Source organism: Haemaphysalis longicornis, unplaced genomic scaffold (genome assembly GCF_048455015.1).
Source record: "Haemaphysalis longicornis isolate Haplotype H1 unplaced genomic scaffold, Haemaphysalis longicornis Haplotype H1 scaffold_1, whole genome shotgun sequence".
Taxonomy (NCBI): domain Eukaryota; kingdom Metazoa; phylum Arthropoda; class Arachnida; order Ixodida; family Ixodidae; genus Haemaphysalis; species Haemaphysalis longicornis.
The window spans coordinates 104,807,608-104,951,786 of NW_027526203.1; the positions used below are offsets into that span (position 1 = coordinate 104,807,608).

Here is a 144,179-nt window from a genome sequence, read left to right on the forward strand (position 1 = left end):
TGTATTTCGTTTGTTTATTAATATTTTGTTTTGACCGACCGGCTGCGCGGGGTTGTTTTATCTATGCTATCAGTGTGTTCCATTCTTTATGCCGGACGGGTTATCTCGTTTGATAGGCAGTGTTTCGAACTAAAGTCAGCAGCCTAGAATAAATCTATGATCTACAGTGTTTTGGATGCAATTCGACAGTTCGAGAAACGCTCGCGCCGAGAGATAAATGACCGCAGAGCATACACCGCGGCAATAGATTCACCGACGCTCGCCTGCGCACATCACTTTGTTGACTGCTGCTTCTTCGCCTGTCTATTTTTTTAGTTTTTTGAGGAGCGCAAGTTCGCTCCAATAAACTTGTTTTCCTTGAAGACAACTGCGTCGTCTTTGGCGTCGTGACAGTATTCTCTCAAGTCTGTTGATTGCTTAACATATTCCCGCATTCTCTCTGCAATGCGGAGGTTTTCCCTATCCTGTTTGAAGCTCAGGTGTGCGGTATAAATAAATATGTGTATGCATATCGGTCTTTCATTTGTTTTTTTGCCAATTTCACTTGATTTCAATTCACGCAAGTGGATTGCTGTGCACAGAAAATATCTTATAAGCTTTTTCTGACTGTAATCAAGAGTTAAAACAGCTTTCGCAATATCTGGTGAATGCTATGAGGAATGTCAGTCTGTGGCCGTTCCTCCCCTTTTGTCGTACATTTTGTGTACACACCGCACCTTTTCGGCACCTAAACTTGCCCGAGTAGTAACAACCGTCAGTAACGCCTCAACTAAAATGTTCAGTAGCGATGTCTAAACACAATCCTAATGTGTAAATACAATCCTAGACACAAACCTTTGAATAATAATTAGACTGTGAACCACTCCCTGAATATTTGCTACGTTAACAAACTTATGGAGAAGTGCGGCAATTGCTGTTATCGCTTGCTTCCAAAAAATATGTTCAGCAGCAGCGATCGCGCGGAGCACTTCTATCTGTTCACCCAGTTGTTCCCCGTCCTGCTCTGGGAGCGCCTGGCCCGCTCGCGTGTAGAGACGGCGGCGATCATGTCCTGCCTTGCGTTCTGTGATGATGTCTCTGAGCGGCGGGATTCCATAGTAGCGGTGCAGCTCCTCGACCCGGGCATGGCGGGGCAGGCCCGTTATCACCCGAAGACATTCCCGGTGTAGTCTCTACAGCTTGTCGCATTGCGATTTTTTCAGGTTCAAATACACAGCTCCGTAGCAAGCTTTGACGTTGGTATTGCCATTGTGAGGGTACCAGCTGTGCGTGTGCTGGCTCCACCGGATTTGTGGGCTATGCGTCTTACAACATGCAGAAGCTGTTTCCATTTAGGCTCTAGCTTCCGCATCCACGTTGCCGCACCTCCGCTTTCATGTATCGGGATGCCAAGAATCTTGATGTGCTGGTCTGGAGCTCTCTCGAGTGTCTGGTCGGCGAGGCAGAGCTTGACCTTTTCGTTTTCAGGCTTGGAGCCGCCCAGGAGAATGTATTTGTTTTTTTCCGGAGACACTTCCATTTCCGTGCTCTTCAAGTAGTCGGCTAAAGTATTGAGGGCATCTTGTATAGCGTTGGCTGGGTCTTCTGTTGTTCTGAGAGGGTCACCGGGATCCGTCCACAGTGTCACATCATCAGCGTACATGGTGAGGCGCACACCATAAATTCGCCGACGACGTGTAGCCAGCCCTCGCATCACAAGGTTAAATAGCGTTGGCGACAGTATGGCCCCCCGGAGAACGCCAATGCTGCTGCTGTAAATCGTAGGGTTTCTATTGTCACTCCGAATCTCAAAGGTGCGTCCCTCCAGGAATGACCTGACGATGTTGAGGATGCGGGCTCCTGGCTTCGTGTCTTCGAGTGCGGAGATTACTGCATCGTCCATTACGGTATCGAACGCCTTCCGCAGGTCGATGGCTACCAGTATGCCAGGAATCCTTTTTCGTCCTCTCCGCGTTTATAGATAACGACGGAGCAAGAAAAGGCTGTCCTGTGTGCAGAGGCCTGGTCGGAATCCTTTCTGGCCCGGGTCGAAGTAGGGTTCTTTGTGTGCCTCTTCAAGGTGGTAGTTAAGCCGGGTGAGAAACATCCGCTCCAAGAGCTTTCTGAGTGTTGAGGTAAGCGAGATGGGCCTCAAGCTACTGATGCTGATGGCTGGCTTCCCTGGTTTGGGAATGGGGCTCACCACGGAGTGCTTCCATTCAGCAGGAATTTCGCCTGACAGCCACACCTTGTTAATTTCTCTAAGTAGCTGCATTTTCCCGTGTTCCTTAAGGTTGCGCAGCATCTGCCAGGTGGAAGATGCTGCGTTCTGCCAGGTGATGCCATCCTTTCCTGGTGCGCTCTTGGCGTTGCCGGATTCGAGAGCCATCACTAATTATTGCATTGTGAAAGGCGACTCAATATCTTTGTCGGAAGTAGGTGCTGTGCGTTGATAAATTCTGGGGTCTGGTGGCACTGCTGGCTGCGGGAAGAGCGTCTCTGTTGCCTTTTTTTCGAAGTCGGACGTCGAGTCGCCGGTCGCCAGCCTGACGTTTTTGACGGTGTTCCCCGTCTTCCGGTTGCCTGACATAGTCTTGTAGTTCTGCCGGAGCTTCCGCCCGCCAGTCCATTCATTGAAGGAGGCGCATTGGTTGTGCCATCGATCCGGAGAGAGCATTTTGGCGTAACGGCGCGCTTGTGCGGTCTTACTGCGCACCTTGACAAGGTCGACATGCCGTTTCCCCCTGTCGAGGTAAACTCGATGCAGCTGGCTTCGGGTGTCCCAAAGATTGAGAAGGTGCTTGCCGGGTGTAGGAAAATGTTCATCAACCTCAATATCTCAAGTGGCTTCCCGGGCAGCTCTGGCAACCTTCTGAAGAAATGGGACGTTTTCGTCGTAAGCGTCAAAGCCGGATCGAAACCTGTCCCAGTCGACAGCTGCGGTCATTCGTTTTTTCTGCCCTGTGGCTCGTACTTCAAGTTCAATCCAGATCAGATAATGGTCGCTACCCATTTCGTCGGGACCGCACCTCCAGTCTTTTACAAGCCTGGACATTGTCCAAGTCAGATCTGGCATAATGTCGCGCTGCCTGGAGTGAAGTGCATGACGAGTAGGATAGTTTGGTCGTTGGCCAAGCTAAGTCCTCCGGTTCAGCCTCTTCATAAAGTGATTCTTTGTCGTGTCCCCAGCTCTTGCGTCGAGCGTTGAAGTCCTCCCGGCCCGGAATTGGTCTTTGGGGTACCGATGTCGGAGTTCACGTAGCCAAGCGAAATTTGCAGTCTCCGAATCGCCCTTTCTGTAGCAGCTGCTCTCGGGACGTAGACAGGCAGACACCAGGGTGGTCTCGTGACCACCAAGCTCACATCGCACGGCAACCACCTGTTGTATTGTGTTGCAGTACTTCCCAGTGTCGAGTTTGACGTGCGGAACATCTCTACGTATGAAGATTGCCGCCTGTGCTTCGACAACCTCCTCTGGCTGCTGACCTTGATTCTTGTTTGTCTGTGCGTGCACAATCGTAGGTTGAAAATGCCCTTCGTATCCCTGGATGCATGGATGAGTGCCTCTTTCCTCCTGCAGTAGAGGGGCCTCCGGTTGCCCTACGTGTCTGAAAAGTGCTCCAAGCTCGGCAGCGCAGGACTTGAGTGACCGGCAATTCCACTGCAGGACGTCTGGCGTCCGCTCAGTCGGTTTATTCTGGCTTATGATAGGCTGGCTGGTCATGCTGTAGTAGTACGGCTTTTACTTGAGACTGCTGTTTTTGAAGGATTTCTCGGAGTTGTTTTATCTCCTCCTGCTTTGACTGGTGCTTTTCAGTCCACTTCTGCATAGCTTGATTCGTTTGTATAGCGTGTGTTTGTGCTTGCGCTTGCAATCGCATGGATTCTGCCCTTGTTTCTTGAAGGAATTGCGGGACCCACGGAGGAGCTACGTAAGCTAGGGGAGGTGATTGCTGTGACTGCTGCTCTTGTATAGTCGTCTGCTGAGCAGTAGTAATTGCAGTTGTAGACTTGCCTGCTGCCTTCTGTTTTTGTTACTAGGGCTCCTTCTGCTGCTTTCTGTTACTTCTGCTGCTTTCTGTTCTGTTCTTCTCCTGCTGCCTTCTGTTACTAGGGCTCCCTTCGGCGGTGGGGACTGCCTCGACTTCGCCTTGTCAATGCGCGCCCTTTCCTCCTTCCATTCTTTCAGTCGGTGCTGAAGAACCAGTTTTTTCTCGTTTCGCGCGTTGATCTGTTCCTGGAACCTTGTACGAGTCATGACTATGGAGCGCTGGATTTCCGAAAGGTGTTTCTGGAGGCGCGTTAGAGTGTTTTCTAAATCCCTAGTGCTGACTTCTGTTTCATTGTCCCGTTGCTTCAGCTCAGTCTCGGTTTATTCCTTGCAACGCGAACTGAAGCTGGATGATCCCGGCTTGCTGGCTGATGTTTGGACTCAGGACGCTACCGTGGCGTATGACAATGCGTCAGTTTGAGGTAGCAACTGATTGTCACTGGGCTCCGAGAACTTGCTTTTTGCTAGGCGTTGCGAGCGGCCGCTTTGCGGTTTTCGGCTCATGCTTGTGCCGTTTAGTGTGTTGGTTTACAGGCTGGCAGCGGTGCGAAAACCTTTCGCCGTCGACTTTTTCTGCATGACTGACGTTCCTGCGTCGCTTCCTTTACTTTCTTATTGAAAAGCCTACGTGCTGGGCACTTTTTATCGGTTCCCAGATGACCATCCTTCCCGCAGTTGGCGCAGTGTCTTTTGTTTTGTTTTTGTAACATTTTATGAAAATATTCTTTGGGACTTACATACAGATCAAGTAGTTACTAAACTAGCATCCCAAACTTCTATGATTACGGTCTCTGCAAAAAGCTAATCACAGAAAGAAATAAAGGTACTAATATCCTGGTTATTATGTCCAAATTAATTAAAAATGTCCATGCACGTGTAACGAGACATCTGGAGTTCTGGTCGGTCTCTCTTAATAGAACCATTTACGGAGATAATATGCTACGAAGAAAAATACCGGTATTGCTAAACAACCTTCACAAACTGGGGAAGGACATAGATACCCTACCAGTTAAACACGCGTTTGAGCTATTCCGTAATGGTTGTGATGAGGTGTCGCTGCAACAAATCGAGAGGCCAATGTACCTAACTCCACGGGTGTAGCAGACAAAAAAGACGCAAGGTACGAGGAAGAAGAAGGAAGAAGCTGTTCGGTCTCGGAGGCAGCAAGACGGCCACCCTCGCTGTGTAGGCCCGAGGACCGTCGCCGGCTCTCCCATTCGAGCCACCTCCCGAGGTGCCAAGGAGACGACGGCCGACAACGAGAGGACAAGAAGCTGTTGCGCCCGTCGGAGTGACCGGCGTTCCGGTGCCGTGGAGCGCGGGAAGCGAGGCCTCGCCGTGGCGCAGGCCTAAGCCCTTCCGTCCCGCCGCTAGCCGTCGACCACCGTCACGTGGTTTCCAGCCAGACTCCTCCACAACGACTCCACTAACCTCCCCGTGGCCAGCCAGGGAACTGCGTCTCGCGAATCGTCACACCTAGACCATCTCGTCCCTGCGATCGCCGTCTGTGAGCATACGACTCCCTTCATGACTTTGTCCGCAATCATCCACACCTTCGTGGTTCCGCGTGTATTCCATTTGTGTGCTGCGGCGTCTATTCCGGCTTTGTACATTATTGAGTTAATAATGTTGGTGTTTGTGTGTGCATTTGCAAGAACGTAGTCCAGGCTCATGACTTTCTGCGCGGTCCGGCCCAAGATTCCTTACAAAAGTGGCGAGCCTGCCAGGATCCGTATTTTACCATCTGTAGAGAGGAGCTTTGCTATTGTTTCTGTTCGCATTTCGCCATACACCAAAATGTACATAGTCGGACTGGAAAAAATAATGAAAGCCGGACTGGGGCTAGGCTTTACCGGCGAAGAGCTTCGGAAGTATTTCGACGCCGAGCCCCAAAAGACTTAAGGCAGAGTTAGCCCGGAAAAGAGAGGCCAGGCAACTTGGTGTCGATGTAGCAATGCCAAAACAAGGTTGTGCGGACGCAGAAGTGATCCTGCGAAAAACTCAGCATGAGAAATATGAAGAGAAAAAAAAGTCCCTCAGGGAATATGAACTGCAAAAAGAGCGAGCACGAAAAACAAATAGCTGAACTCAAAAAACGACTTACTGAGTTAGAGAAGAGTGCACGTCATCCGATACCCAACGGCGTATTTGAAGACCACCAGAAAGGGGAATCCTATCAAGCGTGGGACGTGGCTGAGGCAACAGATTTCGGCGAAAGTGAACCTCAGGAGAGCAGGTCGGTGTTCCAATTATAAGTTGTATGCCACGAAGCGGAAAGCCACGAGCGACCGAAATACTCAGTGGGAGATGAAAACAGGCTACTGCCTCAAGAGGCGAGTAGGCTCCCTCTTACCAGCGCTCGATATGCTGGAAACATCCGTTTAGCTGACACCCTTTGCGAGTGTAAGACTGGCAGTGTAAAAGACTGATGCCAAAGCAGACCAGAGGTTTTCATTGTTCCGCCGTGTTACAACTTCACCTCCAGAAGTTGCTGCTTTTAGTTTCCACCGCGGTGGCTGGGGGACCTTCCACATGCGAAGCATTGGGACGGCGGTTTGGGAACAGGTATGGGTAGGGTGACGGCGAACGGTTCAAACGGGCTGGTCCACGGCTGGTGTTAGACAGTTATTCTTCAAACTCAGTAGGGCGCTGGCCGGGTCGGGGGCGTGGTGCGTCGACGGAGAACCCTCGCAAACCGAGCCTCTCGTAGGGGCAGCGATGGTAGGTGTGGCCGGCTTCTCCGCAGTAGCAGAACAGCGGACGATTATCTGGCGTTCGCCACACGTCGGTCTTCCTCGGTGCGGGGGGTTGCACCACAGGTGGTCGGGCCGGCGACAGGGGACGACGGTATGGACCCTCATGACGATTGGGTGCAGGTGGGCGAGGTCGACGGGCAGCAGCCGCGTAGGTCATGGCTTGCGGCTCGCGGGGTGCTTCTTGCGTTGATGTTCCCAGGGCTTGCTGCACTTCTTCCCTAATGACGTCGGTAAGGGAAGCGACTTGGGGTTGCGGCGGCGGTGGAAGAAGTTTTCGCAGCTTCTCCCTCACTACTGCCCGGATAGTCTCGCGTAGGCTGTCGGCCGGAATACGCTTGCTGTCGACGTAGCTCGCATCGGCCGCACCGACAAAGTTGCGTTCATACTGCTTAGCACGCATTTCGAGGGCCTTCTGAAGTGTGGTAGCTTCGGTCACAAATTCGGTGACGGTTTTGGGCGGGTTGCGGACAGTCCAGCAAACAGTTCCTCCTTCGCACTGTGCATCAAGAAGCGTAACTTTTTTCCTTCTGCCATGCAAGGGTCAGCACGACTGAAAAGCCTATTCATCTCCTCGACGAACACAACAATGCTTTCGTTATGGTGTTGTGTCCGCGTATGTAGCAATAATTCAGCCCGCTCTTTTCGCACAACCATGGTGAACGTGACTAAAAATTGCGTTCTGAAATCGTTCCAGGACTCAAGGGAGCTCTCATGGTTTTCGAAACAGATCCGTGCTGAACCTTCAAGGAAGAAAAACACTTGCCTCAGTGTCTCCGCGTCGTCCCATCGGTTAAACAGCCTGACCCGTTCGACTTGGTCCAACCAGTCTTCGGGATCCTCAGAAGGTGACCCATGGAATAATGGGGGCTTTCTTTGTTGCTGAAGCATGAGGGCAGGATTGGTAGCGCTGGTCATGGTGCCTGCGTTGATCAGGGCGGTTTTCACGTCTTCATTCTTCACTTTATTCGGAAGCAGTCTAAACTCTGGCTCAAGACCAGCTGTCGACGGCTGACACGAGTTGGGCTGGCTTGGCGGCTTCCAGAGGTTGTTGGGATCATAAAGAGTGCGTACCCCGCACCTCTACCAAATGTCACGATGCCAAAGACGACGCACTTTTCTTCAAGGAAAACAAGTTTATTGGAGCGAATTTCCGTATAAATTCAGTATCTAAACCGCCTTGTTGGAAAATACTGCGTAGAAATTCTCAACACGTATATACAGTCAAACCCGACTATATCGAACCCGTTTACATCAAATTATCCTCTATATCGAACTATTTCTGAGCACGGAATGTATTCTATGAGAATGTATAGCAAAACTTACGCTTACATCGAACAGAAATAGCAGCAACTACCGATATATCGAACGCCAGCGGCGCAAAAGTGCCCCCCCAAGTTGGCTTTTCCTCGCGGCAGAGGAGAAACCCGCCGACACACCCTCGAAAAGTGGTTTAGCCCGGCGGTTCCTGTGCAGCTCCTTCACCTCACTCTTTCTCCCTCTCTCTCTCTCTCTCTCTCTCTCGGGCCGTTTCCGCGTCGGGAAGCCGCCGTCGACCCCCAACATAAACTCCGGGCTGTGCCGTGGAGCATGGAGGAAAGCCGTGGAGCCCATTCCGGGGCGTCGTCCGGCTACAGCGAGTTTGCGCGAATATACTGCATTATGCTGCACGAATTTACACTTCAATCAGTCCCATCATAAACAAGAAAAAAGTTTAAAAAAAACATCCCCCTCGCGAGGGGCATGATCAAATGCAGAGAATTTCCGGGGGCGCCCGACGTTAAGTAGTTTGCGTTACGTTAATGTTGTTGCACTTGTGGCAACTGCTGACGAGAGAGCGCTCGTCAGCAGTAATTTGAATGAGTCAACGATATAGCGCGTTCGTAGCGGCCCATTCTGTTTCGGCTTTGTGGCGCAGTGGGTAGAGCACCATGTACATTGCGTTCCGCCCGCAGGGTCGAGGGATCGAAACCAGGCGCCGGATAGTATTTTCTTTTATATAGTGTAAGGGGAGGGGTGCGGACAACGACGGTGCGGACTACGACGGGACAACGCGGGTGACATCGTGAGTTACTGAAATGCTCTGCATTTAAAATGATCCTGGCCCTCCCGCCCCGTTTGCTCAGACAGCCAATCACAGGCTGTTGCCACTCCAGTTCTCTCGTCGCTGGAGAGGCGCGCGTTGTTCTTTTTGCTGTTTTTGCGTTCGGAGTGTTCGAATTGTCGGCGTGCGTTGGACTTGTACTGTGTAGTCGTGATGGCTACCGCGAAGCGGCAGAACCTGCCTTTCGCCGTGAAGCTGGAAATTCAGGACTACTTCGTGCCGAAGTCAGTTTGTTTCCTTAATAAAGTGCTTTCATAAACGGTAGGTGCTTTTATGCTGTCCAATTCTTCAGCATGCATATATCGAATAATGCCATATATCGAACTCGCGGGCGTTTTTTTGTGAGTTCGATATAGCCGGGTTTGACTGTAAATCCTCCATTACTATCTGGAAACTCCAACCATAGGGATGGTTTGTGGATTGTTGATATCTCTATACACTATGTTCCATGACTGATATTGCCCAGCCAGCAACGGCTTGGCCAAAATTTATTCGGTGCTTTTACATAGAAATATTTTTCAACAAGGGTAAACAAAATTATTTTTATTATTTTATTGGCCGTCTATGTGGCGCCGTCATTTCTCTAGCCGCCCGATCCAAACTCGACAGGGAGTAATACCCTCTATCCTTGTGGGCTATAATTGCGTTGCCTCGCACCAGTGAGTTAGAATTTCCTTCCGTAAAATAAAGCGTGTGATGGCTCTTCTTACTGTTCTATTCCCTGTGTGCTAGAATTGGAGGTAAAATTTGTAATAGTTTTTTCGAGTCACGCAGCCGTGTTTTCTAAAAACATTTTCTCTGCCTCATTCTGATAAAAGTTTTGATTTGATTGATTAGGTCGTTCAACCCGCCCAAGCTGCAGCTCGGCTATGAGGGGCGGCGTAGTAGAGGGCTTCGTATTAGTGTTATCCACATGGGGCTTTTTACCTAACGCCGACATCTCGACACATGTCCGTTTTCGCTTTTTGTCTCCAGAAAAGCAGCCACCATGGCCGGGATGGAACTCACGTCCCTAGACTTAGCTGTACACCCACCTTAGTCACTGAGCCACAAAGGCGCATAGATACAAATTGGCTGTACTAAGATTTCTATCCGTGGGTTTTCTGACTAAATCAATCTGAACTTGAAATATATGAACAGCTCTTGCCAGAGCAACAAGCTTGTGACTTGTCTGTGTGCATGAGGCACCGTCCCCATTTGTAGCGTTATTGTGTTGGTAATACATGAGAATTCTCTCTTCATCTGCAGTCGTTTTTCGTGTATGCAGCTTCCTTTCAATGGCTGTTTAACTTCCCACGTATACCACCTACCAATATTTCACACAGAAATTTAATATTTTTAGTACTAGATTCTGCCCTTCAATTTCATTTTTTAGGAGCGAAGCTCTTCAGCAAATTGTTATTTTTCGTGTCCGCAGTTACAAATACCAAGAAACTGCCCAGCGCGTCCACGTGAACGCGTGCCTCGCGGCGACCGCCCGGCAGTTAAAACCGCGGCGCACGTTTGTCAAGCCAGACAAACCCACTCAGAGAGATTGGCCAAGATTGGCCAAGAAACTCAAGTGTAATCGTGTTAACACTTCAGCTATCGCGTACAAACTGGTCGCGTCCCTCGATGGCTCCGCTCACCATATAAAGCTGTGCGTCTGTCATTCGCATGCGTCTTAGAAATCCGCGGCTCAGGCGCAGGGTTGGGTTGCCCACGGGTCGTCCGCACGTTCAATGAGGAGGCCGCTCGCCTCGAGGCTCGTCGCGCTGGGTATCGAGAACGGATACGAGTCCAGAGAGCCAACACGGACCACGCGGCCGCAGAGAATGCTGCTCAAAGACGTTGGCGGGCCCAAGACACCGAATCTGTTCAATGCAACCGTGCGAGGTTTCGTGAGCGGTAGCGGCAACGTCCAGCCGATACCACTCGTCAGCAGCGGGAACGTCCGTCGGTTACGGAAACCGATGCCCGATGCTTGATTCAACCATGAGTGGTGAAACTGGCTAATGCACACAGAACGTTTAATGACCAACGATTATAACTTACAAACATGAAGGAAGGTAACACTTAACAAAGATGAAGCAAATGTCGTTGCAGCAACGAACAAATAAATTGGCTGCAATCATAGACTTGAACCGTCGTGACGGTCATGAACATAGCGTACAGCTTCGCTATCTTCAAGTCTTACGGGTTAGTGTGAGCTTGCTTCATTCTTGGGATGCTGGCTGACCTTTACACCTGCGCTATTTTTTGCAACTTAAGGGTTTGAGGTTCTCGGTGCACCCAGGGCGTATGTCTATATTATGCTATAGCCACTCCAGTGTCCTTCTTCAACCAGTATCCCGATTTGCTCTTTCGCCACCAACCACTTTTATGCACCTTCTAAAAACGAATTTTTGCCAAAGCGGCCATCTTTTTTGCAGGGGCTCACGTTATTGTCTTTTTATTCAGGTCAAGGCATTGTTCTATGGCAGCAAAGAGGGCGCAACTTGATAGGGCGAGAAGCTTTTTGTGACGGGTGCGTAAAAAAGCAAAACGTGCCTTTATTAACAGAGATGACTTCAGCATCGTTGCAGCACCGCAGAAAAAGTAGCCCTATAATATCTCCAAGCCTTGCTGTGGCGAAAAAACCACTGATCGTCATTGCAAAGAACAACATTGACTGAGAAAATTTGTAACCGCTGGTATCCGGGCGACAAGGAAAAGGAACTCGCGTTGTAAAATAGGGAGCTTTCTTGTGCAGCGTTACGACTAGCATGGTACCAGATCACATAGCCTTGAAGGGAAGTGAGGTCATACCAATGCCTCAAATCACCGTCTTTTTGGGCGCGGATAATGTCGAAAGCATGAACGCGATAAATGTGTTGTCGTTGGCCCGTTTATGTTTCTTGTTGCAACGGGCCGATAAAAGGCTTTAGGCCTCTCGCAAGGACTAGCCCATCACAGGTTGCGCTTGTAGAACTTCACTTTCAGCCCCTCTTTTGCTCTCAACGTAACCTCGTATCCCAAAGAGAGTTTTTCCAGTGGCTGTGTTGACTCCACGTTGTACTTGGAGAATACCGTCGCCATCAGAACTTTGGCTTGCGCATACCCAAATCTCTTACCTGTTGAAGGAAAGAAAAAACTGTGTGAGTAAGTTCCAAGCCATGCGAGGTTCGCGTACAAAAAAGAGGAAACGTCGCCAGGAAGGTTCACCGATTCGTGATAGAACAGCATATTTTGATTTTAATGATTTCAAATCATAGGAACAATATTGCAAAGAATAAGTTAGAACTTCACACATTATAGATGTGTGCCCATAACAATTTTATGTATTTCACTGTGGTGTTCCCAATATTTTTGAGCGTAGCTTAACACTTTTCTTCCTAGACGACCGTTACCGCCATTAGGATTTAAGAACAATATATATACATAGCGTATACCAGTACAACTTTCCCGACAAATTAGGCTGCTAAGACTCAACAAAACCTATCCGATTTCGGTGATAAGGAAGGCTAATGAAACAATTATTCAAAGCACTTAAAAGTAGAACGTACTACTTTAAACACGTTCGGAATGTTTCTCTGAATGGTTGCCGTTTTGGCGCATTTCAATAAATTGCTCTCACGACAGGCTGCTGTCAAAAGAGCTACATTTGTATCGCCATCCGTCCTGCCACTTACGAAATCTTTCCCTGAAGCAGCGAAAATTCATTCAACATTTCAAGAATTTCTGTTGCATGTTCGTTAACGCTCAGAACACTTATCTATACCAAGGCGCTGGACTGGGCTAGTTGGTACATGTTCGATTGGAATAAAAAACCAGCGGAAAACACAGGACACTGAAGAAAACGACGGGACAAGCTGGCACTGTCAACTGAAAAGGGGGACAGCGCTTGCCATGACGCCAAACCACTGTCCTCTATGACATCACGCACCACTGGAAGGAGCTCATCGTGTGGCACAGAATAATACAAGTCTTCGATGTCCACCGAGAATCCCGAACTCACGCCCGGCAGTCCATGTTTCAAGACGTCGACGACGTTTGCCGAACTCTTGACGACGAATGGGTCGTTGAATTCCAGGACGCCTAACTTGGACTGAAGGCAGCGGCCAACTATCTTCTGCCACGATCCATCCTCCGTGACTATGGCTCGTAACGGGTTTGGCGTCATGGCAAGCGCTGTCCCCCTTTTCAGTTGACAGTGCCAGCTTGTCCCGTCGTTTTCTTCAGTGTCCTGTGTTTTCCGCTGGTTTTTTATTCCAATCGAACAGTTATCTATAGTTGCAGCGCCAGATAAACCAGGTCCGAGAGTACGGCGAGCAGTTGATTTGGAGGGCCGACACTCTGGCGCTCTGATTCCCACGGATAATATGCAGTGGTAATGTGACGGCGTCCTTTTCTGGTGTACTGAAAATCAGCAGATCTTTGAAGGCTAGACCAGAACTCGCGGTAAGGGGCAGTGCATAACTGGCGCTCTTTGAAGTAGATTCGCTCGTTTTAAAGCAAAGCTTTTTACGCCTCAACGATAGCGACGTTGCTCCAAAACGCACTGCAGGAAGTCAACTTTCTCTAACGATGATGATCGGGCCTGAAGTGAAAGATGATTGAAACGCGAAGCTTCCTCTGCTCGCGAGCTAATGTCTTCAAGAGCCAAAGTCACAGTCAAAAATCGAATTCGTTCGCCCCAATACGCACTGCAAGAGAGCCAACTTACACAATGCATTTCCACAAAGCACAACAAGCGCCTCAAAGAAAACGCTTCACGCGGTCCGACTCGAACCCTGCTTGTTCGCAATATGAAGCCTACGACTGCCCCATTCCGACACAACCGCAGCTGCTTGGATTTTGGACCTATTTTGAGTCAGGCTGCATTGGAAAATGAATCACGTTTTAACCATCTTTTTTTAAAGACAGGGACTTTGATTTTTTTTTTGTCATGAAGCGGGAGTCGAGGTAAGAAGCCGGCGACTGTGCCAGCCCCCTAGCGGCGAATCAATCGCAGCGACTTCAGCGGAAAAAAAAAACCCTCTTCGAACGAGCCTTTTGCTCAGAGGGACGAACTCTCGGTCGCCCGGTGCGCCGACAGAAAAACCTCATCTGAAGAAGTCATTTGCCCACACGGAGGAAATCACAGTAATGACTGTGCCAGTTCTATGCTACAGGCACAGTTGCACGTTCACTTGTTGCCAATAAAACTACCCATAGCCCCCATCACCGCCCATGGTAATATATTTACGCATTTAATTGGCAGAAAAGAATCGTAGCTATGCGCAATGTGCAAAGAACGCCCCCCTTTGTGCCTCCTTGCTCGCTGGCTCGTTGTTCCAAGGGTTCTTTTGTAGATTTCATGCGAAAGCGTTTATTCGATGACGCAAATCCCAAATCAGGCTGTTGCCGCAACTGTAGTAATAATTTTAAAGAATGACGTCATTTCCCTCTTCAGCCAAACGAACTGCGTGACACGCCGTTTTTTGACGCCCGTAGATCACGATATGGCTTTTGCGTCGGTAGTGTAAACATAGCCTCACTTGCACAAAAAGGTTTGGGAATTCTTCACAGACGTGGCGTTATATTAAGCATGCTACATAGGACATACAGGCAAAGTAGGACTTTTAAGCTTTTTCACTCGCTATCAAATCGTGAGAGCATGTTTACTGAAGTATTCCGTTGGGCGAATCTTTCAGCACAAACAAAAGAGTGTACTATGTGTACTATTTAAATAGTCTTTGGATTCTCTAGCTTTTCTCGGGAACATGTTTAGTCAATAACAGAATCACGCTAGTGTTATCTAGACCGTAATTGCAATGAATTCGAAAACAAGTTCCCGCCAATCGTGAAGCCTATGCAGTGTTCTACAGCATCAAAGTGTAGCTCACCGAGACAAGGTCTCACTCCACCCGAGAAGGCGACGAAGGCAAACGGATGCATTTCTTCAACTTTCTTCTCGATAAAGCGTTCAGGGAGGTACTTCTCGGGATCCGGGTACAGACTCTTGTTCCTATGCAGGCTGTATACATTCACCATACACGTCGTCCCAGCAGGCACAACGTGGCCATCTGCAAGCCAGGATCATACTGCTTGTTAACACTGATGCAGAGTGGAGCGAAGGAATTACATGGGTCGATTTTGACCACTATATAAGGAGCTGTTCGAAATTACACTCGTTACGTGAACCTCCTGTCTTTTTTACATTGAAAAAATGACGTTCCGTTTGCTCAAGTTCGAGCATTCAACAGCAAGTTCTAAGTTTACTGTGTTCATCGCCTTTTAAGGCGCAGCAAATGCTTGCTCCGAGGTGACTCTCTCAATAAATATGAGCTGATTCTTTATGCCTAATGTAAACTGGCAGTGATAGTTACATAATGTTGGTGAGACGCTCGCAAATAATTCTGTACGTGGTCGTGCAGCCAGGGTGGAAGGACGGTGACTCACTAAAAATCGATGGCTTTCTCAATATAATTCCTTTTTTTTCTCGGTTTGTTTTCCGAACCAAACTTTCTTGGTATCTACCCAAAACATCATGGAATGTGTTACGGGCAATTCAAGTTCAACCGCATTTGAAATTTATTTATTTATTTATTTATTTATTTATTTATTTATTTATTTATTTATTTATTTATTTATTTATTTATTTATTTATTTATTTATTTATTTATTTATTTATTTACAATGCCCCTAGAAGTCATGATTTATATGCTGATACATAGCAGGGGAGGCACCTAAATATACAACGAAAATACACGTTCATTTTTGTCCTGCAATCAGAAAAGAAAATCAAGCACTGAAGCCACACAGCTCATATTAGAATGCAGCTATGAAAGTGGGAACTTTGAAAAGTGCACACGAAAATGTAGCGAGGGAACCATGAGGTACAGTCCATCAGCAACACCGACAAAGACAATGGATAAGTCAGGGAATGTATTTTCCAGTTCGTGAAACCAGTGTCTGTCAATGCTACCAAATTTGTGCGGTCGATTTCGGTGGCTGTGCGTGATAGGAAGTCGCTCTAGTCCATTATTTTTCGTGGTATTAAACCCTGCGCATATAAGGGTGACCGACATGAAATGCGTTGCACTTGTCTAGTGTTATCCCGGCTCGAAAGTATTTGTGGTGGTGACTAACCAATATTTTAACGAATTATGAGTAATGGAAAAGTTTGATAAGCAGTGATAGGCGTGAATTTTTGCGACAAGGAATGAATTGTTCCAAATGTGCATTATTGTTTAGTTTTGTAACGTTGGATTATGTGGAAAAATGAGACTAAATAAAACTAACAGCCCGGTTCTGCAGGGACTACAGGTTAGTTGTGAAGTAAGACTGTGAGGATGCCAAAAGGCCGCCTCATATTCAATTTGTACGTGAATTATTTTAACGCATTCTTGCGTTTTATGGCGGGTGAGATTTCTTTCGTTTTTGGGTTTGTTTATGTAATCTAAGGGTGCGATTAACCGCCGCCAGTCATAAAGAACTGGTGTTGCCACTTAGATCACGCTAAAAGTGAAGCTTAAGAGATATATACGAAGTCGTAAATGCTATCTTGATGTTACTTATGATTTATTTTCAATTCAAGCAATTCCCCCTTTAACAGTCAGGAATTTTCATTCTGAAAATTTTCCCTGCGCAAACGGCAAACGGAAAAACACAAGGAAGGGCACTAGCGCGCGTTTGTTTGCGCCCTGTCTTGTATTGGCCAATTCGCGTACTAAACTTTTCTATGTTCAACCTTGTGGAACGCTCCCAACTGCATCTAATTCTAACGCTCATAAATTTTATTGTAGAGATTATGTGACCCTAATCTTTGAGAGCAGCACACGTTAGCTTCATTAAGCTCACAATGAAACCGTCCGCTCTCAGTATCAGAAGAAATTGTGGGATAAATTACAACAGCACAGGGAAAGAAACGGTTGCGGAAGGGTACAAGAAATGGAGGGGAGTACTTAAGTGTTGAACACAGCAAAAAAGTAAACCAAGAGATAAAGATATATTTTGAAGAAATAATGCTAGGAATATCTAAAATACCGGTGATATAAATACCCACGTCAAAAATCTTACACACAACGTAAACCGTCATAATTCACTATGAATTTATATTATGCATTTACCACGGCCTAAACGTATTATTGCAGCAGCGCCAAAACCATCGCCCTACCAGGATTCAGCAGTAGAGTTAGTGCAAGTACCTGATCCGTACGAGGCTACAAAAAAAATTAGGACGCCTAAACGCTCCTAGTGGTTTAGTAAATGCGAAAGCATGAAGCATTATATTCGGGTACAAGTTAAGAACTGCAATAGCTGATGTGGTGTACCACTCCGCAAAAGCGACAGACCCCGATGTCCGGACGTCCGGGCGTTTTAATGGGAGGTAAGTCCTTTCCATATTTTTTTTGGACTTAATCTGGTTATAAAATACTGTGCGCAGCGACCAAAACGAAACTAGGTGAGGAAAAGTAGACAATGTCCCGCATTAACCACAATCTGTCCCGTTCAAAATACACGCACTCTTTGCGCCGTGCGGAGGAACAGCCGGTGCGGCGACGAAGCGCAGGGGCAGCCTGCATTGTCGTTCTTACGTGGTACCCGAGTACAGTGTTGAATTGAGGAGCAGAATGCCGTTATTGAGTGCGCGGCCGTGCTTCACGGCTGCTGCTGCTGAGGTATCTGGTTCAGAGTTCATCGCCGCATGCACCACGGCGATGACATTTGTGAAACAAGGGTAATGCAAAGGCAGCGCAGTCATCCCGCACACGTTAATGTCGGGGTGCTTTTGTATAGGGGTGGGCATGTTCATCATTGGTCTCCTCTTTATCATCATCCGGTATCCATTGCGACGTTTTCTTGCTATTTCCATAACTATGACCGAGAAGCTTGTCCAATGAGCTTTGTTAGCCCTTCATACACTTTATTAACGGACACGCCATTTCCTACTGCTCGAAACTCTATTTATATACTTTCCATACTCTATTAGTTTTTTACTTCTTATGAAATGGTCAGTGCATGTGCCTAGCACACGTTTTTAAATCCAATGCCGCAATACCTTCCCTAAGTTCCCAGTTGGCCACCTAGGGTCATCGGGCTCTGGTAGTATAGGGGTTCTGGACTCCTCCTGCATTCCGGATGTCCGTGGTTCGAATCCCGTCCCGTGCATTTACGCAGTTTTCTTTGCAACTAAATCAGTTACTTTGATTTTAGCAGCTCAGCGGGATTCTGAGTATTGATTCACCTGCTTTTATTGATTGAGAAGTGGGCCATTTTTGTGCCAGTCGTCTGCCATTTCGTGTACCATATATGAGCCATTTTGACTGCGATAGACGCTGACTTCTAGACCAACAGTTAATCTAAAGCTTTCGCAGTAAAATGCCTCCACCAACAACTCCTACGAATTAAAGAGGACTGCTCTTTAGAAGGACTCCGGCCACAACATTGCTTAAAAATATCATTCACACCATAGCGTCAACTAAGAGCCAGCTAAAGCCAGCTAAAGCAAGGGGTCGTTACAACCCCACTAGCAACTATTCTAGGAATTAACAGACAGAGAAAAGCCAGTTATGAACGAACGTATTGAAGCTTCCAGGTTAGAAACGCACATGCAGGGCTGTGTGGAATTAACTATCGACTGGCTTCTGGGTGAAAGTTAAGCGGAGCTCGACAAGCGGAATCGTTGGTACCGGCGGCTTCCACGGACAGCCAGTCATTTGCGACACGCGAACGGTAAAATGTCGGTTTCAGAGACGCGAAATGAAAGTTCGTCATGTTAGAAAACATGCAGATTACATAATTATATGCAGAGATATGTAGATTACTATTCGTTTCTGTGTGACACTAAAATCTGCCAATCTCATTGACCAGGGGCAGCAGCAAAGTAGAAAATTTGCAAGCTTTTCGGCTGAACGGTGATCGCCCACTTAGAGTCTTCCGCCAAAACAAACAGCCAGAAACAAAAGATTCATTGGCATCTCGTGTGGATACTTTTGGCGGCCTTTTATACTTCTATACTTGCAAAAGGCAGGCGCAGAACAGTCAGTAATCGATGTGTCTTTTTTATGGAAAAACGCAAGTTATTTATCTGCAAACGCAGTGTTTACCATTTGTATTTGATATTTGAAACATGCGATTTTTTGAGCTCTGATTTTGTTGTGCCTACTTTTTTCAACGAGCATCATCCCCAACACAGTCGCACTGAGGAACACACTTACCTATAACGAGGTCCTCTTTTAGCTCTCGCCCGAACATAGGGACTGCTGCGCTAAGACGGAGTGCCTCCTGCGTCCAAAACAAATTACAAACTTTCTTACTCTTGGATCGCCATGGCATTTTCAGAAGACCTCTTCTAGTTTTGGTAGCCGAACCTCATAACGTTGGCATGTGATGTAATAATGCCGGTGGTTGTTTCGTAATATCCATAAAAATTGCTGACCGTTTGGCAGTCAATTTACGCTTTTCACAAGAAGTTCCACATCTCCCAACATCAACCCATTCGCACTGACCCTGCACGTCTCCGTATTGCTGACAGAAGGAGTTACGCCTGCTTTAGGATAAAAACGGCGCTGCTTGCTGTTCCTGCCAATCTTCCGCAATAACCGAGGATTAAAGTACATTGGGTATAAAGAAGAAAGCTTTAGTCCCAGTAAAAGTCGCAACTCAGTTTTCCCCCTCGGTATCGCCACCGACAATCTCCAACGCAGCTGACAAAATAGAACTAGCGGAGCTTTCGAAGTTAATCAATAAGCGTAAGACAGCTGACACACGGAAGTATATTATGGAGAGGAGGTCGAATACGCTGTAAAGAACAGAGGTAGCCTGAAAGCCGTGAAGCGGCGTCTTGGCGAGGGAAAAAACCAGATGTACGCACTTAAAGACAAGCAAGGCAATGTCATCACAAATAGGGATAAAATAGTCACAGTAGCCGAGTAGTTCTTTAGGGTCCTGTACAGTAGCCGGGACATCCAGGATAATTCCGAACGAGGAAATAGTTCAGAGAAGATAGATATCCCAGCAGTAACGACAGAATAAGTAAGGTAGGCTTTTAGAGAAATGGAAGGGGGCAAAGCACCTAGTGAGAATCAGATAACAGCAGACCTCTTGAAGGATGGCGGAGAAATTGTACTTGAAAAACTGGCAAACCTGTATACACAATGCCTAATGACCGCAAGTGTACCGGAATCTTGGAAGAACGCGAACATCATCCTAATCCATAAGAAAGGTGACATGAAGGACTTGAAAGTTACAGGCCGATCAGCTTACTGTCAGTTCTCTACAAGGTACTTACCAAGGTAATCGCTAACAGAATTTCTGCCACCTTAGATTTCAGTCAACTTAAAGAACAAGCAGGGTTCCATAAAGACTTTTCAACAATGGACCATATTCACACGATCAATCAAGTGATAGAGAAGTGTACTTAGTATACTGAACCCCTATATATAACCTTCATAGATTATGAGAAAGCATTTGACTCGGTCGAAACCTCAGCAATCATTCAAGCATTACGGAATCAGGGTGTAGATGAGCATTATGTAAGAATACTATAGGATATCTACAATGGGTCCACAGCTACCATCATCCTCTATAAGGAGAGCAGTAAAATACCTATAAGGAAGGGCGTCATACAAGGAGACAATCTCTCCAATGTTATTCACAGCATGTGTACAAGAAGTATTCAGAACTTTGGATTGAGAACAGGTGGGAGTAAGGGTTAATGAAGAATACCTCAGGAACCTCAGATTTGCTGATGACGTTGCACTGCTAAGTAACTCAGGGGACGAATGGCAAAGCATGCTTTCCAAACTGGACAAACAGAGTAGAACCATGGGCCTGAAAATTAATATGCAGAAAATCAAAGTAATGATCAATAACCTCGGGACAGCACAGCGGTTTGAGATAGGTGGCAAGGCAGTGGAAGTTCTAAGCGAATATATCAACTGAGGCCAACTTGTGCACCCAGATTCCAAACATGAGGCAGACATAATTAGAAGGATAAGAATGGAGTGGAGTGCATACGGCAGATATTCTCAGACAATGAATGGCAGCCTACCATTGCCTCTGAAGAAGAAAGTGTATGGCAGCTGCATCTTACCGGTACTCACCTACGGGGCCGAAACTTGGGGGCTCACTAAGAGGGTTCAACTTAAATTAAGAACGACTCAGCGGGAAATGGAACGGAAGATGATAGGTGTAACATTATGGGACAAGAATAGAGGGGAGTGGGTCAGGGAACAAACGTGTGTTAAGGACATATTAGTAGAAATTAAGAAGAAGAAATGGACGTGGGCAGGGCATATAATGCGAAGGCAAGATAACCGTTCATCATTAAAAGTAACACAGTGGATCCCTAGAGAAAGCAGGCGTAGCAGGGGGCGTTTTATATCGCGGCGGAAGCCGCAGAAGAACGACGAAGCTACCACTGTAGTAGACGGTCACAAAACAAAACTGAACTTTTATTCGGAGATATGCATATATATACAGACGTCACCTGGCGGCAAATGAAGACAACATAAACCTAATCAAAACCGAAACTGAAACACTACATATTCCCCTCCTTAAAAGAACAATGTTAGTAATTGTTAGTGGATTAGTATTAGTACGAAAATACACAATATTTACAAATATTTACAACCACACATGGTATGTGCGCTTCACAATAATGCCTTATGTACAACTATGCAGCATACATTGGACGACTGCTACATAACGAACCAATTCAGGAACCTAAAAACCACTTGCAGAACCACTGAAACGTCTGCACAAAGTCCAGGTAGCCCTCACGTTGTGTCACTGCACCAGTCTACACACAAACACACCAGCTACACAAGGTCCCCGTATCGATCCGGAGGTCTTCTGTTCCTAGGTGGCTGGACCCGACGTTGAGGTACCGGGTGCTTCGACGCAGCTAGCGCTGAAGCTTGTAGCGTGGGCGTAGCTGGTGAAGCGTCGGACTGCGCTATTGAGGAGCGATCCTCGGGTCACTCAGGCGCCGAAGGCTGGATCGCAGGTTCGGAGGCAGCGTTATGATGCGGATTCCACGCGGCTGATGGCGCAGGTACCTTAGATAACCTCGAAGCGTTCCAAGTTCGTCCATCGTCAAACCGGAACGTTGATGGGCAACCTTCTGTGGGTGGTTAAACGCGAGGTCGCCCTTAGCGGATATTCCGGGTTTCTTAATTCGCACAAAATCACCAACTGACACTGTTGTCTTCTTCGCGACCCTGCGACGGTCTGTGTACTTTTTGCTGTACCCTTGCTTGCTCTTCATTCGTTGGCGTAGACGATAGAGTTCGGAAGCAGGATCGCTGAAGAAGGTTGGTGATGGGTGGCTTACAACGTCAAGACGTGTTCTCGGTAGCCGCCCGTGTAGGAGAACGGATGGGGCAACCCCCGTAGTGGCATGTGGCGTGCAGCGATATATAGCCAAGTAGTCTGTTACCGCTTGACGAAGCGGACGCTGCTCTAACATTGCAACCTGCACGAAATCCTTGAAGACACGGTTGAACCACTCTACATGTCCGTTCGCTTGAGGGTAGTAAACGGAAGAGTGCACGAGGCGGATCGCGCGATCATTGAGAAACTTTGTGAACTCCAAAGAGGCGAACTGGGGTCCATTGTCGCATACTATAACGTCCGGTAACCCTCACGGGAGAACACCGAAAGCAAAAAGTTTATGACGGTGCGGGTGACACTTCACTGCAGAATTGAACTTCTGGCCATTTCGAAAAGTAGTCGATGAGTGTAATGGCGTATCTGCAGTCGTGCGGTGCTCTCTGCAGGGTGCCGACGATGTCAACGGCCAGCTTCTCCCATGGGCGTTCTGGCAAGGGTACTGGCTGCAAGGGAGTAGCAGCAGTCGTCGCACTTTTGTCAGCCATCTGACATATTCTGCAGTTCTGGATGGAAAGTTCCACCTGTCTATCCATGCCTGGCCACCAGAATCGTTCTCTTAGTAGAGCTTTTGTCCGAACTATACCCGGGTGAGCTTCGTGGACAGCAGCGATCACTTGCGGCGTGAGAGACAAAGGAACGACGATTCGTTCTCCGCGCAGGAGCAAGTTGTCAACGACCGACAATTCTCCGCGCACCAAGAAGAAAGGCTGAAGTTCACTTGAGAGCGTCTTATGTGCAGGCCAAGATGTGGCGACATAAGTCGTGACTTGCTCCAACATGCAGTCTTCACGAACGGCCTGTTGAAACTGCTCCTTGGTGAGGCAAGGTAATTCAACAAAGGACACAGCCTCCTCGAATGAAGCATCTTCCTGCGGAGACGGAACTGGAAGGCGGGAAAGGGCATCCGCCACCTGGTTTTCGGACCCTTTCCGATACTCTGCAGTAGAGTTGTAGCGACGCAGCCGTTCCGACCAGCGTGCGATGCGAAGGGGGCGGCGGCCAGTGCCTTGCGAAGAGAGGAGAGAGACCAAGGCTTGGTGGTCTGTGCGCAACGTGAAATGCTATCCCCACAACTGCGTATGCGCAGTGCTCACATGCCCAAACGAATGCAAGCGCTTCACGCTCTCCCACTCCGTATTTCCTCTCCGCAGGTGAAAGCGTTCGTGAAGCAAAGGAAACAGTTCGCAACCTGTGGCCATCGACCTGCTGGAGAACAGCACCCAGTCCGCAGTCGGACGCATCAGTGGACACTACGACCGGAAGGGACGCATCGAACATCTGCAGAACTTGGCTGGACGAGTGCAGCAACTTTATTTTGGTGAAACTGGCATCTACCGCATCAGTCCAAATGAATGGTTAGTTCTTTCGGAGAAGAGCTCGCATAGGTTCTACCACATCAGCAAGACTGGGAACAAACTTGGCGTAATACTCGACCAGACCAACAAAGGAACGGAGAGTAGTCGCATCAGTTGGCGCAGGAGTATTTATAATAAAAGCAATTTTTTCCGGCAGTGGAGAAATGCCTTGCGCTGTGATCTTGTGTCCCAAGAAGAAAAGTTCCTGTACGCCAAATACGCACTTGTTTAACTTGAGCCCGGCTTCATTAATACGCCGTAGTACAGCGATCAGGTTGCTCAAGTGTTCCTTTTCGTTTTTCCCAAACACAGTGATGTTATCGATATATAAGAGAACACCAGAGCATCCTTGAAGGATTTTAGACATAATTTGCTGGAATGCAGCGGGGGCGGACGCCAACCCGAAGCATACGAGTTTAAAGCGAAAGAGGCCATCGTGAGTAATAAAAGCGGTCAAATCACGGCTTTGAGGATCGAGCAAAACCTGGTGGTAGGCTGATGCGAGGTCAAGCTTCGAAAAATGACTTGCCCCAACCAGACTGTGGAGGAGTTCTTCGGTGTGTGGAAGAGGAAAGCTATCCGTCACTACGGCCTTATTAGGCTCCCGTAAGTCGACACAAACACGAATGCCTCCATCCTTTTGAACAACAACAATCGGAGAGACCCATTCTGACGCATTAATGCGCTCTATCACATCCAACTGCTCGAGCCGACGAAGTTCTTCCGATACCCGAGCTCGGAGTGAAAGGGGAAGGCGGCGAAGTTTTGCTACAGTAGACGAAACTGAGAGCCGAACTTTGACACGATGCACAAAACCCTTGGCTAGGCCGAGGCTGGAGTCGAAAAGGCACGCAACGATACGTGCAAAGTATGCCGCAGTGCGCGGGCTACGATGGCTCACATCCTGTGGGACTGCTCGGCAAGACCTACAGAAGCGTCAATGGAGACAAAGATCCCGCCGTGGTACCTGACCGCGGCGCGGAGCAGTGACAAGGACGTACAACTACAGGCCGTCCAGCGGATCCTGGCGGCACTTGAACAGCATCGCCCGAGCGAAAGCCGAGAGGGCCCGGCCGCCCAGCGCGGGCAGGCCGGAGGACCTCGACACTAGTAGCGAGGGAGCTGCCTAGTAAATAGCCCAGCCGGAAAGACGTAGGGCCGCGTCACAGCACTTCGGTAACGGAGGCCGCCTGCAGGTGATTTTAATAAAGTCTTCACTCACTCACGCAAACTCATTACGCAACTCTGCTGGAAGGCATGCAGTTGAAACTAGTTCCTGGCTTGGGGCTTGTCCGTTGGTAGCACTGGTAGTTGACGCGGTAGTCACAAGGCAGCGGAGGGACGAGCCGTCAATCTGGAACTCAAGGGCCTTAAAGGAGCCATGAAGAGAAAACAAAAGTTTGTTTTATTCGAAAGATTAGGTGTTTCATAGTACCCTAAGCACTTTCCCCGAAGAAAATGATGCTTTATTCACTGAGAAATAAGGCAATTTAAGCCAAAATTTTAAATCTCCCGCTAAATTGCACATTTCGTGACGTGAACAATGGCGTCATACGAGCCGGTCTATGAAACAGATACTTAGTATGTCGACTCCATATAGCACCCACACGCGGGAATCAAACAGGAACCGGAACTCGTGCCGAAACCGAGACGGCGGCCATTTTAAAAATACTAGTAAAACCTAGTGCACCCGCAGCCCTAGTCATGGAATCGCCTGATCCGGAGAAGAAAACTCTCGCCGAGAAGCTCGGGCTTGCATTTAACAACCTCAGACCACTTGAACGCTCAATGCTGCTAAGTGCACGAGCGGCAGGAGTTGTGGGATACGCGGATGGACCGGAAAGCGACCATTCCGCGATAGCCACAACAGACGAGCCCAGCCGTCGGCACCGCTGCCTCGTCAGCCCCGTCGCGACGGACGAATACAGACTAGTATGTATGTGCCGTATTTTTATTACGGTTAATAATAGTTCAATTTCAGTAGCAGTATCGCTTATGCCAGTTGGCCGGTGTCGTGTATGGAAAGCCGTTCGCGCGAGCTCTCTGCTCCGACCAGAAAGATACGAGCGTCAATGCGCGGTGTGTACGGCATTTTTTTCCCCAAGGTCAGAGCGCTTTGACGGCGATTTGACGAAGTCGGCGACGAGCGCCAGCATGTCCCAGGAGTGGGCTAACGTAAGGGTCCCTGCCGTAATTACTTCCTCGGAAATGAAGCGAGCACACTCGTACTTCCTTTAGCGCTCTTTCTCCTCCGTTTGCAAAGTTCACGAAACGTAGCCACTTGCTTCGCCGAGGTTCGTCGTTGGGCAGCACATGAAAGGAGATCTCCTCACCGGCGGGGATGTCGCACTCCCTCGACGATTTGCCCGTACTACATGGGCATTTCAAAACGCAGCAACGAAATTTCATTGCAAAGTACTCGAACAAACTGAAGTTTTCAGTGGTTGTAAACTGGAAACGAGCTCCTAACAACAGCAGCAAGCCAACACCATTCCGAAACTTCTGCGACGACTGTCACTATCTCGTCGCTGCTTGCTGTTCCTTACTCCCCTCGTTTCTATTTTTACCTTTGCTGGTTGGCGATATGACGGCCAACCTCCTGTGAAGGGATTACGATACCAAGCAAGGTCGCGGCTGTGCTTGCTGGGACGGTTCGTTGGCCCCGAAGAGCCTCGAACCCGAACATTCGTCTGCGCGACGGTGGCGACGGCGAGGAGTTCGGCTGGCGGTAGTTTCGTAGGCATTGGCATACACGCTTGCGTGTTTATTCGGAACTTCAACTGTTTGCTTCACCGTTCTTAGTGTCATAAAAGGAATGTGTAGAATGTTTAACGGGCATATAGCTCACTATGCAAACTGGTAAGCCCTGCCTAACTTGCGTTTGTTTTTGCCGGCCTCCGCCAATCGCAGAGCATTCTCGTGTGACATCATAGGTTCTGTTGCCGGAAATGAGCTTGTGGGTCGCATGGTCATTCCCTTTTTTCCTAATTATGTAGCTTATTTGAGCGAAGTTTGTGTTAAAAGTCGTGTCAGTATGGTTCTAACGAGGCAATCTTTCGATTGAACCAAACTTGTGTTTTCTCTTCATGGCTCCTTTAATGGCGTCAATACCTAGCAGTGATGTGCCTTGCCAGACAACATAGAACAGAATGGACGCTTCGCGTTCCTTGTATACGACCTTCGATAGAAAGCATCCTCGCACGGGGATAGGCTGTTTCGAGTAATCTAGCAGCTTCACACGGGGCGCGAGCAGCAGCGCATGCCCCGGCAAAATGCCTATCGAAAAGATCACCCGCCAGAATGGAAACCGAAGATCCCGAGTCGATAAGGAATGCTAAGTGTTACTGTTACCTCGACGTGAATGCCGGCGCGGCTGGATGCGGTCACCGACAGAATGCTCACAGCTTCGTCGGGCAAATTCTGGCCCAAAAGTGCCCAATGAGCCCACAATTATAACAACGCTGACCTTGCGCTGGGCAGGGGGATGACGCGGCACGGTGCTGGCGCGAACCACACCGGTAGCAGTAAGAGGACGAGGTGGGTGGGCGCGTACAGGAAGCAGGTTGGTGAGTGTCGAGATGCGGGCGCGTTTCGGTACGAGGTGCAGGCAGAGGCGTGTCGCTACGCGAAGGACGGGGGCAGTTTTCATTTCGACTGCGGTCGTGCGGCGTTGAGCGAGAGCTTCTTGATATACGCTACACGGTGCCTGAAGCAATTTCTCGAAGGTCCTCACTAGCCTGTTCAATTTGTGACGCTAATTGTATTGCTCGGAAGAACGAGAGGGTGGAGCCCTCAAGAAGAAGGCGTTCACAAATGTGCTGGGACGAGACCCCTTCCACGAACTGGTCACGAAGCGAGTCTTCAGGGGAAGCAAAAGAACATGCAGCGGCGAGCGCGCTTAGTGCATAACGAGATAAAACGCGCTAACAAGACGAGGACGAAGAGAGAATACACAAGCACAAGCGCAAGCGCTTGTGCTTGTGTATTCTCTCTTCGTCCTCGTCTTGTTAGCGCGTTTTATCTCGTTATGTGTCACCAACAGGCCCAAACCTCGTCCCTCTTGGAATTCATTTCTAGTACATCGGGCTCTTCTACTCGTCTTCTTGACCCCTCACTGACCATCACGCTTATAGCGGTAGCGACATGCCGCGCGCGTACATTCTCGTTCTGCATTCGAAACGGTTTTCTGCCGGATGACGTCAGGCTGCTATTCGCCCGTTTTGCTCCGTCAGTTGGCCATGGTGTCCGAATTTGTAGAATTCTGAAGGCCGAATGGAACCGCCAAGCGCGCTTCTACAGGGACTACCTATCGGCACAACTGCTCAGCACTCGCGGGGACTGGAAAGCTGGAAGACAACTTCACGAGTGTTTCCGCATCGCAAATCGAACAAGTGAATCCCTCTGGGCTTGCCAGTTGAGGCAGCTAAGAGCTGCCGTCAAGAAGCAGCAGCCGCAAACCAGGTGTGCTGTCCATCGACTGGAGCCCGTGAACCTGCCGCCAGCCGTCGAAGAGGTCCTGTCTTTAGGGCCAAAATTTGCAGTGGAGCCCAAGCGTTCAGCGCCTGAGCTGCTATCCTTGGTGCATCACGTGTCGCGTCAAGCCCCAGAGGAGGAGCAGGACCGCTGCATCTCGGAAGGCGTCGACGTCTTATCCCGCTGCAAGCCTGCTCCGTCAAGGCTCCCGGTAAAGAAAAAAACAATCGCGCTTGTGCTTGTGTATTCTCTCTTCGTCCTCGTCTTGTTAGCGCGTTTTATCTCGTTATGTGTCACCAACAGGCCCAAACCTCGTCCCTCTTGGCGCTTAGTGCGGCAACGCACTACTGAACGGACTCCCCTGGTTGCTGAATGCGACGGCGAAAGGGGTGCCTTTCTACGACGACATTACTTGAGCTTGTGAAATGTTGCTTTAAAGTCGCTACAGCTTCGTCGTAAACAGAAGGCTGAACGGCGGCGGCCCTGCTAGCTTCAGGAAGTTTGTCGTCGGCGGTTGACTCACCGGTCTGAGAGACATCCGTTGGAAGCGGTAGACTGGAGAAGACACGTTGACCCTCAACGCCGAGGCTATGTAACAGCAGGGCCTTGCGACGTTCGGGCGGAACGTCGGATACTCCGGATGCCACTAGGTAGTTTTCGAAAATTTGGTGCCATCGCGTCCACGGAACCGGAGGGCGGCCGGGTTCAGGCAGGAACGGGGGCGGCGGAGCAAGCCCGATGCAGCTCATGGCGTCGAAAAGGTGCAGACGTGGTTACGCCCCCCGAAAAAGACGCATCCTCGTCGCCGTTGTTATATCGCAGCGGAAGCCGCAGAAGACCGACGAAGCTACCACTGTCGTAGACGGTCACAAAACAAAACGGAACTTTTATTCGTAGATATGCAAATATATACAGACGTCACCTGGCGGCAAATAAAAACAACATAAACCGAATCGAAACCGAAACTGAAACACTACAGGGCGCCAGAAAGTTAGATGGGCAGATGAGATCAAGAAGTTTGCGGGGATAAATTGGTCGCAGTTAGCGCAGCACTGGGGTACGTAGTTGGAGATTAATGAGAGAAGCATTTGCCCTGCACTGGGAGTAGATAGGCCAGTGATGAAGATTATCTCCACCGCGGTCCCCGCTTCCGAGCCGCGGCTTTCGACGCTACTTGTTCCGCCGCAATCTTTTCCCGCGCACATACTTCATTTCGAGCGTCAGAAGGCGAAATCGATATTCCACAATATTTCGCGGCTCTGCGACCACATTTATAATGATTACCTTCAGAGAGTTACATTCCAATCCGCCCCCTTGTTGGTGCAGCCACGGTTTGTGCCTTTTAACGAATCCTGCGATTCACATCCCCCCCCCTTTTAAGTTCGGGCTCCGCATGTAATTAATGAAGGCCGCCGGTGGCCCATGTATTGGCGTCGCCTCCGCTGGTGGCTACTTTCCCGTGTCCCTTTCATGTAGCCGCGCGGACGCCAAGTTCGGAGCCGCGGAGAGCTGTTGTGCCCGTCCTTTTGTGTGTCAAAGGATGGGGGCGATTAGCCTGAGTGCCTCTGTCGCGTCGAGGGCGGCAGGGTCATTCGGCATAACAAGCTGACGGGCGGCCAGATGATCGTATCCTTTAGTGTTGAAAGCGCGCGCCGTGTAAGTTTGGAAAATCTTCGACTCCGGCGGCGGGCGCTCTTCGTCGACGGGTCGTTCGCCTCGACGATGGTCGCCTCGGCTGGCAGCGTCTCTCCCCGTGGTCTGTCCAGGTGGGCGGCGGCGCCCCTTCGTCTGGGAGGGAATTAGCAACCCTCATTGCCCGCGCGTCGCGGGACAATGGGGGCGTCGCGGGAGGCGCCGCGCGGAGGGAGGTCAGCCGCGCGAGGACCGCTCCGGGCCCTCGGCTTGGCTGTTGTTTGTGCAGATGCCGCCCGCTTAACAATGGATGGTTCACTTAAGGCCGCAGGTGTCCTGTATTTTCTGGCCGGGTGTAACAGCGTGCGTAGGAAACGCACTTTGAGTGCATAAGAGAGAGGGTTAGGTCACGTGACCGCAGGTGGGGACATGTGTGTGATTGGCTGGTTCCTGTGGCCAATCAATGGTTTCTATTAATTGTTTGAAAGGTTGTTTCTCTCTTTCTTGTACGCCCCCTTCTTGGAGGCGGGGTTTTTCGTATCAAAACCGGAGTGTTGGGTTTTGTCGAGGGTCGGTCGAGAGGGGATCTAGCTTAGTATAGATCTCGGCCGAACAGGCTGCTGCTGTCAGAGTGACAATGTAGCCGTCACCCTGACGTGATGTAAAGTTGGAGTCTTTGTAAATAATGTAAATAAACCTAATATCTAGCAAGGAAGGCAGTCCTCATCCCTCACCCGCTCCAAGCATCGGTCGTCGGTCATCGGAGCGAGTCGAGATCGTCCTCTCGGCTCGCGCATCAAAAGAACATCACTATTTCGCCTCCATCAGTTCGCCAAGAAGATGGAGAGGCGAAATTTAACTGGCGCAGTCGGCAGGATGACCACGACCATCGGCTGGAGCTGGTGGGGCATTGCGGAGAGACTCCTTCAACGCAAGGTTCGGCTCCGACCAACGACGAGCCAGACTCCAAGCATCGACGGGGCGACACCTCAGCGGGAGGCCTCGTGAGTTCCGGCTCAGTGCGGCAGCAGCCGCGATTCAACGGCAACGGGGCGACACCTCAGCGGGAGGCCTCGTGGGCTTCGGCCCAGGGCGGCGTAAGCCGCGGTTCAACGGGGCGACACCTCAGCGGGAGGCCTCGGGGGCTTCGGCCCAGGGCGGCGTAAGCCGCGGTTCAACGGGGCGACACCTCAGCGGGAGGCCTCGGGGGCTTCGGCCCAGGGCGGCGTAAGCCGCGGTTCAACGGGGCGACACCTCAGCGGGAGGCCTCGGGGGCTTCGGCCCAGGGCGGCGTAAGCCGCGGTTCAACGGGGCGACACCTCAGCGGGAGGCCTCGGGGGCTTCGGCCCAGGGCGGCGTAAGCCGCGGTTCAACGGGGCGACACCTCAGCGGGAGGCCTCGTGGGCTCTGGCCCAGGGATCACGGCCCCATCCCAGCGGCGAGAGCGGCGCATCGGGTCCACGAGCTGCTGCACCAGCGACACTGCGACCCGGCCGAACCCGGAGCGGGCACAGGTGGGCCCTGATTTGTTTTCTCCGGGTTCACCATGGCCACTATGCTAACGGGATGTCGCGGCACCGACCGGAAGGTTAGTGCCATTGTGCTCGAGATTGAAGAGTTGAGAGCGGAGTTAGCTCTCAGGAATGCGCAGCACGCTTTCGAAAAAGCAAGGCTGGCGGGTAGCAGGGGCGCGGGTAGCTGGTCCGAATGGACAGCTGAAGAGCTTAGCGCTCAGTTAGCCCAAGGGAGAGCGGAGATCGCTTATGAGAAAGCGAAGCTCCGCAGGATCGGTAATCTCGAAGAGGACACCAATGTCTTCACAGTGTTCGTTCCATCATGGGCGTTTCGAACGCCACAGGATAAGGAGAGTAGCTCCGCCCCATGCGCCGACATAGACCCCGCGGCCGACCGCGAGGAGCCCCTCGTGGATGAGCTAATTCCGAGATCGAGCGAATCTGTCGAAGGCATGGTCATCTCGGAGGAGGCAGAGGTAGCAAAGCCGTCATGTGAGGGCAGCGGAACGGCGGGCCTAATTGTTGAGCCTGCGTGCGCGAAGCAGGAATGTGCAGGCGGCCCGCGGCGTCTTGCGCGTAGGTCGATTCCGACGGGCGCGAGAACGCGGGACGCGGGGGCAGGTGGGGCGGCGCAGGTGCGACATCGTCGTACGCGTTACCGCCGGGTAGGGTGTTCCTTCTCTCCCGGGAGCACAGGACACCGCGAGCCGAACCAGGGTTCGTGTAGAATCAGCTGGTGGCGCATGAAACGGAATCAGCTTCCGTGCGACGATCGGTGTGTGCCGCCAAGGAAAGGGGTGTTAGCGCTGAATAGTATGCAGTGCGGGACAGGGACGGTTCAGTGTTGTTTGCCGCACGCTTAGTTGTTAGCGTTTTGCGTTTTTTTTCTGTTGTTTTTTTTTATGTGTAGGGTTCGCCCAGACGAGCGTTATTGTTAGTTTTACCTGTACTGTATTTCTCCCCCTTGTTGTTAGTTTTTTTTTGTTTGTGCATATGTTGGTTGCGTTCAGCTGTCGTAAGTCGTGTGATTTGCGAGAAGCGCAGCCTGGCGGTCTTGACGCGGTCTTCCTGAGGAGTAGAGCCGCTGTTACAGCACAGGGAGTTTACCTCTGGGTGCAATGGCGAGTGCCTTTCTTTATTTGCGCTCGTTGGCATGTGGTCATGGTGGGCCATGGAATGTACAGGTAGGGCCCCCCTGTGGCGCGTGTGTGCGAACTAGTGTTTGAAGTACTGAGAAATGAACTTTCAGTGTATCGCATGTGGACAACAAGTGAACCGCAACCGGGACGAACAATCTGTGTCGCATTCCGAAAGAACACGCGTCCGCGAGTGCGTGAAGAGACGCTGAACTTCCTTATACGTTTTTTTTTGTACAGGAGTAGCCTCTTTTGGTACGTTTGGGTTGTGTTCGGGAGTGGTTTTTTTTTCTTTCATTAGAGTGAAAGAATGTTCCTACATGCGCTGAACGGTTAAGGATGGATGGTGTCATTCATCCAGTTGTCAAGTTGTAACATTTATACCCTTCGTGGGGTTGGTTACCTTTAATGGTAGAGGGTGCCACGAGTTTGTTCTCACGGGCCCTGTAGGAGAGCGCCTTCGTTTATTGTTTGATGTTGCGCAAGCCATGGTTAGGCAAAGGCACTGAGTATGCCGTGTTGTATCCGTTTTTGGTGCAGTTGGCTGGCGCGTTGTGCTGTTTGGGTTGGTGTGTAGCGGGTTAATTTTTTTTGTGTTGTACTGTATTGTACACGCGTTGTATTGTACTTGCGTAATGGCTTGAGTGTTTTTTTTAGTTCTGACTCTGCCGTAAGACATAACCTGCAGGAGAGTTAATGTTGTACGTACAGCTAGTGTACGGACAACATTCTTAGTGCGGAGGTGTTAAGTTCGGGCTCCGCATGTAATTAATGAAGGCCGCCGGTGGCCCATGTATTGGCGTCGCCTCCGCTGGTGGCTACTTTCCCGTGTCCCTTTCATGTAGCCGCGCGGACGCCAAGTTCGGAGCCGCGGAGAGCTGTTGTGCCCGTCCTTTTGTGTGTCAAAGGATGGGGGCGATTAGCCTGAGTGCCTCTGTCGCGTCGAGGGTGGCAGGGTCATTCGGCATAACAAGCTGACGGGCGGCCAGATGATCGTATCCTTTAGTGTTGAAAGCGCGCGCCGTGTAAGTTTGGAAAATCTTCGACTCCGGCGGCGGGCGCTCTTCGTCGACGGGTCGTTCGCCTCGACGATGGTCGCCTCGGCTGGCAGCGTCTCTACCCGTGGTCTGTCCAGGTGGGCGGCGGCGCCCCTTCGTCTGGGAGGGAATTAGCAACCCTCATTGCCCGCGCGTCGCGGGACAATGGGGGCGTCGCGGGAGGCGCCGCGCGGAGGGAGGTCAGCCGCGCGAGGACCGCTCCGGGCCCTCGGCTTGGCTGTTGTTTGTGCAGATGCCGCCCGCTTAACGTAATGGATGGTTCACTTAAGGCCGCAGGTGTCCTGTATTTTCTGGCCGGGTGTAACAGCGTGCGTAGGAAACGCACTTTGAGTGCATAAGAGAGAGGGTTAGGTCACGTGACCGCAGGTGGGGACATGTGTGTGATTGGCTGGTTCCTGTGGCCAATCAATGGTTTCTATTAATTGTTTGAAAGGTTGTTTCACTCTTTCTTGTACGCCCCCTTCTTGGAGGCGGGGTTTTTCGTATCAAAACCGGAGTGTTGGGTTTTGTCGAGGGTCGGTCGAGAGGGGATCTAGCTTAGTATAGATCTCGGCCGAACAGGCTGCTGCTGTCAGAGTGACAATGTAGCCGTCACCCTGACGTGATGTAAAGTTGGAGTATTTGTAAATAATGTAAATAAACCTAATATCTAGCAAGGAAGGCAGTCCTCATCCCTCACCCGCTCCAAGCATCGGTCGTCGGTCATCGGAGCGAGTCGAGATCGTCCTCTCGGCTCGCGCATCAAAAGAACATCACTATTTCGCCTCCATCAGTTCGCCAAGAAGATGGAGAGGCGAAATTTAACTCCCCCCCCCCCGAGACAGAAACATGATTCGCGTTGCTTCTCTCGCAGCTCAGCTTGCGCCGCAACTGAAAATTACAACGCCCCAGGTTCGCCTCCTGCGGCCACCTGGCATCTTCGCTGCTGTCCCCGCATTTACCCTCGTTGCAACTTGTCACGCCGCGAATGCCTTTCAAGCGCGGTTTCTGCCCGGGGACTAAGCTCATCAGGAGCGGCAACAAGTACACTCTAAGAAAAAAGGGTAGAAAAAGGGAGGAAATCGAGGCTTTTCTCCCCCTGACCAGCGAGATTCTCCCTTTAGCTAATTACACGTAGCGCCCTCTGTACGGCCTCTACGAAACACCGAAACGGGGGAGGAAATATTCTCCCCTGTCGTCTGCAATCTGCTGTCGGCGCCGACGCCGAAAACGAAACCGTTCATCGTTGCACTGTGGTTTTCGCCGATCGGGCGCATACGACGACTATGAGCAACACCTCCCCTGCTGTGTGCTGCTTGCTCGTTTTCTCGCTGTCTTTCTTTTCATTATGAACATGTGCGCACCAAGCTAACGCACGGCTCGCCAGCCGTGTGTTTGAAGCACATTCTGTGGGCACCGCTGCATGCTTGCTGTGTACGACTCGCCTGCGCCCTGTTCAACGTTACCACTGCATTTGTGGACGTTTTATACTGACCCCCAAGGGTAAAAGAGGTCAGCGATGATAGCAAACTGCCCCTTTTTTCGTCAACGAGCACAGACCGCAGCATATACATAGCTTGCATGTGACGTCCACACAGCCCTTTCTGGAGTACTGCTCTCCGCTTTCCCAGTGCTACTTGAGATAGGAGGGGGAGATAAGTTCACGGCCTTCCACCATGCAAGCGGTGCTCCAAGATGGCCTCTATAGTTACGTCAGTGCAAGCTATGTATTGACGCATCAGTTACCAACAACAAAAGACCCCATTCGGTAACATCTTGTCTGAATGGTTGCCAGACCAGCGGTGCGCTCTACGCTAAAAGAGTGAAGGCGAGGCAATGAGTGTCATTACCCAAACATACCTACCGTACTGTTTCATGAAACGTTTTTTCTTCTTTGAGCTATTTTACTGCTTCCTACAAAACCTCAAATAATTAAAAGCTTGCAATTGCACGGGTTACATTTGATGAAATAACTAAACCCACCTAAGGCTTACGCACTGCCGTGGGTTATCGAAACAAGCAACGATCTCACTGTTCCTACCTGCATTCTCGGCGATCAGGGGTATAAATACTTTGTCGCCGTTTCAATGTTAGTTGTGGCTTGTGATCATGCGGACATGTGAGAATTGTAGCCTACTATATGGTGTGGTGTATACATATACATGTATTATGCTTGCAATGTTGTGTTGCGTGTATTGTGCGTTGGCAGAGCCTTTAATGAAGTGTATGTCGCTGTGTTGCGCTATGTTTCTTCCCAATATGTGCCCGCCCACATGCGGCCTCCGTGATGTTGGATAATAATATACGTTATCCATAAAGGAAACCAAGAAAACGCCTTGAAGTGCCCACTGATGGTGATGCTTAGTAGCTGCCCCTCCCCACCCCTACTTTTTTTGCGTCATCTATCGGTCATTTTAAAACGTTTACGATTGCTTTACTTCGAGCACGCTAGAGGGCGAGCATTGTCGACGATGTGACAGCGACGGATACGTTTTTCGTTTTGCCTACATTGCCTTTGCGCTGAGATTTACGATTGCAGACGATCCGCGTTTTGATGCATCGGTTTTAGCAAGGTAAGGCGACTAACAACAACTGGTTGTTCTCAAACGGCCGCATTGGATGCTTGTGATCTCGTGTGCGGTGAACGGCGGGGTTACGAGCCTTTCGGAAATAAAGGTGGCATTTTGAAAGCAATCGGTATGACTTCTACTGTGTTTACGGCGGCGCGTTCGCTCTGAACGCGTAGGCGGGGCGCGCAGAGAGACGAATGCAAGAAGTCGCGCATATACGATTGGTGACATCGCTTGCTAACCGCTGTTCTGGTGCTCGGTAGGTAATTTCTTGGTTATTTTAGCGCATTGTAACCGCACACAACCACAGTAACCTACTTATTTGTACTTCCTCGAACCTCAAACAGATCAGCTCGCTAGGCCTTTCTCGCATGACAATCCTTGCTTGGGTGACGCTGCCAGGGGAGGAACGCTCCTCCATTAGCTCACGAAAGGGGGAAATCTTCCTCCACTCCTAGGGGTAGAAACGCGCTCCTCCCTCTTAAAGGGAGAATCTTTCTACCTTTTAGGGAGCAATATATGATACATTCCTGTTTCACCCGTAAGGGAGAAACTACCACACCCTTTTTTCTTAGAGTGTAAGAGATATCCCAGGATTTCGCGCTCACTCTACCGGCGCGGCGGTGAGGCTGTAGTCTTCCTCAGATAGCGACCATGGAAGCGCTGCACGAAAACCTAGCGCACAAGCCACGTCGAAGCGCTACCGTTTGAAATGTAGCTAATCGAAACCTCCGCGATAGTGACGTTCCACGGTACGCAGCTGAGACTAACTCCTTGGGGGGGTTACATTGGTGAAGGCTTCCCCGTACCGAGCTCCGTCGATTCCGTCACGCAGTGGTAGCGTGGTGAACGAGCGGCGAGCAGGAGAGCTGCCTCCGTGCCGGAAGAGTCGAGAGCAAAACTTAACTGTTTAAAACATGGCGATAAGAGAGTAGCGGTGAGACAGGTACAGCAGCGGGCAGGCGTGCTTTCAGCATGGCAGTCGGCGGGCAGAGCGATTCTCAACAGGAGGCCGAAGCGATCTGACACAGGTCGCCGAAAGGGCGGAGTTTATACTCAGTAGTGCCAATGCTTCACAGCTTTCCAGCGTGTTGCCCACATCCCGAACAAAATACAAACACACAGGAACACCCTTCCCCGTCTTCGTGATAGCCGGCGCAGCGCAGGTTGTGTATGAGAAAGGGGGAAAGGAGGGTACTCAACGGGCGGTGTCCGTTCGCAGAGACGGATGAAGACGCCGCCGCTAGAACCAGTTTGTTCCGGATTTCGCAACTGCCACGGACGTGAACAATCGGCAACGAGGGTCCGCGCGACCGACACGCTCCGGCTTGCCGTAACTTGTTTCAGGAGGGCGGACTTTACCGCCACGCAAGAAAAGTTCCAAAAAGAAAAGGTAGCGGCGCGCTGATTCGTAAGAATACGCACGCACGTAAGCAACAAGGCACAACTCACGTTTTGTGGTGCCGCGTGAAAGCCATCACGGTATCGCACGTTAAGGCTCGCGCGCTCAACCACAACCCAGCCCGATCGCCGTGTGATAGCTAGATTCCCTAATAATACCTCCGATCCCCTTGCTGCCCTTCGACTAGGCTTTATGCGAGACACGGAGGAGTCCCCACATTTATATTGCTCCCTTCCCGTGGCAGAGACTTTGCCGTGCCTTTCAGGCTTTGGGGCCGTCTCTATTAAACAAACGCAGCTGGGCTGAAATGTGTTTGCTCATATTGTGTCGAAGCAATAGTCGCCTTTGCATTGCTGCGGGAGAAGCGCAGCGAACCCAGTTTCACAGCGTACGTTCCGAGAGCCAGAAAGGAGCAATGAATTAACTCAGCCAGCCGGGGTATGTGACGTAGCCGTAGTATTATTGCTTTGTGGCCGTCAACATACGTACACAAAACGTAATTACAGCAGCAGCAGCAGCAGCAGCAGCAGCAGCAGCATTTTGCCCTAACTAGCTTTACCGTGTCTGAAATAGTGGCGCCTGTGTAACTTAAGTAAATTTTTGCCTCCTAGAGACAGTCTTTTGGCTCTTTCCCCATTTAATGCTGACCCCGTTTAATGAAAAAAGGGACCTGCCTTGAAACAAGCGTCCAAGTACGGCAGCTTCTCCAGGTCTTCGGACGTGTAGTCGCGTGAAACTCCTGGTCCAAAGGCATCGTCCAACTCCTTTTGCAGTTTAGCCTGCTTGTCGGGGTGGAGTCCGAGCAGATAAAGGGTGAGGCTGATGGATGCTGTTGAAGTGTCGGCAGCCTGAAACAATTTACAAAAGCAAATCCAGCAAGATGCTGGGGTAAATTAGGCATGGCCGTAGCTGTCCCTCCTCATTTCTCAGCATTATTTACGCCTTCCAGACTTTTTGCGAACTTTTTGTCCCGATTGGGCCAATAGCCATTGTACGTCCCGGTTACACAGGTACGAGCGGTCTTTCGTAACAAGGTACCTAATTAAAGGAAATGGTAATAAGTGGGCCAATGCTATTGTGGCAGGCTCCTGAAAACAATACCCCGTCATATTTACAGATTAACCCATAACACGAAAAATCTTGGTTGGGATCCATTTGCCTCAAGAGCCGTGCTCTGTGCAGCTGTTTTAGCGAAACTATGGGGAGTTTAGCGTGTACGATAGGTAACTTTGGCATTTGGGTATTATGAGAAACAAGGTCGAAGGCAGGGCCCGCTTTCTCGGACAAACGTGTATCTTGGCAGTCTTATTCGCAATCTAAACTTATTCACAGACTTTACTAAGTCCGCGAATAAGATTCAGACTAGTGCGCTTTCTCTAAAACGAACAGGCTAGACTACAGAGCGGTTTTATTGAATACTATGGGGACCGAGGGTACCTAGACGCGCACGAGAAGGGTCTTTAGGGAAGAGCGGGGAATGAGGAAAACATACGGTCGCTTTAGCGTTGTCCGCCAAGAGCAAGCGTTTGTTTCGAACCATTATCGGTACAATTGTATAAATTTGGCCCACCGTGCGGCTTATGTGAACACTATTACGAATCATTTACAATAACCCGGTAACTGGCCAACTCACGCGAGGCGGCCTCTCTGCGCCGTTTCCGGCGGCAGGCAGCGTATGCGCTCCCCATGCTTTCTCTGCGCGAAAGAGGCTGCGTGTGTCCGGGGCATCAGTCATGAACCCGTGGCCTGTTTCGAAATCGTCTGCCAAGCGTCGCAGCTGCCGCAAAATCGTAAGCTAACCAGCCCGCTCGTCATATGCGGACTCCTAATTGCTACGGGTCACAGCTTGTGTAACGTTATGCTACCGGAGTACGATATCACATTGGCGCAATCTTCACGAACGTTTGGTCTCGTGAGGAATGAGTCATGAATGGGCTTCGGGTCCCTCCCTCGTATCCCACACGGATGCAAATAGCTCTACAGGGCTGGTCAGCATGAGTCTGTGAATAAGACTGCTCGGAGCAGGCTCATTCACAAAGGCTTACTGCATTCTTTTTTACAATCTCATTCGCTGTTATGAGTTTCCGGAAAGCGCCATACAGGCTAGGAAACATGCGACCCCAAATAAGTTTGTCAATGAGATTAGACGGCGAATAAGTGCGTCTCATTGGGCTTCGAGCAAGCCGGTTCAGCTTCAGACGAACCCGCGATATCCTAGCCATCCGGTAGAATGCCTTCTTCCTACACCAACGCGGTATGTGGAAAAAAGAATCAGGGGCCATTTGCTCCAAGCGCAATATGCTCGAAGCGCTTGGTAGAAGCGCAATCAAAGGATTTTTCCCTCGTTCCCGGTATTGTTCTTCTTCGAGTGCTTTAATTACACTATTAGAGCGATGCTGCAGTTATCGGCCGGCTTCGTTTCGGTTGCAGCAGAGAACGCATTTGGTAGCCGGCAAGAACAAACTCCGGAAAGGCACTTGTACGGCACACACTTCCATCCCTTTTAAATAAATACGTTGTTGAGAGTTTCAATTTATCTACATGCTCATTTCGTGAATTAGGTAGTATATATGCGAAAATGTGATATTGTTCATTGCTCTTTGTGGTACTGTACACGTGACGTAATTATACTCGAGATGTAACTATGTAAAAGTTCTTTGTATCTTTTTGTATCTTTTGTATCTTTTGTATCTTTTTTCAATGAGGCAATTTGGGCCCCTTATACAAATGTATCCTGATGCAACTGTGTTTCTTTTGTTGCGCTGCCCAACTGCTGCTAATTAAGGGAGCTGCGGCTTCGTCAAGCTGCTATAGACAGCTTTTTTCTGCAGTTCCCCCTGTCTGTATCTACAAGGCGGAAATAAACATTCTTATTATTCTTATATTTTGAAGAGAAAGTCACAAAAGCAAAGCAGACACGGAAGGCGGTCCTGATGCGACGAGAAAATTACGCAGTGCCGCTTGGTGCTCGCGATAACTAAAGCTTTCACAGTGCTTCCAGATCCGAAGGAAAGAGGTAAAGCGTTTATTGGAACCGTAGGAGAGTCCCTTTAATCACAACTATCAACCTTATGTCATCGTAAGTCCCGTTAGTCTAGCTAATCCACCTTAACGCATGTGAATATACGTTATTTTAGCCCAAACAGTCTGTAATACACCTTTTTCGACCAAGCCATTGTGAAGCATTTACGGCGGTGAAAGTTTTCAGGCGCGGACATAAAAATTATGCGAGGTAGACGAATATAGCTTTGCTGTTAAAAGGTTCCACGGTTGTGATGTGGCAACATTAGGTGCCCTTACAGAAAACAAAATTCAGGAATACAAGTAGTGTTAAACGCGCTTAACATATACGGTTTCTCAGCAGAGCGATACACACTTCTGAATACAAATGTGTAATATAAAGGCTTATTTGTTGTCATTTTGGCTGGCATATTATGCAGGTCGCGGTTCCTCAACCGCTTTATGGGACGTGGAAGCTCACCAAATTTCAACATTTTGCCATTATGGCAAATAATCATATATGGTCGTCCCTGTATAGCTTCACGTAGACCTTTCATCATTTGCAAATGTATGCGCAACTGACGCGAAGGAGTTGGAAAAACACTGGTACTGCTTATCCACTATTCTCTACGTTTCTTTAGATTTTGGTCACGAGTAAACCACCGGCAAAAAGCTCAAATCACCTAACCATGGGGCTTACGATAGCAAAGTGCTATACCGGTTGGCTCAAAAACGCGTCCTGTAAGGGGACATAGGAAGTTCAAGAATTTAGCTTTTCAGTTCGGGAAATCTATCCAGCAACCTTCCTATCAATCAATTGTAGCTTTATAAAAATTATATTTACCATCTGTTCGACCGTGAAGCGAGAGACATAACCCAGTCTCCGAAACTTCCACGTCACTATATTTCTTCTTGTTTACCACGGTTCAAGTAACTCGTTGCACATGGTAGCAGAAAAATACAGTAGGGGCGCTATTCCAGAAGGCCCAAGTTTCGCCTACTCCCGAGGTTCCAGCTGCTTGGATTATGAAAGTAGAGATAGTGGGGCATTCGCTATACCTCAAGCGAAACCGCTGGAATCGCGCACAGCAGGCCTGCTTACGTTGATGAAGTTTCGGCTTGAGCTATGTTCCGCATTCAGCACCATCTGAAATCGACCTGCAATACTCATTCCCTAGCATAAACTAGATAACCCCACTGCTACTTTGAAATCTCCAGCCGGGCTGTTGGCCACGCCCGGCGTGGGGCGGTCCGTTTTTCTCGGTGTTCTGTTCTTCCACTGAATTATTTTTTCTACTTGGCTTGAGGGTAGACCCAGTGCAGCGCTGCGCAAGCACCAACCAAGTAATCATATCACTTTAATACCTTAAAGACCCCCACGTAGGGGATATTACATAAGAGATGGGTTACAGATAAATGTACACAGGTCGTCAAATGGAAATGTGCGTGGTGACCTTCTCTTTAATTGTTGATGAACACGTGATGGCCGGAACGTCACAGAGAAGGCCATTCCAGTCCACTGCTACATGGGGCAAAAAATAGGCAGAAAAAGTAGTCAAAGTAATCAAAGTAATAAAGGGGGTTTACTGTAGCGAATGGAACGCCCCCTGCTCCCGACCATCAAATATGGCTTTTCTTTACGGCTTGCTTGAGTGTGCATGGCGGGCGTTTAGCAAAAATCTTCCCGAGTCAAGAGCGTGTTTGAGCATTGGCGAGTGCGTTTTAGACGTTGAAGTTGTGTCATCCGTCATCGACTCTGTTTTCACGGCGGATGACATGTTTAGTACAATTTTGTACGCAGGCTTGCTATTTTCAAATTTTCCCCGTTTCGCTGCACTGTTGGTTGCATATGGTGTTCCGCTAACGCACATTCACCGGAAGCTGAAAGTGCAGTAACTTACCAAACGAGGTCTTTCAGTTACTGTGGTCAATTTCTATCCTTATGGTCGGACCCTCTGATTTCATAAAATATGAATGAGAAACTTACCCCAAATGTCGAAGCGAGTGTATCCTCTAGTACGTCCTGTATTGTGTAACTCGGGTCGTTGAAGTGCTTCTTCAGGAAGATATCGACGCTGTGTGGAAAAGGTTTGCCATCTCCGCCTGTTTTGCTGATATTGTCCTGATCAGCGAGCTGCTGCTTCACCGCAAGTGCCCTCTTCTCAATGGCCTGAAGCACCCACAGAGAGAGGGAGAGAGAAACTTTATTTTGAAACCTGTGCCCGAAGGACTGCTCTGCTTCTTGGTTGGGTTACAGGGACTCGTCTATAGTCCTGGTGTGTTTTTAATGTGGTTCACAAGCGCAGTCCAATGAAGCTCTTCGAGCTCCTCAGGAGGTGTGACCCATGCTTCCCAGCAAGGGGGGCTAAACAGAGCGCACAAGGTTTTTTATCAATGCCAAAGGGCGTTCAAAAAAATTTATAAACTTCCATTCCCTTCGAATCGTTGCGCGCAAAGAAAGTCAATGATAACAGACACTCAAAAGGTGGCGACGACAGAATAAACTCCAAAAAGTTAGGAGAGGCTTTGGCTAAAAGAAATGAAGGGAATGTAATTGATGATGATAACTGATGATGATGATGATGATGATATTTTGGCTGTACCCTTTGAATCGGGTGGGTGTGCCACACACACGCTAGCCAGGACAAACAGAAAGAGAAATGCATGACAAACATAACGACAATAACGCGGCCCGAACGAGACACAAACATATGGCACACCAAAAGGAAACACTTGACAACACTCAGCCACATACGAGAAACCAAGAAAAAAAATTCCCCCGCATTTCCCCGAGGGGGAGAATGTGAAAGTGCGAATGCACGGTTGTCGGCCCGCTTGCGGCGCTTGCGCTCGGCCCCCGCAGCCCACCGCCTCGCCGCCTTCTCTTCCATCTCTTCCATCGGGTTTGTAGTATCACGTGTACACCACACAGTTATCAAGCCGCTATAACGCCGCTGAGTCGCCAACGCACGCCGCTGACGACGTAGTTTGAATGCGTTAAAGATATAAGGCGCGTTACTAACACTGATATCAGCGTCGCGTCCGTGGCTTAGTCGGTAGAGCGTCGCGCTGCGGCCGCAAAGTCCTCGGATCGAAACCTGGCGCCGGATGCTGTTTTTTTTTATATAGAGAGGAGGACTGCGTTAAAGATATAAGGCGCGTTACTAACACTGATATCAGCGTCGCGTCCGTGGCTTAGTCGGTAGAGCGTCGCGCTGCGGCCGCAAAGTCCTCGGATCGAAACCTGGCGCCGGATGCTGTGTTTTTTATATAGAGAGGAGGACTGCGGACGCCGCCGCCGGCGGTGGATGGCTTGGGGTCGCTTATAAAGTGCATTCGCACTAAAAAACAAACTGTCTGCAAAGGCAAACCAGAGTCCCCTAAGAAATGCTAAAGGGTCAAGGGTCTTCTTTAAAAAAACATCCCCCTCGCGAGGGGCGCGGTCAAATGCAGAGCATTTTCGGGGGGCGCACATACCCGATTTTATCTGGTTCGAAAGAAATTGACAGCGAGAGCGAACGCCGAGAACCGCCCTATCACGGCACGACCACGCCACGACCACGTCACGACTACGTCACGATCACGCCACAACTGTTGTTGCTCCCGCGCCAAACTACGACGCATGCGCGCCCCACCTGTTGCTGAACGCGATCCGAGCACGCAGAGAACACGCGAGGAGCAGCGGAGAGCAGGCGAGGAGGAGTGAGGGAGAGGGCGCACCTGGAACGGCTGTTGCGGACGCCGAGGCACGCCAACTCCGGGTGACATCGTGAGTTAAAGAAATGTTCTGCATTAAAAAAAAAACTTTTATTCCTGTCGAGGCTATAGTCCTAGCGAGTGTCCCTTAGGAGGGCAAGGCGCGCCAGGTAATCTTGAGCCCTAGTGGTGGTCGGGAGCTGTAGCTCGGGTGAGGAGCTCCCGGTCACCTCCAGCCAGGAAGCACTTACGGCTGAAGGGCGGGCAAATTGACCAGCTTATAGGAAGAGAAACGCTGTAGCGACTTGTGGATTTTTGTACTCCAGCCTTGGCATCAAGAACAGCCAAATCCTAGCGATGTAACGGCAGGGAACGCCGTTCCTGCCGTTCCTTCATAAACGTAACCTGTTACCGTTACAGTTCCACCGACCTTTAATGGAACGGTGGCGTTCCTCCGTTCCTCCAAAAATCTCGTACAGCCGACTGCGAATTAAGCAAGTCGGCATTGCACCAAGCCCAGCACATGTCAAGGCCAAAGCCAAGCCCAGCACATGTCTTCACCCGCAAGGGCGAAGACAAACGCAAGCGAAGTTTCGCTAAATGGGGTTCGGTCGGCACCAGAATCCCGGGACGCTCGCCGCCGAGTCTGTCCACAAAGCAGCCGCGTCGGCGGATTGCCTCGATAGCGCGTCATCCCTATTTCATATTTGCCGCGCTTTCGAGGCGCTTTTTCAAAGAAAGTGCTACGAGTTGTGCCGCGCCTCCGCCAGATGGCGCCACGGGTCCCGCGACCGAGAGAAGACGCAGTGAAACATCCCCCTCGCGAGGGGCACGATCAAATGCAGAGCATTTCCGGGGGCGCACGACGTTAAGTAGTTTGCGTTACGTTAATGTTGTTGCACTTGTGGCAACTGCTGACGAGCGCTCTCTCGTCAGCAGTAATTTGAACGCGTTCGTAGCGTCCCATTCTGTGTCGGCTTTGTGGCGCAGTGGGTAGATCACCATGTACATTGCGTTCCGCCCGCAGGGTCGAGGGATCGAAACCGGGCGCCGGATAGTATTTTTTTTTATATAGTAGGAAGGGGTGCGGTGCGGACTACGGACGTCAACGCGGGTGACATCGTGAGTTACTGAAATGCTCTGCATTTAAAATTCATCGGACATTCTACTCTGTGTAGGTGGTTGACCCGCGAAGCTGTATTGCCGACACGACGGTGGGACGCAACTACTACCTTCACATGAAATTTTAGTTTCCGGCTGCAGTCTCTTAGCCGTATGGATGCCGTCGTTTTCGATCGGCAATCGCGGCCCTATTCTGCTTCCCGGGTCGCCGGTTCCAGCCGACAGCGGTGGGGACGGCCGGCGGCACGGGCGCGTTCTCGTTCTTTCACTGCCGCTTCGACGCCGCGGTGGCGACGATCGCATCCCCGCCGCTACTAACGGCATCATAGCAACGCGCGATCCGCTGCAAGAGTGTGCTCTTTCCTCATTCGCGTGGAATCCTCCGCTCACTTGATCATCGCGCCTACAACCCTCCCGCATTCTTATCCTAACCAACTCCAGAACTGCTACTGAGGAGTTCAAGAAGACCTTCTCTGACTACCTCGCTGTCCACCAGAATCAAGACATGGCGAACATCCTCACTCAGAATGGCACTAAAACTCGCCTGGCATGGATACCGGGTTGCCTGGTGGAGGGACATGGCAACCACACCGAGCACTCCGCGGCTAAGGGAGAGGATGACAAGCCCCTTGATGCTGTCTCGCCCACCTTCTTTCGCCTGCAAGCTCACCACCTTCGCGCTCGCCGACATCGCATAAAGCTCCCCGCTTGCATTCTCAACGGTCTCCTCTCTCGAACACACCACGGCGAAAATTTTATCAACACTCCCCAAATGCTGTTCTGACTGGTCATATCATATCGAATTGGATTCACGCTTGAAAAGCACAGCACCCAATTTGCCCGCACTCTAGAGCGACCTTTACCTCAAACCAAGATCATGTATTTGACATTGCGCAGCATTCGCATATTGTCGGTATAGAAACCGTTATTTTCTACCTGAGACTCTAGTGATATTGAAAATGATTGCCATTCATAACTAATATACTCATGGGACCCAAGTGATGAGGCGTGTAAGCTCGAGCTTTATATCATGTGTAATCTTTAAAATGGCGCCTATTAATAACTAACCTGCTCACCATGCTCATGTAAGGGGCAAGACGTATGTGTAAGCTTTGCGTTAAAATTAATTTTTGAACGGCGTGCGACTTAGGTAGTGACTGCGTGACGAAAACTATCAGCGGCTCCCCCTAAAGCAAAACTAGCTGCGTACTCAACGCTAGTACGTCCCGTTCTTGAATACGCCAGCGTAGTATGGAACCCTCACCAGGCATACCTCATTAATAAGATAGAACACATACAAAATTTGGCCCTCCGCTTCATTTACTCGAAATACTCACGGTACGATAGCATAACCGCACTCCGCAACCAAGCTTGCCTACCAACATTAAAATGCCGCAGACAGGTGTCATCCTTAAAGTTCCTTTATCTTCTTTATCACGGCGCCCTAAACATAGACAAAGACTCGTATATCCGGCCTCCTTTTTATCATTCACGTAGAACCAGCCATAGCTGTAATATCAGGCCTTTTGTTCCTCGTAGTAACACATTCAAATTTTCCTATTTTCCACTAACCATAGAAACATGGAATAAATTACCTAGTGAAATTGTTGAAGCGCGTTCTGTGGACATGTTTGTTGCTAAAGTTGAAACATTGTATAACTCTCAATAATAATGAAAGTGTGTTGACCTGTCAAATATAAACATACATCGCCTTTATTAGCCCTTGTATGCTAACACCTTTGAAGAGATTTGTTAAAGTGTCATATTTTTTGCACTGTACCACTCCTGTATGAGCCTTTAATTAGGCTTACAGTATGAATAAATAAATAAATAAATAAATAAATAAATAAATAAATAAATAAATAAATAAATAATAGCACATACACCACGGCGTTTTTTTTTTCTTATACCTTGCGCTACAGACCACGTCGCACTTCAAAGACACTTGAAGCCTCATGATTGTTTCTTCATGGTCATGAAAAATGCATAAAACCCGAGCCATATAAGCTTTACATAAAAAATGCTGATTTCTGTACATTTTGCCCACTCGGATGCCAAAAATTGAAACCGCAACCTCTTGAGTTGCAGCACCACTTACCTATCAGCCAGCACAACGGTGCGGAAGATATTTTCGAGTTTTCTTTGCGTTCTCAGAACAAAAAAGGTAATAGTGCCTTCATCTCGGCTATCCAGCTTTAAAAGTTTTAAGTAACGCATTTCTTTCATATATGGGGTTCCTTGGATGGAAAGAACACTTTTGTTGCGCCTGCGACCTCATTTTTACGATGTTGCTTTTTGCGTTAGTGTTTCATTGGATAAGCATTGGTTCGTAATGGCCCTTTTCTTTTGTAATCATCCCCCAATGATATCATAATTCGGCTTTTACGTAATGATCTGTCGTTAAAGCGTAGGGATTACCCTAAAACTCCCTCTATATCTCCGTTTTACTGCTCGTCTTTGTCCTATCCTGCATTGAATCCTTCAGAAGAACTTCTTGCTGGACTAGTTGGTGAATAGATGCCATAATTTTAAGCGCAACACAAACACACGGATGAAGAACAGAGTAGACGAGACAGGCGCTCCAGAGTAGACGAGACAGAGTAGACGAGACAGTAGACGAGATAGCGCCTGTCTCGTCCTTGTGTTTTTGTTGCGCTTCAAATTATTGAATCCATGTGTCCTGCATTATCACGTCATGGTACAAAATATTCTCTTCGATAATTTTCCGTAATACTAGCAACACTGAGCTTCCAGGGTAGACAATACCCATTGATGTAACAATATTGGTCGCTCTACCGTTCTGCCAAAGTGGATGTCCAGCAAAGCTGTTCTAAACCCCTACAAATGGTGATGTAGGAGGGTATGAAATGTTTGTTTCCCGTCGTCTCAGCGTGCTCGTCGCTAGCGCTGGGCTAGTGTCACTAGATAAGGGTACAGATAATCGGCACTCTTTTCTCCCATTGTTTCCTGCCGCCGCCATGACCACTGGTCAGTTCGCAGTACATTTGCTTACACTGCGACGCGTCATCGGCGCCGCCATGTTGTTGTATATGCGTTTTAGTCGGTCAACTCTTGTAAGCTTGTGCAGCTCCCTGTTGTGCGGCTGTGCGTCACTCACGTCGTTCTGAATGCTAATCAAAGATAATGCGTGTAACAGCATTTTCCCTACAAAAGAAGGTCCGAAGATGCTATTTTGCTGCATCTTCGGTAGTGTTGTTAACAAACGACCCGGTCGAAGTTAACGGCTGATAACCGCCAAATGGCCGCCGTTGCTGACTTGCTTGACTCAGTGGCGTAACTCAGTAGCGGTGAGGCCGCTTCTGCGGCATCACCGCTATCTTTGACGAGGTCATTTGTTAACAACACAGCCGAAGACGCAGCAAAATAGCATCTTTGGACCCACTTTTGCAGCCGAAATTCTGCGAAGCACGTTATCTCTGATTCGCGTTCAGGACAGCGCCAGTCGTGCGCAGCCGCAGAGCAGGGAGGACAATCTGAGACAGCCACAGTTGAGCGACAGGAAACGCATGAACAACAAAATGGCCGCACCCATGTACCGTCGCAGTGCAAACAAATGGCACGTGATGCCAACTGACCAATGACCACGGCGGCGGCACGGAACAATAGGAGAAAAGAGTGCCGATACTCTGTAACTTTACCTAGTGACACTAACCTTATCTACTGGCACTACGCTCGGCTTCTCTGGCGGCAATTGCTGGGCCCGGCCTAGCCTGATACATGCGGTCGGCGTCTTGGGCAAGAGCTGCTGCCTGTCCTTCAAAGATAATCTGCAAACATAATCTTTACCAGGAATACATGATGTGCGGGTTCCAATTTTTCACAGGCGCCTTATCATCCATAATGCGGTTTCAATGCTTTTCCGTAGACGAATCCTGAGCTCTATGCTGTATGCCTGATTAGCCTGACGCATGCGCTCGGCGGCCTAGGCTTTGACGCCTTGGCGTTTTTGCCTACGGAGAGGAAACCGTTGGGGTGTAGAGGCATAGAGGTTTGCCGTAATGCAAACTAAATAACGCTGGGCACGTGCACTCCCATGTTTTTGAACTTACGGCCATATGCACTTCATTGAGCTTCTGGGCGGTATTCCTCCAGGTCTTTCCATCCGACGTCATGTAATAAACAGGCAGGAACCATGCCCATGGTCGGATTATTCGTGCCAGCAACAACCAAGTCATGCTGCAAAAAAAAGTTCAATAAATTAGTGCTCACAAATATTGATTTCTTTATTAATGCTATTCTTGCATACTCAGAGTAAGTATGATATTTGAGCTTCGAGCGCCGTAAATAATATTATTAAGGGAAGCAGAAGGAACCTCTGAATTTAGTTGATTGCTGTCTTATACAAAAACGCTGCGAAACTCGAAAGCTGCCAACAAGTGCAATGACCAACGTAATTTGAATACCGTGTATTTGTATGTTTTGCATTTGGTTCGAGCTACGTGCTGTTCATTTACGACATCGTGTGCCCCTGCAAGAAACCCATTAAAATGTTTAGTACTTCCTTACCTAGATAACTTCATGAAAATCGTTGAAATCTATTTCTGCAGAGACCAAAAGTATGCCACTGAGTCATATTTGATGGGTTCTACCTCTCAAAAAACTTTTAGACAAGCCTTTCACTGCGCATTGAAACAAAGGGTGATGTTTTGCACGCATTTACAACTGTGCTGACGAACAGCTGTAAAGTGTGCAACAAGTTTTCATCAGCCAACCCACAAGTGTGTTGCCATGTCGTAAAATGATCCACATGGATGATTCAAAAAGGCACAATCGTCTTATTTGAAGCAGGGGCCGAAGTTTTTGAAGCCAGTGAGGTTTTACATATCGTAATGAAAAACCATAGTGGGCCAGCAGTGGGCTTCTTCCTTTGCGAGCGACGAGCGGAAAGACCCAAGAGTGAAGGAACTTTTTTACCGGGAGACAGGTAACAGAATCTTCGAGAGTGTTTTTACCTGCGACTGCACTCCAACCGCGCCCTGCGACGAAAGGGTTTCGCGATTGTACAGATCCTGCAGTAAGGCACTGGCACAAACACGGGTTGCGTTAAATGAGGTACAATTTTTTGAGGGCACAGGCAGCACAGGTGCTTCAAGACCACTCCTATGCGCAGTTACTCTACACAAATGATTTAACAAACATGCGTTTTATGAACGCTTTCCCTTTGCTTCAAGTGTTTCAAAAATATCTTACCTGTTAAACCCCACCCGGTAGTGCTGGTTCTTCCCTCTTTGAAGCTCCAGGTTTTCGCCCAAAATTGCTTCTGCAATAAAACGGGCATTTCTTAGACGATAAAAAGCTTTTCTTTTTCCTAAATAGGTTGTTTTACTAATTATTTAGTCCGGCCTTTTCAAAAAATATGGTCCCATATCATGGTTTTAAGTGGGCAGATAATGCTTATCTCTTGCGTCATTTTGTTGTGCGTGGTGTAATAATGTCTTGATTATCGGAACTGTGCATTCCTTATTTACCAGAAATAATTATTTTAGTTGTTTTGATTGAATGATTGATTGTAAGGTTTACCTCGCCGACGCTACACACGTAGTGGGGGGCTCCGGATTAATTTCGACAAGCTGGGGCATTTAACACGCGCCAAAATATTGAACACACGGGCGTTTTCCCTTTTCGCCTCATCAAAAAAGAAGCCGCCGCGTCCGGGAATCGAACCCGCGTAGTTGGGCTCAGCGGCAGAACGCCTTAGCCAGTGAGCTACCGCGGCGGGTAATTTTTAGTTATTGTTTGAGTGTATATCTAATCCTGACGACCCCATTAAAGCCCCTAAGAAACACTATCCCACTCTTTTACCCTACCGAATCTGTTAGCCTGTGTAGTGTAATATGGGATTTATCCCGCGGAAATTACCTCGTTCCGTGCATCCTGCACTGTTAATAAAATAATAACGCCTGTGCAAAAATTAAACTGGTGTTTTGCAATACTTTCTGGAGGTCTGTTTGCAATTTTTTTCTGGCTGTTTTCCCACAGCCAAGAGTCCCCGGCCAATATTCGCTGGACAAAGCGGGGCCGGGGCATGCAAGATCGCATCCGTGAGGTAAAATCGCAGAAAGGCCCTCATAACAAAACAGCCAAAACTATCTGCGCATCAGCTCTCAGCAACAGCAGTCATCGTAGCGGCAGTATTGTTTCGCACCGGATGACGACCGCGTCGCGGGGCTGGCGGCAGTGCGCCCCGCCGCTTACATATGAACGTGGCCACTGTCGTTCTCATGTAGCTCGAGAAAGTTAATCACCCCTTCCCAGGGGAAGTTGACAGAGGCGCGAAAGCTGAAAGTGCGTCCAACCTTCGCTGACAGTGCGTACAATCGATCGCACGTCCCCAAAGTCCTAAATAGCAAACGAAGAACGAACCCTTGAGACGTTTTTTCGCGCGCTATAGGTAAAGCTAAATGACAACCGATACGTGGTTTATGGGATAAAGGTACAATATTGTCCTCCTTCTCCATGATCGATTGGTGCATTTTCTTATTTAGAACCCTTCCTCTTTTGCGATTTTAGAGTGACCGTTTTGAAACAATGGAAGCCCGGCTTTACATACGCGCCGCGTGTACAGAGATCTTATCAGAGCTTTTCGGTCTCACAACCGGCCTATGGGACAACGCGTTAGTTTTTTTTACAGAACGCCATCGGTTCCCCTGAGAAAGTTTAGCTTTAAAAGTAGGGCTTCGGCTTAGCTCGGCTAACCCTGTAGCAAAGCGAAAGCTTGATTTAGCCTGGTTAGGTCTTGGTTTCACTTGGTTAATCTTTGATTTGGCAGTAATTATTCTACTTGGGTATGCACTCATCGTTAGGCCAGGTTTGAAGGCTGTGTTTTTTGCTGTGGTCCCGCTTCCGGCGTTTTGCGGGCCGAACGGCTCGCTCTTCCTCCGTCTCCGACGCTACGTTCGCGCGCTTGGCATTCTGGACCCTCTCAAGGGAAGCAGCTTGCCAAGCAATATACCCAAGCTGGTCAGATACTGCTTGCCGATGACGGCTTAATGCATTCCTCTCCCGCGCAACTCTCAGAGACGACGGCCCGGCTTCACTCTCATCCATGGCCAAGCTAGAACTGACTAGGCTAGAGCGGTGCTCCTTCCAGCCAAGCGCGCGGCGAGTCAGTGGTCAGGCGCCGACCCAGCTACAGAGAGCGCACGCGCCAAGCCTTTGGCGTCAGAGCTTGGCGCGGCGAGTCACGTGATGTATTGCCAAGGCTACGGCGCAGTGCGGTCAAATCAAGGTCTAATTGCTGGCGACAGCGAAAGCCTACTCGACTAGGTTAGTAAAACTGCTGTAAAACACCACTTAGCTTACGTCTGACGACGGACCACGGGGAGTTTTATTGATGGGCTAATAATAAACAACAGCAGATTTTAGGGGCGAAGCTCCTCTTGCTTGGGCCCTGTCCCGTCCCTCGTTGCTGCTGTACACGGCACCACGATGATGATTGTGGCAGGATCCCCCTAGGGATTGGCCAACCAAAGATTGGCCGAAGAGGTCAAAACGTTCAACGCGTTTGTTGCTACTCAACAAGGATGAGGGGAAGAAGAAGAGGGTCGCCTGCGAGCTCAAGACACGCACCAGGGGTACGCGACACAAGACGCTGTGCAGAAGGCGACGGCCAAGGTGGCTGAAATGTCACACACCGAATTCGCCAACTTACCCATGGAGATTCTCATTGTCCCAACCAAGCCCTACATAATCACCACAAACATCGACGTCGTCGACGGGCTTGTCGACGGAGCGGTGGGAAGTCTCAAGCTTTGCGAGCGAGGAGTGGTGGTCTTGACGCGGCGGCGCCCGGTTTCGATCCCACGGCTCTCTGGCCGCGACGGGAGGTACGTGGCGCAATTCCCACTGCGCTACAAACCGAGACGCGAGCATGGCTACGAACGCGCCTTACGTCCTTCACTCATTCAGATGGTGCGCGCCGTCAAGAAGACCTATAACAATGTTCACGGTTTCACCGATAAGCATTTTAGCTTCGCCCCTTTCATCATCATTCACTTCGTGGAGATAGCGGGATTTTTTGTGCGTTTCGGGAAAGCAAACTGTCTTGATGAAACTCAGTGTAGCTGGCCTGCTGCCCTGCAAACGCCGACGACGGACAAAATGGTCAGAATTATTCCGACGTTTTTGGACATCAATAAATTGAAATACTTACGTGAAACGTTGTCCATGACGCACGAATGCGCCATTTCGTAGCAATCTTTTTCTGTTTGCAGTGACTCGCTGGCAATGGCTTCAACCCTCTCTAGAAAAATCTTGCTGTTTCTGTTGAAGATATCCATGCACAATTCCCGGTGCTCGGTTGTAAACCCTGCCTTGAAAAGCCTCGCCTTCTTTCTCCATGCGTCCCCTTCACTGTAAAGAGATATGTGGACAAGGTAGGCAATAGTTTTTACCATATACGCGAGAAAATATACTGCGTATCCATGGCTTTTGCTCTCCTTTTTTTCCCGCCTCTTTTTAATGCCACTTTTAATTCGGACAGCGGCATTTTATTGACGCTTCCTTTTCTATTATTACCTTTAGGATGATACATTACACGGAGCTTTCTGATTTTGCAGATAATTTTTTAGGTTGTCATACTTTTGTGTTCCATCGAGTGAAAATTATATGGGCGATATTCAAATAAGTGGTTCTGTATACCTTTGTTGAAAACAATTTGCGTACCGTAATTACCCGATTCCAACGCGCACCTTTTTTCCGGAAAAATAGGCCGAAAAATCGCATGCGCGTTAGAATCGGATACCAAACCGAAACTGCCGAAACAGCGGAAATTTCGTCCCACCCATCGCCATCGCCATCTCAAGATGGGGCCAAAGCCTTTAGTAACAATTTTTCGAACGCAGGAGGCATAGGAGTCTAGGCTTTTCTATCGGCGTTCACACAAATCGTCAAATCGTTCCACTTGCGCGCTTGATAACAGCAATGGCAGCAGCGGCTCTCACGCGTTCAAAATGACCCGTCGGCTAAAGCGTGCGCCTCTGGAGAAGCTCGCGGGATAGGCGTGCGAGGCGTGGGCCACGATCCCATCGACCATAGTTGAACGTTCGTTCAGAAGTGTGGCATCGCGAACGCTCTTGACGGCACCGAGGACGAGATGTTGTGGTCAGCGGAAAGCGACGAAGAGTGAGATGAGTGAGATTACTTCGGGAAATAAATCGCCAATTTCTCTCGCATTCGTTTGTCTGGGTCACAAAGTTAAGTGCGCGTTACAATCAGCGGTGCAAGTTTTTTCGGTTTTTTGTCAGGAAAATCGGGTGCGCGTTAGAATTGGGGGCGCGTTAGAGTCGGGTAAGTACGGTACGTGGGCACTTTGCGTGAGAGACAACCTCAAAGCGCACCCCATACTTACACTTCGGGATGCTGCTTTTAGACTACAACTGATAATATTGGTTAGTGGGTGAGTGAGCGAATCAGGCCGATACAGTGGAGGGTGCTAAGAATCTTTTGGTCCGGAGAGGCCGCCTCTTCACCTAAAAATTCAACCTAATTTTGACTCACAAAACGGTAGATTTCAAAGAGATTAACAATTAGACACCGATCAGCCTTTTATCGGTTGCATATATGCCATGTACCAAGTTAATAGTTTCCCGCATAAGCGACAGCCGAGACTTCTAAAAACCAAGAGAACAGGCTGAATTTAGAAGTGGGTGCTCAACAATTGATCACGCCCATGTCATCAATCAGCTAATATGAAATTTCTCGTAATATTATAAACCCCTCTACATGGTATTTATACACTACGAAAAATCGTTTGAATCGGCAGGCACCGCAGCTATGGTGTAAATAAATGAAAGACAATGGAATACAAGATACTTGCATAAGACCGTTAAAACACGTACGTAAGGGTCCATAGGCGGGATGATCGTCGACAAGAGTGCGAAAGTTTAGTCAGAATGGGAGCAAGGTAAATAGAGACCGTTTCCCTAAAACTATTCACGGCATGGTTTGCTCAGAAAACTTCACTAGGAGAAGACAGGAGTGCGCATAAGTGAGGAACATTTGAGGCACTTGTGGTTTACGGACGGCATTGTCTTGTTCTGTGAGCCTGGTTTACACCTTCCAAAGTTACTCCAGGAGGTGCACTCAGAAATCTTGGTCACAGGGTTTGAAATAGTTATTGTCCTGTGATCAGATGAATCAATTCAAAGCAATGCCAAATATACATATGCATAGGAAGCACATACTTCACTGTAGGTGGCGAGTTTTAGAACAAGCAGACCAATGCAACTACCTTGGACAGGCCATTAATGTTGATCCCACTCACAAAAGGAAATCCGGCGTAGAATGCATATGAGATGGTGTGCGCTCGGCAAACACTATTAAGTAATGAATATCATGCTGAAAAGAATGACCTACAACCAAAGCGCATTGCCAGTGATGACATATGGGGCGGAGACTTGGCGGCTTAGAAGACGTTGGCAAGGAAAATTTACGCTACCTCAACGAGTCATGGTAGGAGAAACGCTCAGGTGAAGGAAGCAAGCGTCTTTGATCAGGGAACAAACTCGAGGGGAAGACCTCATAGTTCGTATTAGGAAAAAAGAACTGGACTTGGGCTGAGAATTTAATGCGACTAAGTGACATCCGATGGACCACCAGGGTAACCAGGTGGCTAATCATAGTGGTGACCAGAGTGGCTAACACTAATCGTGACCAAACGAAGAGAAGAGCTTAAACTCGATAGAAAGACACAATTAGGACAATCGGAGGCATGCAATACACTCTGGCGGCTCAGGACAGCCGTTGTTGCAGATCTATGGAGAGGCCTTCGTCCTGCCGAAGACTTGAATGGGCTGATGATGATGATGGTGAAAAGGAAGAACTAAAAAGGAAAGCAAAATGGGAAGAGGAAGAGAAAGGAGAAGAAGAAGAACAATACAAAAACAAGCAGACGGTGAAAATATCGTATTACAGCCTAAATATTATTACGACGCATGTTTAACCGTCGCCCGACTCACGACGAAGCTTTTCACTTTACTGGTTTCGTGTGCACCATACGCTGGGAGTTATGAGTCACGGACCTGAAAATCCTGCGCGAGGGCAGTATAATGCAGCTCCCTTATAAAATCTATGTAAGGCTAACAAACACAGGTCCAATATAAATCAAGCTGCACTTACCTTGAAAGGATATTTTCTTTACCGAACCAGGAATCCAAAAAATAGTACACAAATGGTCTCTTCAAGTTTTTCCTTGAAGTTAGCAAAACCTAAAAGGAATGATTAAAAATTTAGCCCATACCATAATTGCGTATCAGAAGAATTTGTTGGCACTATGTTGCTCTCGCACGATGGTACTAATACCAAAAATTACACTCGCTGTCTGTCCGATTAAAGCCATCCTCTCCCGTGTCTGCCCTTGTGGTGATTGATAGTTTAATTTCAAGGTTTGTCAAGAGAGAGGAACGTGCATTCGACGAGCTTTCTCTTTGGGGGCACAGTTCGTATACGGTTGCGTCATCGGTCATTGGGCAAAAGAACCATTGACGACTACGCTCCGGGGCGCGTGCAGTGTCTGCCCGGTGTCACCCCCTAAATCCTTCTTAATGCATCGTTGGTCCTCGTGTAGTCCTAATATCACTGTATGCACATATCTTTTGGTTGGCTCCTTGACTGTTCCAGAAAAATGTGTTTCTGAATCACACAATAAAAGGTTTTATTGACGTGCAGTCATCTTTGAGTAAGATAGATGTGTTCAGTGCTAACACTTTCATAAATATTATAAGACAGCGGCACTTCTTAACGGGGGGCATCCTTTGTGCGATCGGGTAATTTTAGTAGCACTTTAAATCAATAGCAATAAAGCATGAAACTGGTATAGCAATTTCACAAAATTAATGCACCACATTTAGCAGTAGAACCACATAGTCGCACATAAATTTCCGTGATCGTAATCGTAAATTTGGGGTTAGAAACCGTAGCGCTACTGCATTACCTAAATTTCACAGCCCGCTTGAAAATGTAACTTAAGGGAGGGGAAACATTTTTAGGCAGATTTCTTCAAAACATATAAAGTGCGGAATTTCTCCAACTTAAGCACAATTATATTGGTTCAGTATATATGTGCATGACTTGCGTTGTATAATTACTGCAGGTGTCTGCAAGTAACCGTTTTTCCAGGAACAGGACATAAGCACTAGGTGCCCGATTATCTCCTTGCGATATTTTGTAAACAGTGTCGCGTAAAGCCACCTACAGTCGGCTTCAGCCCAATATTTGTTTGCCCCATTATAATAATTAGACAGAAAATGCCGGATTTTCCTTGCTCACCTTACAACCGTATCTAAAAGCTCAGTCAACAAAAAAACTGCAAGAAATGCGGCATAAACCCTTTAGAAAAAGGCGGGCAGCTCCGATGCACGCAGCGGTGGCAACAGTGGTGCTTAACGCGACGAAGTCGTGATAAAGGAAGCGTCGGGCATGAGCGCCGCTGCGGTTACGCGTGTCAGCCCATCGCTTCATCACTCCTCGGACTGCGTACAGCTTCGCTGGTCATCCTTCTTCACAAAGTGAAAGGGCACTGATGTTTTTCTTTTTTGGGAAGAGCTGTTTTGTAAAACAGTTTCACGTGCGGATCATTACCGCCGAAGTTTAACGCGAACATTCAGGTAGGATACCTGTGTCGGCGTAGACGAAAATTCGAGACTGCAGGCGTGTTTCACTCTGCTTGTTTTGACATTTCAACGGCGGTAGATCTGGGGTGCGAACTAGCACTTTTACTGCGAAGCACTATATTACTAACCCCTCCCAGCCCCCAGTTTTAATTCCGGCGAAGCCGATTTACTCGGCGTCGCTGCAGCTTCTCGCCACCACCGACACCGCTTCCACAACTGGTACTCCCCTCGCCGCCACCGATACCTGTTTCACAAGCTGCGCAGTCAGCTGATAACGGTGGTAGCGCCCTTGTCACGTGTTACCCGAGCAACTTGCCCGCTTTGAACGCCGACGTGAGCACATAATTCTGCTTCAGAATGAACGCCTTTCAACGCGACATTTTGCCCCGTGTATTTTCCGCCTAAACACGCGCCCATAACTGGTTGCCGGTTTTTGCGTGCACTGGTTGGGGGGTGGAGGTAGGGGGCGTGCATGTACAGCTGGTCTTCATGCCGCTACCGATGATGTGTGCGTAGTGCTGGCGGAAAATTTAAACGGGGAAGTCTCGCGACTCAATGCGACCTGTCAGCTGTCCTCAATGGTCGAGCGGTTTGGGTTAGTGTGTTACAGAGACAGTGAGATGCTACCACACAGAACAGAAACGGACAGCCATATGTTTGTCCACTAGAATAAAGCTCGAGTCCTTACAGGTTTTCACTCCCTGTGGACAGACGTGTGTCGTTCGCTCGGAGGAAGAACAGGGGGAATCGATGGAGCGTCTCCCGAAACCGAAGCGCGAATGAATGCAAAAACAACAAAAAGTCGCCGCCGCAAGTTCCAGCTCGCCGAGTAGCTGGGAGTCTCTCCCGGATGATCAGTAACGTGAACGTGAGCCAATATTTCTTGTTCAGCTGGAAGGGCTTCCAGAGGGATAATTTTGGCGGTGCCTTTCCCTTCTAAGCACACGCACGTAAATGGCTCCCCGTTTATCAGGTAGGAGTTGGGATTGGTGGGAAAGGGGGGGCGTGCACGCATAGATATAGGCCCTCAGTGATGACATGTCCGTTTTTCTGGCGGGAGGTTTAAACGTGTACGTCTACCGCCCAAACGCGAACTTTCCGGTGTCCTCAGTGGTCGAGCGGATTGGGATGGTGTGGTACGCAGACAGTACGATGCCTACGACGCGGGAGGGAAACAGAAAGCTCTATAATCTCGTGTCCCTGAAAGCTTCATTCGGCTAAGTGCTAATTGCTCGATCGCAAATCGCAAACAAACGTGAATTGTTTCGCGCGTTTCGTGTACTGCATCCAGCTTCACAGGTCATCCTTCTTCGCAGAGTGGAAAGGACTAATTTTTATTTTTTGTCTTTACATTATGTGCATTCCGTCCTCTCGTGGTGGTAACGGCACATACCTAGCAGCGGCCACACTGTACTCGAGCTGAATAAGAATCACCTATTTTTCTATAAACTCGATTTATGTACTAACGCAGTGCACGAATCGTAGTGCTTATGATACAGGTGAAAGATAATCAAATGTTTAGAACTTGCAAAACTTATTTGCATGGGCCCTATCACGAGTTTCCAACTGACATACAGGCGAAGGAAAGACATATGGCAACAGTCAAGAGAGATGAGGGACCGTATTTCAATACTTTCAACAGATGCATAGTGAGCGCTCGGCGAATAATGGTCTCCGCACAGTTCGTTCATAGCGGCCAGCCTCCGCTACCCCGGGAAAGGGCGCATCGAATAAACAATCGAAGAACTCTACGTCTAAACGGGTAGGCAGCGGAAAGGCTACTCGTCGACATTGGCCTGCTGCTTTTCGTCATCACAGACGGCCACGCTGAAATTGGAAGATCTCATAGGATCTGTCAGTCAGCGACCTCATCGGATAAAAGTTCAGATTATGCTACTCTTGAAACACAGGGAGAGCAGCAAGGTTACTTTCCCACCCGGCTATGGGGAAAACAGCTTTACGAGGCCGCATGCCGTTGCTCAGAGGCGGAGGGTAGCTGCTCTGCATTCACTGCCTTCTCGCTCCCTTGAATTTTTTTTGCGAGATATTGCCCTACGGCATAAGAAAAAGTTTTCATATGTACAACACTGCACCCTAAACGCGCAAAAATTCAAGAAGAGAGCGGTGATGGCGGTACACAGTGTTGCCAGAATGTCTTACTGCTCTGCCGCTAGCGCTCGGGCCATTCCGCAGAGTCTGTTGCCGCACTAAAGAATTTAAATCGTTATAATAGGTACATGAAGATAATTGGTCGAATAAAAATTTAAAAAGCAAAAAGTGCTAAATATATACAAAATCAAAAACACCAAACAAACTACAAAACTATCCAGCTTATACACTGCCCTCCCAAACGAGGACAAACGTTAAAAAAGCGCCCAAAAGCACAACAGAAACACGAGTGAAAAAATGCAAAAAAGCAAACGCTGCGCAACGCCCTGCATTTGCAAAAAAAGCATGAGAGATGGAGTTGATCCATTTAATTGTTTTAATTGCTTTAATGTAGATAATTTCCGAAGGTATTTTATCCGAGCAAAAACAATTTGGCGAGGTTAAGGCACTTAATAGCAAGAATAATGTTTACTTAAATCAGTGGCGAAAACAAACAATGAAAAACGAAAACAATACTAGAAATATCTAACGCATTCGGCTACTTATAGCCAAATCTGGTTTAAACAGCTAACGATGAAGTCTAGCCGCGTGATACTGCACTGGCAGAAAGCCTCCTGAAGTTTTGCACTCGTCCAGCCACGCCAAGACACTTTGGCCACCCGTGGTGCGACTAAAAACCAATTGAGTTCATTCCGTCCAGCTTACCTGCACGGCTTCCGGCGTGTGTAGCATGACGAAAGGAGTCATTCCGAGGTAGATCTTGTACGTCTTTCCCTCGTACATCTTCGCAGCACGGTTTATAACGCGCTGAACCACTGCAAAGCACACAACCTATCTTTTGTAGCCAGACATTTTTTTTTATGATCCTTAGCCGAATAGTTGAGCATACGACCACCGCCTACCAAGTATTAGTACATATCCAAAATATGTTTTGCAATAAATTCTAAAAAATTATAATGACTGTGAACTGGTTGTATACAATGATACCTGTGCTCGTCGTGTTGGACTTAGGAATTACTGCTTATACAGTTAATACCAGATCTAGCGAAGTCACCGGGAACGGGGAATTGTTTCGTTAAATCGCGAACTTCGTAAAATCGGGACTGTCAATTTACAAGCAGTTGATTCCAGGAACTAGATGTATAAAGGTTGGCGCATCCCACCAGCTACCATGACATCGTAATGGCGGCAGCGGCGGCACTCGCCTGCCTAGAATGGAGCAATGGCCTTAAAGTTCGCGGTGAAAATAAGCCAGCCGGGGCTTTCCCTTAAGTTGGCGCACCCAGCAGACGCGCGAAACAAAGCGCTTTTTGTTGTACCAATTTCCTGTTGACCGGAACTCTCTTGGCTCCTAGAATTACTGGTACCTTGAACTTGTCGTGCGTGGTGGTCTCAAGGGTTTTTTTTTTTTTCGATGCATTTCCAGACGAAGTGACACTGATGATGGCGTTCTTTGCCTTCAAGATTGCGGAAAGCGTGCTGGCCGTGATGCCGCGGTCTGCGGCCACGGTAGTGCTGAGTTTCGTACAGCTCCGTAAAAACCAAACTACACTTTTTTGTTTTTTCTGACGTTGCTCCATAATCTTCGTGGTGTTCTGTCGAAACACATCGAAATGTATCTCCGTTTTGAAATGTGTCTATATCATGAAATGCTTGCTTAAATCGGGAATTGCGCTGAATCTACTTCGTTATTTCCAGTTCATAAAAGCATTTCGCCGTATAGGCACCTGCGGGGGGGATTCGAATTTGTTCGTTATATCGGGAAATTCGCAAGATCGGTTTGAGTAGATCCAGATTTGTCTGTATAAAACCAAAACCAGTATCACTATAGAATTAACGTAGCTAGTGGGAATTATTTACAGACCTAAACTATGTTGCGAGAATGTGAGTTTCTATTTTCTTTTTTTTTTTGCGAGAATATGAGTTCTCACATTTCCAGGCTCTACATTCCTAGCCGAAATTGACGAGCACATTGCACGCTATTAGTAAAAAAACAATTTTTCAGTTTATCGACTACGTTCTCTTACCGAGTATTCTTTGTACCAATACGCAAAACACAACACAACGGCTTAGGCCCTCACTGCGTGCTTAGAAAAAGGCGTTGCACTTCCCCAGCAATATTTCTGGGACATTTTACTCTAGCAAATATTTCGATATAAAAATTGCATCCAAAACAGTAGGCGAGCTCAAGGTGGAACGCTTCTGATGTCAGTAAATTCTCAGCAATAAGAATTGAACACAAGCCTCCGAAAGTTTTCGAGGCCGATTACTTTGCCAGTTTGACTTCGGGAGGTTTATTAGTTTTACGAGCACATTTTCAGGTATCGACGTGGTTGCCGGTACCGCCTACGTGCTCGCTATTGTTCCTCTGCGCTACTCTGTTTCTCATTCCTCCCATTTCTCTCTCATTTCCTTTTATTCCCTGCGAAGCGCTAATTACCACACTGTAGAACAGGCCGATGGTGGGTGTAAGGTTCGAGCGCAAAGGTCATGGTACTGCAGCGCCCCCTAATTCCACCCAAACCTACTGTGCGCGCGGAAACGAGCAGAGCGGCGTCCGGCCTGCAGTCCTGAGTGGTGTCGACGCGTTCCCACGCACGTTTTTCTCCACTCCCAAACCACCGGCCGCCGCCGAAACGGTTTCCAAAGTGCGAATACGCGTGCGGATACGCCTCGCTTGCCTGACACGTGTGGCCCGCTTTGCACGTGCGTACGCCTCTTGTTCGGTCGGTGTGGGGCCCACCGCGCACCCCGCGACGCCGATCGGGGACCTCGTTATCCCGAAAAGGGGCCGCTGACAATTTGGCTGCCTTGATACAGGGGTGCGCGGAACCGCGCAGGACTGCGCCCGGCCGGTGAAAAAGCCTAACGGTTTGCTTTCGCCACCTTGTGTGGCGTACTCCCCGCCGTACGTGTGACTGCGCTCGGCTAGCGCGCAACGCATGCCGTGCCGTTTTCCGTTTAAAATCCAGAGCATTTCTTTACCTCACGATGTCACCCGGCGTTGTCGGCGTGCCTCGGCGTCCGAAACAGCCGTTCCAGGTGCGCCCTCTCCCCCACTCCTCCTCTCCCGCATCACGCTACCCTCCTCGCTCTCAACAACAGCTCCGCACCCCTCCCCCTACACTATATAAAAAAATAATACTTACCGGCGCCTGGTTTCGTTCCCACGACCCTGCGGGCGGAACGCAAGGTACATGGTGCTCTACCCACTGCGCCACAAAGCCGACACATAATGGAAGGCTACGAACGCGCCTTATATCCTTGACTCATTCATACTACGTCAAGAAGCTGCTGATACAACGCATTCACTACCACCAACTCCCCAAACACTAAACGTTAACGCAATACACTCACCCCCTATGCGCCGCAGTTACTCGAGTCCCCCTCGCGGGGAGATGGGCCCTTTTCTTTAACGATTCCGGTAGAGTCGCCGGTAGAGTTTCCCAGCACCGGCCAGACCCCGGCAAGCACTTTCTAAGCCCCACAGCGGCCTATTTTAGTTGTCTTGTATACCATCACCAGCCTATCTACGCCCACTGCAGGGCAAAGGCCTCTCCCATTATTCTCCAATTATCTCGGTCCTGTGCCAACTGTGACCAATTTATCCCCGCAAACTTCTTGATCTCATCTGCCCATCTAACTTTCGGCCGCCCCCTGCAACGCTTGCCTTCTCTAGGGATCCACTCTTCTACCCTTAATGACCAGCGGTTATCTTGCCTTCGCATTACATGCCCTGCCCACGTCCATTTCTTCTTCTTAATTTCTACTAATATGTCTTTAATACCAGTTTGCTCCCTGACCCACTCCGCTCTCTTCTTGTCCCTTAATGTTACACCTATCATTTTCCGCTCCATTTCCCGCTGAGTCGTTCTCAATTTAAGTTGAACCCTCTTAGTGAGCCTCCAAGTTTCTGCCCCGTAGGTGAGTACCGGTAAGATGCAGCTGTCATACACTTTCTTATTCAGCGACAATGGTAGGATGCTATTCATTATCTGAGAATTTCTGCCATATGCACCCCACCCCATTCTGATCCTTCTAATTATCTCTGCCTCATGGTTGGGATCTGGGGTCACAACTTGGCCTAAGTAGATATATTCGCTTACCACTTCCACTGCCTCACCACCTATCTCAAACTGCTGTGCTGTCCCGAGGTTATTGATCATTACTTTAGTTTTCTGCATATTAATTTTCAGGCCCACGGTTCTACTCTGTTCGTCCAGTTCGGAAAGCATGCTTTGCAATTCGTCCCCCGAGTAACTTAGCAAGGCAACGTCATCAGCAAATCTGAGGTTACTGAGGTATTCTCCATTAACCCTTACTCCCACCTGTTCCCAATCCAACGTTCTGAATACTTCTTGTAAGCATGCTGTGAATAACATTGGAGAGATTGTGTCTCCTTGTCTGACACCCTTCCTTATAGGTATTTTGCTGCTCTCCCTATGGAAGATGATGGTAGCTGTAGACCCGTTGTAGATATCCTCTATAGTTCATCTCACAAGCTAGCTGCAGCACTGTGGAGGCTACATTGTTATCAATAGTGCGCCCACTGAGGGCGCCTAATCCGCCGGGAAGGGGGTCCTGAAAGGACACTCCCTTCTCCCCTATCGGCAAATGGCACCGCACGGCCCCGGCGCCTTTTGTCGCTTCCTTCGCGGTGAGTTAGGCGCCCTGAGGAGGACAACAATGTAGCCTCCACAGTGCTGCACCTAGCTTGTGAGATGAACTATAGTATTCTTGCATAATGCTCATCTACCCCCTGGTTCCGTAATGCCTGAATGACTGCTAGGGTTTCGACCGAGTCAAATGCTTTCTCATAATCTATGAAGGCTATATATAGGGGTTCAGTATACTCAGCGCACTTCTCTATCACCTGATTGATCGTGTGAATATGGTCCATTGTTGAATAACCTTTACGGAACCCTGCTTGTTCTTTAGGATGACTGAAATCTAAGGTTGCAGAGATTCGGTTAGCGATTACCTTGGTAAATACCTTGTAGACGACTGACAGTAAGCTGATCGGCCTATAATTTTTCAAGTCCTTCATGTCGCCTTTCTTATGGATTAGGATGATGTTCGCGCTCTTCCAAGATTCCGGTACCATTGCGGTCATTAGGCATTGCGTATACAGGTTTGCCAGTTTTTCAAGTACAATTTCTCCGCCATCCTTCAAGAGGTCTGCTGTTATCTGATCCTCACCAAGTGCTTTGCCCCCTTTCATTTCTTTCGAAGCCTTCCTTACTTCTTCGGTCGTTACTGGTGGGATGTCTATCTCCTCTGAACTACTGTCTCGTTCGGCATTATCCTGTATGTCCCTGCTACTGTACAGATCCCTATAGAACTCCTCGGCCACTGTGACTATTTTATCCCTATTTGTGATGACATTGCTTTGCTTATCCTTAAGTGCATACATCTGATTTTTCCCCACGCCAAGACGTCTCTTCACTGCTTTCAGGCTACCTCCGTTCTTTACAGCGTATTCGAACCTCTCCATATTATACTTCCGTATGTCAGCTGTCTTACGCTTATTGATTAACTTCGACAGCTCGGCTAGTTCTATTCTGCCAGCTGCGGTGGAGATTCTCATGGTTTGCCGTTTCCTGATTAGATCTTTCGTCTCCTGTGAAAGTTTACCAGTGTCCTGTCTAGCCATAGTGCCCCCGACTTCTACTGCACACTCCGTGATAATGCATGTCAGGTTGTCGCTGGCTTCCTGTGTCGTAAGCTCGGCTTCCTCGTTAAGGGCGGAATATCGGTTCTGCAGCGCGATCCTGAATTCTTCTACTTTAGGTCTTACTGTTAGCTCAATTATCGGCTTCTTTCGTACTAGCTTGTTGCGGTCCCTCCTCAAATCTAGCCTAATTCGAGATCTTACCATACGGTGGTCACTACACCTTACCCTTCCTTTTGTGCTCCCCGTTCGGGCTCCTCCAGGTCCACTTCCGACTCTCCCGTTTACAGAAGAAGGTATTCATTATGCGTAGGTTATTCCGTTCTGCAAACTCAGCTAGTAGGTCCCCCCTGCTATTTCTACAGCCCAGACCATAGTTCCCAACTGCCTTGTCTCCAGCCTGATTCTTGCCTACTTTATCATTGAAGTCCCCCATAACTACAGTATACTGTGTTTTTACTTTAGCCATTGCCGATTCCACATCTTCATAGAAGCGTTCCACTACTTGGTCGTCGTGGCTGGATGTGGGCGCGTAGCCCTGCACCACCTTGAGCTTGTACCTCTTATTGAGCCTAATTACAAGACCTGCTGCCCTTTCGTTAATGCTATAGTATTCGTCTATGTTGCCAGCTATGCTTTTATTGACTAGAAATCCCACTCCCAGCTCTCTTCTGTCCTCTAGACCCCAGTAACATAGGACGTGTCCATTTCTCAGCACCGTAAAGGCTTCGCCTGCCCTCCTAACCTCGCTAAGCCCTATTACATCCCATTTAATGCCCTCTAATTCCTCGAACAACACCTCGAGACTTGCTTCGCTAGATAAGGTTCGCGCGTTAAACGTTGCCAGGTTCAGATTCCATTGGCGGCCTGTCCGGATCCAGGGATTCTTAGCACCCTCTGCTGCGTCACAGGTCTGACCGCCGCCGTGGTCAGTTGCTTCGCAGCCGCTGGGGACTGAGGGCCGAGGGTTAATTGGCGTATTCATGGGAGGTTGTGGCCGTTACTACACCAGGGTGGCCAATCCTGCTCTGGTGAGGGAGTGCTTTACCGGCAATGGTCGCCGGGGTCAGGCCGCACCCTAAGCCCCTTTGTGCAATTCCATCAATACGCGGATTTTTTTTTAATCCGGTGGGAATTATCCGGCACCGGGATTCGAACCACGGTCCTTCTGCAAGCGAGGCGGGTGTTCTACCTCTACGCCATCGCTGCAATCACGCCATCAAGGCGGGTGTTCTACCATAGCCATCGCTGGGGGGGGGGGGGGGGGAGGGGGGGTTTGTATATATGATGTATATATTCCTGTACATAAAGTGTACATAGTTGGACATCGCAGTTTCCCTCGTCCCTGACGTTGGCACGACACACGGCGGCCAGTTCCTGGAGTGAAATTTACTATGGGGATTTTCTCCCATAATCTCTTTTAAAGCGCAGCTATATCAGGCTGCTTCCCAAGCATTTTTCAGTGTCCTCACACCAACATTCCGAGGATTCATGTTTCTTCGAAGTGCGAGGCGTTCCATAGAGCCCTCTATACCTCGGAAGCTGTATTACGCGGGATTTCTGCATATTTCGAAGCGAAAGCCCTAAATGCCCTTCTCACAAAAAATGGCAGTGCATCTGCTTACTTCGTTGCAAGTGCCGTTGAAGACGGTAGTCTTCTGCCACCCCTCTCACGTAACTGCTTCTCCTCTCTCCTTCGTTCACCACTCACGCTGCTCCCCTACAACCTCGGTCCTCCCATGAAAAACGCAATAAAGTTTTCACAATTCAATTCAAGTTTCCCGCGTTCGCCCAGCACCCGCGCCATCTACTCTAACCTTTTCTTACTTTTACTTCAACCTGCTGCCACGAACCCAAAGGTTAAGCACGAGGTCGCTTTTATTTCGTGTCTAAAACATTATTGTGCGCGTTTTTTTTTTTCCTTTTGATATCGTAGAAATTATTCCCGCGTCTATGTATAAGTAAAGCTACACTGCGAATGTCAGTTATGAGTTAATCTTCTGCCTCAAATACACCTAATGGTTCTAAATATCATATTGAGAAGTTTAGAAATATTTTGCCCACACAAACGTCTCGTTCGAAGATTCAAATATCATTCAAAAACAAACCGAAATGCCGTGTTCTTAATGCAGCCGGACTTGGCACGTAACCTGTACTCGGCATAAAAAGGCGAGGCGCCATGTTCCGGAATCGGAATCAGGGCGGCTTGCATGGGGAGTAGCAACATCACGCCATTACTCTTAATAGCTGTAACCACACAAATGATTGATGATTGTAGGGTTTAACGCGCCGACGCAACGCAGGCGATGAGGCGCGCCGTAGTGGAGGGCTCCGGATTAATTTTGACCACCTGGGGTTCTTTATCGTGCGCCAAAATCTCGTACACACGGGCGTTTTTGCTTTTCGCCTCCATCAGAAAAGCGGCCGCCGCGGCCGGGAATCGAACCCGCGACCTCGTGCTCAGCAGCGCAACGCCTTAGCCACTGAGCTACCGCGGCGGGTTAACCACACAAATCAAGAGGAAAAGCAAATATCGGCAAAGCAGTTCGCAAACCGTTGTTACATTCCAACGGAACATCGACACATGCCGCTTCTATAATTCAACACAATCGGATTGAAACACGTAACAGGGAATTTTGAGACACATTCACAATTAGCCTGTCTTCTGTACGTCCCACTCTGTTCTGGAGCAATTCCTTCGTGCTCTCTGCAACCGTTATCATCTCAAAGCAATGATATCAGTGTAGATGACATGAGTAGTTTCTCCACTCTTGTACAGTCTGATATGGTGGGGTTCCTTTACTTCCATCCTTGAGAGTAACCTTTCCGGGGCATGGGTAACTACGACTAAATAAAAATACATCTCTGCGGAATTCGAGGTGTATCAGAGGAACTGTGTGCTAGCCAAATCTCATTGTTTTGCTGAATATTCTACGGAACGATTTTACAGCTAAGGTGCATATAGCTAACCACCGGGTTTTCATTCCGGTGAAGCCGCTTGACTCGGCCCTGCTTCTGTGCTCCTCCTCGTCGCCGCAAACGCCTAGTTCAGACATTTTGCAGCCCCCACCACTACCGACCCCTGTTTCACGAGTTGCGCAATCGGGTGATAACTGAATTAGCGTCTCGACTGGGGCCAGTTGGTTCATTCTGAACTTAAAAAACAGCGCAAAAGACAAGGACTATAGAAAGAAGCACAGCCAAGCGCTCGTCTGTGCTTCTTTCTTAGTCCTTGTGTTTTGCGCTGTTGTTTAAGTTCGGGTGATAACGGTGCTATCGGGGATTTCAGAAGTTGCCTTGTAACTCAATATGAGACGGACGCGGGTCGTTCGCTCACAGCAACAAGCACAGAAATCGAATTAGCACCGTCGCGCACAGAAGCGCGACTGGCCGAGGAAAGAGCAGGAAACCGCCGCCACCGTTGCCGTCTGAGGTTCCATCTTGCGGAGTAGCTGCGAATGCTTCCCGGATGAAGAGTAACCTTCCCACTTGGAGCACCGATGGGAGCCAATAATTGTTGTTCAGCTTGAAGGGCTTTCGGAGAGACATTTCTGCTGGTGCCTTTCGCGTCTAAGCACACGCACACCAGCGGTCGCCAATTTAAGCGTGTATGCGGGCGGGTGAGGGAGCGAAGAAGTGGGGCGTAGACGCGTAGCTTCTGCCCTCAGTATGCCCTTATGCTTATGCCAGATTATGCCCTCAACGATGACGTGCCCACTCTGTTGGTGGGAAATTTAAATGTGGCCTTCTCATGGCCTAATCATGGCCTGGGCGCTGTCCGCGGCGGTCGCGGCGGTTGGTGTGTTACAGAGACAGTAGGAGCCTTACGACGCAGAAAGTAACGGACAGCCCCATGTTTTTCCGCTAGAATAAAGCTCGAGTCCTTCCAAGTTTCGACCGTCTGAGCTGAGGTTAAGCCACCCAGCCCCCCCCCCCCCCCCCCCGCCCAACCTGAACCCCGTGACCCCGTGTCTCAAAAATAAAGTGTTTTTTTTCTCTCTTTCGAAGTTTCATTCCTCTAATTGGCTCGGCAGTGTGTTAAATCGCAAATTACAAGAAGACGTACCTTGTATCGATCACTACATGGACTGGGGCGGCTTAACTGGTCACCCTTCTTCACAGAGTGGAAAGTCACAGAATGTTTTATACCCTTGCAATACTGGCTTTTAGAAGCTGCCGTCTCACAATACCCTCTTCCACGGAATCTTTGTCTCACAATGACATCTTTATTTCAGCATTGGGAACAGCTGCACTACCGGTAAGCACTGCTTAGATAACTCCTGTGCAGTAGGGCTTCACTTGCACCCACGTGGTCAGTTGTACAAATGCGGCATGCGCCGTGACACTCGGGAAAAGCAAGAGCAGTACACTCGACGGGGTTAATTCAGTGCAGCAGGCGTGCTTCGTGCTCGCAAGGAAAATTTGTAATTGGAATTATGGGTCTTTCACGCGCCGACCATGCACCGGGACAATGATGCGCACCGTAGTGGAGGGCGCCGGAAATATTTGACCACCCGAAACCTCGACACATGAGCGTTTTTGCGTTTCGCTTCCATCCGAAAAGCGGCCACCGGGGCCGGTATCGAAACCGCGTCCTCGGAATCACCAGCTCAACGCCTTAGCCACTGCGCCACGAGGGTGGTTGATTATTCTCTATTGACGTTTACGCTAGTTTCCCCCTCCGAATCCCTTAAGTGCGGTAGGCAACAATGGCAATGTAACCACGCGGATCTAATGCTATTTCTTTTTCTGCAATGTACCAGATGCACCGAAATTAACCTCGCGTTCTGCTGCCAAGCTCAACCACATTGATCCAGACAGCGCAAGTGCCTTCCTCTCAAATGCAAGCTTTTTTTTTTTTATCCAAAACGATTTCCTGAAAGAACAATCTTGGTTTCTTTTCGTTTAACGTTTATATGACATCCACGAACGTGCTTGTATAAGACGAAATTTTCTCTACAACTAACGTTAGAGATCGCTTGACATGAAAACGTTATACAAATGAAAAACTCCCGGGACGCCATTTGGCGCAGAAATTTTCAACAAAGTGTAAAACACTTTTGTGGCATGCACAATGAAAAGTCGTTCCCGACCGACAGAAATTATGGAATTCAACATCTCAGTGATGCCACCATCCTTACGGTTCCAGGTTAGTGTACAAAGTAATACATTTATACGTGATGAAGCATTTATACGTGATAATAGATTTATACGTGGAATCACTTTTACATGTATGTGAAAGCTATGCATAGCGCTCATTGTGCAGGCGAGAACGGGATGAACTTACCCGTCGTGGCATCGCGGCTCCGCAAGTGCTTTGCATGTTCCCAATATAAGGACAGCAGGAACCAAGGGGGCAGCCAATCTGTACCGGGTCCCGGTATAGACCGGAGATGGATCCAACGGCGCAGCCATCGGTGGCTGAACACCGCTATGACGAAGAGGGTGATGAATACACTGGCCCAAGGCACCGACGCCAGTAGCGCGCCGCAGGGACGCAAATAATTCAAGAGGTGCCCACTGGAGGACATTACTCCCACTGGAGATGACTACTGGTTACGAGACGCGGGAGAGCAATTCGCGCGCGGCAATAGCGCGTGCAGCTTTTAACTCGTTCGGTTTCGACGAGCACGCCCTCTCCACGCGATAGGATGTCTTGCGGGGTTAAACACCTGAATACTGATGATCTGGTCAACTCTGCTTAGTGCGGCTATTATTTTTTTCTTCCTCGTGCAGTGTTGGCTCTAAAACAACGTCGACGTAAACGCGTGCGGCTGTACGGGCAGGAAACAAATTACACCATCTTCCAGTAGGGGAACCCTAAGCAGTATGCAAAGCAGCCATGGGGTCGATTCAAGTGCCCATTAGTTTTCAGTTCGTCGTTTCCGTTAGTTTGAGGTACGTAGCTACCACTATATTTACAGTTTGGTTTCCATGGTAACTACCACACTTTTCACTTACCGGAACTACGAAATGGGAAATTGCGTTGAGCCCATGGCTGTTTCGCATACTACTCAGGGTTCCCCTACGGGAAGATGGTGTAATTTAATTAAATGCAACGGAGCTATGTCCCTCCCTTGTCGTGGTTGTGTCGTCCACACCCCTACTGCGCATGCCCGGCTTGCTGAACGCCCGGTGGTGTCTTACCCTTTAATGGCTCCTGGAGCGACAGTGTTACCGGTGTCTTCCTGGGCCGGCCCGAGATGAGCCGAGAATGCGCAGTGGGGGTGTGGACGGCGCCACAACAAGGGAGGGACATAGCCCCGACCATGAGATGCTGGAGCGACAGTGTTGCCGGTGTCTTCCTGGGCCGGCAAGAGATGAGCACGCTTCGCCTTAAAGGGCTCCTGGAGCGGCAGTGTTGGCGGTGTCTTCCTGGGCCGGCGGATGGATGGACGACGGACGACGGACGACGGAGCCGAGAGCAAGAGATGCTTTGCATCTAAAAGAACTAACACTCATACTTTCCAGCAGGAGACCTGTGTTGAAAGCTGGGTTAATCCGCTCGTGTTTCCTCTTATACTTGCAATAAACATGCCTTCAGAATGAGCAGAGGCACATCGCTAGTATAGATACGGACACGGTTCTTCGCTGCTACCTCACAGATACCGGAGGTATAGCAGAAACTAACCATTTAATTTTTATGCCGCATCTACGAATTTTTCTTACAAAGCTCTCTAGCTTTCCTCTGTAGCTATTTAGCTGCAGTTATGGAAAATTTCGAATCTTCTTGTACAAACGCAATGTATTGGGATAATTTGTTCTTACTTTTTAATACACCTTGCAATTTGGCCTCGAGAAAGTACGGAGAACGTTATTACGGTAGGATGCCGATTTATTGTCGTCTACTAGGGTATGCTTTCCCGGTGCTGGTGCGACCACAAGCTTTCCACGGGAATATGAAACGACGAGTCCGTTGCTGAACATGTAAGGATATGTAACTGACAAAGCAACAATAGCTTGGTGGTCTGTCGCGGCCCGACACCACCATTGCCAGCTTAGTGGAGGGCGATGAAACTAGTTTTTAAAAGGTCTGCAAAATCCACAGCATTGTCTACTAATGCGTAGTATTTTAATACGCTTGCCTAAATTGAGTTATTTACAGTTAGATTTCTCCATGAATAATTGAAAGCATGATGCTGTTATTTTTTTTATTTTTAAGGGGGGTTTTTTTGCTAGTGATGTAAACTATGATTAAAGCGATTGAGGGCCTTTACTTCGCCAATTATATATACTTTCCCCAGATCCAAGGCGTAGTGCTGTTTGGTCCGTTTTCGCGATTTTTTGGTCGTGTTTACGTTGTTCTTTCCCAGGCTTTGTCTTTTAGTCCGTTTTGTGGAAGATCGCATATATAACATGCATATTTTTTTTATTACGTGGGTTGATTATGGCAAAGCTGTTTGGTTTTCGCATTTCTTGGTTTCTCAGAACTCCGTTTCGCCAATTATATGCATTTAAGCTACATTAACGATTAAATGCATCACTTTCGCCAATTGCGTATTTCCGTGGGGATTCAGGGTTTGCCCATCTTCGGTTTTCCCATTTTCGCCATTTTTTCGTCCGTACGTCAAACGTTCTTTTCACGGTTTTTTTTTAGTTTAGTCTTCGTTGTTTGGATGAGATGTTTAAGATTCCTATTTTTTTATTCGCCAGTGTATTTTTATAAAATGTAGATTTTTTTCTAACTTTCGGATTTACGATTCTTACAATTCCGTTAAACCAGCTATCTTCATTTAATCGATTACAGAAATCAAATGTGTTACTTCCGCCAATTATGCATCTTTGTGAAAATGCAGGTGTTACAGGGTTTGCCCAATTTCGCTTTTTAATTGCTATGTCGAACGTCCTTTTCAGGGCATTATAGTTCAGTCATCTGTTTTTGGAGTAGATGCAAGGTAAATATAAATGGTAGCGAAGGTTCGGGCAAAAAGCGGTTCAGAACCTATTGCCAGCGACATCAGCATGGGGGCTTATGGGAGTGGCGATTGAAGCGCGACTAGGTGAGGAGGGAACAAACACTAGTAACCAAAAACCAAGTTTTGTTCAACAATAAAACAACAATTATATTTTACGAACTATATTTATTTCTGAATCACATTATTTAGGCACAGTATATAAATAATTTATGAAAATGCCGTTCATTCTCAAAAACCTTTTTTTGTAGCGCCCTCTGAAGAATGGCACATGTCATTGCTTTGTGATGCAGTCCTTGTAGTAATCGGAAAGGCGCTCCTAAAGTTCGTCTGCTAGGAAACGCCCCTCGCGTGTTTTGGTGGTGCGCATTTGCATTCGTTTTTCCTTGTTAATTTGGTGTCCACTTAATTTTTGCTGTGCGTGGAGTTGCGAGGTGCGTTGTAACGTCGGTGAACACGTGTAGTACCGTGCCCGGCAGGCACGGTGAACTACGGGACGATGCTGCCAACGGTTGGAGCGGAGCGCTTTCGTCGGTACCTACAGAAACGATGTGCTGTACAAGTTGCAACAGCAACTCCCGTACACCTGGCGTTTTACTGCACCATTTTCTTCTCATTTCCACAGGTAACGCGAAACTATTGTACTGTTAATATGTGCACGGGGGTTGTGTAAGGGGACGTGGTGGTGCTTCGAAAAAAATGGGTCTACAGCTTTGTTATGTCACAGTTATCTCTTGATTTCACCTCAGGCTGGCTCAGAGAAAGTTGTGTCAATTACTCTAGGACTTCTCGACGTAGTACCACTCGAATTTAAACGAGTCGCTTTAATTGTCTATCTCAGTGTCTTCTCTATTGCATTACAACGCTTGTAGTGCTCGTTGCTTCCCGCACTTGTATGCGCAAGCAGTATTTCCATCGCAGTACTGTGCTGTGCTGCTCCGTGCTGCGCTGCTGCCAGATCTTTCCTGCTATGTACTTTTACATACTGTCGTCGCTTTCTTTTGCATTGATCCATTTTTCCTCTTTTTACTTATCTGTTGCGACACTTGCCTAATAATGCAACCAGGAAATTGCAGGCGTGAATGCTGAGTGAACTTCTGTAGAAACCCTTGTCTACTTGATAAGACGCCGGGACAGCTGCAGTGTGCTCGCTGCACTTTCGTGAATCGGCATTCCTGCGGCCCGGTTTTCTACGTCAAGATGCAGTGCCTAGTTCGTATCTCTTGTTTCGAAGTAGTTCTGCTGTTGACGCTTTCATTGCTCATATTGCTATGTGTTACGGGTAAAGTCAATTTTTCGGCGCGTAAGGAAAATCATAATGCATGTAGTGCCCACGAACATTTTGTACTTATTGTATACGTGCTCATTTTGTGCAGTGTGGTAAGTTTGTTTTATGTTCATCCTGGAATAAAATTCAAATGTCTTGATTATAGCATGACTATGCGTTATTTCTTCTCTTAGAACAGAAGTACACAAACTGCAAGCATTATATAACCTTGATCTATACTTAAGGCACGCAGGCCTACCTGCGTATGTGCGACGCAATTAAACTTAGCAGTGGCGTTGGTCGAAATTGGTATCGGGGAAAGGAGTGGGCACGTTTTTTATATAAAAGGGGGAGAGTGGTCAAGTGTCATTTTGGGCTCTGTATCCCAAGGCAGAAAAAAAATTCTGGTCGGTGGGGGGGGTACGTTTGCCACCCGCTGCAATCAAAATAAACAACTGATTGCTTTTATACAGCAGTGGAAGGCATGAATACAGAATAAAGGTTCAGAGAAGATGCAAGATGCTTTTATAAACCCCGAGGCGAATCATACGACAGTATGCTAAAGTGCGTTTCTCCAGTCACGAGTATAAGCTGGCGTTGACTTGAAGCACACACGCCAAGGGCTCGCCAACTTGCGTCAGATGGCAATGACATGAGCCCTCAGCGATCAGAGTCCTGCTAAGGCTATTTTGAAGTCAAATTTTCCCGCTAATGCCACCAAAATGACGTCACTTTCTTACCGGATCTTGCGTCACATCCTGTTTATTTTTTTTTCCGCCGGAAGTGTTCCCTCCTCACACAGATGGCGCTAAGCCCCATGAGCAGCTTAAGAGCCGCCATTTTCTGAACGTATGGGCTTCTATGGAAGCTTCGCTACCAGTTATATTTACCTTGGTAGATGTATAAGATCCATATTTTTTTTTTGTTTCGTCACTGCATTTCTGTGACCTTTTCTCTAATTTTATATTTTGGGTTTCTCGAAATCACCTTTGACCATTTGTATTAATTTACCATATTCTAACTTTTAAAGGTATTACTGCCCCCAATTTTGCGTTTTTGTGGAAATGCAGGGCGTTACAGCATTGGCCAATTTTCGCCACGTTTTCATTCGCGTTTCCAATGTTCTTTGGGGGTATTTCAGTGTAGTCATCGTTTTTTTCTTTCGAGATGTATATGATGCATATTTTTTATTTCGACAGTTGATTTTTCTCATTCTTTTATTTCTCTTGTTTTTTTTTCTTTCTTTCAAAACCCAGTTCATCCAATTATCTCAGTTTACGCCATTATAAGGAGTTACTTCCGTCACATATTGATTTTCGTGCAAATTCACGGTCCCGGCTCTCGGTGTAGTAGTCGGGAAAGAATGGTATGCATTAACAAGAAGTCTCTTATATCATTATGAAACACTGACAAAGTGCTGCTCGGCCTGCGGGCTCAACAAATATAGACAAATATAGACGTGCTCCTGCAACAACAAAGGAAGCGTTCCACCGGATTCTTATCTCATCGAGTATGCAGCGCACAATCAGTGCTGGATGTAACAAGCACATGAGGGTAGGGACGCACTGCATCGCGCACAGACCTAATAGTGCACATAGAAAGTACTACAAGCCCAGCCTGCACAAATCCTTCTTTGCCCATGGGCTCATACGGTTACCGATCATCCCCACCGTTTCATTTGAACCTGACGCGACGTCGGCTTTTTGAGTTCGCTTTATCTTCTCGGCATGCAACTTAAGAACATAACAGTTTCCATTGCCTTCAAGGTGCAATTGGTAATGCTTTTGTTTCGCTTGATTGTTTACAGGCATCTGGCGTTCACTTATTACTCAAAGAAACATTATCTTACACTCCAGAAAATATTTCGTACCCGCATATGTGCGCGGCACGGAGCTCCGTTTACCTGGTTTTTCGCATGTACTGGTACAACCTTGTATTTATAAAACGTGATACGTCGCAAGAGAGCCTGCTTTTTAAATTAACACAAAGATAAAATCTTAGGAGTAAATCCCATTTACCCAGGAGTTTACCCATACTTCTTGCTAGCCCCCGCTCCAAGCACTGATTTGCCCGAACATTGGCGCGAAACCCACAAATCAGGAGTGCTGGAAAGGAAAAGCAAAGAACTGCGGACTTTTCTTATTACCTAACATCTGAAACTGATACTCTCTGCGCCCAAATTTCCGTGCCTTGTAACATTACGTCCCGCCCCCTTTCCCCCCTACTGTAATACCTTCGGTCACATGTAGGCACCGAAATAAATAAACGAGTAACCAGAAACGTTTACTTTACTGATGGCCTTGTGCGAAATAACGCGTGAAATTTCATGCTAATAATAATGTCAACCCGCAAAATTTTAGCTCCAATTGTTCAATTTTGCTTGGAAGCGTTATTATACAACCTGAAAATATTTTTCGTGCAATTAAAAATGGCAAATGGTTGAATCACATATAACCACACAGTTCGTCTGGGCAGGAGGAATGGCGGGACCTTTGCGTTACCCGTTGTGAATTGTACAAAAAAAGAAAATACTACAGTGCTTGTTTTCGTATTTACCATACGCTGTCATCGTTCGAGCGCACGCGCGCGCGTGCTTGCGTACGATCGTGCGATTGTGCGCGTTTGACTACATGCGTGGATTTTTCGGTCGCAACATTTTACCACGCATTACGACAGAATAGGCCCGAGGGGACACATGTATGCTCCATACACCGAAAATGAACTATACAATGAGCGTATGAAACGGGAGCCACTCCACTGTGCGATCAGGGCTCCTACTTTTAATCCTTTAAAAATTCCTCTTGCCCTCCCCCCGCCCCATAAAAAAGAAAAATTAGAATGTGTGGGACAGTACCCACTCCACCTAGGCAATGGCGGGTTCTCACTGGATTCTCTACTTGTCACCTATTTCTCCGGGGGTGGCCATCGAGGCCAGTAGGGCAGAAAGCTGGTTGATAGGAACTTTGCGTGTGTAAAAGCTCTCCCTACTGAGCTAACAGGATGTTCTCATCAGGTTTTGACCGATGGGTTTGTCACGCCTCTATTATAGCTCATTGCTCCCGTGGATCCCTCTATGAAACGGAAGCGAAGCTATTGCTATATAATACCGGACATTTGCGTTCGAACACTAAATTTTCTTTCGATAGTTCATTGCGTCAACGAACTTGCTAATAACACGTCTTGTTTTGCTACCTGTGCGTGCCGGTCAAGTAAAACATCTTAAATGGAGCTTATAACGTTCGGGAAAATTCAAGTAAAGCCGTGTTTCAAGATCAGCGAAACGCCTAAATCGGCGAAACGCCTAAAAAATTGTTATATACATAAAAAGGTGTATTTTCAAAATTATTTGACAAATATATATTTCATCTTTATCAGAAGCACGCTGAAATTTTGGTGACATATTGAGCAACCGATTATCTGGAAACTGTAGCATACAACTACCCCACACGAAGTGGGGGCTCTCTAGCATACAGAAGAAACGGACAGAACCAAGTCTGACCGGTAAGTGGAATTTTTGTTGCTTATGCACGTCTTACACATTGGAGAACAAAAGAAAAAAAATTATTGGACTGTAGGGGTACTGCCAAAGTAAAGATGGTTTAGTTTCCATCCTCTCGTAAATTATGATGAAGGCGAACAGGTTTGCGTACTTTAAATTACTACATTAAGATCAGAGAAGTGTTTACCTCGTGCGGAAAGCTATTATAGGTACTGATTTGCAACAACTTATACTGTATGAGGAGGGGGCCAAGTCTATTAATTCAAGCAAACTGCCGTTTTTATAATTTAATATAGATTACGAAATCTTTTTGTTAAGTGCGGTGGCACGTTAGCTCAGTATATCGAGGGCAGAACCTTACTGTCCTCAACTTGCCCCTGAAACAGCCACAATCGTGCGCATTGTACATCGGCGCCAGTGTTCGCACGACTGCACGTGGACGCGGGCAAAAAAAACTGGCGAGTAAGACGCCTCCTTTGTATGCAGCGGCGTAGCGCAAGGTGTGCCAGTTAGGCACCGCCACGAATATATTACGCCTCGAAACGACCGACAGAATGACGCACTACTTCTCTTCGTTCAGCTAAAACGTGCAACGAATTGACAACAGTGGTCTACGTGACGAGAATACGAAGAAGAAGTACCCGCCGCGGTGGCTCAGTGGCTAAGGCGTTGCGCTGCTGGGCACAAGTTTGCGGGTTCGATTCCCGGCCGCGGAGGCCGCTTTTCTGATGGAGGTGAAAAGCGAAAACGCCCGTGTGTGCGAGATTTCGGCGCACGGTAAAGATCCCAAGGTGGTCAAAATTAGTCCGGAGCCCTCCACTACGGCGCGCCTCATCGCCTCCGTTGCGTCGGCGCGTTAAACCCCACAAATCGATCGATCGAAGAAGAAGTGCTGCCGCGGTACCCTCACGAGAAGAAACAACCCCGCATTTTCTGTGTGCCGCCGGCGCCACTTTCCTTGTGAGAATAGGAAAGCCACCGTAGAGTTTTTTTTTTTAACGTGATAGCGTTATTAGGCTCATTCCTCGGTTTTTCCGTGATTGCTAGCCGTCCCCTATCAGCCGTGCTCCTCAAGCGCCCGCGGAAGTACGTCATCGATGCTAACAGGAAACTACAACTAAGGCAGCCAGATGCGAGGGCTCTCGCGTACCAGGAGTACAGAGCAGCGGCAAACACATTGTGGAAAAGAGGGCAATGATGCTACGGCGGAGACGAAAGACGAGATAAACGATCTAAGCAGGCACCGCGCCTGTGCAGTGATGTTCGTTCTACGTGCCATGGGCAGTCGCATGCTCGGCAACACGGTCGGCCGCCGTGCTCGCATATTACCAAACGATACTAATTGCGGCGCTAGCTAAACTTGTGTCACTTGCCTAAAGAAAAGCAAAAGATGAATGCCAGGCTATCTAAAACCCAGGTAAACCCACGTTAGAATTAGAAACAAAGTAGAAAGTGTCCCAATGAAAAATAAAACGGAGTATACAGTTTGTAGTTACAAAAAATTTAAAATTATTTTTCGAATTTTCTCGAGGCGCTGTTACCGCTGCAAGCTCTATCCTTCAAGCACTATCCTTCAAACAGATATTATTGGTAAGGTTAAATTAATGCATGAAGCATGAACGGTGGTTCTTTGAGTTGTATTGGTATAGCACATGAGTGTAAACTTCTTTCACGAAATTAAAGCTCAAACCCGGTGTTAGACGATCTCACTTTTCCGTCTCTGCCGTCGTGAACGGAGGCGACGAGATCAGCCGCAGAGACGGAGCAGGAGCCGGAGGAGGAGTAGAAGATGCAGAAAGAGGAAATACTTCTATTCAGATTTCTGAAAGGCCCAAAGTGTGGTCCAGGGGAGTGGTTCCTCCTTCACTGTAGCCCATATTCAGTCCGCGCCACCTGTGCTCTCTCTACCAGCTGAAGTTGGGTAGGCAGAGGGACTGGACAGCAGCATCTTCCATGGCTCTTGTTCGGTACTTGACGGAAAGAGAGGAGGGTGCTCAGGGCTGAAGTCGCACACCCCGATAATGTGGAAGAGTGTTCCTACTTCTGAGCAAAGTTTACATTCAGCATCGTAGCGATTCGGGTGCATTAAGTGAAGACGCGTCGGGTGTGGGAAAGAGCCGGATTGTATGAGCCGTAGGGTAGGTTGTTGTTCTATGGGAAGGTCAGGGTAAGGCGAAAGTAGGGTCTGTCTCAGAACGTGATAATGCTGAGTTACGTTCCTGAACGAGACAAGCGGGCGACTGTCATCATGCAGCTTCATAGCAGGGGGGCTAAAAGTACGGCTTGGTGGACGTACTCGTTGCCTTCCATGGAAGCATGAGCGGGCGTCCAGATGAGCTGAATGGAACCATTTGGGGAGTGGTTTTTTAGCACACGCAGTGCGGGTCGGGACACCAAACTCGACAGGTAATTCTGGTAGGCTTGTCGGGAATTGGTGACTACCTTACGAACCCATGGTTGAGTGAGAGCCAAGGCGATGGCTGCCTCTTCTGCTGCCGTCATGTTTTCGGTCTTTAGTGAGGCACAAGCAAGGAGGTTGGTTCTGAAAGTAGCCACGATGATGGGGTACTGCTGCCCTCGATGTTGGGAGGCGTCTGTGTAGCTAACTGCATGATCCCCGCCGAGGGTGGTGTTGAGTGCTTGAGCCCGTGCTTGTCGGCGACCCGCGTACTCTGAGGGGTTCATATTTCTAAACAAAGGGAGCATCTTTGTTTCTTGTCGCCAAAAGTCCAGGAGAACATCAAGCGGAGTGACATTCTGTGCTGCCCAGCGAACCTCGTGAAAGATAAGGCGACCCGACGCAGTTCTGCTCATTCGGAGCTTCTGGATAAAAAGATGGCCCTCTATCAGCTCTTTCACCGGGTTGTAGCGCCCTCTGCTAAGCAGGGTCTCTGTGGACGCACTCATTCGAAGACCAATGGCTTGCTCAACCGCCTTTCTAGTCATTATATAAGGCATGTCTACGTCCTCCTTGCCGAGAACAAAACAGGGGGTTAACGTAAGTGATTCTCGAGAGGACTAACCGAACTAATCGAACGGTATAGGATTCCTTGAGGCCTCGAGTCTTGGTGGCAACTCGCCTGATCATGTGTATGATTTATTGATGGTGTGTTTGAGATGCTGCAAGGATACGCCACTCGTGGTGTTGGCCTGAAGATGGAGGCCCAAGATCTTGATGCTGGGGCTTGGAGTGATTGCCTGGCCATCAAGGAGTATTTGAATGTGTTCCTTGAGGTATCGATTGGCGTGAGGGGGCACGACAAGGAGCTATAATTTTAACGTGAACACTGGAAGCCACACGCCCATTGGCGTACTAGAAGTGAGATGACATGGGTTGGTGTGAGCTTACTTTATTCGCTTTCGCGTGTCATGTAGCAAGAATGCAGGAGTTATTCCCCTAGATGTGCTTGGTGAGTGCACCACTTGTCTTACCCAACTCCGCGTGGGATCGTAGCTTAATCGGTAAGGCAACGGGCTCTTGCTTCGTTGCTCTGTTAGTTCCAGGTTCGATTCCTGGCGGTGCAGTAAATTCTTTTATTTCTTCGCGGGAGTTTTCTGGTGACACCAACGGTCGCGAAAGAACCCTCGGGGGGTAGAGGTAGAAAGCTTTGCTTTAAAAATCGGTTGACCTGGCGTACCAGAAACTTACGCCCCCTCAAGAGAGGCAACTGTGCACCGTTATTGCGAGAGTACAGCCTCCCAAATTTTTAATAATATAGCGGGAGTGACGACCGATCGGCATGCCAGCGCCTTATCGCGGTGTTCAGCAGCGAAATAGGCAAGGGTACGCGCACGCGCATAGGACTATCTGCTGTATGAATGTCGTCTGCTGCGCTGTTTTCTTGAGAGCGCTACACCCCTGTTACTGCAATTGAATGACTTTTTTCACGAGAAACCATGGTTATTTGAAGCGCATGCGCATATAAAATACGCCTTTGATTTTTCTTTCGGATCACTTGCCCCGCACAGCGTGATGAATGCCACTGGAAACATAGGTAAAAGTAGAACAGGGCGTGTTTTTTGGTCGGAATGGCCTTCTGCCGCTGCGCGATGTAATGCGATAAATCAGAAATCTGATAAAAAAATCGCGCCAATCCACCCCGTGAATGTGGTTGGAAAGCAAAGCTGTAAACCGCACCCATAACGATTACTCATGCGACGTCACTTAAAATCACTCACATCGCTCTACAAATAGTAAAACCAGAGAGAAGTGAAATGCACTTAACCACACCATTTATTACTTCAAAGAGATATTCTTGGTAAGGTTAAATCAATGCATGATGCATGAACGGTGTTTGGTTGAGTTGTATTGGTGTAGCAAGAGTGGAAACTTTTTTTTTATAAAATCAAAGTAAGCTCCAACCCGGTGTTAGACGATCTGACTTATCCGTCTCTGCGCCGCGGACGGAGGCGACGAGACTTGCGGCTGAGAAGGAGAAGGAAGAAATACTTCTGTTCAGATTTCTGAATGGCCCAGAGTGCAGCCTTGGGGAGTGGTTCTTTCTTCTGTGGGGCCCATATGCAGTTCGCGCGGCCTGTGTTCTGTCCACCCGCTGAAGCTGGGTAGGTAGAGAGGGCCTGGACAGCAGCATCTCCCATTGCTCTTGTTGGGTAGTTGACGGAAAGAGAGGAGGGTGCTCAGGACTAAAGTCGCACACCCCAATTACGGGGCGGAGTATTCCTACTTCTGAGAAAAATTTACATTCAGCGTCGTAGCGATTCGGATGCATTACGTGAAGACGCGTAGGTTTTGGGAAGGAGCCCGGATTGTAGGAGCCGTAGGGTAGTTTGTTGTTCTCTGGAAAGGTCAGGGTAAGGCGAAGGTACGGTGTGTCTCAGAAGGCGATAATGCTGGGTTATCTCCCTGGACGTGACAAGCGGGTGACTGTCCTCCTGCAGCTCTATAGCACGGGAGGTAAAAGCGCAGGCTTGTTGGGTGGGCGTATTTGTTGCCCTCCATTGAAGCGAGAGGGGATGTCCAGATGACCTGAATGGAACCGTTTGGGGAGTGGTTTTTTAACACGCACAGTGCAGGTCAGGGCACCCAACCCGACTGGTAATTCCAGTAGGCTTGCTGGGAATCGGTGACTACCCTCCGAACCCATGGTTGAGTGAGAGCCAATGTGATGGCTGCCTCTTCTGCTGCCGTCATTTGTTGGGTCCTAAGTGAGGTACACGCAAGGAGGTGGTTCTGGAGGTAGCCACGATGATGGCGTGTTGCTGCCCTCAATGTTTGGAGGCGTCTGTGTAGATAACTGCATGATCCCCATCGAGGGTGGTGTTTAGCGCTTGAGCCCGTGCTTTTCGGTGACCCTCGTCATGTGAGGGGTTCATATTTCTGAGCAAAAGGAGCATCTTTAGTTTTAGTCGCCAAGAGTCTGGGAGTACGTCAAGCGGAGTGACATTCTGGGCTGCCCAGCCAATCTCGTGAAGCATGTGGTTACCCACCGCAGTTCTGAGTCGGGCCTTCTGGTTAGAAAGATGGCCTTCTCTCAGCTGTTCCACCGTGTTGTAGAGCCCGTGCTAAGGAGCCTCAGTGTGGACGCACTCATGAGAAGACCAATGGCCTGCTCAACCGCCTTTCTAATCATTATATAAAGCATTTCTATGTTTTCCTCGTCGAAAAGAAGATAGGGGTTTGTCGTAAGTAACTCTCCAGAGGACAAAAGCTTCAATTAATCGAAAGGTACCGGATTCTTTTAGGCCTCGCTTCTTGGTGGCAACTCGCCTGATCATGTGTATGATTAGATTAATGCTATTTTTGAGGCGCTGCAAGGAGACGTCACTCTTGGTGTTGGCCTGGAAATATAGGCCCAAGATCTTGATGCTGGGGTTTGGAGTGATGGCCTGGTCATGAAGGAGTATTTGAATGTATTCCTTGATTTGGCGTGAGGGCGGACGACAAGGAGCTGTGATTTTTTACCTAAACACTGGAGGCCACAGGCTTTAGCACATTGGCGTGCTAAAAGTGAGATGCCATGGATTGGTGTGAACTGCCTTTAATTTTTGTAACTCTTAGCACATGAGCAAGGTGCGCACAGGGCCGCTAGACGGGTGTGAGTGGTCGTGTGACGCTTTCACGTGGCATTCAGCGAGAAGGCAGGGGGGTAAACCCGTAGATGTGCTTGGTGAGTACACCATTTGTCTTCCCGTGTTCGCGTGGGCTCGTAGCTCAATCGGTAAGACAACGGGCTCTCGCTTTGTTAGTCTATTAGTTCCAGGTTGGATTCCCGGCGGTGCCAATAAATTCTTTTATTTGTTCGCTGGAGTTTTCTGGTGACACCAACGGTCGCGAAAGAACCCTTCGGGGGTAGAGGTAGAAAGCTTTGCTTTAAAATGAAAGCTTGTACTTCACGCTGCTTAGCTGCCTTTCGCGGTAGCGAAATGGCCTTGCAAGATAAGTAACGCAGGGGTTGTGTTGCCCAGAGAAGAACAGCGGAGCAGACGACGCTCGACACAGCAGAGAGTTCTACGCGCGTGCGTGTACTCTCGCCTATTTCGCCGGTGAACACAGTGACGAGGGGCTGACATGCCGATCGGTCGTCGCTCCCGCTATATTATTATAATTTTGGAGGCTGTACATAGGGCAGGCCTATTGCACAATTTTCATTATCACCGCACAGGGCTTAAATTGTGTCTTATATTAACCTTAAATATATCAGAAAAGCCACTCTCCTAGCACAAAAGGAGCCTCTGGGAAAAAAATTGGGAGCGCCATACAATGGAATATATGCCGCACCCCCCGAGAGAAAACGTCTGCGTGCCATGATGAATATTTCACCTGTCGAGCGGCTCTCCGTAAGAGCCGTCACACTGCCAAAAACTAGGAGCTAGGATTACATTCCGTCGAGGAAAGCTACAAAACTATGAAAGCACAGTCTATGTCGACGCCGGTACGTTCGACCTGACGAAGGCAAGAATTGTCGTAGTGGACTACCGCGGCAATCGCTGTGACATCATTACCCTCCTACACACAGGAACGAAAAAGCGGAAATCCTCTTGGCGATCAGCCTAGCCGAACTACCAAATAGATGCATAAAAAACATTACACACGCTCAAAAAGCCATTAGCCTCTTGACTGCATGCATCCTAAAAGCTTCTAGAGGATTCACAAATCCACAATGATGACAGTTCTCATCACATCAACACCCAGACAAAAGTGTCGTTGATCCGGACAGCACCTGGATCTGCGGAAAACATCGAGAATGTCTCCTGATCCTGCCCCCAGGAACACTATCCTTCCCTGCGCCATACAAAGATATCAAAGCATAAGATCAAAGCATAAGCATAAGCACAAACCAACACACATATCCACCAGTTCACATGGGCGAAGATGTTAAATACGAAATCGTGACAATAGCCTTACACTGCGCTAAATAAGGGGAAGCACCCACTTTCTTTACTCAACCTGCTCATATTGAAGGATATTTTTAGGGATGAACAACTCAAACATTACATATTACTTTTACATAAACACATACGAGGCGGTCCTGGCCAGCTTGTCACCTCAAGATTGGCGTCAGCTGATGCTGGGACACTGGAGTTTGGGTCCACCTTGGGTTTTACGTTCTCTTTACTCCCTTTTCCCAATTTTTTATTAAATCATTCTTAATAAAGGTCTCTCTAAGTGTCTGTGTTATAAAAACGCAAAACGTTCAGCCAGGCCAGTACTCTAGAGAATAAATACTTTGTAAGGCTAACATTGTCATCACTTTCCTCAAACTGAAAAATACTCCTAAGCCGCCACCTTTCATTCCCACAACTTAAGCCACAAAAGCGCAAGTGGCACCTTCCTTCAGTGCACCACTGTACTTTAAAGATCGTTGTTGCTACTGTATGTCTCGTCGCATAACTGAAGTGCTTGGAAAGCATAAATGGTAAATGCATGAACTCCAATCCAAAACGCTGCCTCCGCGCGGAAGTGTAGCTATCGCGTCACACATCTTAAGACGTAAACGTAGATATTACATGCAACTTCTTTTGTTAAAGTCTACTGGCGATATGTTGAAATAATTTACAAAATGGAAGGTTACACAAATACTCAACTCTGTAATGAGGAGTTTCACAAGGTGAGGGATGTTCGTACATATGGGCGGTTTCGGTAACCCAGGTCCTCTGTTACACAATTATTAAGCTTTGAGTGTGACATTTTTCTTGCGTTGGTCGGGATGTTTGCAATAACCACTACAATCCGTCCACTCCGGTGCACAATCTTTATTTTCTGCGAAAATGTCTTCGAGTTCCGCGAAAATTCACTAATCTTCGGTTTGACATGGGTGCCTATAACACCTAGCCATTCTCGTGCAAGAATACGGCCAAGCAGTATGCTTTCCGCACGCAGCAACCGACATTAAAAACTAGAAAGAGTACAGGAGCGAGCCTTATGATTTGATCATAACAAATATAATCACCCTGAATCGCCATCTGGGTTATCTGCGGCCTTACCACAATGTCAGAGTGACATTGCGGTTAAAACAGTTTCTAAGTAACAATAAGAAGACCGCGACTTCTAAATATTTCGACATCAAGGAATCAAGATTGACACGACCGAAAGACACGATCTTTCTTCCAGTCTTCATACCGCAATGGGGCCTGCATACTGGTTTTTAAAGCAAAGCTTTCTACCTCTACCCCCCAAGGGTTCTTTCGCGACCGTTGGTGTCACCAGAAAACTCCCGCGAAGAAATAAAAGAATTTACTGCACCACCAGGAATCGAACCTGGAACTAACAGAGCAACGAAGCAAGAGCCCATTGCCTTACCGATTAAGCTACGATCCCACGCGGAGTTGGGTAAGACAAGTGGTGCACTCACCAAGCACATCTAGGGGAATAACTCCTGCATTCTTGCTACATGCCACGCGAAAGCGAATAAAGGAAGCTCACACCAACCCATGTCATCTCACTTCTAGTACGCCAATGGGCCTGTGGCTTCCAGTGTTCACGTTAAAATTATAGCTCCTTGTCGTGCCCCCTCACGCCAATCGATACCTCAAGGAACACATTCAAATACTCCTTGATGGTCAGGCCATCACTCCAAGCCCCAGCATCAAGATCTTGGGCCTCCATCTTCAGGCCAACACCACGAGTGGCGTATCCTTGCAGCATCTCAAACACACCATCAATAAATCATACACATGATCAGGCGAGTTGCCACCAAGACTCGAGGCCTCAAGGAATCCTATACCGTTCGATTAGTTCGGTTAGTCCTCTCGAGAATCACTTACGTTAACCCCCTGTCTTGTTCTCGGCCAGCAGGACGTAGACATGCCTTATATAATGACTAGAAAGGCGGTTGAGCAAGCCATTGGTCTTCGAATGAGTGCGTCCACAGAGACCCTGCTTAGCAGAGGGCTCTACAACCCGGTGAAAGAGCTGATAGAGGGCCATCTTTCTATCCAGAAGCTCCGAATGAGCAGAACTGCGGCGGGTCGCCTTATCTTTCACGAGGTTCGCTGGGCAGCACAGAATGTCACTCCGCTTGATGTACTCCTGAACTTTTGGCGACAAGAAACAAAGATGCTCCCTTTGTTTAGAAATATGAACCCCTCAGAGTACGCGGGTCGCCGACAAGCACGGGCTCAAGCACTCAACACCACCCTCGGCGGGGATCATGCAGTTAGCTACACAGACGCCTCCCAACATCGAGGGCAGCAGTACCCCATCATCGTGGCTACTTTCAGAACCAACCTCCTTGCTTGTGCCTCACTAAAGACCGAAAACATGACGGCAGCAGAAGAGGCAGCCATCGCCTTGGCTCTCACTCAACCATGGGTTCGTAAGGTAGTCACCAATTCCCGACAAGCCTACCAGAATTACCTGTCGAGTTTGGTGTCCCGACCCGCACTGCGTGTGCTAAAAAAACCACTCCCCAAATGGTTCCATTCAGCTCAGCTGGACGCCCGCTCATGCTTCCATGGAAGGCAACGAGTACGTCCACCAAGCCGTACTTTTAGCCCCCTGCTATGAAGCTGCATGATGACAGTCGCCCGCTTGTCTCGTTCAGGGACGTAACTCAGCATTATCACCTTCTGAGACAGACCCTACCTTCGCCTTACCCTGACCTTCCCATAGAACAACAAGCTACCCTACGGCTCATACAATCCGGCTCCTTCCCACACCCGACGCGTCTTCACTTAATGCACCCGAATCGCTACGATGCTGAATGTAAACTTTGCTCAGAAGTAGGAACACTCTGCCACATAATCGGGGTGTGTGATTTCAGCCCACCCTCCTCTCTTTCCGTCAAGTACCGAACAAGAGCCATGGAAGATGCTGCTGTCCAGTCCCTCTGCCTACCCAACTTCAGCTGGTAGAGAGAGCACAGGTGGCGCGGACTGAATATGGGCTACAGTGAAGGAGGAACCACTCCCCTGGACCACACTTTGGGCCTTTCAGGAATCTGAATAGAAGTATTTCCTTTTTCTGCATCTTCTACTCCTCCTCCGGCTCCTGCTCCGTCTCTGCCGCTGATCTCGTCGCCTCCGTTCACGACGGCAGAGACAGAAAAGTGAGATCGTCTAACACCGGGTTTGAGCTTTAATTTCGTGAAAGAAGTTTACACTCATGTGCTATACCAATACAACTCAAAGAACCACCGTTCATGCTTCATGCATTAATTTAACCTTACCAAGAATATCTGTTTGAAGGAGTAGAGGGTAGAAGGTATGCAAAGTGAATTTCTTTTCTCTCTGGTTTCAACATTTGTGGAGCGAAGTGAGTGAATTATGTGACGTCGCATTGGTAAGCACTGTGGGTGCCGTTTACCGCTTTGCTTTCCAAACACATTCACAGAGTGGATTGGCGTTAATTTTACTTGTTCGCTGGAGTTTTCTGGTGACACCAACGGTCGCGAAAGAACCCATGGTGGGTAGAGGTAAAAAGCTTTGCTTTAAAAGCAACAACCCGACTACTGAAATGGCACGTGTCGCCAACAGCAACATTCCTGGAACAGGCCTCTCATGAAACTCAAAAACGAAAAGATAAGGTTAGAGTGACGTACGGGGCACAAGACAAAGCAGAGGAAAAAAAATATAACATGGAATTCCACAGAAATGTTTGGAGGGATGCGGGCGCGTACTAACCTGGAAGCGAAGGAATGAAAACAAAAGGAATTACGTGACCAAGTAAGGAGCAGAGGGAGGGGTCATCGTCTTTGGATAAGGTATATGCAAGACAATGCCTAATGCTGTATTCCCTGTGAATATCGCACGGATTCCAAGTTGCCCCTAGACTTATTAATTCCAGCACGTTCCATGGAGTTGAATTTGTGAATTAAATAGAATTATCGGTATTTCCTGCCCCTAGGAGACCTAAAGTTTGACTGAAGTATATTCAACTTAAGGTCATCAAAATTGTGGCCTGGTTGGTTGAAGTGCTGCGCTACAGCTATTACAGCAAAGCTGTATATGGCTAGGATCCAGCAGATTGTCTCCGGTCCCAGAGCGATGTAGACAGGAATCGCTAGCGAGATTAGCGCCACGTTGCGGAGCCCACTCAAATCCCCGGAATCGTAAAACTGCGCGCCACACCCCCGGGGCATAAACAAAATCATACAAAATTAACAAAATAAAAGGTCCCATAGCCTTCATGGAGCATGCGCCGTGATTACCATACCCGCGCTATAGTAAATTTCTACCCACGATTGCTGTGTGTTTTGTAGCGTAAGCTACACTGGCCGAGGTTGAGCAGTTTCTCGTGTGCCGTGAAGGGACGTTCTGCGCAAGCGCAAGGGGCATCGGATTGGATTCGATTCGATTGGCTTGGCTTAACTTGGCTTGGCTTGGCTTGGCTTGGCATGGATTGGATTAAAGTGGATTGTGTTGGAATTAAGTGGATTGTGTTGAATTGTGTGGCGTCATAGCCGCGGCAGACGGACTGGCGCCGGCGCGTGCCCAGGTATGCGCTTCAATTTCGCAGTAGCCATGTCTGACGTGGCGTCGGAGCCGCTTGATAGCCGTTTCACGTGCTCGTGAAGATGCGTGCTGAGCGTGCGCAAGGAGCAGTGACTGGACAGGAATTGACTTTCAGTTAATAACCAGGAACAATGCTCAATAGCAAATTACAAAAAAAAAACGTGTTTTTGCTTCGTGCACCCTTTGGACTACGACCCAGTCAAACCTCACGTGGAGGCTCGGCACCGCAGCTTTGCTGGCCACCCCTGTTCACAGGGTGAAAGGGCTCTGAATTTTTTTGAAGAGTCACTATAAACTTCTGCCTACTAATTTTTCGGCCGAGACAAGAAATGCTGCAAAATAGCAGTCCTCGCTACCCTGTTTTTTTTTTTACTTATTTTCCATCAGAAATAAATTCCAAGAGACAGGGCAAAGTTCCCGTGCCGGCAAAATATCAGTAAAAGGTGATCGGAAGATATCTGCAAAAGAAATCGTGATACGGGGACCTTCTACTCTCACTCTGAATGAGAAGGACTGAGAAAGTGATGAACCATTTGAAAGGAACTCGGATGGGGATTTCTTCTTAGTCATCATCATCGTACTCATCGTAATCAGCCTACTCAGGTCCAGCGCAGGACGAAAGCCTCTCCCATTGACCTCCAACCGCTCCTGTTCTGCGCTGCTCGAGTCCACAATAAACCCCGAATTTCTTTACTTCATCCCTCCATCGAGTTAATGGCCTTCCCCTTCTTCTAGCCCCATCTCCTGGTATCCACTCTGTTACCCTAATTGTCAAGCGGTTTTCGATTCGTCTCACTACATGGCCAGCCCAAATCCATGTCTTTGTCTTTATTTGTACTACATATTCTACTCTAATTTGTTCTGTGATCCAGGTAGCTCGTTTCCTGTCTCTGAGTATTATTCCTAGAATTATTAATTCCATGGCCTGTTGAGTCAACCTAACTGCTTTCTAGTTATTTGGTGAGGTGCCAAGTTATAGATCCGTATATCATCACCGGCAGCATGCAGTGGTTATAAATTTTTTTTAGCGAAAAAGGTAGCTTCATTTTTATTATTTGGGAGTGCTTGCCGAGTGCTCGCCAACCAACCGTCCGAGGTAGTTAGTTCATTTTATTCTAGCGTTTTCCTTGCTAAGCTCAAGAAGACGTTTTTTGCATGCTTATTCCTCATTACTATATATTTGATCATACATTTTTTAGCCCGAAGGCCGTACTTTCTGATTGTAGTTCCTCAAGCATTGTTTGCATGTGTTCTGTGCTTTCACTCAGCAAGACTATGTCGTCCACAAACCTCAAATGGCTCAAGTATGCCCCGTTTATCCTTACTCCTATGTCTTCCCAGTCAAGCTTTCTTAATACCCCCTCCAGACATGCTGTGAATAGTTTTGGCGAGATGCTATCTGCCTTTCTTACTCCATTTCGGATAGGAAATTTATCGCTTTACTTGCAGAGGGTTATCCTCCCGTGCATTTCTTATATATGCCTCTAGAAGTCTTAAATTAAGTAGGTTTATTCTATTCTCTGGTCTTATAGTTATAAAACGGATGTGCTGAGTACGCCATCAAACGCTTTCTCGTAATCTATTAACGCCATGTAAACAGGTTTAGTGTACTCTAAGGATTTTTCTATCACTTGGTCGGCAACATGGAGGTGTTCATGGTTGAGTACCCTTCCCCAAATCCATCATGCTCTCTGGATTGTTGGAAATCAAGGATGTCACCTATGCGGCCAACTATAACTTTGGTAAACAGTTAACTGAGAGTAGGGTGATGGCTTCTGCAATAATCCATTCTTATGGAACAGACTACTGTTGGCGTTTTTTCCAGGGTATGGGCACTCTTTGAGTCTTCAAGCATTCCGAAAATAGTACAACAAGCTTTTCCAGCACAATTCCGCCTCCCTCATTCAAACGATACACCGTTATACCATTGTTACCTGCACCTTTTCCTATTTTTTATACATTTGAGCCTTTCCCATTTCCTTTTAAGTTACTAGTGGCACATCGCAAGTTGAGCTTAGACTCTCAGTATTTTCCGCTGGTCTAACGTCGTTGGCATACTGCCTGGTGTGGAATTGTTCTGCGACCTTTATTATCTCGTCGAAGTTGTGCATAATGTTACCCTTCTCGTCTCCGAGTGCGTACATACTGCCTTTGCCGATGGCTAGCTTTCTCTTGGTTGCTTGCAAGCTTTCTCCTATTATCAGCGTTTTCTTGATGACTGCATGTTATATACACGAATGTCGTTTGTTTTTTTTTCTGTTTATCACTTTCGAAAGCTCGGCTAATTCAATCCGATCCGCCGTACTTGACACTTTCATGTTCTTACGTTTGGCATTTACTTCCTTCGTTTTCTTCGTTTCTACATTTGTTCCCTACATGTTCCTCGTCCCACAGCTGCTGCTGATTCACTGAATGCCCATTTTAGGTTGCCATTTAGCTTTTCTACACCGACATCATTCTGTTCGTTCAAAAGCGCGAATTGTTTTGATTGATTGTAGGGTTTAACGCACCGACGCAACGCAGGCGATGAGGCGCGCCGTAGTGGAGGGCTCCGGAATAATTTTGGCCCCCCTGGGGATCTTTAACGTGCGCCGAAATCTCGTACATACGGCCGTTTTTGCTCTTCGCCTTCATCAGAAAAGCGGCTGCCGCGGCCGGGAATCCAACCCGCGATCTTGTGCTCAGCAGCGCAACGCCTTAGCCACTGAGCCACCATGGCGGGTCGAATTTGTTTTGGAGAGTTATTTTAAACTCCTACGGTCTGGCTCTGACTGACTCCATGCGGGGTTTCTTAGTTTTTCCGAGTTTCCTTCTTTCTCTTTTGAGCCTGAGTTTGCTTCTAATCTTCCTATGATCACTTCTCCGAGTCTTCCTTAGCACCTCTACGTCTTACACGATAGCTGGGTTGTCACTTAAAATGAAGCCAATTTCGTTTTTTGTTGTACCATCCGAACTTTTCCCATGTCCATTTTCTATTATTTCGTTTGTAGATGAATATCTTCATCAACCTCAGGTTATTTCTTCTGAAAATCCTATCAGTGTGTCTCCTCAACTGTTGCGATAGTCTGAAGTATATCATAAAGAATACGCCGACCACAAGAGAAAATAAAACAATGACGTTTCGGCACCCTGAACGGGAGCCTTGTTCACACTCGATAGTCTATTCCGAAGTTTCCCACTGACCTACATCCCATTTGCTTCTTACCGACCTTTGCTCTAAGATTGCTCTAAAAGCTCTACGCAGCATTTATTGCAACCGACGTACAGCCTTTGGACAGGGCTTGTGTGGAAAGCACCCGATGCTAGGCAAAGCTCGCAGTTCAGCACTATGTCAAGCATTTTTATTGTTTCTTTTGTTTCTGACCCATAGACGACACGGCCGTAGTCAATCCGAGACTCTACCAAGGCGGTAAAAGACGCCGCGGGAGTTGTTTGGCTGCACCACGGCATTCGCTTGAGATTACCTTCAGAATGCGTATTGCATTTAGGCATATATCTTTAGGCTGTTTGATGTGACAAATGAATGTCAGTCTTTCGTCCAACGCTACACCTTAAAACTTGTGTTGCCTTCGAGCAGGAATCGAGACACCGTTCAGCCGCCCTCAGCCATGAGGGAAGAATTGAGAGCTGTAAGATGTTTGCCTTGTTGTCCCGTAGGGAGTTTTTTACCGTATACTTTGTGTTGTATGAATGTATTTGTGTAGTGTTCGCCACAGGACACGTGGCGGAAGTGTTGGGTCATTGTATTACCCTGGTCTTCAAGAGTGTCTCCCATTGTGCTGACCAAGGGCAGGGTACGTATCTGTTGCCCTTTAGGTTTACGTATGCGTGTCCAGACTTTGTGTGTGTTCGTGTATGAGTTTATCGATTTTAGAAAAGCGCACCAACTCTCCCTTTTTGTCTTACGTGCACACGCTTACGAAGAGTCTTAGCCCGTTTAAAAGACAAGTTATGTTATGTAAGGTATCGACGACGGGTACCCTATGCTTTTTTCTAGGCTTCTTGCGGAGTACTACAGTCCTCATTCTACCAGGGCCTAATTGTGTTGCGTGTTGCACCAGAGGCCCTAGAAACAGACTTCTGGTCGCCGTCGAGGATGTGCGCCGTGTCAAGCCGGGTTGCCTCTTCAACGCGCAAGTGTGTTATGGACGTGGAATGTAGTTTAGATGTTTCTGTATATTTATTCCAGTTCTCTGTAGGCTCATTGAATTATTTATGGGAATATAAACTGTTTGGGCCTTTACCTATATGCGTTATAAGGTGGGAAAATGGTCACTACCATACGCGTTTGGTGCACCTACCACTCAATGAATAGAAAGTGAGCTGTAGAGTCAATTTCGAGGACTAAGTCTGAGTAAGTGTTTTGTCCTATTTGATTATATGTAGGCTGTTTCTTAATTAACAGGCTTGCTCCCGTTAACGTTGGGAAGTTTCAGTAAGGATACATCGAGCATTCGTACGGGAAGAGCCCGAGACTGCAATATGCGCATTGAGGTGGCCTACATGAAAGGTTCTGGCAATTGGTCTACCAGGCCATATTCGGGTGGAATGTAAATAGAGCATACCATTATTAACCTGTTGAAAATTATTGTTCGGATAGCAACAGCCTCAGTAACAGTGTTTAGATGGATGGTGACCCATGCTCATGCCTTTAGAGAGACGATGCCCAGATTCCCAGAAAAGTACGTGCAACCAGCCCTGTCCTTTCTAAGCATGCACCATATAACTATTGAGGAAAATCGTGTGTTTGCTGTTTAGGTGGGTTACCTGTAGACTCATTAGACTCGGTTGATAGGAATGCAGTTATTTTTATTTTTTATTTTCAGGTGGCCCCTATTGTTCTATTGCGTGACGTTTGTTTTCTTTTTCCATTCTGTGTTTTAAGAGCGACTGGAAGGTGTGCAAGCCGGAATTGTGGGACGTACATGTCGTGGTCAGATTTTCTCGGAGTTCCCTACAGAGCAGGCTGCTTGGACTCTGCGCCCATTTGTCTCCTCTGCTGCAACCGCCACTGACAAGGGTGCCAGGCGTGCCACGGGTGGCGCAGGCGGTGCAGAGGCCGAAGAGCTGCTGCGGTCATTCTGTGTCCATTTTCTCTGCACCCTCAGGTGTACCGGGGGCCGGCGGAGTGGCAGCGCTAAGAGCAGCATCGCTACCGACACAGGTGGCTCCCACTGCAACCGCTGCAGTTGCGGTGACGGTTTGGGCTGCCGAAGGCAACAAAGGGGAGAGGAGGGGCTGGACTAAGTCAGTATAGCGGCCCTTGCTTAAGCCAGCCGCGGCTCCGTCCCCAGGCGAGCCTCGAAGGCGTACATTTCCAGGGGAAATAGGCTAACCTCTTTCAGGTCTTTGGGAAGGAGATAGTCTTGGTGATTTTCAGGTTGGTGATCTTTTCGATTAAGAACTTATTAATATGCCCGGGAATGCACCAGGTGTGGTCCCTGGTAGTTAGTGCAGGGGAAGCGTTATGAGTAATGATTCTCTGTACGGTGGTCATTTCAGGATCTTTTCGCACACTTCACTCTCCCCTACAAGAGTTTGCGCCATGACCAAACCGCTGGCATAAAAGCAGCGCGTGGAGTTTGATATGTAAGGATGAATGGAACGCTCGAAGAATCCGGAATTTGTGTAATCCAGGATAGGATAACATGTTTGGTCAACGTTATTATAATATACTCAGTTTTAATGCTCCGCTTAATTGAGCCGACCCGAGTAGCGGGCGCGAGAACTAGTGGCGCTGTAGTCGAGTCTTAGGCTACTCTCGGCACGTCATCTGCTACGGTGGCTGTTCGCCGTAGCACACAACCGCGGCGGGCTGCCGCAGCTTTCTAGTTGTGCTATTATTAAATTTAAATATCTATCCTCCTTCCCGCAGCAAGCATAAACATCTTCATCTTTCTCGTCGACGTTCCCGCATCACATTTGTGCCCTGCTTAAGTAGATATGCATAAGGTCAGCTGCATGCATTGACCCGCATGCGTTGCTTATTGGTTGTCTAAGAATCGACGGTCAGCTTATATTTGAGTTGTCTTCATTACGTTTAACTTCTATTAACAGGAGTTTCTAAGTGAATGAGCATTTCAAGTAGTTTTTATAACTACTGCGCTGAGTTACCTGGACCAAGAACGACCCAAGACGTTTTTAAAGGCAGTCCACGCGGCATTACGACAGTTTTTTGTGAATCTCGTCAGGGCGAGGTCCTGTTAAACAGCTTCTGATGGAGAGTTCCTATGCTCAACATTTATATGTACCGGGCTGTTCTCACCTCATCCGGCGTTTTTGCTGTTTATGGTACATACAAACATTAGATCGCCAAAAGTGAAAGCTCACCTCGCAGTTCTGACGCTCACTTCATCCGTGGGAGACGCACTCGACTTTTGCGAGCTCGCGTTAAAGCTTAAATCCACAATTTAAAGTTGCGCACGCTACGCTTGAACTCATCGGGATCTTTGACCGAGTTTTTGACGTCTTGAACTTAAGAAATTCGTTCAAATGATCCTACAAGGCCCCTCTGCGAAAGGCGAATGATGCTTCAATGACGAGCCTTGTTGAAAGGCTGAATTGTACATAACGGGGCACAAGGATGCATAAGGCAAACCAGTGAATGACAGCCGCAATAAAACCCGGATTTGTAGGATTCCGTATATGTAAGTGCAGTGTTAAGCACCTTTTGATAGGCTTTTGGCAACAAGAAAGCTGCAGAATTCACTCACGCACAAGATGCCTCAAGACCACCTCGAAAACGAAAGGGTTTCTATAACAACAACCCTACCGCCTGCCTGCCTGTCCTAATGCAGTTGCTTACGAAATTTCATATGAGCCGTACGCGATTACATATGAGCGAATGCGCATTTAGCCATTCGCTGATGTAATGCGTATTTGCTTAAAACATTCCAGAAGAGAGGCACACGGTGGAAGCAACAAAGGGTTACATGGTTTTTATTCACCCCAGGGTTTATACAATTTCAAAAGAAAAAAAGCACGTACCATAAAAGAACAAATCACAATAACTGGCTGATTCATCACAATGCAGGCTATAAGGCAACTATACGAAATGCACGCGCTAAACAACAGCAAAAAATACTCAGGCATACGGTAGCCAGCTTGCTTCAATTCTGGTGCTCATCTCAAGTTTACAAATTTTAAGAAATAACAGTCCTTGTCAGCTGTGTTCGGACAGCACCGTGCGCGCGACTTGTTTCGGTTGATTTCTGTTGGGATGGGCTGACGCCTGGTATACACGTTGGCAATCGTCATCGACAAAACATAAATGGGAATTAGAGTGCGTCACCGTGCAAGAAATCAGGCTCCAACTCGGCAAATAATGTTTGTTCAAACACTACTGCCAACACCTCTACGATAAGGCGATCAGTATTTGCATGTAACTATTTTAAGGCTTTGCATTAAACCTGTAGAACACGAAACTCTTTGGGACTGCATGATCCTCCTATATACAGGGACAGAGAGGAGGAAGTTGGAGCCATCCTCTTGGCAATCCAAATAGCGGAAGTGTCAAACAGAAGGCAGAATACCTAAACGCTTTGGGAAGATACTGACGTCCACTAGAAGAAAGTTACCGACGTCTACAGGATACCCGGGCAGAATGGTTTGAAGAGATCGAGGCAACAACCAAGAGGCAGGCGAACTCATACACCGTGTCCTTGAAACCACGACTACTGCACTACCCTTGCCGGAAAATCAGAAACGTCTCGTAATCCTACGCCTAGGACCACGATCTTCCCACCTGTTACAAGGACGTCTCAATGCAAAAAAATGGCGAACGCTGTGGAGAATAAACCAATGCAAGTGTCTACAAATAGATGTGGGCGAAGATGTTTTGGAGGAGCATTATACGTTTACTTAAAATTCTACTAAATTTCGGGAAGCATCCACCCTCTTCGACGCAACCTAATCATGGTCATGGGCGAACAATTCAAACATCACATATTCCATTTTCATTAAAACATGGGCGACAGCTTTGGCCAGCTCGTTACCTCAAGAACAGCGCGATCCGATTGGGAGGACAAGGGAAGGAGGTGTTACATCCATGGTCCTAGATTGCGAATTCCACCTTTGAGCTCTCTCTCTCTCTCTCTTCGCAAAAAAGCAAAACGTCCAGTCCGGCACAGACATAACAGAATAAACACTTCGAAGCACTGAAGCTGCCACCTTTTCGCTGAAACTGACCAACTGCGCAACCTTTCACGCTCACATCTCAAGCCACCGAAGCGAAGAGGGCCCAGTCTCTCCTCGGCTGACCATTAGTGCTCGCGAAGCATAGATCGTAAATGCAGCAATTCCGTGCCAAAACGCTCCCTGGAAGTCGAAGTAACACTTTCGCGTCTTACATACTAAGAGCCAAACGTAGATGGCATCTCCACCTTTTTTAATGGTTTGTTTCATGGCAAAGTGTTATGATAACGGTATAAAGCCATCTATTCTTCTCACCGTATACCGACCACATCTTGTACTCGTCGATTCGTCCCCATCTTCGAGAACTTCAGCATCGCCCTTCTAAGCCCCCGCCAAAACAACCGCTGCTTGAACCATTGCGTTGCTGATCGCGATCGGACCCGGGTGACGGACCTACTACTTGGATCTTAACTGTGCAAGCACTTTGCTACTGCGTATGTTTGACACACAATTAGAAGTTTCGTTAGAAGTTTCGTGCTCTAGCGCTCGCTGCAAAAGGCGCCCATTGTCGGTGTTGCGTCATGTTGCATTGGTTCCTACGTATAAATAAGCGTAGCTCTCGCTGCTTGCGACAGAAAATGTAGCTTCACAAGGTACTGGCATCGCAGCATCTGTAATGACGACGACGCGTTTTTAGCTTCGTGCACTTGATCCCGCAGTTTATATCGAAAGAAGGTTTGTATGTGTTGTGTCCATTTGCTATGATGCGTCGATTTGCGCTTTAGGGCATGATACCCCTGCTACGGATCGGCGGGTACGTAATACTCGAGCTGCGTGTCTTGGCTAAAGCACTTTATTTTGCGAACGTAAAATACGTTCTTTTGCGTTGATGCAGTGTATCTACGTGCGCGGTGTACGTGGGCAGCGTCCGTGCATAGTCGTCGACCAATTATTGGCGGCAAATTGCGTGGCTATTTTGACTTGAGCAACCCTCGGATTTTACATTCTGTTTGTTAGCTCACTCGTTTGCCATGTATACGGCGCTTTCGCGCTTAGGACTTCGAAGTATTTAGCATGTTTTGTAACACGCCGGTTGTCCTCAGCGTGCGCGCTTTTGTTTCCTTCTGACTACGAGGGAATACATAAGCACACCGGCGGCTAGTACGACATTGCGGGTACTGCTGACGTGTGAACTGGCTGATGCAGTTGGCTCTTATGGAGATCTGATAACGTAGTTGTGCCGCGAGGTAAGCGCGCGTGCGTTTCAGTTGGGGAAATTACGCGCACGCGTGTCCGAACCAACAGCATCCTCTTGCATTTTTGTGTTTTGACGAACAGTAGGGTGGTCGTCGGTGGCTACTTTGCCGCAAATTGGCTAAGTTGCGACACTGCCTGGTGAAAAACAATCAGCTTGACGTTATTGCTCCTTTCTGCCTCCCTTTAACAGTTCGTTTAGGCATGTAGGCACATCTGTTGTTATTCCAAACACCGAAAAATGTACTCCAAATATCCTTGAAGCACAGCGCACTACAAGACCTAGGGAGGGACGCGGACACAGCGCTGTGTGCGTGTCCCTCGCTTTGTACTGTTGTAGTGCGCTGTGTTTCAAGGATGTCAAAGTACCAACTAGCTTATCATTTCGTCTACTCTAAATAGCCGCTAAGTGTGTTTCCCCCCTTTTATTTGTGCTGGTTTTATGACTGCGCACCTCGAGCTCCCCATTTTTCAGCGCTAAGTTTCTAGGCCTGCCACAAAAATAAGCTTGTTGTCGATGTACTCATTGGATATGAAATCCATCTTCTCGCCGGTGAATAGCGGCGGACCTTGGTGACGTCCTCAACGACGAGCTTGCACATGGTGCAACTGAAGATCACGCGCTGCTTGAAGTTTTTGAAGCAAATGGCATTGCACCTACAACTGCCGGCATTAAAATTCCTCGTCATCACTTCAGGAACTTCTGCATCTGAAGCTTAAGCTTCAGATTCAGAAGTAATGGGAAGAGCAAGTATAACGAGGATATGCTTAGACTGACCCCTCATTTTTTTTAATCCTCCCCCATCAAACTGGATCCTCCCCCATCGAACTGGAATCGCACGTTCTTCAGAAGCAGGTAGTGCGCAGAGACTGGTGGACCGTCAGGCTTGAGTTGCTGCCAAACAGCCGCCTACAAGGGAACTAGAAAAAAAAATGTCCTTTGTAAGGTTTGACCATGGAGGTCGTCGCACTGCGGCCGTCACCCTTCGGAGTGCCGCTGACAATTAGGCCGTCTCGACGCACAGCGCCTACGGAAACGAGCAGGATCGTGTCCGGCCTGGGACAAAAAGGCGCCGCTCCCTTTGACAAGTTGGGTGGCGGCGACTATGTGTGGAGGTTCTCCGAACGCACCTTGCTCGGTCTGGGAGTATTGTGCACGGCCTTGCCGTTTCTTGTTTTCTTTGAACTTTCCCTTCCCTCACCGAGGGTATTTATGTCAGGCCCGGCGAGAGGATGGGGTCTTTTAGGGGCGAAGCTCCTTAAGTCATGGGTCTGTCCATCCCTTAAGTTGTGTCTCGTGGTACGTGACCGCCGCATGCTTTCGGAGATGTCGCAAAGTGGGCCGCATTGCACGCGGAAGAACCGGCTGCAACCGGCAGCGCAAACTCGGCACCGGGAGCGCGAGCTTGTCGTGTTCGCCAACGGAGGCGCGAGCGCACGTGCACTGCGAGGGGGAGATCACGCAAGAGATCACGCCACGAACGCAGGCAGTCGTTCTCGGAGATCGAACGACACGCAAGGACCTTTGCTCGTTTCCTCTCGTCTTGTTCGGGCACAAGTTCGCCCTAAATAAAAGTTCTTTCTTTACCGTTGTGTCCCATCCCACGTGACAAATTTTGGTGGAGGTGCGGGGTAGTCCTCGATGGCGCGGTGTCTTTCACCAGGTCTGGGCCTGGGAGCATTGACTCCGAAAATAAAAGTTGATTTGTACAATGTACGCACACAGTCTTACGTCTTTCTTAATGATGTAATGGGCGAACTTTCACGGGAGAGTTACGGTTACCGATGATCTCCCCCTCTCGAGCTTCGCCCAACTTATCATCATTCATTCCGTGGATATGGCGTGATTTTTCGCTCTGAACTTGCCGCAGGTCACGGGGACAGTCCCGCCTGCGCCGGCTAGACCGCGGCAAGCTTCTAAGCCCCACTGCGGGCTAGTTCTGCTCCCCTTGTATATGCCTTGTAAATAATTCCTGTACATAAAGTGTACATAGCTTGGACATCCGAGTCTGCCTCGTCCCTCACGGCGACACGAGACACCGCGGTGCATTCCTGGGTACGGAGAAGACCTGAAATTTACTTCCTTTTTTTGCGCCTGCCGAGGGGCGCGTCGAAGGTCTTGACACATACTGCAAAAGTCGACATTCTGAACGTGTTTTTGCACGTATAGCTCGGTATTAGATCAGTTCAGAAGCAATGTAACGTACGAGTAGCTTATACGAATCCTGCGAATCAAGTTTTCGCGTGGCTTCAACATAAAGGAACCTGACCCTCAAATGTGCCTAGCGGACAGTTAAGGAGAATATGCCAAATTTTGCCTTGCCGTGACACTATCCAATCTAGACAATTTTATATGCACGCGAACTCGCAGGACTTTTTTTCTGTCTTTACATGGCAACACCCAAATTTTGAGTACTTTATTTTGCTATAAGGTCTGTTTGAAAAGTGATGGTAAATTTTGCTTGCAATATCCGTTATGCCTAATTTTCCGCGAACATGTTGGGCCAGGGGAAATCTGAGGGCACCTTTTCGCTCTATTCTACTTGTGTTGTCCCTCTTCGTTATGGCTGCCCAAAGGTATCCGTGAACTAAAAGAGGGCCTACGTCTAGTTGATACGTTCTTTTGACGCAGTTTATGTGGCATCTCGAGTGCAGCGAGGTGACACATACAACTTTAATTCAAGCTTTGCCTTCCAATTACAGCTGCGTGCCGCTCTTACCCGGTAACAGTGTAACCGGTACTGTCATTTGCGGTAAGAGCGGCGCGGAGCCGCTGTTACCCGTAAATAACAACACTTCTCTATGGCTTTGCTTTTCAGATTATATTGTGCAGGAAGTACTTTACCTTCTTGGGACTAGAGCAACGTAAATTCCTTTAGTGTCATGCATGAGCCCTTTTTTGTTGTCAACGGTCTCTGTAATTTGAGGCTTCGTCAGTGGGGACAAAATCTGCCAATACTTCACGCGTTTCTGAAAGTATTGTGAACTTTTTTGTAGTTTTGGCATGGGCGATTGCTGTCACGTTGTCATTCGTCGTAAAACAGTAAATATGCACGTTTTATTTTTTCCACACTGGCCGGATTGAGTGCCCTTGTTTTTCTGTATTGTGAATGACCCTAATGCACAAAGCCCCAATCATACCAAAGTGCTGCTGAAAGGACAAATTTCTGGAAATAGCTCCCTTGTGAGATACCCTCCATGCCTTTCTCAGGTGTCCAGTTCCTTTGCTTTCCCGTTCAGCTGTTTAGGACCTTCTTACCCAATGCCAAGTTTCTTCCCCATATGTCTCTACAGGAAGAACGCACTCGTTATATACCAGCTTTTTGAGTGAACGAAAAACATTGCTATTCAGGATGTCAGAATTTCTACCACGAGCAGCCCACCCCGTGCTTATTCTACGAACGGTTTTCCTTTTCCTGATTGGAATCTGCACCTACAACTGGCGAAAAAAGACATAATCGCTTACTGTTTCCTTGATTTCGTTACCTACCTTGAATTTGGGTTCCCTGGTATATTTATTAGATGCGAAGCATATAATAAATATACCAGGGAACCCAATGGCTCGATGGCTCGACACCCCATCGATGGCTCGACACCACAAGTGCAACGTCCGATGAAGCGATGCATTTTGCCACGCGCTCGCAGCTCACTTCGGCTGCGGGTACCCACAAATTAGTCAGACACTTCTGTAGTATTTAATGCCAATCCCAGAGCAGATCTCACGCTACGTCCAACCCGTACGCCTTCCGAAGAAATTGCATTTGTGTTCGTGAAATATAACTAGAGCGAGAACAAGGCTGTGTGCGAGCGAGTTGGAATACCACGCACGTGAATTTGAGCGGAGCTCACCGAGAGTGAGTTTGAGCGCTGCTCGAACTCGGAATAGGCTACTGCCGCCGAGCGCCCGTTGTGCTGGCTCGCATAGGTTTGATTTTGGGTTTGTGCTTCGTTGGCACTCCGTGTAAGTATTGCCTCGGTAATCGATTGCGCCGCATATTCAACTTGGCGCGTACCTTTTCTGGTTAGATTCCATTCATGCGGCTTTATGTTATGCTGCAATCATGCATTAGCAGTGCTCCGGCAGTTTCGTCCCAACAGCAACCTACGCTTGCTTCCACACGCCTTGTTGCTTCCACACGCTTGCTCCAACACATTTATTTATTTATTTATTTATTTATTTATTTATTTATTTATTTATTTATTTATTTATTTATTTATTTATTTATTTATTTATTTATTTATTTATTTATTGGTACCCTCAGGGTAATACATTACAGAGGGGAGTGGGTTTAAGGGGGAAAAAAGCATGAAAACAGGCAGGTATTTCAAAAATATTACCAAGCTGGCTCGAGCAATGTAGAAAAAAATACTTAACACATTTCTACAGACATACAAATTTCTACACGTACATACATTTCGGGAGTAATACAGTAATTTAAATATAAGTAATTGAAATATTTTAAATATTTAAATCTTTGGGGCAAGAATTGCATTGCGTCTGTAGGTTCAGAGCGTGCCCTTATTTTTAAAGACGATACCCCTTCTTGGGCTGCTTCAACCCAGAAATTTTGGTCTGTCTGTATGTCTGTTTGTCTGTCTGCCTGTGACTCGATTCAGCCACCCGGCCAGCCTGCGCAATAGTCTTATATAGTCACACCTAAATATACCTGTCTACGTCCGGTGCAATGTTCATACTTTTCAACATTGTTGAAGAAGAACAAGACATTACGCAAATATAAGACAACAAATTAATACAGAAGTGATATTTGCAGTGTTCCTTTATAAGAAATCATACATGCTTGATTTTTGCGAAATTAAATTTTTCATCAACTGCAGAAAAAATTCACTCCGCTGTCGCCTGCTGTCGCCCGCGCCACTATAGCTTCTGGCGCCATTTAAAGAAATCAACCGGCAAAAGTTAGGAAAGGTTCCACTGGAGAGGCTCCACGTTCTGCTGGGAACGCACGTGGTTCTATCAACCCTGAAGTAGGGCGCCTCGATTCACGCGCGTCTCCGCCGTACGGCGCGTTGGCATCGAGACATCCCGCTTGGAGCACGGGAACGCGGTAAATTTAAAATGATTTAAGCAAACCTTTGGCGTCTTTACCTTGGGAGGAGCGCGACGCAAGAGAATCAACATGAGAGGTGAGCGGGAAAGCGAAGGGAGGCATTTACTTGGCAAATGTCGACAAAGACTATCGTCTTTTGTCGACATTTGCAGCGAAAGGAGCAGAAACAAGGCCAATCTTTATATGTGGTGCTTTGTAAGTTGTTTACGTAAGTCGTAATTGGCTGCATCATTGGTTCAGTGGTGTGGATTCCTGTTGTGCGGCGTTTTAGAGCGCTTTGGTAAGGCGCTTTGTCTTTCCATCCTAGAGTTTCGTGGGTTTGTGCCAAGCTTCGCAATGCAAATCTGTCGCTTGCGTCACATACGAGCGTCATAGCCGCGCGACTTTCACTTCATTCCGCAACTCTTTCCGGCGCTTTGGCATGCATACTGCGCACTGGCTTCGCGTGTCGGTGTTATTTCTTCAGCGTTGATGATCGCTCCGTTGCTACGTGCGGAGCTTGCCAAAGTGCAATGGTGGCTCGCTTTCAGTACCGATGACGTACATTCGGCGACGAACATCGTGGTTCTGCTGCGGTTTGAGGCGCTTTGTTACTGGCTTTGTGTGGCAATCGCACACGTTCATCGCTAGCTTGCTCCAATGTCCTTGATCATTGCTTTGCGTGGCTTTGGCCAGACGCCTAATCTCTTGCTTTGTAATTACCACCGCGATTTTTTTACGCCGCTTACGATGGCGCATTCTTCGCTGCTATGGTGCACGTGTGTGGTATTTCTTTGACGTATATGTTCCTTTTACTGCTGTAGCAACTCTATAAAACGAACGTTGCTCGCTTGATTCGCGTGTCGGTGACATCGTTGCTCGCTTGATTCGCGTATCGGTGACATCGGTGAATTGCGAAAAAATTCCCAGTGGTTTTTTGCTGACAGGTTAACGGTTAATGCCAATAAAACAAAGTAGATTATATTTCATTCCCGCGGGAAATTAATTAGTTACGAAGATATTCAGATTAAAATTGACAACTGCATACTGGAACGTACGGACACGTTTAAATACCTCGGGGTTATACTAGATAATCACTTTCACTGGGCAGGTCAAATAAATGCCGTCGGTGCAAAGCTGGCTTCCGGCTGTCACGCGCTTTTTCAAGCTAGAGGCTACTTCGATAAAATCATTTTGCGGGCGCATACTTCGCATTCATCAATCGCCATTTAACTTACTGCATGGAATCGTGGGCCTGGAGTTATGATTCTTATCTGGAACCCCTTCGGAGGTTACAAAAGCGTGCCATAAGAATAATAAGTCACAGTAACCACAACGAGCCAAGCCGGCCGTTATTTCGATCGCTAAAAATACTACCCTTCGATCTTTTGCGTGAATACAAGACGACTGTTTGTGTTAATAGTATTGTAAAATACAATAACCCATTTGGTGTCTCATTATTTTATTACTCTTCTCGCCCTACTAGAAGTATCACGTTCGGTAACTTTAACTTGGCACCAAGAAATAACGTTTATGGGGAGAGATTATTGCAATTCACAGGGATAAAGATCTGGAATAGTTTGCCCACTGAATTGAAGAGACCACACAATGCTGCGGTAAAACTAAAAAATCAATTCTTAAACAGGCTGTAACTGCTTCTTCTTTATTTCTTTTCTTTGGTCGTAAACGCTTATATTTGTATAATTATACACTGGTGAATCTTGTAAACCTAGCCTTTTTTTCTCTTCCTAAAACCCGTGATAGTTATAGTGTTTTTTGTATTTTAACTGATGTTTCTGGGTGTGTCCACAAAGTGATCTGTCATAACTTTTTGATTGTATGCACACGTGTAGTTTTGTTTTTTGTGACCCGGTTGTTTAAGGAGAGAAAGACTTCTCTACTCTGTAAATGAGTATAATTACGTGGAAGTGTATATTTACAGTGTCTGTATAGCTACATCTGTATTATGTGTAATTTATATTTCCCGCTTCTGCCCATTACTTATCTTATTGGACCCTGCACTAGCCTCTAGCTGTGGGTCCAATCAGTGTTCGTAAACTTCATGTGACAAATGCTAATAAATATTCAAAAAAATTCCCCCGCATTTCCCCGAGGGGGAGAATGTGAAAGTGCGAATACACGGTTGTCGGCCCGCTTGCGGCGCTTGCGCTCGGCCCCCGCAGCCCACCGCCTCGCCGCCTTCTCTTCCATCTCTTCCATCGGGTTTGTAGTATCACGTGTACACCACGCAGTTATCAAGCCGCTATAACGCCGCTGAGTCGCCAACGCACGCCGCTGACGACGTAGTTTGAATGCGTTAAAGATATAAGGCGCGTCAACACTGATATCACCGTCGCGCTTTCGGGATCGTCGCGACGGTTTCCTTCGGGCTGCTCTGCAAAACGTAGGCTCCTCACATTTGGCCCCTTGGCTGCCAACAACAGCGGAGTTTACACATAGTAGCCGGGCAACGGGCTTTTACAAAGAAGTGGCGGCAGCGGTGGCCCTTTTGCAGGGACTGTTCTCTTGGGAGTACCTGTGCGCAGTGGCCCCGAAGAAGTTGTACTGGGACCTGGTGGAACAGATCCTTCCACCCCCCATGTATCGCTCACCACCTCTTGGGCGCATGAAAAGTGACGTCCTCCGGCGAGTGCGGAAGCTCCCCATTCCTTCTGGTTCGAAGGATTTCTTCTTCCGCTTTCACACAGGGGTTCTACCCACTAAGGCAAGACAGGGGGAGAGGGGCTTCTTTCTTCCTGGAGGGACCAACTGCTTGTTGTGTGGAAGGAGGGAGACGGCAGAGCACGTCTTTTTGGAGTGCAACACGGCGTCGTATTTCTGGGACGAGCTGCAGTGCTCTTTCGACACGTACTGGCAGCTCACCTGGATGAACTTGAGGTTCTTGGAGGCGGCCTCGGAGCACCCGCTCCTCCGTGACTGCGTCCACGTCATAGGTCTCCACTCGCTATGGAGGGCGAGAGTCGACGTGGTTGAATGTGCCGAAAATCCGCGGCCAGCGTGGAGGCACTTTGTGCAGAAGGCGCAGTGGGCAGTGGCCGCCCTCGACGGGCCCGATTCAGACACTGAACTTCGCGACTCACTGGCGCGGGGCTCACGAGCCCTAATGGAGTTTAAGGTAGAACAGCAAAGGAGATGGGACTTGATCTGAGGGTCGGAAGCGGGACAGCACCATGGGCCACTTCTGCCCACTAACGACTTCTACGCCCAACCCCTCGTCCCTATTACATTACCGTATACTGTAAACAAATGACACCATCGCCCATTTGTAAGTGTTTCTAATAGGAACCACGCCAGCACTGGTGGCTTTGCTGGCACTGTCTACGAATAGTTTCCACTTCCCTGGCGAAACACGCTGAATCTTGTCCTGGCTTGTTCAGTTCCCGAACGCGATTATTTGTCTGTGTGAGCAAAGGATGTTGCACTGTTCTCTGAAACCTCTGTAACCACTTCATCTGGCCCTGTATGTATATTTGTAAATAAAGTTACTGTTACAAAAAAAAAAAAAAAAAGCGTCCGTGGCTTGATCGGTAGAGCGTCGCGCTGCGGCCGCAAAGTCCGCGGATCGAAACCTGGCGCCGGATGCTGTTTTTCTTTATAGAGGAGAACTGCGGACGCCGCCGACGCCGCCGGCGGTGGATGGTTTGGGGTCGCTTATAAAGTGTATTACTTAAAATCAATCAATCAATCTTGGCATCCCAAATTTACTTCATGAACATCGTGAGGTGTTTCACCGGGAATGTAGCTGGAAAGATTTGTGCACGGATGGCGTTGTTTATTATTGCACCGGTACTGCCTGTAGTACCTGCCGCATAGATAACAAAAAGCGTTAGAGAGAGGACCTTCGGGCAAATAATGCGCGCAGATCAACTGACGCCCAATCCGTGAACACCTTGTGCCCGTATGTGGTAAACAGTTTGTTAAAAAACCAATTTACGCGCAGTTAAGTACTTCTCGAGACTTTTTATATTACGTTAAAGCAATTTTCCTTATGTAAAAAGGCGTATGATCATGAGTAAACCTTGCGTTTTTTTTTTGTACGATGCGGTAAGCGCTGTAGACCCATCCACACAAGTGGCCATTTGCTGTTTGATTGATTGATTGATTGATTGATTGATTGATTGATTGATTGATTGATTGATTTATTTATTTATTGATTGATTGATTGATTGATTGATTGATTGATTGATTGATTGATTGATTGATTGATTGATTGATTGATTGATTGATTGATTGATTGATGGGTTTAACGCGACGCGGGAAATGAGGCGCCCCGTAGTGGAGGGCTCCGGATTAATTTTGAACACCTGGGGATCTTTAACGTGCGCCGAAATCTCGTACACACCGAAGTTTTAGCTTTTCGCCTCCATCAGAAAAGCGGCCGCCGCGGGCTGCTTTTTGTGCCTTTGATGACTTTTTTGGACCTTTTCGTGCCTTTGATGAAAGCTGGGACATTTTTGTTGTAGTGTCGGCATTGGCAGTCGCATTTCCCTTTTCTTGTACTTCAAACGCAGCCGTGCTGCGCGGCTTCATATAGGGAAATTAGGCATACCTGGTAGTGCGTGTTTTAATAACAGCGTAGAAAATACGCCAGACACCATTTTTTTGCCAAACATGAGACCGATTTAAGGGGACCCTAAAACACTAAAACACTTTTTTCAACTTTTTTTTTAATCCTTAATGCTTGCAGAACGTAGTCAACCAACACATCTAGTACTTAGATTAGGGGGACCCAAAGTATCACAGCAAACTTACTGCTCTAAGTCCATCACATAACTTAGAAACTTGCCAAAAAGATTTTTCTCTTTCTCTTGACCTTGGCGTTCTTCGACCGCTCTAATTACGTTATTACAGCGGTGTAGTGGCTATTGACCGGTGTGAGGAAAGAACACAAGTTACTTTTTTGTCGTGTGCGTTTTTTTTTGTTGTTAATTATTACACTGTGACATGGGCCGTGAGTGAACTCGAGCTACCAGTGCAAACCGTAAGAGAAGACGATGGGCTGTGGGCAGGTGGCGCGGCAGCTCGGCAAAAATCAAGAAAAAAGGAGAACGAAGCCGGAAGGACTACGAGTGAAACGTGCGAAGGGGCTCGTGCCAACATTCACGGGCTGGGCGACGTTCCAGAGGAAGAGCTCCTGCCGTCGTTCCTGCTGCGGGCCTTCACACAGGGCGTGCCTACCTCATCGGGTCCTGGTGGCCTGTCCCAGGACCAAGGGGCGGCCTGTCGAGCGGCTCCTGCCAGGGTGCAGCGGCCGAGTGCGTGCCTTGGCCGTCGCTACCGGGGTGCTCATCTCCGGGGTCGTTCGTCGGACGTGGTGCTCACGAGCTTAGCTGGGATCAGACATCGGTGCGCTGTCCCGTGTGCCGGCGACGATCCATTTGCAGCAGTCGTGCCACCCCTGCCCTCGCTCGCTTCGACGGCCACATCAATTGTCGATGACAATCCTGAGAAGGCGTCGAAACCTTTCCGTGAGACGACGCCTTTAATATTCCTGAATCCTACTCGCGAGGAACGTTGGTGTGGGGCAGAATAGCCAGTAGCTCGGGAATTGCCGAACTGTATTTTGGGGTCACTTGCCATGTGAGACTGACGTGAAATGGCGATGTATTTTGTTGTCTCCTTCCCATAACTCAGGACTAGGCGGACATATAAACGTATTATTTTCGTTTTTCCGTGTTCACAATGTCTCTGTCACCTCCTTTCTCGTCTGACAGCACATGCAAGCGTGACGAACGTCCATTTACAATCACAATTTCTGGCGTCCGCGATAGTACGGATCTATCTTGCTACATCTGAGAGCCTCACGTTGTTCGTGCGTAAGGACGAGAATGGAAGAGAAGAGAATGTTAGTGGAGCTAGGAAAGGAGATAGGTCTGAGTGGAGAGGCATTGCGAGCATGGGTGAGCGATGAACAAAAAGATATAAGGGCACAACGAGCAAAAGAAAGGGAAGAGGCACGCATAGCAGCACAGGCTGAGCATGAGCGAGAAATGGCTCGCATGGAGGATGAGAGACTCCTCCTTGAGGAACGACGCCGAGTTTCGGAGGCGCAGCGTCCGAGCGTCAGTTTGGTGGATGAAAGTGTAGGTTCCGGTTAGAGTTTTAAATGCCCGCATTAGATGATTCCTCCCTATAATGAGGTTACGGATGAACGGGATGCATGCATCCAGAGATTTGAAAGGGTTGCCACGAGCCAAGGGTGGCCAATCGACAAGTGGGCTTTGTCCTTGAGCTTCTGCCTGACGGGAGAATCCGTGACCGTGATCGGGCGGATGTCTGCTGAAGACAGCACGGACCACACGAAGCTCAAGCAAATGCTGCTCCAACGGTTCCGATACACGGAAGAGGGATACTGCTTGAAGTTTAGGGATGCGCGACCCGAGAATGCTGAGACGGGTCGACAGTTCGCGGGACGTCTCTGTGGGTACTTCGATCATTGGCAAGAGCTGGCGAAGACTCCGAAGACTTACGACGCACTACGAAACAAGATGATCTCCGAGCAATTTCTCAGGAAGTGCGACGATAGGTTGGCGATCTTCCTGAAAGAGCGAGGGAGTAATAACTGGGACATGTTGGTGACAACGGCAGATCAGTACTTGGAAGCCCAAGGAATCGTGAATCTCGCTCGAGGGAAGGAAGAAAAGGGGAAACCGATGGTTGCTGCCACAGCTGGCACCGCCAGCGAAAGAAAAGGACTGCCGCTTTGCTTTCTGTGCAACAAGCCGGGTCACCGAGCTTCAGATTGCTGGACAAAATCACGATCACAGAAGTCCCCACCATGCTGGAAGTGTAAGAGGACAGGACACCGACCAGATTGTCCTGCAAATTCAGGAAAACGTGGGGAAGCATCATGCTCAGTCTTAGGGCACCAGAAAGCGAAACATGACGAAACGATCGAACCTGGGGATGACAAGCAACAGGTCAATCATCATGACATGTGCGATGGTACCTAAAACAGTACAACTTGCGATGGAGGTTCGAAGCCGTTACCGACAGTACAGGGCTATCTGGAAGGAAAACCTGTTACTGTATTAAAGGATCCATGAAGACCAAACAAAAGTTCGCCTTATTCGAAAGATTTCGTGTTTTATTGTGCTCCCAGGGTTGTCGGAATGCAAACGATGTTTTATTCACTGAGAAATTAATCAATTTAGGTGAAACTTTTGATTTCCCCGCTAAATCGTGCGTTTTCGTGGCCTGCAATGACATCACAGGGCTTTGTTTACCGTTAGTGAACCTAGATGGCGCCGCAACACCGCAGCAAGCCGTTTTGTGCCTTTGGTTTGTCTGTGAACGTATTTGTACCTGGCTTGTTTTGTTCATGGAGACAATCGTTTCGTGAAACATGGTGCTCGTTCGACAAATATGGTCAGGTAAGACATCGTCGCTTGCGTCAATCGGCCGGTGTCGTCTGAAACAAAACCAAAGCCTCGCAGTCGTGTGCAGCTAAACCAACCATAGTGCGCGCAGTACCAACAGCAGCATACGCATCGGTACTTCTATGTTTACGTGTGCTTTCGTAACTTTCACTGTTTGTCCCACCATTCTTAGTGCTTTCAAAAGAATGTGCCCTAAATTAAGCGCAAATAGCTCGTTCGGCAAGCTTACAAGCTCTGCCTAATTTGCGCTTGCTTTTGCCGCCCTTCGCCAATCGCAGAGCTATCTGGTATGACATCATAGGTTCTGTTGCGGGAAATGAGCTAGTGGGTCGCATGGCAATTCCCTCTTTTTCTAATTATGTAGCTTATTTGATGGAAGTTTACGTTTAAAGTGGTGTCAGTCTGATTCTAGCAAGGCAATCTTTTGAATGAACCAAACTTTTGTTTTCTCTTCACGGCTCCTTTATGGGATACCGGATGAATTACAGTAGTAGTGAAACGGTCACTGTTTCCAGACTGCAAACTGACTGGTAGCATCCTTAAAATCCGCTTACTAGACCGGTCTGCAAAGAGCCTACCAGAGGCTAGGGTGTACGTCGATTCGGCGCTTTTCAAGGGACAGGTGCTTGCTGTTTGTATGGAGAACCCGTTGTATGAAGTAGTGCTGGTAAACGTTTCAGGTGTACGTGCAGACCCGCACCAAATCGCAAAGCCGGAACAACGACCGAGTCTCTCTCAGACTGACCATGAGCATGTTGGCCGTAAGAGGAACCTAAAGACACAACTGCTTTGAATAGAGAACCGCAAGGGGACAAGTCAGCAGCTGCAGGGAAAGAAGGGAAAAAGCCAAGGAAACTGCTTGTGCCCCAGATCAACCCCTTAGATATCAGCCCGGAAGAGTTACGGAAATTGCAGCGCGCAGACCCCACACTGGAAACTTGTTTCACGGCTGTGGGAAGGAAAATCACGTCCAAAAATTCGGCAGTCACTAAGTTTGTACTGATACCTAACGTTCTTTTTCGACGCCACCACACGGCAAAACGGCGAGACTTCGAGCAACTTGTAGTCCTCAAGAATCTCCGGAACAGCGTGATGAAGATGGCTCACGAAGGTCTTCTGTCTGGTCACCAGGGGCAACAAAGGAGTGCAGACCGGGTCCTTGAAGAATTTTATTGGCCGGGTGTACAGGCAGATGTTATACATTTTGTCAAGTCGTGCGACATCTGTCAAAGGACGGTACCAAAACACCTCGTCGGTAGCGTTCCGTTGGGAAGTATGCCCATTATCGACACGCCATTCCAGCGGGTCGCAACTGACACTATCGGCCCACTGTGCCCAACTTCATCTAAGGGAAACCGATACATATTAACGATCGTACACTTCGCTACGCGTTACCCGGATGCGGTAGCACTACCAAGTATTGAGACCTAGCGGGTAGCGGAAGCGCTTGTAGAAATGTTTTACCGTGTCGGAATTCCGCGAGAAATCGTGAGCGACCGTGGGAAGTCGTTCACCTCGAACCTCATGCAAGAACTCGGGCGACTGCTCTCGTTTCGGCCACTACCCACAACTCCCTATCACCCCATGGCCAACGGACTGGTGGAAAGGTTTAATGGAACTCTAAAGCAAACTGTCCGCCGCATGTGTCAGGAAAAGCCGAAACAATGGGATAGATACTTAGCTCCATTGCTCTTCGCATACCGTGAAGTTCCACAAAGAAGCCTGAAATTCTCTCCATTCGATCTCCTCTTTGGTCGCTTCGTACGGGGCCCAATGTCAATTCTTAAGGAACTGTAGACAGGGACCAACATTGATTGCGATACGAAGACAACATACGGATATGTCGTAGAGCTTAAGGAGCGGCTGCAGAACACCTACAAGGTGGCGCATGAAGAACTCCGGAAGGCAAAAATGACGCAGAAGAAGTATTACGATAGAAGAACAAGAGTTCGACAACTAGCACCAGTGGACAAGGTACTGCTGCTTCTATAGCAGATAAGAACAAGCTGATATTAACATGGAAGGGACCCTTCACGATCGTTGACAAACACAGCGAACATGACTAGCTGATAGACCTTGGAGCCCGAAGGAGCCTATTTCATATTAACCTTCTAAAGAAGTACGAGGAAAAAGAACCCGAGACTGCAGAACCGCGACACGCGGCCATTACGGTTCAGACGGACACTGCTGATGAACAAGACATACTCTTTGCTGCTCTACATCAACTGGAAACCTGTCGAAATGTATTAGTAGCAACGACCTCTCGCATACATCAATTCTGCGAAACAAACAAATAGCCGGATGCTCCGCTGGAGTCTGTTGCTCACTGAGTATGACTTCGTGGTGGAACATATTAAGGGCTCCGACAACCTAGCGGCCGACTACCTCAGCCGCATATGACTTCTCCGCCGCCCCCCCCCCCCCTGTTATCGCTTCGTTCCACCGTATCAAAACGAACTCGTGCGCACAATTTTGTTTTTTGGATGGGTCACATTTTCCTTGAACTGAACGGACATTTGTGACCAATGGTTTTTTAGATGCAAAGCATCTCTTGCCCGGGGCTATGTCCGTCGGCGTCCGTCCGCACCTCTCCCCCTCACCCCACCAGCTGTGCTATAACGCTGCTCTCCTCCTCTCCCTCTCTTCACGCCAGCTGTGCGATAGCGCGCGCGCTGCTCCTCTCTCCCCCTCTCCCCACCAGATGTATGTTAGCGCGCGGGCTGCTCCTCCTCTCCTCCTCTCCGCGCGTCGCTCCCTCAGTTGCTGCTGGTCCAATGAACTCAATGGACGCCAACAATTCTGTCAGCGAACTGACTGGCACACCTTCAACCAGCGCCAGCCAGCTCATTCCCAGAACCGCGAGAACCTCTGAAGACGAAGCTGCGCAGAGGAGAGCTGCAGAACGCAAACGTCGACGCCGAGCAGCGGATCCAGATGGCGTTCGGCAACGCGACGCCGCTTCGAAACGTCGACGTCGAACAGCGGATGTCAAACTTCGAGAAAGTGAAGCCGCTTCGAAACGCCAGCGTCGAGCAGCGCGGATCCCACACTGCGAGAAAGCGAAGCCGCTTCGGCACGCCAACGTTGCCAAGCGGATCCGGATGCCGCTCGTCAACGCATGCTTTGCATCACCACATAGTTCCCTTCGGGGAGATGGTGTAATTTTTATCTACTTCTGGTCGTGTGAGGAAAGGACACAAGGTTCTTTTTTTTCAGGTGTGCGTTGTTTTTGTTTAAATTAATACATTGTGACATGGGCCGTGAGTGAACTCGAGCTACCAGTGCAAACCGGAAGAGAAGACGACGGGCTATGGGGAGGTGGCGAGGCAGCTCGGCAAAAATCAAGAAAAAAGGAGAACGAAGCCGGAAGGACTACGAGTGAAACGTGCGAAGGGGCTCGTGCCAAGATTCCCGGGCTGGGCGACGTTCCGGAGGAAGAGCTCCTGCCGTCGTTCCTGCTGCGGGCCTTCACACAGGGCGTGCCTACCTCATCGGGTCCTGGTGGCCTGTCCCAGGACCAAGGGGAGGCCTGTCGAGCGGCTCCTGCCAGGGTGCAGCTGCCGAGTGCGTGCCTTGGCCGTCGCTACCGGGGTGCTCATCTCCGGGGTCGTTCGTCGGACGTGGTGCTCTCGAGCTTAGCTGGGATCAGACATCGGTGCGCTGTCCCGTGTGCCGGCGACGATCCATTTGCAGCAGTCGTGCCACCCTTGCCCTCGCTCGCTTCGACGGCCACATCAATTGTCGATGACAATCCTGAGAAGGCGTCGAAACCTTTCCGTGAGACGACGCCTTTAATATTCCTGGATCCTACTCGCGAGGAACGTTGGCGTGGGGCAGAATAGCCAGTAGCTCGGGAATTGCCGAACTGTATTTTGGGGTCACTTGCCATGTGAGACTGACGTGAAATGGCGATGTATTTTGTTGTCTCCTTCCCATAACTCAGGACTAGGCGGACATATAAACGTATTATTTTCGTTTTTCCGTGTTCACAATGTCTCTGTCGCCTCCTTTCTCGTCCGACAGCACACAAAAGCATGACCAACGTTCCCCATCACAACCGGCTTTACTTAGGTTGCACCAATGAAAGCATTCGATAACCAATTTAAAAGAAAGCCACACCCGCCGCGGTGGCCGAGTGGCTAAGGCGTTGTGCTGCTGAGCCCAAGGACGCGGGTTCGATACCCGGCCGCGCGGCCGCTTTTCTCGTGGAGGCGAAAAGCCAAAACGCCCGTGTGTGCAAGATTTCAGCGCACGTTAAAGATGCCCAGGTGGTCAAAATTATTCCGCACCCAACGACTTCGGCGCACCTCATCGCCTGCGTTGCGTCGGCGCCTTAAACCGCAAAATCAATCAAAAAGAAAGCCACGGAACAGAAAGGGAAGGCGTGTCTTCTTTGACAACGCTTCCAGACGCGAAGGAAAGAGTGAAAGCGTTTATCGGAAATCTTGCAGAGTCCTTTTAGGTAGGTAATGGTAATGCTGAACTCTCTCGGTGTTTGCAGCTCCGGTACTTTACTCGAAGCTGCAAAACAGTGTGTAACACTTTTAATAGATCCAGACAACGTAATTTCTTTGACACCTAGCGGTATTAGTTGACGTTGAGGTAAAATATAGGCGAGTTATGGCGAAACGTGGCGGAAGCCGTACGCTTTGTTCACGTACACGATACTACCTATTAGGCCGAGATACGCTACAGCGCTGATCATTCGGGCGGACGCAGCGAAATAACCCCATTTGCCTGACTAGAACATGAATAGCGCACTGCGATGTTTACCCGACTCGCTGTGTACGCCCATTACGTGCGCGTTCGCTGACAGGCGCCGACGATGAAGTGCGTTGGCGAAAACGCGTCTTCGTTAGTAGGACATTTCATGGCCAGAGGAACAAACAGGTCCACCTTCGACGCATAGAACAACCAAAATATGAATTAAACTTCTAAAATACACTAAAATATTTAGAATTAACCATGCATGTATATTTGTCGATAACTGTATTCTTTTTAGAGTCCGAAAGCAAGATATCCGTACAAGACCCTGGAACTCTATTCCACAAGGTCCGAGTTCAGCGTACTCCCGAGTTCCCAGCTCCTTGGGTTAGGAAAGTAGTCATAGTGCAGTATCCTATACACCGCCGCAATCGCGTGCAGCATGCCTGCCATACTCAGCGCTGTTGCAACCGTGTCACCAGTTGTTGGGACCGGGCACCAGTTGTTGGGACCGGGCGGGGGCACCCGATCCGAGCTCCGTGGCCTCCGACATACGAGGGGTAGCGTGTATGATGCGAGCGGCCAGCCGCTGTTGCAGCCGTGAAGAAGTCGAGAAGCAGTAGGATAACGTAACTCTTTACTTCATAGCGAGAGGTGAGCCGAAGCCAAAAAAACAATGCCCCGACGGGCGAGGTTACAATACAGGACTCGAGCAGAGCGACCCGCATGGATTCGGCGCTCAAACAGGAATGATATTCAGCGCTGGGGCGGCTTCTATTTTATACCAAAAAGCCGCAACGGTCAAACGCCCACAAGTAGCAACACGCCATGAACGTCACAGACACACACAACGTTCTTTCCACAGTTCGTGAGTCATCGATAGCCTCGGCGCACGTAGAGACCGAGAGAGGGGAGAGATTCCTTGAAACGTGCCTGGGCGCGCTATCGAATGTTGATCCCGCCGATAGCGAAGCGTCTGAGCCGGGCATGTCGAGGCGTGAATGTATGATTCACCGACATGCTGGCGCCTGACGGCTGTGGCGCACGTGGTGGCTTCGCACGTGGTGGCTGATGCCGGAAAATACGGCGGCGTTGGCCGATTCGTAACAGCTTTGCAAAGCGAGGTGTCTGGCCCGGCATGTCGAGACACGAAAATATGATTCACCGTCACACTGGCGCCTGACGGCTGTGGCGCACGTGGTGGCTGATGCGGGAAAATACGGCGGCGTTGGCCGATTCGTAACAGCTTCTCCGCCGGGGGTCCGAGATCCCGATGGATAAGGGTCTTCAACCGTTGTCCGGAGGGATGCTTTCGAAGTGAAGTGCTCAGCAGACGCTCGACTCCAAGCCTGGGCTGTACGACACCGTGCTGGAGCATCACAGGGCCGATCACTGGACGAGTAGTGGCTCCCCAAGAACGTCTCTGGTTTGGTCAGGCAAGCAACAGAACAACACAGGAAGACACAACCGCATCGCCGGGAAGTGCGAAGACAAATCCACACTGAAGATCTACCAGGCTTTTAGTTGCGATAAAATACGCTAATAACTATCTACTCTAGTTATATTTTAGCCCAGCAGTACTTTAGACAAGTGCACAAACTTGAAAGGTGACATTTCGCGTGACTGGAAATGTCCCACACAAAAAAAACGTAAAGGGCGAAACCTGCTTCAGAAAAAACAATGAATTTGAGAAAGTCAGGCGTCTACAGGCCACTTTTCGCGCCGAGAGCTGCGATTTGAGCTCTCGTCAATGCCCTTAGCTTTTCCCCTTCTGTACCGCACATTAGGTGCAGCCGTTCTCTCAACGCTGCTGTGACCGCGTGAAATGACACCGGTCGTCTTGTTCGACACAGGTCGAGCGCGCGGAGTAGCGAGCGGGATTTTCCACCGTTCATACGTTAGGCGCGCATTGCTTCTAGGCGGCGTTCCCTTGGCGTGCCCGCACTGAAACACGTACCGCAAGTACGCGCAGAAGTTTTCCCTCCCTCCTCGTTGCTCACCTTTTCGCGAACGCGTTCGGCAAGCGAAAATCGGAACGCGTTTACGTTCACTTCTCTAGGCTGGTCGGTTCCCGACTTCGGCTCAGCCACAGGAGACACCGGAACCTCAACTAGCTCAGCCGATGTTGGCCTATCATCGGGACCATCAGCTGGGAGTGAAACGGGCACGGCGAGCTCTTTAGACTCCTTGTAGTGCTTGTAGTTCCCAACATTTGCTACCTTGTCGTCCCTCGCGCTTTCGGCGGCAGTCTTGATACGCGAAGTCCGAAGCGTGTTCCCGTTCTTTTTTCTCATGGCCAGGACTACACTACATCCCGGCTGCCTTGTCTCCGACGGCTCAGGCGCCCGCGACACCTGAATCTCTACGAGCTCGGCTCGCCGTTGATCGAGGTCAGCTACCTGAGCTGGTGGCAGTATGGAATCGGCTTGCCCAGTGGCGAGATCGTCATGACTCCCAACTGAACCCTGAAAACCGTTTGCTGCCTCGACTGCAGGCTTTCCCACCACGTCACTCGTTTCTGCATTACCGTCCGAAGGAACAGCCTCCGTTTCAGCGGACTCGTGTTGCCTTTCGGTAGCCTCATGGTTTCCGCACTCCCGCGGAATGCTGTTAGCCCGCGAACTGCGCGCGTTCGGGTCGACAGCCGTTTTTAAGGCCTCCCGTGATCTAGCGCACTTCGAACATGGCGAAGAAACATCTCCGCTCACCGTAGGGGCCTTACACACAGTGTACTTACGCTGCCCTCTGTCGTGAGTCTCCAGAAATCCCCCATCATCGCTTTCTGTCTGAGTTTCGCCATTCCTCACAGAGGTGGCGACCCTATCATTACTCGAGCTCTTCGCAGCGAGCCCAGCTGGTTCTTTCCTCGGCAGTTTCTCAAACTTGTACCCCTTTTCGCTTATCAGCTTATCCGACCTGTTCGAGAATAGGTACCTGTACTCCGGAAGAAGTTGTGGGGATACTGCTGCCTGCGTCACAAGTTCACCAAACGGACCTCCGATGCTGACCTCAGCAATCGGCAGGCGCACGTTTCGTGCTCCTACGGTTGGTTTCACCCAAACACACTGCCCCATTAGCTGATCCGGTTCAACGTACGAAGGGTGGACCATGTCTCCCGTCGCCGCGGAGTCGCGAAGAACTCGGCATGGTTTACCGTTGACAAGCTCACGTACGTACGGCTCTAGAAACTGCCTGCTGTCCTCACTGTGATCTAGTACGGGAAAGACTAGTTTTCCTTTTTTGCAACTAGCGGCGAAATGTCCCGTCTCGCCGCAGTTGTAACACGCAGCCTGTCCGCGCGCTTCGAAAGCTTTCTTTCTGCGCTGCTCCTCAGCGTCTGCTGCTCTCTTTTCGTTATCGTGGCCAGTTTCTCTGTCCACGACAATGACTTCCCTTGCTCCACCGTCTTCCTGGGGAGCTTTGCCTTTCGGCCCTGACTTATCAGGCCTCGGCCTGAACTCTTTTTGGCCGTCTTTCGGCCCCTGCGCACCTCGACGTTCGACGAACTCGTCGGCTAGTTGAGCTGCCTGATCCACAGTATTTACCCCTGGCCTATCTTGCACCCAGAGTCTCAGGTTTTCTGGTAGACGGCGGTGAAACTGCTCAAGGCGAAGCACTCAACTACCTTGTCGTGCTCTCCGAAAGCCTTTGCCTCTTTGAGCCACTCTTCCATATTTGCCTTCAGCTTGTAGGCTTGTAGGCGAAGTCAACGATAGCCTCGGCGCACGTGGAGTCTGAGAGAGGGGAGAGAGTGTCCTTGAAACATGCCTGGGCGCGCTATCGAATGTTGATCGCGCCGATTGCGAAGCGTCTGAGCCGGGCATGTCGAGGCGTGAATGTATGATTCACCGACATACTGGCGCCTGACGGCTGTGGCGCACGTGGCGGCTTCGCACGTGGTAACTGATGCGGGAAAATACGGCGGCGTTGGCCGATTCGTAACAGCTTTGCAAAGCGAGGTGTCTGGCCCGGCATGTCGAGACACGAAAGTATGATTCACCGACACGCTGGCGCCTGACGGCTGTGGCGCACGTGGTGGCTTCGCCCGTCGTGGCTGATGCGGGAAAATACGGCGGCGTTGGCCGATTCGTAACAGCGCACCGTATTGGGGCCGCTTACGTTTTAGAACGTACTGCTGGGTCTATCATCCGCATGCAGCGCTATCTGAAATCAGCTGCAATACTCACTCCCTAGCATAAACGAGATAGCCCCACTATACTTCTATATCCCTAGTCTGGCTGTTGGCCACGCCCAGCGCTGGGCGGTCCGTTTTCCTCCATGTTATGTTCTTCCACTGAATTATGTTTCTCACGTGGCTTGAGCGCCGACTCAGTGCAACTCTGCGCAAGCACAAACCGAGGGCCCTATTCTCGACTGCACCAATGAAGAGAGAATTCGCCACGTTTTTTGCGTAAGCACGACGTAAGCAATCAATGACGTGTGCAACTATAGCTATGACGACATGCAGTGTAATTTGACGTTTCACTCATAAAGATCACAACCAAGGTATCAAGTATTGCGCATAAAAGATATAAAAACACTTCGCATGTACTATAAAAATTAAGACAGTAGCTGAGGCTGGCAAGAGAAATATATTTCTGCAGGTCAAAATTGACGTCAACACCACAAGGCGATCCAGTAACGTTGATCAAAAGCGAGCGAAAGGCGGATGTTGAGCTAACGACATCACACAATTTTTTACCGTATCTATTTATTTCCCTCGGTCGATTTTATTAACATAGTTGGGCTCTCTACTTGAATGCAATCAGTGTTGCATAATCACCCTTCCCGACCGGCGGCACCGGCGCCGCGCTATCGTCTGCTGCTATGTTACAAGTTTATGGCGTGATCGCATAAAAAGACGGCCGCGACCATCGCTTGTATGACACATACGAGCAGCCAAGCGCATAACTGCGGAGCGTACCGATGCCACCGATTCACTCATTCGCCAAGCTCAACTTCAATCAGCGCTGTAATGAACAAACGAGTCACTTTTCTTTGTTATTTTTCTCTTGAGTTCGATCATGTGATCCAGCAGCTTACTAGGAGGAGTGTGGACAAATTCCACGCATTGGGTTTTTTTTGTCTTGGAGAGGCTTGACTGCCCTCTTATGTTGCGGTTACGCCAAACAAATCATTTTTATTTTATTGCCAAATATAAAAGCAAAATACTGCATGTTATTTGTATGATCCGTGATCACTGACTTGGAAGCAGTCAAAACTATTAATTCTTTTGGTAGAAAACATGCTTAAACCGCGCGTCATGCGAAACTGCGCCTGATGCATATTCCCGGGCATTTCGCGGCGCCGAAGGTCGGTGAGATTTTTTGTCCTATTTCGCGGCAAAAGCGTCCACCATTTTCAAGCTATTACGTAACATTACGTCTATTTACGCAGGCTGAAGTTGCCAGTGTGTGACGTGATCGTTCCTGCCAAGTGTTTAAATTGTCACACCTTCTCCGCCAATCCCAGACACGTCATGTATTGCAAGCGGTATTGTTGTTGAATAGCAAAGACAGGCCTACGTTGTCATTTATGGTGCATTTTGAATTGCCGGCCAAGAATTACGCGCTTTCAGTAAAGAGAAATAAGGCAAACTTTAGAACTGGGGCCCGTAAACGTCATAAAACGTCAAAATGACGAAGGCACACACAACCGCTTTGTCAACCGGAAGCAAGTGACCAAAATTGAAAGCCAATCAGAAAGGAGAGGACGTCGGAAAAATTCCCAATTCCCAGGGAATTTGTGCAGTCGAAAATAGTGCCCCAAGTAAGCAAGGTGGTTTAATGTAGCGAACGGAACGCACCCTGTTCTTAACCGTCATATATAGCGTTTGTTTACGGTTTGGTTGAGTGTGCATGGCGGGTGCTTATCAGAAATCGCCCGAATTCAGCGTGTCAAGAACGTGTTTGAGCCCTAACGAGTGCGCTTTAGACGTTAGTAAGGTAAGGAATTGGGCTCGTTGGTTTCGCATCTTCGTAAACTGCGCTTGAAGATACTAAGGGCACACTATTTTTAAGGAAAGGGAACGAACGACGCTCGTGTGCTGTCCACGTCGTTGGTTTCTTTTCCTTAAAAAAAGTGTGCCCTTAGTAACCTCAAGCGCAATTTACGTACAGGTGCTCCAAAAATAATACGGAGCACGGGAGCGGTGGCCGGAGCGGGCAAAACTGCATGCCAGCGCGATCTAAGCGTAGATGCGCCGCAGATAGCGAGAGTGCGTGGGCACATCCGGCTGGCCCCTCTCGATGTTCTGACCACGGAGCAAGATAAACAGGAGCGCCGACTTCGCTCTCTCCTGCGGGCTCTTAAAGTCCATCACTCGCGGAGCGCAATGTAGATGGCGCAGCGAATGGTCCGGCGGCTAAAAAGGCTGTCCCTATCCGCACGCCTCGCGCGGATTATTTTTAAAACTGTCCGCACGCCTCGCGCGGATAACTTTTAAAACTGTCCGCACGCCTCGCGCGGATAATTTTTAAAACTGTCCGCACGCCTCGCGCGGATAACTTTTAAAATTGTCCGCACGCCTCGAGCCCGAATGCAGCCAATGCAACGCCGTGTGCCGAGTTTCTTTTTCCTGGTGTTATTATGGACGCCCCAGTTTCTTCCGCACTCAACTTGGATGCTATCCCCGCGTGTTACGTTGTCGTGGCTGGTTACTTTAGTGTTCGCTAGTACGATGATTTCCTTACTTAAACCAAGTGCAGCGTCGATCTGCTAACGCTCGGCTTCGCGTTGTGTGCTGTCCCACAGAACAGGGAGAATTTTAGAGAAGCAAAGGTCTAGCTTTGCCTGTAGTGCCAGAAAAATCGTAGCGGCGGCGTCGTGAACTACGGTGGGAGCCCGCTTGGTGCCGCTGAAACAAGGCTTTGTAAACATGGCGGATGCTTTTTGCACAGGCCGCTTGAGCTCCTTAATAACATGGCTGCTCTCGCACGGCAGCCGCCGGCTCGCTGCTCCTGCTGGTTGCTGGCTGGCCGCGTGTTTACTTGCGCCGCGCTAGTGAAGTGATGTTACGCCAGGTGACCAGATGGCCTCGACTGGCACAGACCACAGTGAGCAGCAAGTGAGAACAAATCGTTTATTGACATCTGCAAGTTCACAGGGGCAGTCGCTTTCGTGACATTTTTTTTTTTTTTTTTTTGCCATAACAACTCGTTCACTTGCGCTAAGATTTCGAACGAAGGGCACACAACCAGCACTCAGTCGACGATGAAAGGCGGCGGAATACAGCGAGCGTCATCAGTTCGCACGTGCGCTGTGCCCACCTTCCGCATCCATCACATTGGAGAGCGGCGACGTTGTCATGCACAACCTTTTCGCAGCGGCTGCAAGTAGGACGTGACGACGTGCGCTAGGGGCCGGGATTGATCGCAATGTCTCCAGCGAGCAAGAGGCACAACGTGACTGTCGGGCGGCCAGGAAGGGGTGCGCACATGTGGCGGCATACCTTGGGGCGATGCTTCAGCGAGGTGGTGGGAACCAACTCCGTGCACAGCGCGCGAGACAGACTTGTAGTGGCGAGCACGCTCAGACGGGCGCATCCGTCGTGAGGAGCAACACGTACGTTTGGCGAGGTCTGGACCGAGGCGAGTGCGTAAAACGAAGAGTGATGCCAATAGCAAGAGGAGTCGCAGCCTGACTATAGGCCTAGATGCGCCATCACAACAAGTCGATGCGGCGGTACAGCGGCCCCGCTAACACGGGCTCCAACAGGCTCACGCGGGTCGCTGAGCCTTCCCGGTGGCACGTATCACACTCACTGCATGTTCACAGCGCAGAAATACTCAAGAAAACTAGATTTGACAAGACCACCACAGAGAATAAGTTAACCGCAATCCAGCTTGGCTTAGCTTGGCTTTGTGGTTGCGAATTCACAAGCGAGGTGGTTCACCAGTCGGCTGTTCGTAAAAAGTTGCGTACATTTTGCTCAACAGATGTTTGATAAAAAACTTGTTAATAATCTTTTTAAACAACACATTTTAAGCGAACTTTGTTGGCTCTCTGAGTCATGGAATGAATGTTTTGTATTCTCTACCAAAAGTAACCTCTCGGTTGCGCCGTCTGGTGGACTTGATTAAGAAAGCTGCCGCTGTAGGTTGCCATGTTGGTGTCGATTTTTACGCCGCCTATAGGGAAACCAAGGAACGTCCAAGCTTGAGAGGCCTGGCTGTCCTGAGCCAGCCAGCTCACGGGTGAAGCCGGCCCTCGTCGGAGAAACAACGACCACGACGACACCGACCCATCTCCTGAAGAATCGAGGACGAAGTTTGCCATCGCTAGTTCTGCACTTCCTATCCTACAAGCCACGTTGCAACAATGTGCCAGAGATCACCACACGAACAAATGCCGTGCTGTGATATGGCGAATACTGTGAGGTGAAGATGATTGTGTGCATCGGGGCGTAGAGCTCGACGTACTACCACATTCGGCTTGTGATTGCGGTGACGGCGTAGCACATGGTAAATGCGCGAATGAGGTGGGGCCGAGTGCAGGGTGCGTTCTCTGCGCTATCGCCCTTCATGTCGGCGCATTCGGCGGCTGAGTTCGATGCTTTCATGGGCAGCGATTGCTGCAGGCAGCCGTTGCAAGCAATGCGCGGTTGCACTAGTCAGCTACGGTCGCCTTGGCGTTTGTTTATCGCCCGAGGTTCTTTCTTTCAACGTAGCTGCTACCTGCGCAACATTGAAGGGGGGAAAAAACGTGATTATCGCACGGAACTGATAACCTGAGCATGCGTGTGTGGTATATTCTGTGCAGACCTTGAGTTCTTAGTATTGTTCTGCTTGCTTGCTTGCTACTGCGCGTATTAGTTTTCAGGCTAGAGGAACAGGCACAGTGCCAAAGCGATACTGAATTAAGTGTTCATGCATTGGTTTTGAAAACAACACGAGGTACGTAGAATAACGCTCACAGCACAAAATAAAAACAACTAGTGGAAAAAAAAACTAGCGCTGTTTGCTGTCCTTTAATGTGCCCGTTTTTTTTTTATTGTGAGCATTATGGTTTACCCACTAGCTGGCCCCCTCATGTCCTAGCTGTGCTAGATGTGATGAGGCGTTAAAGACCCTTCGAAAACACTGCGTATGAAAAATCAGTCGACTTCTTGCCTATAAAAATTTAGCTCGAAATTACAAGCGCTCCATTTTAAAGCACTCGCTTTTGTGGAAACTGCTGTTGTGAGAAGCGAGTCTGATGCATTTAAATAACACACATCATTGCCACATTCTTGCTAGGTAGCGGCACATTGTATGCACTGCTATTATGAGCGCGTTAAAGAATTATAAATGCAGTATTCATGCCGAGAGAGCGAGAGAGAGAGAAATCTGTACTATATAGGCAGCCATAGTCCAGGTTGCCTGGCCGTCTCCTAATCTTCATTAGAAGACGGCCAGTCTGCAAATCTCACAGAGTTCCTCACTAACCCGAATGCCATGACCACCAGAAGTTCTTGCATCAACTTCACAACCACACCATGATCCGCACTCAGCCAGTCTTCCCAGGAAGCGTGTGGCGGCAGGTATAGTGGATGGCACCCCCAGAAGGGGGGTAGTACTGGTGGGGTGTGAAGGGCAGTTGGTTGTCGGTCAAGTGGGGCAGGAGGATTACATTTATATAGTGGACACGAGGCTGGGCAAGAAGGGAAGGGGTTTGTGCATTTCAGACCATAGATGCAGCTTCACGAGACAGGGTGAGGTGGGGGACCCGGAAAGACTGCCTATTCTAGCACATGTGCAATATGTGGGCTTGGATATACAAAGCTTCTCAGCAAAACTGTACACAACTCAGGATCTGCTATGATGCCAAAGAGGGCACTGGCAAGCATTTCATCACACGAGTTCTTGGTGTGTTACGTCTTTCCTTTGTCATTGTTCCAGCCATGCTGTTTTTTCCTGTTGTGCAGAACCAACACACTGCCACTGTTGTATATTTTATCACATGATGCGACATGCGTTGACCCCTAGCCAAAAATTCTGTGTGCGTGCATCATGTGTCGGTCCAAATTTTTCTGTTCAGTATACTCTATATGGTAATAGAGGAGCTAGAGCCAAAAGCAAACACTTCAAAAGCTGATAATTCCAACCTGTGCCACATTCACTCTTGAGAAGGGGAATTATATCACAGTCATCACAGTGTGTGCCTTTGAAAGTTCTTTCCAGAGAGGATGTATCCGTTAATCTTTTGTATTATGAGTGCATGAGACGGCACACATATTAAAAGAGTAGTTACTCATTATGTTCAGTTCTTCCTACGAGACTGAACTGGGCCAATCTTGTTAGACCATAGGCAGTGCAAGTGCTTCAAGATATGTACTCGCTCGTGTTGTGGTGTTTATCAATTTCCTTTTCTTGGGTTGGTGTTCTGCCTTTTTTTTTGCACCGTTGTGCCTTTTGAATTCGTGCGAAGCTTGAAATTGTTTTATGAAACACTAAAGTTCCAACTTCTAAAAGATTACATACACAAGAAGCTATTTGCATAGTTGCTCAAGTTGGAAATTTCATGTCAGTAGTCCTTTAAATCACCTTTATTCTTCACAGGGGCAAGGAATATGAGAACAGGGCTGCTTTCGACATAGGTGCCTTAGTAACACCACTCTTCACTCAGCACAAAGGAAAAAGTAAACACAAAATTTCGTTTCAGGTTGCTATAAAAGGACCATTACCTTGTTCATAATTTTGTAATGAAAAGGGAAATAGGTGACATCAGTGCCAAAGAAAGGTGCCCGGAAATTGTTTTCATTCATGTCAAGGGCAGGTAGAATGCAGTAGCTTCTGGTGGTATTATGCAAGGGGAGGGGTAGTAATGTGGAGTCATATGCGTGATTGTTAAACACATTATTGTTGCATTTTATTGAGTGCCGGAAATACCACAGTTGAAACACCTTACATGATACAATTTTAATGTCGAGGCAGTGCTGTTGCCTAGTTCACCGTGCTTGTGATGTCAGCTTGTGAAATAAATGTGAAGCTTGTCAGCTTGTGAAAGAAATGCTGAAGATAAACTAATCTGAAATCCACTTTCACTCGCTAGTAACTTTTTTTCCGAAAGAAATTGAGCACAATAAACCTTTTGCCCAAACAGCATAATATTGTTTTCATTTTTGTTCTGGATCATGCTCCTCACCTTTTCACCCACAGACGATAGCTCCGGGTGGTTGATGTTAGCCTCAACTGTAGCTTATGGTCTAGTTTTTAGGTGAAACTGTGCAGACATTAGAGGGTGTTTTTTGGATGGAATCGGTGCAACAGAAACGAAGAGAGGGGAAGAAACATAAGGACGGTCGCTGGTCTAACAAGTCATGTTACACATGTTGGATTTATCACGTAGCCATAGCTTTAGTCATGAAAAACATTATGGCTTCTGAGTGCACGACAAACTTTCCCACTGCACTACAACTAACCTGAAGTTGATATTTGAAAGTGTTTGGTATTTTTGAGCAGGCTATTCGACCGAAAATGGTACCCTGGAGCCAATGTGCAGCGAGTTCATACATAGTTTCACTAAGCCTGCCTGTGCAGAAGGAGCTAACATGAGGCGAAATGTGAAAAACATGCAAGATTTTTCAAGTGACAAAGATTTAGTGTCATCTATATGCATTAAGTTGACTTAATTCCTGAACCATATACTGGGTCTTTACACTGACATTTCACCCTTTGTCCACGGGTAGTCACAAGATTCTCCACACCACAGGAATACATGCGAGCAAGAAATGCCAGATTCCCTCTCGGGGAGTTCGTAGAGAGTCCAGGACTGATAATTGAAAACCCCTACCATTGTTGCATAACGACTTCTGTTGAGCACTTTTTGGCTTGCAAGTTTTTTCTACTCCCCCTACGCATTTTTTTCTTCCTTTACAGGTTTCCTTTTAGAGTAAAAAAGGGAGACCTAAATGGGATTGAGAAGAAAGTGAGCGAAAGGCTGGGAAAGGCAGTAAAGGAGAGGACAGTGAAGAGTAATCATAGCGGGAATGGTGCAGTGCTATCAGCAGTCTCTCACACAGGTCAACAACCAACAGACTACCTTCACTGCACACACTGCCAAGAATGGCCTTGGTCCCACAGTGGATGATCAGCACCCTCCTCAGCAATAGGTCGGCCGGTCAAGACTGCATTTGTGTGAGAGGAGCTTCCTCCTCCTGGAAACAGCGCAAGGCAGGGAGTACGACATTAGAGGGCAGAGATTTTTGAGCTAAAGAAAACAACAGAACCTGACGGCGGTAACTTGGCAAGGATTCACATAAGGCGAAGGGAAAATGTGGTCGGCAAAGTGGTTACAAACATTCAGGCTGTGCTCTTGCAAATACCTGTATAGAGATCTTGAACAGCGACCATGGATACGCTGACAAACTCAAAGCATCACCAAGCTACTTCAGGTGCTTCACTGTGTTGATTGAACTAGCATACACGTTATCTTGGGTCGTACAATACTTACAGCATTGACAGCACAACATACGTCTAAGAGTACGAGTACAGGTGACGACGTCTGGGTGGGTGAGGTTGCGGGGGTGATTCCCCCTCCTCTCAGTGGAATGGATACTTCTGTGTGCAACACAAAGTGGGCCTGAGAAATAGTAGCAATGACTGTACACCACCACGAGGGAAGGTGTTACGGTCAGAGAAGGCTCGCTGTGAAAATGAGGATAGAGCACCAAGGCCACTAGCAACTGGAGGAACTTCGCTCTTTTTTGCTCTCATTTACAAAGTTTACGCCGTCACCGCAATCACAAGACGAATGTGGCAGTACATCGAGCACTACACCCCGATGCACACAATCATCTTCACCTCACAGTATTCGCCATATCACAGCACGGCATTTGTTCGTGTGGTGATCTCTGGCACATTGTTGCAACGTGGCTTTGTAGGATAGGAAGTGCAGAACTAGCGATGGCAAACTTCGTCCTCGATTCTTCAGGAGATGGGTCGGTGTCGTCGTGGTCAACGTTACTAGATGTCGTGGTCGCCGTTTCTCCGACGAAGGCTTAGCACGCCGGCTTCACCCGTGAGCTGGCTGGCTCAGGACAGCACACAACGCGAAGCCGAGCGTTAGCAGACCGACGCTGCACTTGGTTTAAGTAAGGAAATCATCGTACTAGCGAACACTAAAGTAACCAACCACGACAACGTAACACGCGGATAGCATCCAAGTTGAGTGCGGAAAAAACTGGGGCGTCCATAATAACACCCGGAAAAAGAAACTCGGCACACGGCACTGCATTGGCTGCATTCGGGCTCGAGGCGTGCGGACAATTTTAAAAGTTATCCGCGCGAGGCGTGCGGACAGTTTTAAAAGTTATCCGCGCGAGGCGTGCGGACAGTTTTAAAAGTTATCAGCGCGAGGCGTGCGGATAGGGACAGCCGGCTAAAAAGCAGCCGGCGTTCCCCGTGCGCCGGCGGGCGCGTTGTCGGAACGCATTCCGTCGGCTTTTGCCGTCTGCTTCGGCGACGGTAGTTTCGGGCACGGAGTGCTTTGGGCCTGCGTTGGCGCCGCTTCGCGTTCATTGCGCCCCTCCTTCGCACGGCTTGATTAACTTGTTCGACAGAACCTTCTGGGTAACCCGAACCCGAAGGAATTGAGTGGTCGTACGGCACGGCAAAGATGCGTTAAGGATTGGTTTGCATGGCGGGAAAACAAAATGTAGGGCGCACATATAGACATATGGCTGCTATACAAACACTTCCTTTTGCGCAGTGCTTGCCGAAAATGTGCCTCCGTTTGTAAATTTGTGAACACCAATTCGGCTGTGTTTCAACAGGTTTTACAAAAGGCGAAAGGAGCAACTGCTCCTGATCACTAGCGATTATAAAAGTTCCCTCAGCTTTCTCGCCGTTCTCCAACTTACGTCCAAAACAGAGTGTGCCTAGAACACGGACCGGCACTCACACGCTCATCAGAAAATAACAAAAACGCGATAACATCACCCGCGACTGCCCGCGACGTAGCAATCTGCTCAAGATCGAGGCCCTGACAGTGCGATCTTTTTACAAGCCTTCATTTCGCGATATTTGAATTCGTCCGCACCCTATATCTCTGTGGTGATGACTCGCCAAAAGAAAAGGTTTGACGAGCCGGTTGTTTTGCTGGTCAGCCGCTTAAAGAAAAAAAAAAGACGCCGGGAACTCTCGTAGGCCCAAAATTGCAGCCATACAAATCGTAGCATTTTATTTGGAGTCCACGGCGTTATCGACGAGATAACACGACCGTAGAGCGACAGTGAACATCAGGCGGTAAGTTGCGGTATGGGTTACAACGAAGGTTGCGTTTGATATTCTTGGGTGCCTTATCAAGAAGACAGTGTTTTTGTACACTTATTACAACAGGGCAGCCGTCCACTTCAGTCACTGGCACAGAAATGTGTGTCTCATTGCCGTTTGCCGATGGAGACTCCGGGCGACCCTTGTAAGCATTGTTCGTGCACAGAAGCGGCATAAATAATTAAGCAGGCGGCCGGAGAGCGGGCCAACAACAGAAGGTAATTTTAGCGCTGCATCGGTTTGTCGTAAGCAGAATCACGCTAGACTGCATGCTGTGGCGTTTTATATTGCTCTTGCTCATTCTTTGGTGATTCTAAAGTCGTCGTCGTTCACTTGCGTCTTACATCTGCTGGGTTAATACAATATTTTTAGCGGGTCTTCATAATGTCAGAATAAACGCCCCCCGATAGGGAATAAGCGATCACCATGTATGCGGTGGCGTGCGATTATCTGCGCCGTCTATTCCGGCTGCGCACGGGTGTTTAAATTCCGCGCGTGCAGGCATTCCTCCTGCATAGTAGGACTGGCATACGACAGGCGTCGTTGCGAAAGAAACGACGCCTCTGGGGAGAGCGAAGAAGGGAAGAGCCATGTACAGAGGCACAGCGACGAGAGGGCAAACGAAGGAGGAAGAGAGCAAAGGGAAAGCTGGGCGGCCGGCGGCGCGTGGACATTATCGGCCCAAGCAAAAGAATTTTTCTGGGCCACAGTCGGCGCTCCTCTTTATATCTTGCTCCGTGGTTCTGACGCTCGCCTTATCTTGGTGGGAACAGAAGCGCTAAAAAAACAGGGACGAAGGAAGACGTAGACAGCATGGTGCTTGCTACGTCTTCCTTCGGCCCTGTTTTTTGAGCGCTTCTGTTTCCACCAAGATGAACACGTACCAACAAGCCCAACTTTCCGTTCTTTTGGTCGCCTTATCACCGGCTCAAGCGAAGCCGCGCCAAGGTAAATATAACTGGTAGCGAAGCTTCCATAGAAGCCCATACGTTCAGAAAATGGCGGCTCTTAAGCTGCTCATGGGGCTTAGCGCCATCTGTGTGAGGAGGGAACACTTCCGGCGGAACAAAAAATAAACAGGATGTGACGCAAGATCCGGTCAGAAAGTGACGTCCTTTTGGTGGCATTAGCGCGAAAATTTGACTTCGAAATAGCCTTAGCAGGCCTCTGATCGCTGAGCGTGTTTCCGTCTCCAAAACGCTGTAACGCCAAAACTTCCGGTGACGTCACACAAAAATAAAAAACAAAAAACAAATACGCAGAAGCCGTCTATGCATTAAGCAGTAATAAGGATAATCATAAAAAGTAAAAATATTGCTGCGCGTGTAAGCATTCGCATCGAAACGTTTCACGCATTAACGAAAGTGGGGCGGATGCGCCACGAGCGCCTACTAGTGGTAGAAAGCACCCGTAAAAAAAACAAAAAAAAACAATGGCGTCTTTTGATGTGTGCGACTTGTCCACGAAGTTTGTGTAGGAACTGTTACGAATGTAGTGCATCATGAGGCTCTAAAGTCGTCTGCGCCGTGTGTGTCTTGCCAAGTCGTCATTTGTACGTGAGGAAGTCGTGGTGGGCTGTTTTTACTCGGAGCGTCGTCACCTATCTCCTGCCGAGAACGTCCTGGCTTCATTTGTTGCTGGTGTGTTGTGTGTCTGTGTAAAATCTCCCTGATGGAATTTGAGTGGCTTTGTTCTACGACAGCAGTGGTGACAAGCTACAAGGGTTCTTTTTCTGGCTGTGAACATGGGCTCACCCGACGTTAAACGTGAGGCCTACGTAGCTGGTGTTACAACTCACATTCTAGTTCACTCTACTGACAACGGAAGGTATCCTTTACGGAGTGGTTTCGCAGGTTGCTCTGGGTGGTAGTACAATCGGAGCAACGATGCGTTTTTATCCTGTACACAATCGTCTGAGACTGCGTATCTTGCAAACAAAGCAGTATGAATGAGCGCGAATATTGTTCAGGTAATCAAATGCGCTGGCGTGTTTCATGACTGCTATGGACTATGGTTGTTCGTAAACATAAGTAGTTATGTCGGCTGTACAGATACACTGCACTGCACATCGTGTGTGTGGGTGTGTGCGCGCGCGCGTACGCATATTACAGAGGTGGTGCCACATGTTGGCATCGACGGATAATATGGCGGCACCTGGTGCTTCTGCGGGCCACTACATCTTTCCCTCCCGGGGAACAAACAATCATTAGACTAGACAATCCTGTCTGCACAAATCACCAATACGGTCACCGTTTGTGTGCAGAAATCACCAATACAGTCACTGTCTGTATGAGCCCTGACAGCTGTCGAATCACTGCACGTAATCTTGGAAGTGCACTGGAGGTCTGCGATTTCTCCTGGGCCGGTCAGGTGGTGGCCCTGGGATTGAGTCCGTTTCCCTCTACCGGTACACTGCACTCCTCAGTGCCAGAGCCTGGAGCCAGACTTTGTGGCTGCGAACCTTGCGGCTGTGGTGGGCTCGGTGGCACATGTGGTGGTACAGCGCGTGAAGACTCAAGTTGATCTGCGGATGAACTCGCAGATTGTGTTTGTGGCGGACCCCCAGGTGCACTGATCCAAGTCTTCGATGGTGCAGCTCTACTTTGGTGGTCCGTCAACGGGGGCATGTTGTACGTGGAAGAGTTGTCCTTGTTAGTTTCTTGCCCTGGTGATGCCTCATTTGGTACCGCTGATAGCTGTGAAGCATTCCAAGTTCGACCGTCTTCCAGATAGAAGGACCAGCGGCCAATTTTTTTGAGGATCTTTAATAGTGGTCCATAACTTGGAGCCAGGAACTGGTCCAGGAACTGGTTTCTTCACTCGTATGTAGGTGCCAACTTGGAACTTGGGGACTCTTGCAGCTCGCTGTTGTTCAGCGTATGCCTTACTTTTTCGTTCACACTCTGCGACTCTTTTTCCGAGCGGACTCATCTCCCGTGAAGGATTTGTGCTGAAGTCAGCTGTCAGCTGACCAATGACGTCCAAAGAAGTTCTTATGTGTCGGCCATGTAGAAGAACGGCCGGGGAGAGACCGGTGGTGCTGCGAGGGGTGGCTCTGTATACTCCCAAGTACTCAGTCACAGTTTCCTTCACTGGACGCTGCTCCAGCAGAGCCAGTTGAATGTATGACTTCAGTACACGATCAAATCTCAACGAGACCATTTGCCTGTGGGTTGTACACGGCAGAAAAGATGTGGTTGATTCCACGGTCTTCAAGGAAGGACTCAATTCCCTTGATGTGAAGTCGACCGTGAACAGACACTATTTCAGTAGGGTAACCCTCACGTACGAAGAGTTCTAGAAGCAACTTCGTCACCGTGGGAGTGGTAACGTCAGTGCAAAAAGCCACTTCTGGCCATTTTGAAAAATAATCATTTACTGAAATGGCAAATCGGTAGTCTCCAGGTGCACGCTGAAAAGGAGCAACAACGTCAATAGCTATCTTGCCTCAAGGTTTGTCAGGAAGAGGAATTGGCCGAAGTGGTGTGGGTGAGATCTTGGCACTTTTTTCCGCGTTCTGATAAATGGAACTGCGGATAGCTGTTTCATCATGTTTGCCTAACCCTGGCCATCATACTTCCCTTGTAGGCATTGTTTGGTTTTCACGATACGAGGGTGGGATTTGTGGGCCAGCTGGACAAAAGTCGCTGTGAGTTTGACAGGAACTACGATGTGATTAGTACGGAAGAGCATGCCATCAACTGCTGTCAACTCCTTTCGGACTTCATAGTATGGAGTCAGCTTCGGTGCCCTATTCTTGCGGGGCGGCCACGATGTCTGCACGTAACGGGAAACTTCTCGAAGAGTGTTATCCTCCACTGTCGCTTGTCTCAGTTCATCTTGATGTACAGACGTCACCAGAGACTATTTCTTCAGACTCGCGTGGTTTCGTGGTGGGCGGTGACAACTCGTTTGAGTGCTGTGAATGCATTTTGGGGCCTTGTGTCAACGTTTTACTTGGTTTGTGTCAATGTTTGGCCATAGTAAGGCAGTGTAATTCTGTGCCCACAATCTGGAGACCAAAAGCTTGTACGGCATCAATACCCAGAAGTGATGTTCCACCTTGGGTAATGTGGAAGGTCACTACAGCTGTTTCCGATTTGTGCACAGTGAGGGCAGGTAACTGTCCACGTACAGGAATTTTTCGACGTGAAAAATCCAGTAATGTTGGTTGCGATTTCTTCAGCTCAACTTGGTCTCTGAATAGGTTTTGAAAGCTTTGTTCTCCCATTATCGATACAGCTGAGCCAGTGTCCACTAAAAATTTTATGATGCGCCGGGGTGATGCCAGAGAAACAGGTTGAACTCAGACATAAAAGTAGACACCCGTACGCTTAATTATCAGTGTGAACAGTAAGAATGTTCATGACACTTTCAGCGTCTTCCTCTGGAACAATTTCGGCGACTCAGGCCGGGCGTCTTCCACACCCGCGACGCAAACTTCGACAGTACTGTTGAAAGTGACCTCGAGGGGCCACACGTGAAGCAGGTTCAACCGCGGGCTACGGAGGTAGACAGTTGTCAGTTTTGTGCGCCGCAATTTCCACACGCGGCTGTGTTTCCGGAGTACGGGATGACAGCGCCACTACATAGGACACTACAGTAGTATTCTTTACAAGTTATGAAAAAGGAACCAAAGACATTGCTGGATTTGGACCCCGTCATTGCAGAAATCTGAAAGTATGTAGCCCCGTGGCATTACTTCACGTGTTTTTGATAAATTGATTTTAAAAATCCACATGCACGCAGTGTTTTATTATGCCTGCTATGCTGCTGGTTCGTTGTTCCCGTTGCTAATGAAGGTGGCATCAAAGGGGCCGACTAAGGGTGTACTGATCTCAAATTGCCGTTATTTTGTTGGCAGTGTTGGATTCTGTCTGAAGCGTCGTCAGCTATTAAAGTTATTTTGGAATTGTGCAGTGCATTTCTGAGGAATGAACCCAGCAATTTATCTTTCCTTTATTTTTCTTCAGAGTTTGTAGAATGACCTTCGTGAGCAATAAAAATGTGCTTTTGAAATTGTGCTTCATAGTGATGGCTGGAGTTTCATGATTACATTTTGGTGCTTGTGCAGTTTAACAGTAGAGTATAAATTTTTCCAAAGGAGTTTACAAAGTGTATTGGCAAACAGTCAGGTGTCCAGCGTCCCCTTACAACGATAGAGCCATTATTCTACCAAGTGGGACAATTTTTTAAGAGACTTCCCATAAATCTTTAGTTTGTTTAGATTCAACACCTCTTCCATACACTTGGAAGTTATTATTGTTCTAGCAACTATGACGAGTTGAAGGGGCTTCAGAGTGCTGTGTCGCTGATTTTCAAGCATGCACAGTTGCATCTGATTATGCAGCTGCGCTAAGAATAGAAAATGATGCGGCATATCAGAATAGTTCAGGACCTTAGCGCTTCATGTTGCTGCATTTCAAGAATATTCTGGCTGTACAGCTGCAGTAAGAATAGGAACCAGTTGCCCAGCAGGTTGCAATGGTTTGATGTCAGTCCTTCGAGGTGCTAATGTTGCTCCTTTGCAGAGGTGGGCTGTTGCTTCTGACTAGAAGGCTACGGCAAGAATTGCAGACTTATGTAGTACGCTGGAATGGATTCATGTGGAGCCCTCGGGCTGTAAAGCCGCTGCTTCTCAAGCACACCTCTTGTTTACAGCCATGAAGCCGCGGTGAGAGAACATGCCAGAGACTGTGAAGTTGGTGCTTCTCATGAAGACAAGTGTAATTTTTGTATAGGACCCACACCTCCACCATGACCTTTGCCAGCTCTCCCAGTATTGGCATTTTCAATGTGTGTGCACAGCCTGGACAGCTTTCATGGTGCGGAAAACACTACTCGAACACTGCGCCATGAAATAATTTTCTTTATATTGTGCGACGGCTTATGAAGATACGGCATCACTTTCACCTTGTTTTCATCGGGCCTCTGCACTTTCGTTTTGCCTTTTAAACTTGATACGGAGGCAGTCTGCAACCGCCTTAAGCACTGGTGTCAGAAAACCCTCTGCAGAAAACCCTATGAGTCTGGCGGTCAATGTGTTCCTGGATTACGTGGACACAACTTTTCTGCAGTGCACTGCAGAAACGTAATGTGGCTATGCCTCATCAGCGATGGCTCAGAGGTACTGCACTCGCTTCATATGGGGCAAGTACTGGGTTCGAATCTGTGCACCGCCGGGCACCCACTGGTTTCTTTAATGGGTACAGGTGTCCCTGGTCAAGTGCGGACCTTTGAAAGGATAACTCACGCCTGGAAAGCTGCCTTTACCCTTGCGAGGGGCCTCCGACCTTTGTCAATCTGGTGGGGCCCCGGCCTTCTACAACACCGCATTGCCGAACGGAGGAAGAGTCTGGCGGCATGTCCTACCACGGGCGGTTACTGAGTAGAATGTGCAGCGTAGCTGTGGAAGTCACCATGTGCATTCGTGTGCCTTGGTGGTGCCGGGCACCTATTGAGAAAATAGGTACAAGCCTGGTGCTCGGCCCTTGTTACCACTAGAAGATGCTCCTGGCGTGTGACTACACTTGAAAAGTTGACCCAGCTTGTACAGGAAATCACCTCTATGCAATGAGGTGGCTGGAAAGTGCAATTTTTTTTTTGGTTTGTGTCCCCACACGATTGATCAAATCAATATAAGAAAAAGGGACTGCTAGCACACATCTTCACCTCAAAAATTGCAATTAATGGGACAAAAAGTCTACGCAAATTGTAGCGAAAACTGGAAAGCGGCAATAAAGTACATAAGTAGTTTACTGAAACACTGGCACTATCGCCAGTTACTGAAATTTTAGAAATTGGAGCTGAGCTGGTGGTAGATAGTGGCATTGGAGCTGTAGAGAATAAGTGAAAAACGTTTTGTCAATGGCACCTGCATGATTTCGGTGACACAGGTTTTGGGAATTACATTCTCAGATGTAGGTTATAATTTATATTTTAAGCACCTGCAATGCAGCCTACTAGGGAATGGTGCTATGAGATGCCCCATACCCTACACTGTACCAACAAAGTGACGTGACTCTGGTCTCTGAACCACTGTTAGATGGTACTGACAATAAACAAAACCGTTCGCAAATGACAGTCAACAGGTGCAGTTTAATTTTAACGCTGTCTTTATCTACTTTTGCTGCTAACCTTCCAATTTTGACACATACGCGTTCTGGGGAAATACAAATTTCGAGAAATGTGAGCACGGCCCCTGCAAAAATGGTCCCAACTCAGATGCTGCAGTATTATTCCAATATTATTCCTGTGATTATATCACCGTTTGTTAGCTGGCTGAGAAAGAAATCGAGCAATGTACTTTCCGCCCTTGCATTTCAGAAATACAATACTCAGAACTACAACTTTTTCGGAGGCTGTGTTTTTGTTCGTGAACTTGACTAAAAATAGTTACTACAGGTGCAGGATGCGCTCTTTATCAAGCGTAGATAAGGTGACGGGGATTTCAAGAAAGCCCTTGCTTATATCGTTCCGTCCAGGCTGAATGCCAAACAGCGTTTCCGGCTCACAACTCGCAGTGAAGGCAGTCTGTGTGCATTTTTACCATACCGCTGCCGCTCACTGTTAATTAGTAAATACCCTTAATAATTACATCGCTAATTACAGCTTTGGCGACGGGCCTCGGGGCAACCAACCGCACTGAAATGGTCCATGTGAAAAGCTTGGCATACTGCTGAAAAACAATGCGATCACAACCATCACAACCATTGTAACTCGAGAATGTAAACGCAAGCAGCGCGCCATCGCCTCCTGTACGATGATCGCGCTCGCCCGCTGTTTATTATTATTTTTTTGATAATTGCTACAGACACACAACACACAAGCAACAAATGAAGCCAGGGCGTTCTCGGCAGGAGATAGGTGACGACGCTCCTAGTAAAAACAGCCCACCACGACTTCCTCACGTACAAATGACGACTTGGCAAGACACACACGGCGCAGACGACTTTAGAGCCTTATGATGCACTACATTCGTAACAGTTCCTACACAAACTTCGTGGACAAATCGCACACATCAAAAAACGCCATTGTTTCTTTTTTTTTTTACGGGTGCTTTCTACCGCTAGTAGGCGCTCGTGGCGCATCCGCCCAATCCGCCCCACTTTCGTTAAAGGAGCCATGAAGAGAAAACAAAAGTTTGTTTTATTCGAAAGATTAGGTGTTTCATAGTACCCCAAGCGCTTTCCCGGAAGCAAATGATGCTTTATTCACCGAGAAATAAGGCAATTTAAGCCAAAATTTTAAATCTCCCGCTAAAATTGAACATTCCGTGACGTTTACAATGGCGTCATAGAGCCGGTCCATGAAACAGATACTTAGTATGTCAACTCCATATAGCACCCACACGCGGGAGTCGACCGAGACGGCGGCCATTTTAAAAATGCTAGTAAAACCTAGTGCACCCGCAGCCCTAGTCATGGAATCGCCTGATCCGGAGAACAAAACTCTCGCCGAGGAGCTCCGGCTTGCATTTAACAACCTCACACCACTTGAACGCTCAACGCTTCTAAGTGCACGAGCGGCAAGAGTTGTGGGATACGCGGTGGACGGGAAAGCGACCATTCCGCGATAGCCACAACAGACGAACGCCCTGCCGTCGGCACCGCTGCCTCGTCAGCGCCGTCGCCACGGACGAATACAGACTGGTACGTATGTGCCGTATTTTTATTACGGTTAATAATAGTTCAACTTCAGTAGCAGTATCGCTTATGCCAGTTGGCCGGTGTCGTGTATGGAAAGCCGTTCGCGCGAGCTCTCTGCTTCGACCAGAAAGATACGAGCGTCAATGCGCGGTGTTTACGGCATTTTTCCTCCAAGGTCAGAGCGCCTCGAACCCGAAAATTCGTCTGCGCGACGGCGAGATGTCGAGCTCGGCCAGGCGGTTGTTTCGTACGCATTGGCGCACACGCTTGCGTGTTCGTTCGGAACTTCAACCGTTTACTCCACCGTTCTTTGTCATAAAAAGAATGTGCAGTATGTTTCACGGGCATTTAGCTCGCTATGCAAACTGTAAGCCCTGCCTAACATGCGTTTGCTTTTGCCGGCCTCCGCCAATCGCAGAGCTTAGCCCATGTGACGGCATAGGTTCTGTTGCGGGAAATGAGCTGGTGGGTCGCATGACCATTCCCGTTTTTCCTAATTATGTAGCTTATTTGAGCGAAGTTTGCGTTATAAGTGGTGTCGTTATGGTTCTAACGAGGCAATCTTTCGAATGAACCAAACTTGTGTTTTCTCTTCATGGCTCCTTTAATGCGTGAAACGTTTCGATGCAAATGCTTACACGCGCAGCAATATTTTTACTTTTTATGATTATATTTATTACTACCTAATGCATAGACTGCTTCTGCGTATTTGTTTTTTATTTTTGTGTGACGTCACCGGAAGTTTTGGCGTTACAGCGTTTTGGAGACGGAAACACGCGATCGCTGAGGGCCCATGTCATTGCCATCTGACGCAAGTTGGCGAGCCCTTGGCGCGTGTGCTTCAAGTCAACGCCAGCGTACACTCGTGACTAGAGAAACGTACTTTAGCATAATGTCGTATGATTCGCCTCGGTGTTTATAAAAAAAAATTCCCCCGCATTTCCCCGAGGGGGAGAATGTGAAAGTGCGAATGCACGGTTGTCGGCCCGCTTGCGGCGCTTGCGCTCGGCCCCCGCAGCCCACCGCCTCGCCGCCTTCTCTTCCATCTCTTCCATCGGGTTTGTAGTATCACGTGTACACCACGCAGTTATCAAGCCGCTATAACGCCGCTGAGTCGCCAACGCACGCCGCTGACGACGTAGTTTGAATGCGTTAAAGATATAAGGCGCGTCACTAACACTGATATCAGCGTCGCGTCCGTGGCTTGGTCGGTAGAGCGTCGCGCTGCGGCCGCAAAGTCCTCGGATCGAAACCTGGCGCCGGATGCTGATTCTTTTTTAAATATAGAGGAGCACTGCGGACGCCGCCGCCGCCGCCGCCGCCGGTGGATGGTTTGGGGTCGCTTATAAAGTGCATTCGCACTTAAAACATCTTGCATATTCTCTGATACTTTATTCTGTATTCATGCCTTCCACTGCGGTATAAAAGCAACCGGTTGTTTATTTTGATTGCAGTGGGTGGCAAACGTACCCCCCCTCCCCACGACTGGAATTTTTTTTCTGCCTTGGGATACAGAGCACAAAATGACACTTGTTCATTCTCCCCGGCCCCCCTTTCATATAAAAAACGTGCCCACTCCTTAACCCGATACAAATTTCTACCAACGCCACTGCTGGGTTTAATTGCGTTGCACATACGCAGGTGGCGTGCGTGCCTTAAGTATAGATCAAGGTTATATAATGCTTGCTCAGTTTGTGTACTTCTGTTCTAAGAGAAGAAATAACGCATATTCATGCTATAATCAAGACATTTGAATTTTATTCCAGGATAAACATAAAACAAATTTACCACACTGCACAAAATCAGCACGTATTGTATAAGTGCAAAATGTTCGTGGGCACTACATGCATTGTGATTTTCCTTACCCGCCGAAAAATTGACTTTACCCGTACACATAGAGTTATGAGCAATGAAAGCGTCAACAGCAGAACTACTTCCAAACAAGAGAAAAGAACTAGGCACTGCATCTTGACGCAGAAAACCGGGCCGCAGGAATGCCGATTCACGAAAGTGCAGCGAGCACACCGCTGCTGTCCCGGCGGTCTTATCAAGTAGACATGGGTTTCTACAGAAGTTCACTCAGCATTCACGCCTGCAATTTCCTGGTTGCATTATTAGGCAATTGTGTCGCAACAGATAAGTAAAGAGAGGAAAAATGGATCAACTCAGAGGAAAGCGGCGGCAGTATGTAAAAGCACATAGCACGAAAGATTTGGCAGCAGCGCAGCACGGAGCAGCACAACACAGTACTGCGATGGAAATAATGCTTGCGCATGCAAGTGCGGGAAGCAACGAGCCCTACAAGCGTTTTAAAGCAATAGAGAAGACACTGAGATAGACAGTTAAAGTGACTCGTTTAAATTCGAGAGGTACTACGCTGAGAAGTCCTAGAGTAATTGACACCACTTGCTCCGAGCCAGCCTGAGGTGAAATCAAGAGATAACTGTGACATAAGAAAGCTTTAGACCCATTTTCTTCGAAGCACCACCACGTCCCCTTACACAACCCCCGTGCACGTATTTACTATAGTTTCGCGTTACCTGAGGGAATGAGAGGAAAATGGTGCAGTAAAACGCCAGGCGTACGGGAGTTGCTGTTGCAACCTTTTACAGCACATCGTTTCCGTAGGTACCGAGGAAAGCGCTCCGCTCCAACCGTTGGCAGCATCGTCCAGTAGTTCACCGTGCCCACCGTGCACGGTACTAAACGTGTTCACCGACGATCCAACGCACCTTGCAACTCCACGCACAGCAAAAATTAAGTGCACACCAAATTAACAAGGAAAAACGAATGCAAATGCGCACCACCAAAACACGCGAGGGGCGTTTCCCAGCAGACGAACTTTTGGAGCGCCTTACCGAACACTACAAGGACTGCATCACAGAGCAACGACATGTGCAATTCTTCAGAGGGCGCTACAAAAAAGGTTTTTGAGAATGAAGAGCATTTTCATAAATTATTTTCACACTGTGCCTAAATAAATGTGCTTCAGAAATAAATATCGTTCGTGAAATATAAATGTTGTTTTATTGTTGAACAAAACTTGGTTTTTTGCTGCTAGTGTTTGTTCCCTCCTCACCTAGTCGCGCTTCAATCGCCACTCCCATAAGCCCCCATGCTGATGTCGCTGGTAATAGGTTCTGAACCGTTTTTCGCCCGAAGCTTCGCTACCATTTATATTTTTTTTGGCCGCGCTGCTGCCACCCCTGCTCGCCAGGGTTGCTTTCGGAACTTCATTCCGGCCTGTTTACGAATAGCAAGCGAAGAAAGCTTCGTCTTCAGCGGGGTCCGCTTTCTGCTTCGTCATGAATGCCACTGATGTCAGTATGGGTGCCTGCCGTGCTTCGCGATCCGCTTGATTTTGATGTGGCTTGTATAATGCTTGGCTCAAGCTAACGCGTAAACATGACCAAAAACAAATTTCATGCGCGTACTGGCTGCATTGCGTTAACGATACAAATGGGCAATCAAATAAAATGAAAAGTGAACCATTGGAGTCCAGTTACTTCAACACAAACATACTTTATTACGCGAGAGACACAAACCTACACAAATTCACTTAAAAAGGAAGGGTGTTCCGGCTTGAGAAGGAAGCGATTGGACATATTTTGCAACCATGCTCAAAGAAATGAATCAAGGGTGGTTACCAGGGCCTGATTAAGGTGGGGGCTACGGGGGCTGCAGCCCCGGGCCCACAGCTGTCAGGGGCCCCGCTCGACCAGCAAATAGTTATTGAGTGTGCTCGCTGCCCGCATTGAAAGTTGAAGATAGGAGCTTCAACCTCACCTTCGCACCGGAGCTGACTAACTCGGGACAGGTGTGGAGGAGTGGGGGCCCCTCACGTTATGGTTGACAACCTTCGATCTATTTCAATTTAAATTAGTTATTCCTACTCCTCTTTCTTGTTTTCCCGAGGTTTATGAGAATACGGCTTTGGCCAAAAGTCTTGGGCCTAAGAAGCCACATAAAACAGGCCCAGAGCTCGGCTCCGGTCTTTTTCGCGACACAGGTCGGTTTGGTAGTCTTTTCGGTACACGGACATCCAAGTACGCGGACGTTTCGGCGTGCGCACGTTTCGGTATAAGAAAGGGTCAGGCATGCGAATAATGAAATAATGTCTGAACAACATTGTAAATTGTTTAAACCTGAGGGTCGTTATATGTGATTATTGACAACTTAAGCACTGCCCTCTCATACACAATTTCTGCCAGAAATTTCAATGTATAGCGCTTGACAAGGAAGTTCATTGCGATGACGACCTGTTCAATAAAGCTAGTGGATTAGGAATCGCATAAGCGTGATTGATATCGACTCGATATTTCTCGCTGAATGGTGAGCGTATGGTTATTTAAATGTTCAAAGGTTGTGTCGGCCACTCGCGGGGTCGTTCGGCTTCAGCCCGTGCCTTTGTGCTGTAGCCTCTGCAGGCTGTCTGAGCAACAAGCGTTGCGGAAGCTATACGTCCGCGCGACTCCATTCGTAGCTAATTCTCTAGGCGCCACTCTGTGTGGACGCAGAGGCCGCCGGGCCAGGCCGACCCTAGCGGCTCCCTTCGAGCTGGGGAATCAGCA

General features: G+C 48.5%; 1 protein-coding gene across 1 annotated transcript; it reads right to left on the reverse strand.

Moving 5' to 3' along the window:
* Positions 1-10,879: 10,879 nt before the first annotated feature.
* LOC144178585 (cytochrome P450 4V2-like) lies at positions 10,880-71,168 on the reverse strand. The gene is made up of 11 exons (XM_077706544.1): positions 70,865-71,168; positions 60,612-60,721; positions 56,305-56,393; positions 53,339-53,538; positions 50,377-50,446; positions 49,236-49,362; positions 42,335-42,517; positions 38,022-38,195; positions 19,051-19,117; positions 14,734-14,913; positions 10,880-11,979 (listed from the first exon to the last, which is right to left on the reverse strand). Exons 1-11 carry the CDS (start codon positions 71,106-71,108, stop codon positions 11,816-11,818), a joined length of 1,608 nt encoding a protein of 535 aa, XP_077562670.1. The 5' UTR covers positions 71,109-71,168; the 3' UTR covers positions 10,880-11,815.
* Between the last annotated feature and the right edge of the window lie 73,011 nt (positions 71,169-144,179).

What these genes read in the sequence shown, in the direction of transcription:
- LOC144178585 (XM_077706544.1), bottom strand. Translation starts at nt 71,108, where the DNA reads ATGTCCTCCAGTGGGCACCTCTTGAATTATTTGCGTCCCTGCGGCGCG. An exon ending in ACACGCCGGAAGCCGTGCAG is followed by an intron (nt 56,394 to 60,611) that starts GTAAGCTGGACG and finishes CATTCCTTTTAG; the next exon opens with GTTTTGCTAACTTCAAGGAA. An exon ending in CACTCGCTTCGACATTTGGG is followed by an intron (nt 38,196 to 42,334) that starts GTAAGTTTCTCA and finishes AAATTGTTTCAG; the next exon opens with GCTGCCGACACTTCAACAGC.